The following is a 112,750-nucleotide window of genomic DNA, read 5'->3' as shown; positions in this document are numbered from 1 at the left end:
ACTTGCTTGTCACCCTGAGCCAGGATTTCTTTGCCTACAACTTCAATGCAATTTCTACAGAAAATAAAGCAGATTATATACTCATTTATGATAGTTTCCTCAGTCAAGGAAGAGATGAACAAAATATTAAAGATCATGTATTGACACAAAAATAAGAAAATGCTTTTTACCCAGAAGGAAACTACTGTGTTCTATCGTGCAAGTGAATCTTTGGGGTGACTTTCATCTGGCATGATACATTTGGACTCAGTGTTCAGAATACAAAAATAGGTTTACATTTTTTAAAAATGCCATAACTTACAGAATGAATGAAAGTTCTAATGGAGAAAAACAAAATAACAACTCCTAGTTTATGTGGGAGAACATGCTGTGGTAGAAAAACATTTCTCTGAAAGAAGTGCGTTTAAACCAGAGACTAGGACACATCACCCTGCCGCTCAGATCGATTTTTTAACAGTGTTGGAGGCAAAGACAGGCCTAAAGAGAGACGGAGATACAGTCACGTCCCTCGGCGCATCTCCAGTGTTACCAGGAGATACTGTGACGACTGTGCCAAGGGATATCTCAGAGGGACCAGGCCTGGGCACAAATACCGCCCTCATCCCCTCAGCCATCCTTCCCGACTCCAAAGTGACCGCCGATCCCGCCTGCGTCCACGGCTGCTTTTTTCTATTGGCGAGTCAGCAGCCGCACGTGGGCAGCAGTTCAGAACCACGCCCCCACTCTAGTGAGGACGTTGCCCAATGACGCGGGAGGGCCGAGCGTCCGTCTGCCAACGCAATTGAACTACAATTCCCCAGCGGATATACACTGCGCTAAATTACGAAGGACGGGCCGCTCAAGTTCCTGAAGCGCGCTTCAACCAATCACCGCTCACTGCAGCATTTTTACACCCGCCTTCTCACTCAAGTCAGCTTCCGCAGTGCACCTTAAAGATAGAAAAAAATTAAAAGCATGTCCCCGGCCTAATCACTCCTTACAAATTCCAAGCAGTTCTGACAATGTGCTCCTAACATCTGAGAGGCCTCATTCCTTTCTGTATTAACGTGGAGGTTAAGGGGAAAGCTAATATTACTTTCCTGAAGAAAAACAAAAAGCAACCTTATGCTACCCGCTGTAGTTCGTCCGTTGGTTTTGAGCGCCCACGATCTGAGGCACATACGAACTACTCCTCCCAGGAAGCGCTTCGCAGTTTTTCTTGTGAACACCAGGAAGGCCCGCTCTGCGGGGCATGCTGGGAATGATAGTTTAATAAAGTATTCTTTGCTCTATGTGGCGCTTCCATTTTCCAAGCTGTAATGCAAGTGCCGCGACTTCGACGTGAGCCTGTGGGCGTGAGCGAACATGTTGTTGCTTCGGCTGCAGACCTGTGGGAAGATGGAACCCCAGTTGTGAGTTTCCCTTGAGCCGTGGACACACACGAGATAGAGTCCTTTAAGCAATAGGAAGGAGTCTCTTGGAAATCCCAGAGGGAGAGCTCCCTAACTCAACATCATGCCCTTTCCCACCTGCGGGCTTTCACGTCAAGGTGAAATATCTTTTCGTTCTGTTTTGTGAATCGGTTGCAATGGTTTCGTGTTTTGAAACTTTCCCCCCTGCAGTGACTTTGGCAATTTTTTATTCTATTCAGATAGAATTGAAAAAAGAGCATAACTACATCTCTCTTTCTCTCTCTCTGCTTAACGAATATCATTTAATTCACATGAACTCGTTGTGCCTGTTAAAGATACGTTTGCATTAAATCTCAGGAGAAAGGAGAAGAAAGGGAAGCTCTCAGTTCGGTTGGTATCTTCCTTTCTATTACAGAGTGCAGTTTCTCGACTCCCACTGAAAGTGAGAACCAAGGCTAGAAGCAGAGAACAAAACCCAGGAATTTTTCTCCAGAAAAGATGTGTAGTTTTTATATGTGCAATGTTTGTTTTATCTGTGTGTGATTTCAGTTTGGTACTAGCCCTGATCACCAAAATAGTCTCTGGAGAAGTAGTTAGATTTGACAGCTGTCAGAGGAATGGGATGCATACATAACTAGATGGCTGCAACTGTGGGGCAAAGTGTATAAAATGAATAAATATTAATGTGCAAGCCACACTGTGGCTTGTGAGCATAATCAGGGTTTTGATTCTAATGTCAGCAAACATGGGAAATGGGTGGAGTTCTGATCATGGGAGATCAAAAGTTATGGGAATAAATATAATAAAACAATTGGAGAAAAAAAAATTACAATCATCTGGGGATGGGATTTGGGTGGCCTTCTAATGGCCATCAGAAAGGATTTCTCTAAAAGGATTCTCACAAATCTTTCAAGTTTCTTTTTCCTCCCCCTATTGGTCAGGACTAAAATTAGGGCAAAGGTTACTGGCTTACAAAGTACTGTAGTTTTGTTTGAACAGAGATCAGTCTTACTGTGGAACAAAACTTTTAAGGATCCTATGCATTTATAATAGTGTGATTATGATGAAAGGAGAAAAAAATTGCAAAACAGAAACTTGCATAGAAGGTAAGAAGCAAGAAATCTTAACGTGCGTGTGAGAAGAAAGAACCTGTTTGGGGGTACTCCAAGATGATAGCTTTTCTATTCTCAAATTCTTCTGATTCCAGTTCAAACCATTTGATGCTGTTTGAACTAGTTGAGATCTTTTCAGAAGTCAGCAATATAGATTAGGACATGCAGAGAATCTCTAACCAATCACTAGCCCTGTTTTGCCCAACAGCTGAATACAGAGAACTGGCAGCTAGTCAGTGCTTGGCTGCTGGCCAGTTACTGACTATATTGTCCCTCCCTTCAGATTTCCTCATGTGTCACTCCCTCATCTGCTATCCTGATGCCCAGGTTTCCTCAGTGTCATTCCCTCAAATTTGCTTTCGTCCCCTTCAGAATGACTGATGCTGGCATGCCCAGTCAAGCCAACGCACACTACAGCAAAGAAACAGGAGCTAAGAGGTTGGCAAACTAAAGCTCTCCTCTGATTATAATAGAAATGCTCCTCTCAGAGCAAGGAGTTAAATCCAACTTATCTGACTAGCTGCGTTCTCCGGCTTTTTGCTGTGCACCAAATAACAAAACATGGGAAAGGATCACTTTCACAGGCTACTAGCTGCAGCATCCTCTAATTGGTAGGGATGGAACATAGTAATTACTGTTCTAATTGCAGGGCAGGGCAGGGTACAATCCAAGGGCTACTTACAACCCATGAATCCCTTTTGTTGCATCTCTAAGGGCCTCCTTTGACCATGATGCCTGAAAATTGCATGCCATTTTAAAGTGTGGAATCAAATAAAAACTGCAATAGAAGCTCTGTATAGACATATCACCATTAAAAACAGACTTCTTTCCACAAAAGACAGTTCTGTCATTTGTATAATGTTGCTGTACCCACTTTGTGGCCCTTAGCAATTCCCAAATATTACAAATTTTGGCCACCAAAAAGTTGTGTACCTCTGCTTTATCAGATCTCTCCCATCTGGAAGTTCCCTTTGTTGGAATATTTTGCCTCTTCCCCTCTTCTGTTCTCTGTTTTCATTCTGTGGGTAGCTGAGAAGTAACCCAGTTCAGGTCTATATGGAAATCATAGTTTCAGACTAGGAAGTTCTTTTACCAGCAGAATATAAATCTTATTAATAAATAATAAAATAAATAAACTAATCCTAAATCAACTGTGGTTCTGGCCATCACTTTGTACATGGAGTCCTATAACTCCAGTTGAAATTGCTCATAATATAGCTACACTCAAACATGAACAGCTAAAAATACAGGACCTTATTTGCAAATAACAGTTTCAACAGATGGTCGCCAACCAATCTGCCACCCTCAAATATCTAGATGTGACACCATATTGACAGCTTAGTAAGCAAGTCCATACCTCTTCAAAGCAGAATGGAATGCCTATTGGAATAACATTTCAGAAGAACTTGAAAAAGCTGCACATCACCACAAATACTGCAGCTTCTACACCACATTATGCTCCTTCAGACCTAAATTTCAGCAACAAGTGACAACACCAGAAAGGCAGGTAGCACTTTTGTATGCTTTTGAATTGAATAACTGAGTTATTGGCATGAATAGTTCCAGCTTTTTTACAACAGCCCTGCTCTGAAAAACATTTGAGTAGGACTACCAACTCTTGAGGGTAGTTCCAGATGAAACCACTGAAGAATGTGACCCCAGATTCTCTGAAATAAAAATTGCTATCTATTAATTAAAAAGTTGGTGGAACAAATTAAGCCAGTGCAGAAATGCTAAAGGCTGGTAGTCATACACAAACTGTCAGCTCCACTCCTTCAAATGATCTGGTAGCCTGAGGAAATATCAAATCATGGTAACAGGCAATGGTCATATCAATTTTCAAGAAAAGGGACAATCTGGAATATAAGAATTACTGTGGGATTAACCTGTTGTAAATTATGGGCAAGATATTTATAAAAGTAATCCAACAAGGGCTTTAGAAAAAAGAACAACTAGTCTGAAAAGAACTGGCTGGTTTCTGGCCTGGAAGGGGATGGTGTAATAAAATATTTGTGCTATGACAATAGCTAGAGGAACACATCAAGTGTGGAAAGAAGTTCATCTCTGTGTTCATTGACGTTGCAGCATTTGGTAGTGTTCATCAGCCAATGCTTTGGAAAGCACTCACTGCAGAAAATGTGCCTTCTAACATAGTACACCTCCTGCAAACTAAAGTTCTGTTTGGGTTAATGGCAGAATGTCTAAAGACTTCCTTGTATGTACTGGTTTGAGGCAAGGCTGCATTGCATCCTTGCCTCACACAATATTGTGATCTATGCATTCATGCAGAAAGTCTTTGCTGGCAAAGGTAGCCTCCAAGTTGGACAATAAGAATTCATCCCAGATTTAATGTTTGCTGATAACAGCATGATTTTTTATAGACAGTGAAGGAAAACTCTATGATACCATATTTGATATAAAAGCTGCTACCTGTCTATATGGCTTAACCATCAAGACCAAGGTATTCACAGCCAGTGTCTCTTTGATGGAACTCAACTTGAACAAGTTGAACTATTTAAATACTTTGGTTTAATTCTTCCAGGCCTTGGGGACAGGGTGATTATGGAGCACATTTCTTGTTTTTGTTTTGCTTGTTTTTTGTATAGTCGCGTTTTTGTATTTTGCTCTTCTTGTCAGTTGTATTTTTCTTTTAATAAGTTGGCTTCTAATTGTAAGCCACCCAGAGTCATTTGGGAGTCAAGCAGCCTATAAATTAAATAAATAATTGTCCAAGAACAGAAAATGACTGCCATAGCTGATATCAACAGTTGAATCAGTCAAGCTGCCTCAGTCTTTGGAGCACTGATATAGGGCATCTGACAAAAAAACAGCATAAACATTGCTATCAAAATGAGCAGAATCATTAATGCTACTGATGCTGCTGTATGGTGCAGAATCTTCAACCTTGCTTCAAAATGATTTGGAAGTTTAAAGTTTTCCAAATGCATTGCCTGTGCCAAGTAGTAGGGATTTCAATCTATGATAAAATACTAAAATGAAACAAAGAATGATGCTGCAACCAACCCATGGTTCCTGATGAAATTCAGAAGCATTTGGATACTTGTGGTGGTTGGGGCACATGTGCTGTATGGTCCCATTGATTAACTTTCTAGGTTGGAAAGTACAGCATTCAGCTCAAAGAAAATTGGCTGAAGCATGAGGAAGATTAGCGAAATTTAGATTCAAACTAATAGAAGTGAAACAGCTAGCCCACAACAAACAAAAATGAAAGAATAGACTAGATGCCATCAACAGACCCATAGCACCTACAGCTGCATACTGGTTACATTGTGAGTCATTACCAGATGCGAACTAGGGACCTCAACAAATCCAGTGGATCACTGTAATAAGCAAGTTTAAGAATATGCTTTAATTATGTTATCCAGAGGTCTATTATAAAGTAGAAATCATTAAAATAATAGAATGAGATATACGTTAATTGTTCAGTATGATACTATTACTTAACCAGCTATTATTTGACTGTAGTCAAGCACTGGTAAATATTTTGTATAGTCAAACATCAGTGTATAAGTATCAGCTTACTGCTTTTTAGTTATTGTTCTGTTGTCCAGCTCCGAGAATATGGTTGTACACAGACATTCCACACTCTGTAATTCCCCCAATTAAGTACTGCGAACTAGCTACTCCTATTGGGTTTGTAATATAAATAAAGGGATTTCTATAAGGACAGGAACAAAGTGTGAAGAAAATGTTTAAAAATGATTAACCAAGATGTGAAGATTTAAGTTTAGTAATCAGTATTAGATTTTCCTCCCTTTGGTGATAGCTTGTAACTTGACAGAAAATGTGTATTAATCACAAACAGATCACATAGAATTTTTCTGGCTTTTCCTCTCTCAGTTCTTATAAGTAGTCCTGAAATTCAGTGCAAATTCTTTGCTATTAATATTCTTGTATATCCTGCTACAGAACATATGTGTATTCCAAAAAAGGTTATTTTGACAGTCTAATTTATGGGCATTAAAACATTATGACTCCTTTGAAATTGGATTGCATTAGCCCAATTAAATATATTAGCCAAGGTTATATGCCCCTGTGCTCTTTGGGTCATAGCTGTACTCCATGAAAAATGCAGGGAATATAATAGATATTTGGGGAAGCTATAAAGTTCTTTGAACATCAGCTTTTAGCCTTGTTTTAGGTATCCATTAAGAAAATGACATTGACAAGAGATCATGATTAAGTAACTTCTTACATCTCTTGATAGATATTGTGTCAACTATGTACTATTGTTATTTATTTGTTTGCTATATGAGTATAGGTAGACTTAACGACTACCCTGTTTAGTGACCATTCAAAGTTACAATGATGTTGAAACATTAACTTCAGGACCAGTCCTCACATTTACAACCATCTCAGCGTCCCCATGATTACATGTTCAAGATTTGGGGACTTCGCAACTGGCACCTGTTTACAACTGTTGCAGTGTCCCTCGGTCATGTGATTGCCATTTGCACGCTTCACAACTGGCATCCGACAAGCAGAGTCAATGGAGAAGCTGGCAGTAAAATCGCAAGTCATAGTTACATGATGTATCATTTAATGACCCACGGTGATTCACTTAACCGCAACAGAAGTGAGGCAGAAGGAAGCCTGTTGCAGTCATGTGATGTTTCACTTAGTGACCAAGTTGCTTAGTGACCAAGTTGCTGGTTCCAACTGTGGTCGCTGAGTGAGGACAACCTGAATACTTTCTCATGTAATGGGGGAGTGTTTAAGCATTTGTCCAATCTAAACTAAATCTTTAAAATAAAATCTGATCACAAAATAAGTGTTGTTGTTTTACTCCAGCACTTCATCTTCTGTTTGCCTTGAAGTCTGCAAGAAAAGGCAGTCTTCTACCTTTATATGCAGCGAGATGGACTTCTGGTTCCCCAGCTCCTCGTATCACTACCCACTATACCATTCACCCCCGGGACAAAGACAAACGGTGGGAAGGTAAATAGCAGTGTTTAAATAAAACATATATACTAAAACTTTTTCCATAACCAAAGAGTAGCCTAGAGGTGAAAAGAGTAGATTGTATTTTACAAATAAAATTACAGAGATAAGCGTGAACAGATTGGTTAGTTATATTTTGGGAGGATATCCTATAAATCTGTAGCAATATGTAACAATACCTTTGTATTGTTTCATTAACAGCTTATCTTTACGTTGATATATAGAGAATTAAAATTGCAATATGATTATTTTTTCTAAATCAAAATAAGGTAGAGAACATTTGCAGTGATTATTGTGTCAGTGTGTTTCTGAAAGTAAACATAGGCTTGTGGAAATATTTTGTTTGAAGTTGCATTGTGGACTTTGTATTTATGAACCCTAATAGCCCTTAAGTTATTGTCCTGGATCCCTCCAGCAACATGTTTAATGGTCTGTAAAAAGAATGGATTTATTTTCACATCCAACATAAACAAGGTTTTAGAACCTACTTTGTAATTTTGCTAAATTGAGTGTGACAGTTCTAATAGATACAGATGGCCACTTAATCATGCTCCAGCAAGACAAAACAAACGTTCCGGTATGCATTTATCTTGTTTTAGTTCACTGTATGAATTTGCTCTTAATGTCTCAGATCAAGGGAGATGGAACAACTGATTTTAATAGATCTACATTGCTTTATTTGCCTCTATTAAAGGGATTAACATGGAAAGATTTGCAGAAGAAGCTGATGTTGTTATAGTTGGAGCAGGTCCTGCAGGACTTTCTGCAGCTATTCGACTCAAGCAGTTAGCTAGCGAGCATGGCAAAGAAATCCGTGTTTGCCTGGTGGAGAAGGCTGCTCAGATTGGTGCACATATCCTGTCCGGAGCTTGTCTTGAGCCTCGTGCGTTGGAAGAACTTTTTCCAGATTGGAAAGAACGAGGAGTAAGAGAATTTCATTGTTTGGATTCACCTGTTCTAATTCATCTTTCCTTAATATTAGTTACAAAACAGACTAATGATTTGAAAGTGAATTATTAGATTAATATACTTTGGGCACTATTAAATAGTATTTGAAGACAATGCAGTATACTCCAGTTTAAGAACAAGTTCTGTTTCCAAGGTCTGTTGAATCTGCGCGTAAGCCAGAACAGTATTATTGTAAAATACTGTATAAGTAGTATTGGGTAATGAACTTGAACTATTGTGTATTTAACTCAAATCATTGTGTATTTAATTTGATTTTGCTACAATAAGCTCTGTTCTTAACTATGGGTTGCTTGTAACCTGCACATTCTTAACCCAGGGACTTCCTGTAATCATAAATCAGTGCAATTCAAATAAAAATATATATTTTTAGCTAACTGCCTTCAGTAGTGGATCTGAATAGTGGAATAAAAATGACTTTTTGTCATTTTGTTATCTTCCTGTTTATGTGTGTTCATACAAGGGGTGTGTTTTTGTATTCCATAACTTCATATTTTAAACAGAATATTAAATGTTCCAATTTAAAGGACATCTGTAATGGTGAAAATATTTAAATGATTTGTGAAGAGAAGTTGGATGTTTCTTCATTAACACCATCATATTTCATTTTATTTTTCTAAGGCTCCGTTACATACTACTGTAACAGAAGACAGATTTGGAATCTTAACAAAGAACTATAGAATCCCAGTTCCCATTCTTCCAGGTACAGTTTTCTAATAAGAAACTCTTTTAATGCAATTTGCCATTTTGAATTGGGCTGTAAAATGTTCACATGAATTATTCCTTTACTCAAGAAAATATTAACATGTCTGTGCTGATGGAGTGTTATATTACTGTAATTTATAAAACACTAATGAAGACAGTCTTTTAATTCACTAATCTACTTGACATTTCTAGCATATCAGAATTTTTCTCAGGCGACAAGGCAGATAGGTTTTTGCAACGTAAATATGTCAGCTTAGAGCAGGCAGTTTAGTACAGGTAGTCCTTGCTTACCAGTGGTAATTGGGACCCGGAATTCTGTTACTAAGCAATGCTGTCGTAAAGTGCAGTGTCATGTGACTGCATTGACTTACAACAGCAGTTCTGGCAGTCCCAGTTGCTATTGTTAGGCGAATTCCACACAATCGCAGCAACCTGCAGTAACATGATTGCTATTTGCAACTTCCTGCTGGCTTCCCCATTGACTTTGTTTGTTGGAAGCCAGCAGTGAAGGTTGCAAGTGGCGATCACGTGATGCTGAAACATTGTAATTGTGAGTTGGTTGCCAAGTGCCCAAATCACAATCATGTGACTGCAAGGACGCTGCCACAGCCGCAACTACAAGGACCAGTTGTAAGTACCCCTCATTCAGTGCCATTGTGACTTTGAACGGTTGCTGAACAAGTGGTCGATAAATGAGAACTACCTGTAATACTTTTTTCATGATAGCTTTGTGAACTAATGCACATGGCTAGTGCACATAGTCAGGTCTATAATTAAACTATAAACAGTTACTATACTCATTATCTGAAATTGCCTGGCAAAAGATAAACTTTGAACTAATTTGCTGTTATGATGGGTAGTAAAAGCATTTCTGATGTATTTCTTTCTGTTAACTAGGTCTTCCCATGGTTAATCATGGGAATTACATAGTTCGTCTAGGACATTTTGTGAGCTGGTTGGGTGAACAAGCAGAAGCACTTGGTGTTGAAGTCTATCCAGGCTATGCTGCAGCTGAGGTAATGACACTGTCACTATTTTGTGTGCAGAGGTGAGATTTGTTGAACTTGCAGTAAATTGTATATATCTGAAATGAATCAATAGTTTGTTTTGTATTATTTGAAGAATAAAGAGCTCTGTTGAATCTGACCAAGTCAACAATAATAGTAATCATAATCATATTGAAATTATATGTATTTGACATTATTATAGATTCTTTTCAATGATGATGGAAGCGTGAAAGGGATTGCAACAAATGATGTTGGCATCCAAAAAGATGGAGCGCCTAAGGTAAATGTTAAGTTTCTTGTTAACACATTTAATAGAATATTACAAGACGTGTTTAATACTACTTGAATATTGTAAAAAGTGATTATGTAGTTAGTACTAAGTTTGTAGAGCAGCTTTAGGTCTTTTAGTTTAACATAGACATTTAAGTAACACAAGATAGTAAATATATGAACTCAAGTGCCAGAGTTAAGACCAGCATGGTCATTGCTGATTTTATGTAGTTGTTGTTTTAGGATATCCATTTGATTTGGCCAAAACCCAATTCTCAAGTCAAAGTCAGGTAATTCATAAAATATTTTAATTATTGTTGACTGGGTGTTTTGGAACCCATCCCATTCTGATTCTGAATGGAATCATCCATGAACTTCCTGTTGTGACTGATTTCTCTGGAGCAATATGGAAAACTGTGTGGCACAAAGGAAACATGTCACACAGATGTGTATTTATGACTGTACATAAAATTAAAATGTGTATTATCTAATGATGCTATATGTTCTATTGTTATAGGGTAACTTTGAGAGAGGTTTAGAGTTGCATGCCAAAATTACAGTCTTTGCAGAAGGTTGTCATGGTCATCTTGCAAAACAATTGTATAACAAGTATAATCTAAGGGAGAATTGTCAGCCCCAGACTTACGGCATTGGACTTAAGGAGGTATGCTATATTATACACCAGCATCTGTAATTCTGGTTGTATTAATCTTGTAGATGTTTAATACATAAGGAAATATTTTTCTTTAGGTGAAACTGTTTAGTACTTTGTTAGTTCATGATGGTATTGCATTATATTGATAACAACATCCATATTTCCTATTTGCACATTTCCTACTTGCTCACACTTGCACATTTGCCAAATCTCTGTAACTTTATTTGATAGGTCAGTTATTCATTCAGAATTATAAAGTGAATGAATGCTATATGGTTTCAAATACAAAACTTTTATTTGCAATTTTACGAAACTCAAGCTGTTTTGTTTTTTTGTTTCACTACCAGAGTTCAGCTCTGCATTATGCAAAATAGTAAATAGTACATTTACTTTTCAATGGTGTACCATTAGTAGCATAGTTTCTGATGAACTGCATAATATATTTTTTGCTATTCTAGCTTTGGCTTATTGATGAAAATAAATGGAAACCAGGAAGAGTGGAGCACACTGTTGGCTGGCCTTTGGACAAACATACATATGGAGGATCATTTCTTTATCATCTGAATGAGGGTGAACCATTGGTAGCTCTTGGGTTTGTAGTAAGTATTCTGTTGTAAGTTAATGTCTAAACAAAACAAGCTTCTTAGCAAACTGAAACAAAATGTTCCACATAATAACATCTAGGTCTGTAATGCAAACAAAACTCACTATTTAGGACTATGGAATGAAAATGAGTTCTGGATTCTACACACACACACACCCCTTAGTAACATAGTTTAAATATAATATTTAAATGCCTGGCTCATGATTGTTCAGTGTAGATGTTTATTTTATAAGGATATATTTTTCCTTCAGTGAAATTGTTGAGTTCCAAGGTATAGCTTTCATTTTAAGCAGTTCGGTTTCTAAATAGACATTTTGGTTGTTTCCAGCTGAAGATTATTTTTCAGCTATATTCATACAAGCTAAACCAGGAACCATGGTTCACAAACCAAAATGTCTTTGTTCCTGTAGGATAGCAAATGAAAATCAACCAATCACTGTGACTTAACATGATGGCCTGGTCCACACAATACACTAAGACACAATGTAGTTTGATTTTAGGTTTAGCTATTGTGACTTGCAAACCATGTCTTAATATGTTGTTTGAGCACTGCTAATTTCCCTTCATAAATGTTTTTCTTTCTTTTGGTTGTCCTTTTGGATATACCTGTAACTATTTCAGTCCTGTTGGCCTTCCTTCCCAGTAACACTGAGCAAAGTTACAATATAATTGCTACTCAAAGACCACATTTATAAGTTGTAATATATTTTAATTGTATTGCATATGTTTAATGCATGTTAAATTATACACAACATAATATGCCTTGCAGTATTGAAATGTTTTAAATAAGAAAACCTTACAATATGTTATGCTAACCTAGAGGAAAGATTTTGAGAAATGACCAGAAACTGAAGGTTCAGCTTGCCCTTGAAATCAGCTGCGTATGTGAGATGTTTTGATGGATGATCCATCAAATCTGATACCTATTATCTTCAGTGGCTGGATTCATGGTCAGTTACACATCACAGGGTCATTGTATGCCAAATTGTATTAATTACTAAGAGAAAAGGACATAGAATCACAAGAAATAATTCGATAGCTACAAAATATAATTCTGTAACCAAAGGCAAGGTATGCATATCCATCAGTTAATAAAAGAATGTGTTCAAGTAATGTTTTGGCTCAAGCAAGTTTGTTCATTTTGGATTTTACTTGTATGCCTTTATAGGTTGGTTTAGATTATCAAAACCCTTTTTTGAGTCCATTTAAGGAATTTCAGAGATGGAAGCATCACCCTAGTGTTCAGCCTACCTTAGAAGGAGGAAAGAGGATTGCTTATGGTGCCCGAGCTCTTAATGAAGGGGGTTATCAGGTAATAGCAACATAAGGTTACTTACTTGGATTTGGGTGGGGTGGAGAAACCAACTCGGTAATATACTAGTTGATCAGCATTTTAATTCCTTAAACTTACATATAGAAGAAATTAAGCCATTGTTTCAACTCCAGAAATGTTTCTTATTTATAAATGGATTGTTGCAATAGTCCTCTTAATAGCATTTTTTTTTTTTAATTTAGTCTATACCCAAACTTTCCTTTCCTGGTGGCGTTCTTATTGGATGCAGTCCAGGTTTCATGAATGTTCCCAAGATTAAAGGTACACACACTGCTATGAAAAGTGGTATGCTGGCTTCAGAAGCCATTTTCAACCAACTAATCAACGAAAATCTCCAATCAAAAACAATAGGTAAGAGGGGTATGATCCGAACATACGGACTTCTGACAACTCATTGAAGTCTCTACTTGTCACTAGCTTATTGTCCTTACAAGTGTCATATTGCAGATGAATAGAATTTATTAAGTGGAACACGTAAGAGCAAATAAATTCAGATAATGTGAAAAAGTAAGTACATCCCATGTAAGTTTTTTTCTTTTTAAACATATGCAGACATATCAGTATTTTCAAGGCCCTGTGTTTTTGGATGCTGCTGCTAAATGCCAAGTCAGTCTGTAATAGGGCCATCCTCACCGGTGATTTGATGATGGGTGAGAGGGCTGACCTGCCATGCATCACTGAACCCTGGCTGGAATCGGGGTCGGGGGGAGTTGTGCCCAGCTAGGTTTCATGTGTGGCATCAACCGAGACCTGGGGGTAGGGGTGGCAGTTGTCATCCAAGATACTTGGGTGGGTTCCAGGGACACTGTCTCACAGATTGCTGGGTGCAAAACCCTGTTTGTTAAATTGAGCTCTAGGGTTCAGTTGGGACTGTTACTATTGTACCAGCCTCTCTGCAATGTAGCAACCTCACTGCCTAAGCATCTTGACTCCATGACTGGGCTGGCGGTGGAGTTCCCCAGACTTATGGTCCTTCAATCTGCCTTCTCTGGGTGCAGGGTCAGAGGTAATTTGGGAGTTCATCACTATCATGAGAGCCATGGGCCTGTCCCAGGATATATTAGCATTATCCTACTCGTTTTCAATATCCACTGTAGTCTAAATTTACATTTTCCCAGAGTAAAAACAGTTGTTTTAATATGAAAAACTTTGATCTCTATGAAAAAGAAAAACCTAGAGCACTAGGTTTTTTTTTTAAGTTTTGCAAAGCCTTTTAATAACTAGGTACTTATTCTTAGGTCTTCATGTGACTGAATATGAAGAAAATCTGAAAAAATCATGGGTGTGGAAAGAGCTTTATGGAGTCAGGAATATTCGCCCCTCCTGTCATGGACTCATGGGTGTATATGGAGGAATGATTTATACTGGTATATTCTATTGGCTACTAAGAGGATTTGAACCTTGGACCCTAAAGCACCCAGGTAAATTTCTAAAGCTCTTACTTTGTTTATAACATACAATTTGATGCCTTCTTTCAGAATTAATATAAAAAAACCAGCTAAGTAACTAGGATTGTGTTTGGTTGGACCATCAACTTCTATATAGTTATGATTCTGTAAGCTGCTTATGATTCATAACAGGGTATAAAGTATTAGAGATGTGGTGCCTGTGCAGATGTTTCCTCTAGTGCAGTGACTGGAAATCATTGAAACATCTCCCTTTCATGAACTGTGCCTAACTGTATCTAGAAAGACATTCATGCTTGTAATAATCATCATACGATGTGATGAGAAATTATTAATTATTTGCATAAATATTACTTGAATATATCAAAGAAAATATTAACATTGGCTGCATTTGTGCATCATGCTAAATGTAATAATTTAAAAATCTATAGAGTCTGCCAAAGAATCAGCTTCCAAGTTTTCTTCCCCTTTGTGATGGGGGGGGGGACATGAGCATTTATTCATGATTACTTTGACTGTAATCAAGCTGCCCTGGCTTTTTTAAATGTACTATGAAAAAAGACTGCTGGAAAATGGAAGGCTACTAGCCTTGCAAAGGTGGCCAGCATGTTGTCAGAAATGGCTGCTCTGGATATAACTAGGGCAGCCTGTTTCTATAGTTGTGTGTCATATAAATGTTCCAACTGAGTGAACTAGGAGTTGTTCCATAATAAGGAAAATACTTTTAATCAAGGTTTTTTTTTTTTAACCTCTAGTCCTGTTTTCTAAATGCAAAAAAAAAAAAAAAAGCCTTCTCACAGGAAGTTTTCCCCAACTTTTTCATTACTTTAATTACTATTATCTGTGCCTTATTTATTCTTGTATTTTTTAAAGAAATCTCCCAAGTGTAGCTGCAACAGAGATACCTATATTTTTATTTTCAACTAATTCTTAACAATTCCCAGTACTAAATTTGTTTTCATTATTGGAGATTATTATTAAATTTAACCATAACCTGAAATTATAGACACAGCCAATTAGCATCTTAGTACAGAAAACTGAGTCATATTTGTGGTAATTAAAAAGATATTGTTTATGCATTTGATTTTTTTAACCCAATGCAACTGAAAGGTATTTTTCCCATCAGGCAAAATATCTTTGTATTATCTAATGTAAAGGTGGTTATATTGAGCTGTTTAAATTATTCTTTATAGCAATATAGAATATCTCAAGTAAGTCAAATGTGCAAGGAAAGCAAAGGTATTTCAAATGGTATTTCTTTCAGCTCACTATATGCTTTAATTTTGTTATACTGTCACCAATGTGGACTAAATTGTTTCAGTTGGTTTTATCAGGTTTCTCCTTTGGTATCATTATTTTAGGAACAGATGCAAAGCAGCTAAAGCCAGCCAAAGATTGTACACCTATTGAATATCCAAAACCTGATGGAAAAATCAGTTTTGATTTGCTTTCATCAGTAGCTTTGAGTGGTACAAATCATGAACATGACCAACCTCCTCATTTAACTTTGAAAGATGATAGTATTCCTGTCAGCCACAACCTAGCTATATATGATGGACCTGAGCAGCGATTCTGCCCTGCAGGTAACTAGCAGTTTTGGGAGAAGGAGAAGATTGAAATAGGCAACTTTACTCCACTTTCTAATTCTCCTTACAAATTGTGAATGTGATTTTCTTTTCAATAAGGGCTTTTCTGGTTGAGTTCTATTGTCTCTTGAACTAAAGGTAATTTTCTATTTTGCAGGAGTTTATGAATATGTTCCTGTGGAATCTGGAGAAGGATTGCGATTACAGATAAATGCTCAGAACTGTGTCCACTGTAAGACATGTGACATTAAAGACCCCAGCCAGAATATTAACTGGGTTGTACCAGAAGGTGGAGGAGGACCAGCTTATAATGGAATGTAGTTTTGATCAAAACTTAAAAAAAAAAATCTGTCAGCAATGTTAGAAAGCTATCCAACACAGGATTTGCTACCGTAAAAAAAGTTATGTGGTCTAAAGGGCTCATTCTTTATGAAGGGCAGAGTAATCTGCAGGCCACATGTCCTCAGATCATTCTACTAAAGTTCAGCAGCAAAATGGGTCTCAGATGCATGATCGTTAATGTTTCAGTCAAATATCAAAATGTATGTGTTCTGTTTTGACCTTTTCTATAAATCAAAATCCTGCCCCCCCTCTTCAAAAACGGATGCAAAAAAATCAGCGCTATTTAACCTGTGGTGTTTTATCATTTGTGGACATACCTTGGAGTACAAAGTATTTTAAAGCATTGAATAGTAACCAGGCTAAATAAAACACACACACTGGCTCTGAGTTTAGTATCCTACTGCAGCCTGAACTTGGTGGTGCCTTAAATAATAAATAGAAAAGTTTTATTTGAGTGTATTTTTTCTATTCAGAGAATGCCTGATAAGACTAATTTGAACACATTCTGGTCTGATTTTATCCTAACTGTTCTATATTGTAGTACTAATAATGGATGTAATCCAGAATACATTGGATACAACAGAATATATTTCTAATTTCTGTAACTATTGTATCTTTCTCTTGATGGCCCAGTTTCAGGGAAATTGATCTTTAAAGACTAATCTGAAAAATATTTCAGTATTTTACAAGAAACAGAATAGAACAACACTACCTCTGGTATTAATTCATTTGGTTATAATAAAATAGTAAAGTATTCTCTACAGTTAGAAATTCTGTTTATTTCTTCAACTTCTGTAACAAATTTCACTCTGCAGTAATGAAAGTTACTGGGGGGGGAGAAAAAAACAATCTACAAAATGTAAAATGGTAGTATGTTACTGAATTTGTATAAGTTCTCTGCAGCATCAATTCTGATGTTTTATTTTGTAGTACCTTACATTTTAAGCTGAAATACAACTACAAGTGTTGTTCTGCTCAGCTTAACAAGGGTTTGAAAGCATATCTTTCAAAAAATCCAAAATGTAAACATATGAAGCAGTATGACAGACATGAAACACATGACAGACGTAAACATGCTGCCACAATGACTCACACTAATCCTGTCTCTTTATCAGCGCAAATGGAGAAGAAAACTACATTCATGCAAACATCTTTGCATATGCTGCCTTTTCTTTTTCCTTCTCATTTTTTATCTTCTGCTTGACCTTCTGTACTTCCATTTGGATGGCTTTGGAAGTTAAAAAAAAAAGTTTAAGGTCACACATTCAATGTCACTGTGAATATGTATATGCAACACACACACTTTTATGTATTTTTCATAAATAGTATACTAAGAATGCAAATATTCAGAAAGTTTTGTGTTACCTCAGCCTACATCTAGAGAAAATATCTCCATAAATCATGGTTTACCCACCAAAGATAAGTTTTCCACACTTTAATTGTGGAACTAATTCAAAACACTAATTCAAAACCATACAAGATGCATTACAATTTATCATAATGTGTGAATCCACCCACAGTTTATCTATAAATAGTTCAAAATGCCAGAGAACAGGAACAGAGAATGGCATATATAACTCTGGATAGTCTAGCATATGCATTCCATCTCTCTCCCTGACCTCCTGAACCAAATTAATATTGTGATGCTGGCTTAAGTATCCTAGAAGTTTTTAATCATCAACAGCATGTTACCTTTATCCTGAGGTGCTATGTCTTGAGCCTTCTGAAGCTCAACCTGTAAAGTTAAATAAATACTTGAGCAAAATGTAAATGTACGCTTACTGCAATATTAATGCTAAAAATGGTTACACTTACCAACGCCTTATTATAATCTTTAGTTCCTTCCCAAGCTTGGGCTTTTCTATAAAGTGCTTTAGTATTTGTAGGATCTATGGCCAGAGCCTGTAAAATTAGAACATTAGTTATAATACTTCATGCCAATAAAACCCATTTCTAGCTATTAAGGCTTGATTTAGATGTTTTATGTACACAGATTCAGTCAGGATATAGGAAAGCTGGTACTGTCCAATTCTGTAGTCTGGACCATAATTCATTGTCAATTAACATATGACTAATGGAAAATGAAGTCTAAAACATCTAGCAATCTAAACGTCTTAACATCTACCATCTGTACAGTAAAACCTCAAAATCCCATTAAGCAAACTTGGATGTAACAGAACAAATAATAGACAAAGTCCACTATTTCCAAAGCACCAATTTACATCATTGGTGTAATTACCTAATTGATGTAACTCTATCATTTGTGTTAACTTACATAAACTATGTAATAAACGTGCCTATTGCATACATCTGAATTTATGATATTTGGTTTTAACAGGTACCCTTTCCCACAAGTAATCCATTTGGGGATTAATTGTATTGAGCATACACTGTAAATATAATGGATCCAGGTTTAGCAGGCTTCGGGTGCAAAAGACACTGTACGGTATGCTTCTGTGCAGATTTAAAATTTTGTTTACTACTTTGTGCATATATAAAACTTGTAAAGTCCCATTCCTATATTACACACATGTAAACTTCCATTTGGATTTAATAAATATTCTGCTTTAACAGGCAATTTTTCCACCCTATTACTGTGCTAAATTGAGTATTTACTGTATTTGCGTAAGTACTGCATGCTCATCTAACCATTTCTATCATTGGGTACATAAAGTCCTGAGAATATACACTACAGCATAATTATACAGCACACAGAATATTTACATGTAGAAACATTTATTGAATATTTACACAGAAAAGATTTTACAAATAACATACTCTACAAAGCAAATCTAAGAATATAATCTCAATACTTATAACATGTAATGCAAACACTTGAATAAGGTATTGGGGCTGTGCAGCAATTCAGATTCAGAGAAAAAAAATGACTGGAAGTATGAGCATATCACACCTGCCAGGAACTCCTTTAAAAAGGAGTTTCTGTTCCTGGCCTTAGGCAGCAGCAGTCACATAATACCAGGAAAAGATGTGACTGATTTAAAGAGGTGGCTCACATATATGACATGGGCACACATGTATGCTCTGAATTGAGCATGATGTGTGCACCTCTGTACACTGTGAATCATCTTTTTTACTTTGATAAGAACAGCCTTATTAAATATTAAGGGGGAATCTATGTGATTACTTTAAGACATTTATGACTTCATGGAAAGCTACAGAACTTATTTTGTGGAAAGAATATTTACCTTAGCACAGTTTTCAATTGCATCCTGCCACTCCAATAATTTCAGTTTGCATGCAGCAATATTAAGGTAACATGTCAATGCTACCATATTCAGCTTTGCTGAACTTTCTTCCTCTGCCACAGCTTTAGAAGCTTCAATGTACCTGTATAAAATAAGATTGTAGGTTTTATAGTACAGATAGTCCTCATTTAGCGACTACCTTGGATCGCAACCATTTGCAAATACAATAGTAATAAACAGTAGTAAAAAAATCATTTCCTGACCAATGCACACACTTACTCCCAAATTTCTGCACCTGACAACAATGCATGCCAGAGTGAGAGTTAACGCTGGCGTTACTGCACAAGAGAACTTTATCTAAATGAGATGGTACCAACCAGTGATCTTTGCAGTGTCTCTCTCTCTGTCATGTGGTTTACTTAGTGACCATTTCACCAGAACATATTGAGGTTGCTAAATGAGGACTACCTGTATAACCAATTCACTAACTAGCAATATTGAATCAATGGCTTGCAAGTTAAACCAGATTATTACTACTAAACAATGTGCCTGCACAACATGCTATGCCACACAGCTAGTGAACATGTACAGTATTATTTTAGCCCACATCCTGTATTTCTCCAGCTGACAACTAAAGCAGCCATAATTTCTAATTAGTACAGACTGGCATTTGAAATCAGTAACCTTTTAAACATGAGCTAGTATTAACTAGAAATGGTTTACCAGAGGAAAGCCATCAACTGATTAAGGAGCCATGCTAGCTGTGGATAAAACAGTGGTATACATGTTCACATTAACCAATCACAGTTGGCTAAGTCTGGGGCAAACATGCTCCTGATTAAGTCAAGTTTCACTAAGCACTGAAGCAAATCAATCCTTAAGATAATTTGAATGGGACCTAAATTTAAACAATTTAGTCTTGACTCAACTAGCTGCCTTTCACCATTCCTCATCCCCTTTTAATTGAATAGAGTGCACCCAAGTTACATAAATAAAATTAAAGAAGTTTGAAATAAACTGTTTTTAAAAAAATTACAATGATCAAACATTGCAATGGGCAAAGCAAGCACAGTAAAATGATACAAGTAGGTGGGGCCTGGATTTTGGGAGGTTGTCCTTTGGGTTTTTTTTACTTCTTTTAAACCCTTACAACAGCTTACACTCTCCTCTCATATTTTTGCAGAAAATTATATTCTGTTTTTTTGATGGTGCCATTTCAGGTAGTATGAGGGCCATGTGCTACCTACCAAAGTATTAGAAATGAGAAAAGGACTACTTTGTCTATTCACAATTTCACTTTCTAATAAAAAAATGAGAGTATGTGGACAAGTAACTAGTTACAAGTAACCAGGGCTACCAAATCTGGGCTGCAAAAATATGGATGACTACCAGATGGCAGCAAAGAGCTAACATTTTCTGTATCTCTTTGCTACCTACCAGTGGTCATCCAGATTTTTGCAGTTCAGACCTGACAGCTCTAGGTAGAGTATTCTTTTAAGGACAGCACATAATTTTACCTCAAAGACTTGCTATATTTCTTGACTGCCATTGCCCAATTTTGTGATTTGAAGAATGTATTGCCTATATTTTTTACATCTTCAGCTACAGTGACAATCTTGTCAACCTACAAAAAAAGAAGAAAATGCAGTGAACTTAGTATCATATTTCATTTTGTTCCACAAAGAATTCTGGGAAAAACAGCTTGGGAGTAGTACACACTACAGGTAGCCCTCGACTTATGACCAAAACAGGAACCCGAAAATTTGTCAGTTCTCCACTGATTTTGCTTGTCAGAAGCCAGCTGGGAAGGTTTCAAATGGCAATCACGTGACCCCAGGACACTAACCATTTTGATCATGTGACTGCGGGGACGCTGTGATGGTCATAAGCACAAGGACCGTCGTTACTTTTTTCATCACTGTCATAACTTTGAACGGTTGCTAAACAAATGGTTGTAAATCAAGGACTATCTGTATTGGGTAAAACTTTATATTGTATTAAGACATGCAATTCAGCAACATGTCAGAAGAACAAATAGAGCACTCCATCTAGCCTTAAAGTTTTGGAAGCTGCAGACTGTCAAGATAGAAATCAAGACTAGGACAAATTTGTGTTACTTGTTTTCTACTTTAAAAAACATAGATCAGTAATTAAAAATGAACTTTTAACAAACCTTCTTTAACATATGGAATGAAGTGAAACACTTACTTCCTTTAAATCTATGTCAGAATCTTCAGGAAAGTCTGCATGAGTATCTCCAGAACCGTCCATGGGAGAGATCCCCCAGTTATCTCCTTCCTTTAGCTCTCCACATTCTGCAATAACGCACAACTGTAAAATAAATATATAAAATGCAGTTTTTTCAAAGGCAAGCTGTTTACATTTTCAAAAAACATGCCTGTCATTTTTCCCAAATGTTTTCAAAACCTTGAACTTAGCTTTTTCAATTTTATTTGAAAAGTAATTTTTAAAAAACCATAATTTACTTGAATGTTAGTAGCTAAGCTGCAAACTAATTCACTGTTTTGTCTAAGATGGGCATGGAGAATCTACAACACCCTAATTCTTGCTTTACTACAGATCCCAGCAACCCTAACCAACATGTTCCAGCATGCTGGAGTTTAAATTATGCAACATATGGAGGCACAGCAAAGTTTTTATATAAGTAGAAAAGACCAATCACCATCAAAGCAAACAAACTTGATTATTGAATAATTAGATTCTTATTTTTTTAAAAAAAGAATGAAAACATATTTGAACTCTCTTAAAATTTAGAATATGAAAAATACACTTTCTGAGGATTCTAGCTTACCTTGACAGGTTCCTCCCCTTTTACTTCAACATTTTCTAGCAGCTTTGCAACACCCATGCCTTTGATCACTTGCCCAAAGACCACATGTTTCCCATCAAGGTGAGGGGTTGGCACAGTTGTGATAAAGAACTGTGAACCATTTGTATTGCATCCTGCATTTGCCATGCTCAGCAAACCTGGTTTATCATGCTATAAGACAAAAGTAATGTTATTCTCATGAGAATAATTCATTGGTAAATGGAAAATCATAGATAACTTACTAAACAGGTAATCTGCAATACCTTATTGTACAAGCCATATTTTCAGCAGACACACAGCCAAGAAAATCTTTCAACCAGCCAAAACGTTGTGTACCCAGATATAACATTTATACATAGCATACTAATAAAATTAAATGTATGATCATGAGATTTTAAGATGTGATTTATTTAAAAAACAAGTCTCTTCAGCATTTAATATTTATGTAAGAACTTGAGATAAAATTAATTTTACTCAGAAGATTGAAACATTCTCCTCACTTAATAAACATAGCTAAAACTTGTTCTTCAGTGGAAGCTGCCTTACATACCCTATAGAGTATATGTATACATACGTATACTCTAAATGCTGTATGTTGTTGATATAAATAAAAGCATTTATACATTAGATTTCTCACTCCAGTATAAGCATTTGCACTCAGTGATTCATTCTCAGAAATCCCATGTTATCCTACATAAAAGGGAATGGTGGTATTTCAGCAGAACATGAAAGGAGAGCCCTCCTAATCCCTAAATATGCCCCAAACCAAAAGCAGTCCTATCTTAGCACTTGGTGTAAAGGAATGTACTTATATTTTCCTTTCATTTTCATAGAAGAAATCTGCTTAAAGTGGGCTGGGAAAAACAAAACAAAACATCCAGCTGGGAAAGTGGGGGGAGCCTAAAAGCTTTGTTTCTCCCTGATTTCTGTCTCCTTAAAGTCCTTCAAGTCCAAAATTCATTAGACACTGTGGCCACTGGAAATTTTAATTATTAAACCTATTACCTTATAATGAAAATTTTCATCTTCAAACTTTTCTCCATATATACTTTCTCCACCTGTTCCATTCTGATGTGAAAAATCTCCACCCTGGATCATAAATTTCTTGATAACTACAATTGAATCCAAAGTGAAAAAGAGCTTAAACAATATTCTAAGATCCCGTTTATCTAAAATCATGTAAATGTCCCAGACTAAGCACAAGTTGCCCTTTTATTACTTGCTGTTTTATACACACTCTCTATATAGTCATACACACACACAGACACACAATCATTTAGCAAACTAAATTGACTAGGGGTATGTGAAATGTTCCAAGCATGAAACAAAACTGATAGGAAAAAATACACTGTTTCAAACAGCATTTTTAGTGTTCTGGTCATAGGAAACAACTCTGAAATAAGCTATTCTAAGCTCAAAACAAAACATGGATGCTCCAATAATTTTGTTTTAAGGGTGGACTATATCAACTGTAGTAAGCACTTCTCTTTATGCAAAGACAGCAAATTCTATTTTTGGCTGATTTCCAACTTAGTACCTCTCACATCTCCCTGAAGATACTCCTAAGTGCTAAGGGACTCCCAAATCAATATAGGATACACTCTGCAGTATTATAATACCGGGAGCACTGTTATTATATGCCTTGCATTGTGCAACTTTAAGTACTTTTCAGTAGCCCAATGCTCTTAATGGACACAAACAAGGCTCTGTCATCTCTCTGCTGTTTATATTACTTTATATCATTATGTTGTCTTAAAAAGTATACTCCATCAGTTTTCTTTTAAACTAAAGTAGGATACCAACATCAGTACTTCAGCAAGCCCAAATATTGAATACAATACAAGACCGTAGAGTCAACGTGACTATGATGGTAGCCAAAGTTTTAGCTCCTGTGATTAGATATAGGAAGAAACTATTTGATGCATGAAATATCAAACTGTATGCTGTTTTCTTTCTTTGTTATTATGTTTGGACTTGGGTCCTCTAACTGTAATAAACTTTCATTCATTCTTACAAGAACAAATACTTACTTCTATGGAAAGGACATCCTTTATAATGAAGCGGCTTTCCAGTTGTAGGCCCAATGCCTTTTTCTCCAGTACATAATGCACGAAAGTTTTCCACAGTTTTAGGTACAATATCTGCAAACAGTTCTAATACAATTCGACCAACTGGAATGAGAGAAAGCTGTAGCTATACTTATTTTAGCAAACTTGTATCCCACCAGTCTTCCAATAAATTCAGGATTCAATTCATTCACTGAATTCTGCCAGTATCAAGACAACTTTAAACATATAAAGTGTTCTGAACTCTGGTGTTCCACCTGCCAATCAAATATACAGTTATTGTTCCAGACCAAGCAATGCAGCTTTTCAGGATATGAGAGACTGTAACTCAGCTTTTCCTACACTCAAATACACATGAGCTAAAATCCACTTAGTTGCCACTGGATTTCAGTAATAACCAAGGTCTACTGCTGATAACTTCTATTACTATTATGTACAAAAACCTGACTAGCACAAAGTGTTATACTGCTTTTCTGAACAATATTTAGATTCTTGTTTTAACAAATACATTAGGGAACAGATAATATTAATATTAATTTTAAAATAACAGCTATTTTTATTCTTGAATATAATTGAAACCTTCATTTTTGATGACTGCAATTTATAGGACTTCATGCATTCATGATGTGGGATATACTGGCTGTCATTAGTATATTCCATATTATGAACATTTAGTGTGGTATCTGCCAATGGAATAATGCACTTTCATGGTATTATTTTCAAATACTTAGTTGGAAATTCTTTTTTTTTAACATAGGAAGATGGGGAATATTATGGAATTCTACAGAAAGTAGTAAAATTTATTAAAATTGCTCACATTGGTCATTCCTAGCTATCTTCTAAGGATTGGCTTAGCAAAACAAATAAGGGCAGGGTGGCCAAGGAACTTATTTTTTATGATTATTGTCATAGTTCAAAATGAATTTGCTGAAGAATCAGAATCACTGGGGCAGATATAAGTATTAAGCTAAGAGACAATAATCTTACATTAACCCGGGAATAAATCTACCTGATTTCAGTGGGGTTTACTTCCAAGTACACACATGTAAGATTGATCTGTAAGTGATCTACTGATCTAATGGAAGATATATTTTAAAATAGTTCTGCAGTGCATTGAGCTTCAGTATTTTTCCTTCTCAATCTGGCCACAACCCATGAAATCACAGCACGTTCCTTTTCTTCATGGCTATGAAAGCCAGTTTACACAGTGAAAACGGAGTGAGAAAACTTCATCTGACCACAGGACTTCAAATTTCAGAGGTGAGAACGGAGACCCTCATGTTGCGGTTAACGAACAAACATGTTTCTCCCTAGTGTTGTCTATAAGGGGCTTTCGCGGTGGGAGAAGGGGGGAAGCTTTACGACCCGCGCTGCCACCCTCTGCAATCCTACGGGAACCACCTCGGCCAAGCTTTGACCGCTGGGATATTGCCACAAGGAACACAGCGGCCTCCAGCGCTGAGCGCCCAGGCTGTGGGGTTCGAGAGACTTCTGCAAGAGCGCGCGTCGCGGCAACTGAGCGCGCGGGGTGGGACACGTTACAAAAGAAGATACGGAGGCGCTGCAGCGAGTCAACTTACTCCGCGGTGCAGAACAGTGGACGGCAGCGCACGCACACCCTCCCCCGGGCCTCTCTACCCTCGGTCTCCGTCGCGTCGCGAAAAGGCCCCCCTCATTTGCCGCTATTTGCAAAGATTCTGCCCGGGGGGGGGGGCAGGCGCGACTCGACCGCCGCATCTCGCCCGAAGACGCAGGGCCAGGCACTCCTCCTGCACGAAGGTCCGAGGCGCCCGGTCCGTCCCACGGCCAGCCCCCCCCAATCCTCCGAACGCGCGTGGCCGCCCCGCCTCCTTTCCCGCCACCCGCACCTCGTTCGCCCCCAACGTCCACATCGAAAAAGACTCGGGGATTGCTTGGGTTGGACGGCTTCGAGAGCGGAGTGGCGTGAGACATGTCGCTGCTGGCTGAACCAGAACGCCGGCCCGCTCCTCGCGCCGCTGCCCCGTCCCTGCCGCTCGGCCTTCCGCTGCGGGGTTCAGTCACCTGGCTCCGCCTTCCTGCCTGGAGAGAGGCGGGACGCGCGACGGCCCTTTGCCCGCTCTTTCAGCGCAAAGGCAGGCGTCGCTCTGTTGCCAGACGATGCTTTCGGTTGCTAGCCCTTCACTGGGGCGGGCTGGCTGCCGGATATAGGTAGGAAGCATTGCAGCCTCGGTTAGGAAAGGTCTGGCCATCTTGAGCTGAATGCTCTTGATTACAGAGTCGTGTTTTTCTTGCATCTCTGTTGCCTCACCAAAGCTCTTGAGGACAGGAGAAAATAATTAAGATGTTCTCAAAGCACCCCCCATCCCCCTCCCTGGCTCCAATGGGTTTGGCGGTTTGGGATTGTGGGTTGGGTGAACCCAGGAAATTGGGTTATTTCATTTAACCAAGGGCTAGCAGTTTGAAGCATCCCTTACCAACCCAAAGCCTTCAGTTGCACCAAGAGCAAGAAATGACAGGGTTGACTCCCCCCCCCCCCCCAAAGTCTATAACCAGCGTTGAGATGCAGGATAAAACTAAAGAGATGCACGTTGAGGCAAAAAAATCAGACCTCACAGACGCATTGATGCAGGGTGAGCTGGGTGTAACCAACCAATCTGGAAAAGCATTTTGAGGTCATAGGTGATAAGTCAGAGAAGATGTATTCGGTGTACTGAAGCTAAGAAAAAGGCGAATTCCATGATAGGGACCATTTGGAAAGTGATTGAAAATAAAACTCCTAACACTGTAATTCCTTTATACAAATTAATGATACAAGTGCATCTGGAATACTGTACAGAATCTTGGTTGCCTTATTTGATAAGGATATATTAGAACTGAAAAAAGTGCAGAAGAGGGCAACCAAAATGATTGGGGGGAGGGGTTGACTACTTTCTATACAAGAAAAAGCTAGAATGTTTAAGACTTATGACTTGGAAAAAATGCAAAGGGGGACATTATATTGAAATGTATAAAATCATTCATGGGATGGAGAAAGTAGAGAGGCAGATTTTTTTTACCTCTGTCAAACATTAGAATCAGAAGCTTAAATATAGACTAATGCTTAGGAAGGAGTGAGAGTTTAAAATGATCAAAAGCTTGAGAAATACAATTTACTGTACAGTGTTAGATATATGTATGAAAGACAGATCTACGAAGGCTATGATCTTGAAGACTTAATGTTATCTCTGAGTTGGGAGATCATGCCTCCAAATACTAGTCACAGGAGAATAACAGCTGGATATGGATACATCTCTCTTTCCTAATTGCAAGCAAACCAGAGGTATCTGGGTAGCTACTGTGAGAAATGCGATGCTGGATTAAAGGGGCTTTGGCTTGATCCAGCAGGTCTATTTTGTGATCCTTCAGATAGTTTTAAGGTAAAGTTCCCAGGTATAATAATGTGGACTGAAAGATCAGAATGGGTTGGCAAGTTTAAGCAATACAATTTATACATATGTTATATATAAATTTTCAAAAATAACTTTCACTGAATTCAGTAGGATGTAACCTGGATAATTGTGCATAGAACTGCATCCTTATTTGTATATCCATTTGATAGTTTATAAATGCATATACGGTTTAAGTTACAGTTCAGCCCTAAGTGGTCAAGAGCAAGCTAAAACAGTATTAGATTGGCTGAAGCTGTAAAGCATCCTAACTCAATCATTTCTGAGTGTGTGTGTAGATAGAGTAGAGAGCAAATTATATACTCGAGTTCTCATTAGAATGTTGTGAAAATGAATTAAGAGTGGCTTGATTCTCTGCCAGCCCGGACAACACATCCCAGGACCAGTGGGGTTCCTGGGTTCTGAGAGTTTTTCAACTCTTCACCATTATACCTTGATCACCTTTGCAATCCTCTGTAACCTTGCAGACAGCAAAAGTGTTTCAAAAAAGGGATTTTTGCTGGTAGTACTGACTCATCGTATTACTTTCAAGCCAATATATTTTAAAATTAGGATTAATTACTCTGATTATTAATCAAAAGGTAAATTAAGAATGAGAAAGAAGCTCTGCTTTGTGTGGGATTGTGTTTTTTTTTTTAAATACATATATTTAAATTTGGAGAAAATAAAGTTATTACCGATTGTGGAAACAGATCTATTTGCAAAGTGAATTGAGCACACCCATGATCAGTCAGTGTTGTTGCTTGGTCCCAACTTTCTTTTATTGGAGTCACACGGTGACATGTGAAAGTCAAAGTTTCATTTACAAGAGGTACTATAAAAGTGGAAGTTTATTATAACAATGTCTTACATGAGACAGTCTATGTGGCCACAAAGGGCAAATTATGGTTGGTAATGGTTGTATGCAAATACTTCAGACTCACAAGAAAGTGAAAATGTTTGTTCCTATTTTTTTTTTTTTTTTGGGTCCTGTACCCTAAATATAGGGTACAGGTAATTTGGGCAATAGAACGGCTGGCCTTCTGGAAGTGCCCTGCTGCTGCACTTAATGTTCTGTCCAAGATGGATTTAAAAATTAGATTTAAGTATAAGACCTGTACTCTATATTTTAAAAAAATAAATTCTTCCATCCTGACTCTGGAAAGAGATTGATCAGAAATGGCACTTTGACTTAAGTCAAGAGATGTCATTTAAGAAAAGAGTCTCATCCTCATGTTATATTTAAACGTTAATATGTTATTTCTGGGTTAGAATTAAATAACAATCTAAATTAAAACTGTATTGCTTATCTAGATGTGACGAGCATACTTGTAGGGAGATATCTGGCTGATCAGTCTTATCAATACTGTTGATCATGTTCTAATACAATCAAGAATGAGTTTCAAAGCTCACTGTTGGGTCACTCAAGTTGAAATCAAATACTTTTGAATAGCAATTTTTATTTTTCCACTTTGCCATATTCCATCCAGGATACTTCTTTGTTTAGTGGCTTAAAGCTAATGAAGATGTCCCCCAGCCTATGCTTCCTTTGTTGCTAGTTCTATAACTATAATCTTCCAAGGGGCCATCATTCATCCGTCTTTGGGATGTGTGTGCGCTGTAGAACATTTAATGTTTATGTGTTAACAAGTATTAAAAAGTCACATACAACTCATACCTGTGCTTCAACCATCCACAGGTTCTGGATGGGGAGGAACATATACTGATTTAATCCTTTCAAGGCAAAGTGGTTTTAGATTTGTGTACCTAATGACTCCAGAGAAATATCATATTTGACTCTGAATGGAGTTGTAGCTGATTCCATGCATATGGTTAAAACAGTACAGATTTAAAGTTGGAGATGGTATATGTTGCTAACATCTGGCTGGTGACAAACTTCAGCCAGTTCACTAAGTTATTATTCAGAAAATTTCTGAGTTTTCCTTTGAAATAGTTAACACCAAAAATAGTACTGCTTTAATTAGAAATGTCAAGCATCTGAAAAGGTTTCCACTGGAAATTGGAATACAGTGGAATACAGTGAAGTGATAGTCCCTTCTACTGCTGAGGTGATGACCACTACATGTCAGAATGCTGAGGCTCCCGCGTCATAGCAGGGACTAGAGAGCAGTTCAGTGAAAAAGCTGAAAGTTCTGAACTTAACCCAAGAGATGCCAACTAGAAGATGAAGATGTGTTGGATGCCCTTTAAATTTTGTATTAAGTCTATGCAGTTTTGGATGGGATCCTCTACATGTGTTTGTGAATTTATTTTATCTTTGGAATTCTTATATTTTCTAATCCTAAAGTTGGTTTATCATTGTTTCTATGTAAGGAAAAAAGGGGTGAGGCATAGTTCTATAAATCCCAGGAGACATTGCAGCAGACAGGAAGAATTTAGGAGAGGAATGGGAAAGGAAGCTAAGTGGAGGAGTGATGGGTTACTTAGTGCTAACAAAGCAATTCTAAGCTATTGTTTACTCTGGAGTGAGTGCTAAGAAACTTCTAATCTATTTTCCTTATCAGTGTGGTTGATTTTTTGTTTTTATTTTTAAGAATATTTGGATAATATAAAGGTAAGCAGAAAAATTAACAATGAAAATATTGCAGAAAAGGCCTTTTTTTCCCCCCTTCAAATTAAAGCTACCAGACTTGGGCTCTAAAATCCTGACCATCACTAGGTGACAGCAAAGGATTAGATTTTTCTGCTGCTATCATGCAATCATAGTTTGCAGCCCACATCTGATAGCCCTGTTTCAGTTTCAGTTCTATCCTTTCCTTGTAGTTTATTTGAAAATTCCATTGACTTTACTGAAAACTCATCAATCCAAATCAGTTTACATTAATTCACATGGATATAATAGTTCTTGTTCTAATACGTCCTAACCAAGATGGGATTTAGGAAGGGAATCAGCATCAATGAAACGGATTGTTACACATTTAAGCCCTTTTTTAAAGTATAAAGTAAAGATTCGAGCGAGCCACTCCCAGTTATGCTGTGATAACGACTCATTACTGCAAAATATTTAAATTATTTAATATTAAATAAATATTTTGGCATAATTTTCTGTCCCTTTCGAGGTACTCCGTAACTTTTTTTTTTTAATAAGAAAAGCCAACAAAGGCGCTCGTATTCCTTTAAGAGTAGCTCTCGAAACTTTGCGCCCGGCTTGAGCAAAGCTTACCACTCCAGTAACAAACGCGGGGCGGGCGTTGCGCGTTCGGAAAGATTCCAAGATTGAGCCGCCGAGCTCCGAGGCCGCAGCCAGTGGAGAAAGATGGGGGGCGCTGTATGTGCGGTACGCGCGAGACTGAACAAACACTTTCGGCTTTTTCCTCAGTCATATGACTGATCGGCTCCATTAATGCCAGTGTGGGAAAAGAGGGAGGCGCCTGCTCCGAAAGAGAATGAATTAAGCGCTGCTTAGCGCAAGTCTGGATGTCCAGCCTGCAGCTGGCATGGGGGCTACTACTGAAGGTGCAGAGATAGGAACTCTTGACTGCGGCTGGCTGCGTGATCTGTCGCTGGCGTGCCCTGATTCCACTCCCATACTCCGCTCAGCTCAGGAGGAAGCGCAGTAGCATGGCTCCGACGCTGCTCCAGAAGCTGTTTAACAAAAGGGGCGGTGGCCGTATTAGTAGCGGCGGCTCGACCTCTTCCCCTTTTAGACTGTCCAAGGAATGCTCAACCTTCAGGTGAGGAAATGCAGTCGTTACTCTTGAGTCTTCCTTGGTGTGTTGGTCATTCTGATAGGACACCCGCTGCCCGAGACCTGAGACCCGGGAGTGTGTAGGGAGTACTTTTTCTCATCTACATCTAGTTCTTTTTATCCTATGCAGCCCCTCCGTGATCTTCATAGTCTTACTTTTATTATTAGAAGTGCGTAACGGGTTTTGATAAACTGGCCTAAATTCTAACCCAAAGTCTAAGGATGAGAAAGGAGATCTTTCTTGCATGCTATATTTTCCTGCTGGTTGTTTTGGTTTAAGGGAGTACAGTACCACACTTCAGGAAAAATCTGGTTGGTTTAGGGTTTTGGTTTTTTTAACGGCTCCTAAATGGTTAAGACATGTTGCACATGTTCAGAAACTATTTCCTAATATCCTGTCCTCATGGATAATATGGTGAGCCAACATTCTGTCTTTGGAATGCAATGTACTTTTCCAGTATTAGGGCATCTCCTATCTTTTAAAGTGCTTAACTACAGTCTTATAAATACATCTGAAAAGTCATTTAATTCAACAGGATTGCTTAATAGATATACATAAGACTGTGCTTCAAACTGGATTTGGGCTGCATTGAACTTCAGGTAACAAATACTTAATACAACTTTCCCCACTCTGGAGCACTGACCCTGGCCAATGATTATGCTGGCTGGGGATAACAGGAGCTCAGTATATCTGGAGGACATCTGGAAGATGGGGATGGCTGGCCTGATTCAAAGCAGTGTGATGTGATGAACAAGCATGAGACTTCATCCTGCTTCTAAACTCTGCTCATCTTTGAGGTGAGAAAGCAAAGGAGAGGGACAGCAGGGGAAGAACATGTGACCATCTCTGGAATCCAAGAAGATGTATGGGGATAAGATTATAATTGTCTTGTGGTAATACTGCTATGTGATTACTGTGTTTTACAACCATTCCTATATATGTTTCTGAATATATGCCCCACTATAGTTACTAGAATATTCTCCTGTGCAATTATGCTTAAGGTTGTAGCTTCAGTGAATAGTGAGATATGCAGGCTTATATAAAGTTCTTAATATATTTTTGAAAAAAAGATAAGGTGGATTTCCTGATTCATTTCTTATATGTGCATGTTTTCTATTGTGAGATTACTTTTAAACATTGAGATGTTTTGACTCTATCATCTGTTTTTATCTTCTACTTTCATTTATTATAAATGAAAACAGGGAAGGGTGTGGGATAAAAATGGCATGTAAGAGTGATGGATAGGATTAGATAATAGTAACAAAGTCTGTATTTTTATATTGCATTTGTGCAAAGCTGTACTTACTGGAACTAACATGTTAAAAGAATCCTATAGAGCAAATGATTTATACTGTCCTTCTATATATATATACATGCACACACATATACATGACACAAATGTACATATCAGGAATACCAATATCAAAAAAGAAGCAGCATAATTCAGTTTTTGTCTTCTAGCCTATATTAAAACTATGTGGCATAAGTCTACATTCTCCTTACAGGTGCTTACACATAAACCAAATGAGATTTAGGAACAAAGCAGTAAACATTATTGGGCTGCATAAGCCAGAGGTAGACAGAAAATAGACTAGTGGAGCTATCTGATGTTGTTCCCAGTAGTTTAACACTAGCAGAAACAAAGGAACTTTTTTTTTTTCACTTAAACTAGGTTGCTGGAAAAAAAAGCATGGGACAACCAGATGAAGATTTTTGTTTAAAAGGATTGGGTTCTAATATTGAACACAACTATCAAAGTAAGAAGACTGTTGCTTAATTAGAAGTGTATGCACTTTGGAGTCTAATAAAAAGAGGAGCAAATTTGACTGAGAAGCTGGAAGTTAGCCTTTCTGTATTAGAAATTGCATAGCCAAATGAATCAGTTATAGTCTAACATTAAGGTATGCCAACCATGTATGTTCATTGGACCACATGTGGAATCAACACAGGAATTTATTAGTGGCCATTGCTGTTCACAATAGCTTTTGGATGCTGAAGTTTTGTGTGGCAGAGCTTTGTGCATTTTAGGAATGGGAGAATGGAATCTTCAATCTTCATTATAACTTCTGAGTATTATTGAGGTATTTCTGTTTTTAGAACACATGCAGTTTCTATATTCTGTACTGGTTTTGAATGACTTCATATACATAACAAGTTTAAACAATTATCTTGGCTGTATTGTTTTCATATTGTAGCCCAGTTTACATGGCATGGCAAACTACCATTCATTAGAATTATGGCTCATTTTGAAGGAGCAAACAAGAATGTTGTTGCAGATACAGTAGCCTAGTTCTGCTTGGTTCCTGTTGCAAGCTGAAATGGATGAACAATTAGGAAGCTAGCATTCATGGTTTGTTATGTACAAGCCAGGATATTAAGCATGATTCTTTGTTAATGGGCTGGAATCTAAGCTAAGAACAAATTCTGATGTATGATCTTGATTTGTTAAAAAGAACACAAGCCAGGGCTCCTGGTTCAGACATAATGATAAATCACAGGGATTTCCTAGTTTATTCAGTTGCTTTCGTTGGCAGGAACAGTCAGGTATAATTGACATGCTTGCTTGTTCATAAAAAGCCAGAATTCTGGTTCATTATACATGCAAACCAGACTTGTCATTTTCACTAACCTATGACATTTCTCTGTATTTGCTGTTCCCTTTTCCCTTGTATTTGCTGAATAAATGGTTCAGAAATTGGTTATTCATTTCCTTTGTGAAAAAAGTGGTCAAGGCCAGAGTGATGACATCACATGTGTAGACAGCACATTTTCACATGACATCCTATTCCACTCATTCTGACTGTTATGTCTTGTGATCCATTTGCCAGATTGTGTCCTTTTGAAATGTTGAATAATTCTAAAAAAAGGAGAATAAATTATGACCTTTGGGTGTTAGTAAATTAATTCTGTTCAGTTATTCAATATATTTTCAGCCAAATAAGCTCTCAGAGGAGATTAACAAAGAAACCATATATTACCCTTGTTTATTAATATGAATTGTCCTGAATTAACATTGCTGTTCCTCAGCAGTCTCATGTTTTGGAAAGCCCTGTCCTCTTGGCTCCTCCTGAGCATTATAATACTAGATTTGATTCCATTTGATTACAATGAAGTTTCCCAGCCTTCTTATTTAAGTCAGCTGTGCAGATTCTTTCTGCAGTGTCTGTACACTTGCTTTTTTTCTATGTCATTTAGTGTGAGGCTGTCAGAAGAATGGAGAATTGCATTGTTAGATCAGGCCAAAGGTCTGTCTGGTCCTGTGTTCTATATTGCAATGTGGATCGGATGCATCAGGGAAGCTCATGAGTAGATGATAAATGTCTCTTCTCTGCAGCACGCAGCAGATCATACTGCCTTTTGTTCTAGAGGTAATAAACACCCATCTACAGATTTGCTTAGTTCCTTTTTAAACTATTGAAATTATAGTAGTGAAATCACTGCATCTGGTGATGGCTAGTCCCAAAGTTAACTATGCATAGTGCATCTATATATCTTAAATCTCCAATAATGAGCATACTCATTATTTTGTTTGCTCTTTTCTGCATCTACTGTAGCTTTAATGGATTATTAAAGTTCTAATACTATGATAGAGGGATAAAAACATCTCAGTATACAAGTTTTCTATGTCTTGCATGATTTTAATACTTTTGTTATTGTTGTAATTCAGTTTTCTGTCCAGAGTGGTCTTTGTCCTATCACTAGCCTGTTTTGCTGTATGATTTTTTGCAAAGAGCTACTTGAGCATACTCATTATTTTGTTTGCTCTTTTCTGCATCTACTGTAGATTTACAATATCCTTTCTGAACTGTGGTGACATCATTTCCTACACAACTACTTATACAAGCTATTCCTTTGATTCTCAATACCACCTTCTAAAGTGAGAGACTGGAATTTAAGCCAACTTCAAAAATGCTATATACATTATTTGGGATGCTCTATTCTTTATAAATTCTGTCTTCTGAGGTTGAATGCAGACAGTTTGTCAAGGTTGTGACCTATATCTTCCCTGGATGAGCTATATGGCAACTTGAGACCTGTTTAGCTGGACCTTGTATTGAGGCATCCTATATTGTTATGTAGCTAATATATATTTTTGCTTATGGTGAAAGGAAGGGAAGGGCATAGCAACATAAATTCCTTTAGTTCCTTATAAGTTGGTAATCAAACCAGTCCAGCTGGTTATGGTGTAGATTGTCAGATATAAAACTTGGAAAGTATGGATTATCTGTAGTGTAAAAGAAACAGTGACATACATTGGCTTTATTTTATATCTGGCATTTTGTTTTCTGATGTGTATTCTCATTTATAGAAGGTTGTAAAGCACATAAACCAGATTTTTTTTTTCACTGTAGTTCTTTGCTAGTATTTATAAAAATACTGGAAACAGAGTGAGATGATCCAAATATGCTCTAAGTTTTCAGTTTCTGACAAGAATGCAGTATACTTAGCAAATGAAATATTTAATTCCTCAATTTGTCATTTCAAATTTTATTTAGGTTTTTAGGGATAGCTTCCATATCTTCAATTAAAATGGAATGTCTTTTAATATCAAATGAAAAGATTGACAAAAGGAACATATCTTTATAGTTACAGGTATATTGTGTGGGGGATAATACGAAATATAAATGCTTCAAGCTAACTCTGCTTTCTGTAACCCAGACTTCATGACCTTATGGTAAGTGATACATCCTCAGGTATTTAATTTCAAAGACCACAAAAGTTGCATGGGTAGATCACTGATGAGTATGTGAAGAAAAAGTATGGAAAATAATAAAGGAGAAATGTGAGTTGTAATCAACATGTATTTTTTAACACCTAAAATTTCACCTTGGAGCATTTGAAAAACTTGCTTTTTGTACATGGTAATGGATGTTCATGTGCTTCTAATATCATGGCACCCATATTTATTTATTTACAGGGCTTATTCACCACTCTAATCAACCACCTCTAAGCAGCATATAATTCCCTAGATCTGTAACTTGGATTAAAGCAGGTAAAATAGACAAAATAAATATAACATTGTAAATTACAGTCAATCAGAATTAAAAATCTGCTATACACTGCTCAGAGTCACTGTTTGTGAGATGGGCAATTATATAAATTTAATAAATAAAATAAATAATAATACACAATATATGGACTAGGAATCAAAATATTCAAATAAAGCAGAACCAATTACAGGTAGTCCTTGGTTAATTATGGTAATTGGGACTGGCAACTCTGTAGCTAAGTGGCACAGTTGTAAAGTGTGATGTCACGCCACCATGCCAACTTACAACGGCAGTTGCAGCAGTCCCAGTTGATGTCATTAGGTGAATCCTAGTCGCAGCACCCCATGGCCACATAATCAACATTTGTGACCTCCTGTCAGCTTCCTCTTTGACTTTGTTTTTTGGAAGCCAGTATTGAAGGTCACAAATAGAGATCATGTGACTGCAGCACCCTGTGGTGGTGTAATTGTAAGCCAGTTGCCAAGTGCCTGAATCATGATCACATGACCACAGGGACACTGTAGTGGCCACAACTATGAGGACCCATTGTAAGTCCCCCTCTTTCAGTGCCATAAGTTTGGTTGCTGTATGAGTGGTCGTTCAATGAGGACTACCTGTAATGAAATCCATGAATAGTCACAGCAGCCCTGCCACCAAAGCATGATGGAATAACCAGCTTTGTACAGGTGGTCCTTGTTTAGCAACCACAATTGGGACTGGAAACTTAGTAGTTAAGCAAAGCAGTTGCTAAGTAAAATGATGACTGTGCTTATGATGTTACTTCAGCTTTCCTTTGCTTTACAGATCTACGAAGGTCGTAAATGCAAGGATTGGTCACAAAGTTACTTTTTCATCACCAATCTAACTGCAAACTATGTAACTCCAGACTATATAACTGTGAACTACACAACTCCTTTGCCTGACCCTTTTCCACTGCTGGCACGATCATGATTCTCTGGATGTATAGAAGAGCAAATGGCTTACTCTCTTGAAATCTCTTTCTCTCTAATCTCTGCTCTTTAAGGAGAGGGGAAAAGGGTTAGGAAAGGTGATTGCCTACAGAAATCACTTGCTTCCTCCCCCCCCCCCTTACAGAGCAGAGAGAGTGGAGAGAAAGAGATTTCAAGAGACTATCGTAAGCTGTTTGAGTAGTGCATCTGCAGCTCCCAGACCCAGGCTGCTGGCATGATTGCATTGCTTTCAATGTGTAGAAGAGCAAGCAACTTACTTTCTTGCAATCCCTCTCTCCAATTTCTCTTTTCTGCAAGGGGGGAAATAAAGAAAAAAAAACCACAGGTCAGGCACAGGACAACACATATTGACTGTAATGGCGATCACATGACTGAGGGACACTGCGAGGGTCGTAAATGGTTGTAAATGGGCTGTAAAGTTTTTTTTTTTCAGCATCGTCATAACTTTGAATAGTTGCTGAACAAATGGTCGGTAAGCAAGGACTACCTGTATATGTGTGTGTGTGTGGTATGTTTGTGTGTGTTTCCTTCAGCTGAGAAGACCTATAGTTCAGTGTTGAATCACTTTGATATAAAAATATCCCAGTTCAACTCTGAGATAGAACAGAGAAAGGCCCCTGTCAAAAACTATGAAGAAGCTCTGCCAGCCATCCAGACAGGGTTGAACGCAGTGGACTGAGTTAGAACATGTCTCATAATTTCACTAGCTGAATGAAGTCTACTACTGTTTGAGTTTTCCTTACCCATTTGGAATGGTTTTAATTTTTGGACATTCTCTGTTGTTTGCATTTAAATTAGAAGATTGTTTTCAGTTTTACTACTAGCATGAGGAATTTGCTGGATTTCTTTCAAGTGGCTGAACTCCAATCAGTGTAATGGTGAATTCCTGCTCTAGTGTAAATATACATATGGAACAATTATTCTCATGTGGAAAACATAAGTGTACTTTATGAATTTCTGTGCTTCTTTCACTATACCAAAGAGAACATACTTTCTTTTGCATGAAAAAGGAAGACATTTACTAGTCTCATTTTAAACATCATTTTAGTGACTATGTATTTAAAATTTCACAATCCAGTTTTGTTTTTGTTTTAATTTTGAAGGCCTTGTGTGCAGGGCTCAATTTTTGTTTATACTAGAGCCAGTAGAAGTGGGAATATAAAATAGTATCTGCTTTTTCTCTGCAGATTATTTGATATGGGAAGAATTAGCATTAGGTTAAATTGTGGGGGCACATACGGTTCATCTTTTCCCAGATATCTTTCATATCTTTTCCTATAACTGCTTCTGGTTGGTGCTGAGCCTACATTTCTAGGACTAATGTTATCTTCCCCCTATCTTTGGACCACTTTTGAGTCATTTCCTCAGAGAAGTTCTATGTTGTCCTGAACATTCAGATACCCAAGCTCTCATCCAGATAAAATTGAGTCCAAAGTTTACTTCTATACAATAGTTGACTGTAAATGTGATAGTTTTGTGTCTAAAAGGAAAGGGATGTTTGTCTGCTGCATGGTTTGCTGGTTCTGAGCCTTGCATTTGGAATTAAAGCAGGATTCAGTTCATTCTGGTAATTGCCTTTTGGTTTAAGGATAACTAACTCTCTTCCTATGCTTCCTTCCTCAAGTGCCACGTGCTCTCCTCGTATTTGCTGTAGATCTCTGAGTTCTCTATTTAAACTTTTGTTTTTGCAAACTCCTAAAAATGCTGTAAATAAGCAGAGAGCTGTTTGTAGTTCAGTAGGCTGATGATATCGAATTATATAACTCTACCCCATGCCAGGCATGTAATGCTGTTCAGGTGCTTTTCCAGAGTCTGGAGGCTGTAAAGGCCTGGATGGGGAGAACCCGTCTGTGAATCAACTCTAGAAAGAGAGTGGTTGTGGCTTTTTGGCCACCTGGGGTCAGGAAAGATGACATCTGTGACTCTGTACAGGATAGCAGTCCCCTGGGCTGAGTTGGTATGCAATTTGAGGTCCTCCTGGACTCACAGTTTCTGCTGAAAGAGTGAGTGGCAGCCATGGTCAGGTGGGCCTTTACACAAATTCATCTTGTGCACCAGTTGTGCTCGTTCTTGGACTGGGGTGCCTTGTTCGCAGTCACTCACACCATAGTCACTTCCCAATTGGATTTAGGACCTGAGTATCTCTTCAGGATTGCCTCCTTTCAGTGGATCTGCCAAACCAAGGAGGAAGAGGAGGAGGAGAAGAGGAGGAGGAGGAGGAGGAGGAGGAGGAAGGAGATTTATTAAATTTGTATACTGCCTGAATCTCAGTGACTCTCAGGAAGAGGTGCTGTCTTCAGATTCCTACTCTGAGTGTTACTAGAGAGCCAGGGAGATGGCCTTGAAGCAAATATTCAGAAACTGTTATGCAGAGAAAAAGGACAGAAACTTTTCTGGGAAGGGAGACAAGTAGTCCTCGGTTAAACAACCATTTGTTCAGGAACCATTTAAAATTACGACGGAGATGACTGAATGGTACTTACAACCAGTCCTTGAAGTTCCGGCCATCCCAGCACCCTCACGGTCACATGATCGCAATCTGGGCACTTGGCAATCGCTCGCCCTTACGATGGTTGCAGTGTCCCACAGTCATTGGATCACCATTTATGACCCTCTGTACTGGCTTCCCACAAGCAAAATCAGTGGTTGTTGTTGTTGTTTAGTCGTTAAGTCGTGTCCGACTCTTCGTGACCCCATGAACCATATTGCGCCAGGCCTTCCTGTCCTTCACTGCCTCCCTGAGTTTGCTCAGTTTCATGCTCATTGCTTCAGTGATGCTATCTAACCATCTCATCCTCTGCCGTCCTCTTCTCCTTTTGCCTTCAATCTTTCCCAGCATCAGGGTCTTCTCCAAAGAGATCTCTCTTCGCATTAGGTGACCAAAATATCTGAGCTTGAGCTTCATTATCGATCCTTCCAATGAGCAATCAGGGTTGATTTCCTTTAAGATTGACTGGTTTGACCTCCTAGCAGTCCAGGGGACTCTCAAGAGTCTTCTCCAGCACCACAGTTCAAAGGCATCAATTCTTCGGCGCTCGGCCTTTTTATGGTCCAGCTCTCACAGCCATACATTACTACTGGAAAAACCATAGCTTTGACTATGCGGATCTTTGTCGGCAAGGTGACGTCTCTGCTTTTTAATATGCTATCTAGGCTTGCCATAGCTTTCCTCCCAAGGAGCAAGCGTCTTTTAATTTCATGGCTGCAGTCTCCGTCTGCGGTGATCTTGGAGCCCAAATAAATGAAGTCTGTTACTGCTTCCATTTCTACCCCTTCTATTTGCCAGGAATTGATGGGTCCAGATGCCATGATCTTAGTTTTTTTAATGTTGAGTTTCAAGCCAGCTTTTGCACTCTCCTCTTTCACCCTCATCAAGAGGCTCTTTAGTTCTTCTTCACTTTCTGCCATTAGGGTGGTATCGTCCGCATATCTGAGGTTGTTGATGATTCTCCCTGCAATCTTGATTCCGGCTTGTGATTCTTCCAGCCTGGCATTTCTCATGATGTACTCTGCATATAGGTTAAATAAGCAGGGTGACAGTATACAGCCTTGTCGTACACCTTTCCCTATTTTGAACCAATTGGTTGTTCCATGACCGGTTCTAACTGTTGCTTCTTGGCCCGCATACAGATTTCTCAGGAGACAGGTAAGGTGGTCTGGTACTCCCATCTCTTTAAGAATTTGCCACAGTTTGTTGTGATCCACACAATCAAAGGCTTTTGCATAGTCAATGAAGCAGAAGTAGATATTTTTCTGGAACTCTCGTGCTTTCTCCATGATCCAGTGAATGTTGGCGATTTGATCTCTAGTTCCTCTGCCTCTTCGAAACCCAGCTTGTACATCCGGTAGTTCTCGGTTCATGTATTGCTGAAGCCTAGCTTGTAGGATTTTGAGCATAACCTTGCTAGCATGTGAAATGAGTGCAACTGTGCGATAGTTTGAGCATTCTTTGGCGTTGCCCTTCTTTGGAATTGGAACATAAACTGACCTTTTCCAATCCCGTGGCCACTGTTGCGTTTTCCAAACTTGCTGGCATATTGAGTGCAGCACTTTAACACCATCATCTTTTAGTATTTTAAATAACTCAGCTGGAATACTGTCATCTCCACTAGCTTTGTTGTTAGCAATGCTTCCTAAGGCCCACTTGACTTCACTCTCTAGGATGTCTGGCTCAAGGTCAGTGACCACACCAGCATGGACATCAGGGACATTAAGATCTTTCTTGTATAGTTCTTCTGTGTATTCTTGCCACCTCTTCTTAATCTCTTCTGCTTCTGTTAGGTCCCTGCCTTTTTTGTCCTTTATCATGCCCATCTTTGCACTAAACGTTCCTTTCATATCTCCAATTTTCTTGTAGAGATCTCTAGTCTTCCCCATTCTATTGTTTTCCTCAATTTCTTTGCATTGTTCATTTAAGAAGGCCTTCTTATCTCTCCTTGCTATTCTCTGGAAATCTGCATTCAGTTGCTTATATCTTTCCCTTTCACCCTTGCTTTTCGCATTCCTTCTTTCCACAGCTATTTGTAAAGCCTCATCAGACAGCCATTTTGCTTTCTTGCATTTCTTTTTCTTTGGGATGGTTTTAGTTGCTGCCTCCTGTACAATGTTACGGACCTCCGTCCATAGTTCTTCAGGCACTCTGTCTACCAAATCTAATCCTCTAAATCTATTCATCACCTTCACTGTGTACTCACAAGGAATATGATCTAAGTCATACCTGAGTGGTCTAGTGGTTTTCCCTACATTCTTCAATTTAAGCCTAAATTTTGCAGTAAGAAGCTCATGATCTGAGCCACAGTCAGCTCCTGGTCTTGTTTTTGCTGTCTGTATAGAGCTTCTCCATCTTTGGCTGCAAAGTATATAATCAATCTGGTTTCGGTATTGACCATCTGGTGATGTCCATGTGTAGAGTCGTCTCTTGTGTTGTTGGAAAAGAGTGTTTGCTATGACTAGCTTGTTCTCTTGACAGAACTCTATTAGCCTTTGCCCTGCTTCATTTTGTACTCCAAGGCCAAACTTGCCTGTTATTCCGATTACTCCTTGACTTCCTACTTTAGCATTCCAATCCCCTATGATGAAAAGGACATCTTTTTGGTGCTAGTTCTAGAAGGTGTTGTAGGTCTTCATAGAAGCGGTCAACTTCAGCTTCTTCAGCATCAGTGGTTGGGGCATAGACTTGGATGACTGTGATATTGAATGGTTTGCCTTGGATACGCACTGAAATCATTCTGTCGTTTTTGAGGTTGTACCCCATTACTGCCTTTCCCACTCTCTTATTGACTATGAGTGCAACTCCATTTCTTCTAAGGGTTTCTTGCCCACAGTAGTAGATATAATGGTCACCCGAATTAAATTCACCCATTCCCGTCCATTTCAGTTCACTGATTCCCAAGATGTCGATGTTCAATCTTGTCATCTCATGTTTGACCACATCCAGCTTGCCTTGGTTCATAGATCTTACATTCCAGGTACCTATACAATATTGTTCTTTACAGCATCGGACTTTCTTTTCGCTTCCAGATACATCCACAGCTGAACGTCCTTTCGGCTTTGGCCCAGCCGCTTCACTCTTTCTGGAGCTACTTGAAATTGCCCTCCGCTCTTCCCCAGTAGCATATTGGACACCTTCCGACCTGAGGGGCTCATCTTCCGGCGTCATATCTTTTAGCCTTTTAACATTGTCCATGGGGTTTTCTTGGCAAGGATACTGGAGTGGGTTGCCATTTCCTTCTCCAGTGGACCACATTTTGTCAGAACTCTCTGTCATGACCTGTCCGTCTTGGGTGGCCCTGCACAGTATAGCTCATGGCTTCACTGAGTTACGCAAGCCCCTTCGCCACGACAAGGCAGTGATCCATGAAGGGGAAAATCAGTGGGGAAGCCAGCAAAGAAGGCTGCAAGTCATTCCTGTAAGTTGCTCCCACTCCCACTCCCACTGCTTTTTCTCCTGAGAAGCTCGGCTATAGAGTACAAGATTCTGGGGATCTTGTACTCTGTAATGCATGCCTGCCTGCAGCAGCAGCACCCCCACTAACACTCCATAATACATATATGTCTGGCTATGCTTGCAATGGGCTGCACGACCTCCCTGCTAGCACTCCATAGTGCATGTATGTCTGGCTGCACTTGTGCTTGGCTGCAGCACTCCCTCCTCCTGGCCATGCTCATGCTGCACCACAACAGCCACCTGTACACCCTCTCACACTCTGCAGCACCCCCTGGCCACACTTGCCCCACGGCAGCAACCCGTTGCTTAGCTGCACTCCATACACTCACCCACCCGCTGGCCTGCTTGCAAACTGCCTGGGATTTGCTACTTCTTGCTGGCTTCCCCATTGACTTTGCTTGTGGGAAGCCATTAGGAAGTCGCAAGTCATGGTCACGTGAGGTCCTCACTTAACGACCTGCAATCCTCACTTAACTATGGCAACAGGGACTGCCAGGATTGCCATCGCTAAGTGATGCAGTCACATGATCCATTTTGTGACCATATCGCTTAGCAATGGAAATTCTGATTCCAACTATTGTCATTAAGTGAGGATCATTAGTATTAAGAAGGGACTCAGACTGACTCCTCCCTGACTCACTAGTTTATAAGAGGGAGGGGAGGAAAAACACAATCAGACTTTTAAGATTCTGTTATTATAGACTATTTCAGTGATACTTCTAATCTTCCTTTGGAGTTGCTTTCCTGATCTGGTGTACCTCATAGGGCTGATGCCATCTGGGGGTCTCCTCCATTGCTGACTCATCCTATAGAACAACATTCCTGTCAGGATTAGAGCAGGTTCAATCCTATCAGGATTTAGGAAGGCCATTAAAACCTGTTACTCCAAAAAGCTTTCAGGGAGTGAAGTAGATGTAATTCCTTGCAGTTTGTGATTATTCAGTTCAGTAGGATTAATAACTTTATTATGTATTCGTGTTATTTACTGTTTTAATCTTTGATATGGGTAGGTTGCAATTAAAGTGGGATGTAAGCCTGAATAATAAATAAATAAATAAGGTAAGTGAAACCTCAGAATACTTTTGAAAGACTCTGCAGTAAATTTGCTAAATAAAACATTGTATAAAAAACAGTTCAAGACATGATAAGCTCAAGCACTAAATAACTTCAGCTTGAATACTTCATTCCTGTTCTTTGTAGCATTTTCAGTTAAATGGATGTTTTATTGCTGCTGTGCAAGATTTCTAGTTGTTAACAATAATGCTGGCTTCAGTAAATGAGCTCATTCATTTGGCAGTTGATTGCAAATCATTCTTCAGGCCATGTTGCCATGCTTAGAGATTCTATCTGTGTAAAATAAAGCCATATGTGAGTGAACACTTTATTAAGTATTTGGCAATACTCCATTGCCGGTAAAAGAAAAGAAAGTTGTAAATTTATTTTATTGAGGCTTAGGCAATGCTAAGCCTGGATTTGTACATCACATTCAACCTTAATGTGGATTTTGCTTACCATAGTATGCAGATTTAACGGATGTAACAAATGTGTCTTACAGCATAAATCATGATTAAACAAATTATGGCTTAAGACAAACCAGCTTGTATTTAAGATGGGGATATTTTGTGTATAAAGCATGTTTTTTTTTCTAAATTAGATATGAAAATTGTAAAACTTTCTTTTAGAAAATTGGAAAAATTAGCACAATGTGATAAATGATACAGTGAGAAAGACATGACTGAGGGCAAATGGGCATAAAAAAATGTGTATAATCATGAGGGAAAATTAAAAACACAAGGGCAAATAGTATGATTAAAGGTAAATAAGGTTGGCTTGATTCTGTTTTGAAATGTATTAATGAATTCTCTGGGCTGAGTAGAGAATAGTATTGGGTTCTGATTCTCCTGGTTATAGTTTTCAATTGGCCTTTTCCACTAAAAGTGAGTGTTGCAAGAGGTTAATTATGTTCAGAACAAATCCCCGTAACAAGTTTAATATGGCATCATTCCCATGTTGTCTGCTTTCTGTGGAGGAGTATTGGAGTTAACAGATCTGAAGAAATAGAACATGGAGTGATAAGACATAAGGGAGTACTATATGACAGACTTTGAACCTAAAAGAAATATTCTTGTCCTTTTGGGGTCACGGAATACAAAATTCCTATGTGCATGGTTACTTATATAAATTGATAGACATCTTAACTCTTTTTGCAGCACAATCACATAGACATTTTAGTTGGAAGTCCTAATACATTCCGTGGCATGATGCACCCTAAGTGTATTTAGAAATGCAGCTATAAAAGGGGGTATTGTACCCTTGAGCTATCTTCTCCAGCTTGACACTCTCCAGAATTATTGCACTTCAACTCACATAACTCCTCAGTCATCACATTTGAGGGTACCAGTTTGGATAAGGCTGAATTAGAATTTTGTATTTTGAAAAATGTCATTGAATTAGACATGTTATTTCAGAATGGGGAAGCAAAATGTTAGTTATACTACGATTTAGTGCACTTCACAAGATCAATGTATTTCAGACCACAGCAAGTTGGTAGCACCTGGCTGACCTTAGCTGATCCCCCAAAAGATAAGCATGGTTATCTGGCTAATACATGCACAGAAGACCACCAGAGAAATCCAGAGCTGTAAATTAGACTGACATTTTTTTAAAGAAATGGAAGAAATCAATAGCAAATTATTTCCATATTGTTGCCAAGAAAAATGCACTGGACATAATCCTGTAGTCATTATAGCTTGTTTAATGTCTGAACTGTAAATAAATAAGCACTGATCCCATTCTGTGGTTCTTTCCAAATGTTTTTCAATAGTACTCCTGTCACCCCTCATCCAATTGCCCTACTGGCTGGAGATGATGACAATTATAATTAAAATATTTGGAGGGCATTTGATCACAAAAGGCTTGTTTATTAGTATTAATATTAAATATTTAGACTCCAGCTATCTATCCTCTACAGTGGTGCTTAAAAGTTTGTGAACCCTTTTGAATTTTCAATATTTCTGCAGAAATATGACCTAAAATTTTCCACACAAGGCCTAAAACTAGCTAAAGAACCCAGTTAAACGAGTGAAAAACATTGTTTATTTATTTATTGAGGAAAATGATCCAAAGCTACAATTATTGCTAACATCACTCTCTGATGTTCTACAGCTTCCTTTCAAATGTTCAAGTAGACAGTAAGAGTAAGGACAGTGCCAGTTCCTGCTTAATGCATGAAACGGTATTGATTATCATTAATTCTCTCTCACATGTCAGTTGCCTCTCTGTTCAGACAGGCTCCTGTGCTGCCACAGAGCTGGTAAATTCTATCATGATATCTGTCTTTTGTTAAGTTTACAATTCCTGATTTACACTGAGAATTTATGTTTAAATGTCTACCAGGGTAGAAGTGAGAACTCCCCTTGGGGATCATGGAACCAGTGGCGTATTGAACACCAATATGTCCACTCCTGAATAAGTGGTCCTTGAGTTTGTTTGATATTTGCTCATATTTTCTCTGAAAAATATGTTTACTAATTCCAAACATACTACTGTAATACTTGAATTAAAAAGAACACAGTCTCTTTGTGGGAAGAGTATTACAGAAAATTAAAATTGTGAATTTCTTGATTTTTGAGCTACCTGGAGAATTTGAATTAAAAATACTGCAACCAAGCCACTGATTTTGTTTTTCAGAGCTGTGGCTGCCACAAGCTCATTCTGCATGAGGCCACTTTTTTGGTGGGTTTGGTGTTCTACCTAAGGAAACATTAATTTGTCAACTGTACTTTTTGTTGTAACATGCCAGTGGTTAAATTGTTGGGTTTCAGTTAATAAACGATTCATGCATAAATAATGGTAATTTGACACAAAAGATATAAAGCAAGAATCATTGCACAGCTGGTCACCATTCCATTGTGTCTTCTGTTTAAAATATTACTGCAGTAGAAAGATTAAATGGAAGTGTGAATACATGGAAGAAAAGTTGTAATAAATTACAATCATGAGAGAGAGAGAGAGAGAGATCTATAAGTTGTGTGTGTTATACTAACAGTGTGTTTCTATGGTTTCCAGAAATAGCTCTCTTTTTTAAAAAATCAAATTTAAAATTGGAAACCTTTGTGCTTTAGAATTCCAGTTAGAGAGACACACTCACTCATGCACCCTGAATCAGGAACAATTTCACCTCACCTTTCATGCCATGCCACTAGCAATGTCCCTAAAGCAGAACCTTTAGATCTTAGAATTTGATTTTGAAAAGAGAACTCTTTCTGGTAACCATAGAAACAGACTTTAGTAGAATTCTGTAGGCTTTGAGGGAACATTTCCTCCTTCATTTCTTGCTGTTTTTCCAGCTCATAACTTTTACTCTCTCTGTAGGGGGTTTCTTAGCAACCTCTCAGGCATTCATCTAATGTTGAGATAATTTGTCCAGATTCTTGTTTTACATGGAAGTTTGCGTATTTACATCTTCTTGCACATACTAAGCCTCATCCTGCTTCCACCTTAGATGTGTCTGTTTAAATATTGCACACGGAGACATCCTTTGCTGTCTTAAACTTGGTGATAACATATTGTAATAGTTGTTACTGAATAGTGTGCTATGTATGACTTACTACTCCAGATGGCTACAATTTTGACTGGAAAAGACAATAAAGTGGCTCTTTCTGTGCCCATGGTGTTTCTTGCTCATACTAGAAATAGATTTAAAATCTAATCAGATAAAAACATTTTAAAATGAAATACAGGCTTCCAGCAACGAGCTATATGTATTCTCCTCAGTGCTTTTGGTGCCATGTATGCCCAGAGACTGCCTGAGGAACTAAATCTAAAGGTAAGTGAAGGCTGAGTACTTCACTAGTTGTCAGCAAAATTAAAAAAAAAAAAATGTTTCACTGCCATTACTTCATAATAGGAGATGCTTGGAGATGGCAGATAGGCTGACATATCTTGAGAGTGGGAAGGAGATAAAGGCATGCATCTGTCAAATTCTGCAATTTTCTATTATGCATTGGAGCATGGAACTAGATTGTGTTACAAACAGATATAACAAATGAGAAGGAAGGAAGGAGGGAGGGAGGGATTTCTGAGGCTCCCTGCCAGCTTCCCACTAGCAGAGTCAATCGGGAAGCCAGCAGCAAGTTGTAAGTTGCTCGCGCTCACACTGCTTTTTTGCCCTTGGTCATTCTGATACTCTGTTTAGATAAGGATATATCTCTGAAACAACTCAGTGGGTCATAGGTTGTCTAATATATTCTGTTGTAGTAACATATTGAAAGAAGCTATGTTATAACAAATAATGCTGTCACAACTCAGGATGTATTGTTCTATAATTGCTGTCTCTCAGACTAGGTTATTTAATATTTAATATATTACCTTCTTAGTACAGGTAGTCCTTGCTTAACAGCCATTTGTTTAACGATGGTTTGAAATTATGACAGCCTCGGAAAGGATGCTTTACAGCCCGTAAAGCACTTCTGGCCATTGTAAAATGTTGCCCCCCCACCCCGCGGTCATGGGCACTTGGCAACCAGCTCGCATTTACAACCGGTTGCCAAGCGTTCTGCAATCATGTGATCGCCATTTGCAGTCTTCTCTGCCAGATTTCCCATTGGAAGCTGGCAAGAAAGTTTGCAAGTGGAGGGGATGCAGCAGTGTGCAGGAATGGAGCTCAAAACCTGAAGATTTGAGCTCCCTTCCTCCAGCCCCACCAAGGATTTCCCCTCCATGCAGAACAGTAGGGAAAACCCTTCAGTGGACTGCAGGAAGTTTGAGAGTGAAAGAGCTGCCTGCTGGGAAGATTTCAGCTCCACATGGAGCTGAAATCCTTCAGTCAGCTGTCCTTTTGCTCTGTCCATTTAACAACCCAGGAGATCACTTAATGACCGCAACCAGAAGTGCTTGGATTGCGGTCGTTGAGCGAAGTAATTATGTGGACATCTCACTTAACAACCGCTTTGTTCAACGATTGAGATTCTGGTCCCAATTGTGGTTGTTCGGCAAGAACTCTGTACTTTCTTTAAAACTGCATTTCAACAACAATTCAAGGAGTTGTTGTTGTTTTTTTTATTTTGGGGGCTAATATGTAATTATGACAGAGGTCTGTACAGAGGTCTGTACTATTTCTGTGGGGAGTATTTTCTCCTTTTTTACATAGTAATTGTCTATTTCAAAGTCAGTCCTTATTATGTTCAGTAAAGGCACGTTGCCTCCTAGGAAGTGTTTAGGATTGTACTACAGCATGGCTTACAAAGACATGGGATCAGTTTTAAAAAAATGATTTCTGTAGCACTGTGCTATACTTTGTGATGTGAATAAACTTGTGATTTAACTTTAAAAAAACAGATTGTTTGTAATTCTTGGATGGAAGCATTAATCATTGTTCACTGCATGCACTTTTGCACTGGATTACAGAGACTTAAAAAACAACAACATTAAACCTGTGGTGATAGTAGAGTATTTTTTTGCAGAAACCTACTACTTATAGGTTGCTTGCATTTTCTGCATACAGGAAGAATTACAAGAACGCCCGGTTTAAGGATGACCCATGGTTAAGAAAGGAGCCTATTGTAGCAAAATTCAAGTTAAATATACAGTGATTTGAGTTCAATACACAATGGTTTGAATTAATTACACAATACTACTTATACAGTATTATATAATAATACTGTTCTGGCTTACATACAAATTTGACTTAAGGACAGACCTTGGGAATGGAACTTGTTTTTAAACTGGGGGCTACCTGTATTGTATAAAAGAAATACATGCATTTTGCACTAGAGCATTATGCAACTCATCTTTTGCAAGAGATCACAGAACTTTATGTTCAGGCAGAAATATGAGAGTGGTCATACAATCTACTGTTATAGCATTCTTTGATTTCTTAGACAAACTCATGCACAAGTGTTTGCAGAACAGTGCCAGAGGCAGTTTTCCCATTTATGAAAGTTTGTTACATCCTGTAATTTTTTATATGTCCTGTTTGGAACATAAATAGAATAGCGTTCAAGCTTTAAAAATGTCTTAGCTGAATATCCTCAAGTTATTCTAAGATGGCACCATTTTGCCTTAAAATTTAATTTTATGATTTATAATCAGTATTGGATGATTGGAGGTTAACCAGCTAATATTGCAATATAATTATAAGTATCTAGTTATTTTGAGAATTTACTAAGCAAGACTAAGTTGAACTTCTTTTCCTTATACAAATAAAGTAGTATTCATTTTCAGTATATTTTCAAAAATATCTTCCATTCTGAGTATGAAATTAAAACTGTCATCTAATATAAAAACTATATGCTTTGACCAAGAGTTCTAGAAAACAACCTGAAACAATTCCAGGTTGAAATTAACTTTCCCATCTGAGACAGGATTTCCGAGTATTCATTGCAAGTTGAGATTGTAAACATAATTCCAGAGTGTTTTTAATGTTACAAGCCTGTGTGTAAAATGAGGCTTGGCAATTTTGTCCTATTTCTTTGCACAGAATCAAAAAGGGTTTGTGCAAGCTTTGTGGAGTTGACCTGAAGCATATTTAGTTCTGAACCGCAAAAGAATACTGAAAATAAACCTTTATTCCTTGATATTTCCCTTTTACTCAGTCTTCAAATGCAAGCCCATAAAATAATACAGATTGAAACAAAATAAATGTCTTAATTCATGGCTAAATTTCCATGGCTATTCTTCTCTTAATTACCATACAATATCTGTTTTCACTCATAGCATTTAATATAGTCAACAGCCATCATCTCTTAATCTCACTGCTTGGATTCTTTTGCTTGGTAGATTATGGTAGTTTAAAAATTCAGTGCAATAGAAGAGAAAGTTATGAGATATTGTCTGAATTGCAGCACAGTTTTGTATCAAAGTTTGTTTGGGACTATTTTTTTTATTAAAATGTTTTACCTATGTCGCTTGAAGAATGTTGAAACAGGAATTTCAGTTGAGCTGGTCATTGTACACAAATTTCTGTTAAAGAGAAGTGTAACAGAAATTACCATGATTCTGATGTTTGTGACACTGTGATGGAATGAATTTTCAGTGCTCCCCCTTGAACAAGGGTATAAAAACTAGGAACTACAACTCAGAAAGGGGAAGGAAGCACATGTTTCAGCATCCCAGTCCTAGGTGTGTTCCGGAAGACTGCCTTGTGGTCTTCCAGATGTAGCACAGAGATTAGGTGCTGACATCAGCCATTAATGGAGGATAGAAATGGAATTTGCATAATGTACAGTTAGAGATGCAGGATATTTTCACTCGTCATTGTCCTGTCCCAGGAAGGACCTTTAACATCTGACCAACACAGAATGTAGTCATTATTGTTTGAAATACACAGCCGAGGTCAGAGACTGGGGAGTGAAAGGAGGGGAGGGTAAAAGCAGAAGCAGCAAAACCTAGCCAGTTTTCAATGACAGGCAAAGAATTTTGAGTTGGATATATCCTGACATCCGTTCTGCTGAGTGTGTGTTCTTGGAAGCTGGCCAAATCTATCTATGTGAAATGAGGCATCGTCTGAAAGAAGTGGGATCCTGCATTTGTCTCAGAAACTGGCATCTGCTCTAATGAAACAGCTTTGAGTCTATAGAAATGTGAAGAAGAAACAGAAAGACAAATGGTATTGTGGCTCTACTCTATACTGTTATGGGAAAAAAGACAACTTTTTAAGTGTCCCCAGATCTTCATATGTTCATAAGAAAAAGTTGAAACATTTATTATTGAAGCTGTGTAATCTTTAAAATATTAACAAAACAATTCCAAAATTTTTGTATGTAGTGAAATATAAATTTTTTTCATTAACTTGTAGAGTTCATAGCATATTTCTAAGATTCAAAGACAGGCCAGTGTATTACTGCCAAAACATTTGTGTCTTACAGTTCAATTTATCAGATACGTATCATGGACTGAGATTAACAAAAGCTTACATAAAAATAAATTGGTTAGTCCTTAAGGTATAACAAAACATTAATTTTGATGCAAAAGACTTAAAAAACACTTGCATTGCAAACAGAAATATGCATTAACAGTTGCATATTTCTGAAAGCTCTGCTAATCTTTAAATCTGTGCATGACTGTTTTGTATGGGAAAGCAGTAATGGGTAGATTGGTGGAAATCCTACCCATGCTGGTCTAATTTCTCAACAAATCATGTTTTTAACCCCTTCCCTCCCAAAAATCCACAATTGTTATACAGATTGTATTATATTTTTTTTCAAAACTGATAGTGTCCTATGCTTTTTATTTAAGTATTATTATACACACTTTCATGAATATTCCTCTGATGCCCTTTTTCAGTACATCATCCCTAATATGTGGTTTATATAAATGTAATGTATATAAACATATATTTCTGCAGTGAAGCAATATAATACTGTACCCTTAATTCATAATAAGTTTGGGAAAGTATGCACTGATTATTGATCTATTATTCCTACTGTTTTTGTAATTTTATGCCAAATTGTATAGTCTCAGTTGCTCATCAACAGATGATCAGATAGAATTTTTTTTAACAGCATGTGAGTGTACCACAGCAATCACAAGGCTAAGTGATTAATCTCACATCACTTCTCTCTTTCCAAGAAATTGTGACTATAATTGAATTATGAAATTGTGGAAAGCTCCTAGCCTTGATGATTTTCCAATTGATTAGTTCATATATATTATCTCCTACTATATTGTGGCTAACTGCTGAGGATTCTTCCAGTAGAATCTTACCTCCCCAGTTTCAATTATAGTCCTTGATCTACTATGTATTCCATTTATAGGGATATTTCATTGATTAAAGTAAGTGTTAATATGTTAACAACAATTGGTGGGTGTTATTCAACAGTGCATTCAGTTTAGGCTAGATTTACATGAGGCTATCAAATTCTGATATTAGATTTTCATTTGATGTATTTGCTTTAACTCAGAATATCTGGAATCCATCATCTTTTGATGTGGCTCCTTAGAGGTTACTGGTGTGGATCTTGATTGGTGTTCCCAGCATTTTAATATTTCCATTAATATGTTTTATCCCCAAATCACATGTAATTACAAATAATATGCTTTCTCATTGGTTGAACTGATATTGTTGAACATGTGAAAATTTACTTTCTTTCCTTTTTAATTTGGCTCTAGAAGCTCCTGAATGCTGAAAATATTAAAACATTTATATGGGGAGGCAAAATATAAAACTTAATATATGGGTGACATATTTTATAGATAAACCAGAAATTCATTTTCACAAATATCCTTCAGTTTTACATTATCTTGGGTTACAGTATAAATTGGAACGAATCAGACTTGATCTTCCTAGAGGTCATGAAGAATTTGGACTTAAGTATTTGGAATATACTTTGGGTTCTGATTTTGGGGTACTTTTATTCCCATGAAGTTGTTTCAATTAGCAGTTTAACATCAAGGGTGATTTACATTATTTCATATAATTTCTAGTAAATTTATATACTGTTAAATAATATTCTATGGTTGGTGCATAATTCAAGATTTTCATTATATACAATGCAGTTGTTCAAAAAGTAGTTTTAACTTTATATACTTACAGGCTAATAATAATTAAACATTTATTTTAATTTAGATTACTGATTAGGATGAGACATTTCAGAATTCAGCTTCTCTCTGGGCTCACCTTGAAAGCTATTATTTGACCCCCATTAAAATCATGGCAGACAATGGGATCCTATTTTATAACACATCTATCTATCTATCTATCTATCTATCTATCTATCTATCTATCTATCTATCTATCTCTATATCTATCTATCTATCTATCTATCTATCTATCTATCTATCTATCATTATTCATGACATGCTCATATTATGGAATAAATCCAGTTTAAAAATAGCCGATAAATCTATTTTGGAGGTAAACTGCGCCTCTTGTAATATTAGTATTTTGGACCAGTCAAGTTCTGATGGTGCAGTTTTTAAAACTTTAATAACTTAAATTTTTAATAATTTAAATTGAATTTGATTTATCTCACAGTGCTTCTTTTTACTCAAACATTTATTATTTGGACTAATGTATTCAACATCTGTTAGACATTTTGGTGGAATCAGATGAAGTTTCAAATTGTCATATTCACCTCAGAGAAAACTGATGAAGAGTCTGATCAGAGCTGAAAAGAAACTGACAGGTTCATGGTAGACTGGAATGAAGCAGGGCCAGAAAAGAGGATAGCAGATAGCTCTGCCTGTCCTCTTTAGGTCCTAGAGAATATCAACAGTTGAAAGTGTGAAAGATAAGACATAGTGACACCTGAACCATAGGGCTTGCAAAATAAACAACTCCCCCATTTTCTAATTAGATTAGCAACAGTAGAATCTCTAGGAAAACACCTCTGCTTCAGCATATAGACTTGCTCATTACAGTGTTGCTAACAACTGAAGTCTTCCATTCATTTGTATGTAACTTTGACCAAACTGTTTCTTAATTGCCTGGACCTGCTTGTTGTGATCTCGTACCATTAACTCAGTGTAATATCCTCAGTACTGTGGCGCACTGAACTAGTATATTTTGCTTTTCAGCTTCAAGCCTAGCTTTCATTTGATGAATCTTCCTTATATTCTCATCTTATAAGTTATTAATTACTGCTTCTAGCCTTAGAACACAGAGCCAACATTTAATTTTTGCAAATATTTGAAGAAACTGAATGATATTGATATTATTTATGTTACCTTTAGAATAATGGTTGAATGGCCTGTTCTTTTAAATCATAGTGGAGTGTTGTTTAAGGGCTGTATAATTGGTCTCTTTATCTTAAAAGAAAAAAAGTACAGAATACCACTGAAAAACAAAATATTGAATATAATAAATATTTCAGAGAATATTTAATATTTGCTCTGCTACTATGGGAGTGGGCAGCTTTGCTAAATTTACATTTAAATAAATAAATAATACTGATATGTAATTCAAGAATGGGGACGGTAACTTGTGGTCTGGGCAAGTCCTATTTTGCTAATTTTGGACTGCAATCCATAGCATTGTTAAATGACCTTTTGCCACTTCTTGGGTGTCAGAATGCATATATTCTTCATAGTTTTATCCCAAATATTTGGAATTTATTAAGATATAAAGATATGCGAACAACAGCATAATAAGAAAAAAACCATAATATTTAACAGTGCACTAAAGAAAAACAAAACAATACCTAATGGTATGAATCCAATCCAATTTCTGGGAATGGAACATAAACCACCCTGCTCTAGGGCCTGTAGATTGTTGATATAAATTTATCAACATTTGAATTAGTCTTATTTTTAACAAAGGAGCGAGGAGGAGGTTGTTTGAGAAATTTGGGCAAACTTTTTAGAGTTGTTTCATTTATGATACCATCTTTTCTTTTTTTAATTTTAATGTGTCACAATGTTATCAAACTAAATACTTTTTTTTTCATTTTACACTATTTAGTTTAATAAAATATATGTTTAAAAATCATAACTCAGTTTGTAGAGTGAGCTTAGGACACTCATCAATTCTGTAGTTAAACATAGCTCGGAGAGTTGCTGTGAAGAGAAAATGGAAGAGATGGGAAGCCTCATTCCTGAGTTATTTGAAAAATGAATAGGTAGATAGATAAACATTTATCAAATATAAGATTTAAAAGGTTTAAATTTATATGTCTAAGAGCTAATTATTAAACTGATTAAGTGCATTTGAACATGACATTTAGCCTTAATCATAACATAGTTTGGGACAAGCACATTCTTTGGTAGCTTCCCTGGATAATTGTTGTTCTTCCTACAAGTATCTGAAGTAATTTTTATTTTAAAGTTGCTGTCTTGTAGGATGGTTATGCATGTCATCTGTATACAGATAGTCCTCATTTAGCAACATCAGTTGGGACCAGCAACTCAATTGTTAAGTGAAGCAGTCGCTAAGTGAAACTGCGATTGTGCTTATGATCTTACTTCAGCTTTCTTTTGCTTTACAGACTTAGGAAGGTTATTAATGTGAGGGCTGGTTGCAAAGTTACTTTTTCATCATTTTGCAACTGCGAATGGTCACTAAACAAGGCAGTTGCTAAATGAGGACCACCTGTACTAGACTGTGCTAATTCTAGTACTATAAAACCTGGTACACATTGTGAATTGCATCATGCAGGTAATCATATTCTTTGTTGAGATAAAATGCTTAATTATTTTTCAAAAGTTACGGAGTGATTTGCAAGCATTGCAACTATCCTTATTCACCACTTAACAGTGTTATAGTTAAGTGTGGTGTGCAGTGGCAGTTACTAGAACAAATCTGTTGACATTTTTGATGTAAAATAAAAGTATTGCTGACATAGATATTCACAGGATCAACCACTTTGTGTGTGAATGTGAAAGCAGCATTGAGCTGCTGTAATGCAAGCTCTCTGCTTTTTGTATGTCCGTAGGACATTATGTCACATGTACAAAGGGGGCAGAGCTCGCCTCATGTTAGTGCAACACTGTTGGTCATTTGTACCCACTCCCAGCCAATGGATACCACTGACTGAAGAATACCTTTGCATTTTAATTTGCATTTTATTCATGTGTGTCTGTGACCCGGAAACAAAACCAATAATTATTCTAAATTTCATAACTCATGTTTACTTAAAATATTTTTGTTTTTAAGATCTCTTAAGTGTAAATAGTCAGTCTTTCTGTCCTTATACCTGTTCAGAGCTGATAAAATGGAGCAAAGAACAATTCTTGAGTTCTTACTCTATTCAGATCCTCATTATTGGTGGTAAACAGGTTGCTAATGTTGTTAATCACATTGGAGCTAAAAATCTGCGGAGAAGGGAGAGGGTCTCTTCTTTTGTGTTAATCATTTCCTACTGATAACCTGTAGCATTGGTGACAGGTTCCTGTTTGCCTTGAAAGTGATGGTGCTGAGACACAAGGTTGCTAAGAGCTGTCAGATGACACTTGCTCACATGAGACCATTAAGAGGGTGTCACAGCCTGTTTTAAAACAAGTTTGCAACTGAAGAGTCAGTGAGAAGGCAGCTACCTCTCTGTTGAAGGCCATCTGGTTAGGTCTTGTGATCAAATAATTGCTAGTTACGGAATCATACCAGGAAACATGACAATTGGAGTTCTCCTTTGCTAACAGCAAGCTGGCAGAATTTAGAAGAACAAACAAGTTATGCTATGCTTTTAAAAAAGTTATTGACTATAACTTTTAACAGTAAACTATTACATTTTATCTAAAGAAGCAATACTGATTGCACAGCATATTCAGTCATGATTTTTTCTTAAGAAAAAAGCCAAATCAGTGCTAGCCAGTTTTTGCCTGACATTCCTCTCATCAGTGGCTCATTGTTACCCAGTAATCTTCATGGATACTTAAATATAAACTGGTTATTTCGAAGAAACCATGTGTATGGCAGCATGTCTGTGAACTCAAAATGTGTGGAGGTACATCAAAAACATCCAAGAGCACAAGTAACCAGGCACAGAACTCAAGGGAAAGTCATTGTTCCCCTACTTCGCTAGTGAATAGCTTTTCAAAACCAAGGGTGGATAAAGTGAAGAAATCAGTTGTGGCAGAAAAGAGCTCTGAACTTTCGAAGAGATTTGCTGGAGAACTATCCAAAAGGTATGAAAGCTTAATGTAAAACTGGCTTTGAGTGGGGTGAGAGGCAATGTTGCATTTCTGTTAATATGCAAGTTTTTTTCTAGGCAATCATCTGCCATTAATTCTTTTCAATACTGAAATGTTTGGTTCAGTGTTAACAAATTATTGTGTAAATTCTGTTGAATGTGATTACAATCAGTTGTACATTTTTTTGAAACTTAAATTTATTCCATTCCATTTCTGCAGCAATTTGTGGTTGCTTGCAAGAAAATCCATACATATTCACTGTTTGCTTAGGAAAATTCAGAAAGAGAAATAAGGAATGAATGTGTTTCTAAGGTTTCCTGGTTTAGAAGTTGTAGGTTTCCTAAAACTACATTAAAATGCAAATCAAATGATTATTTTCCCCATTTCTTGCTAACCTATTTTAATTTAAGAGTAGCACTGTTGAGATGGGAATTATCTGTTTTAATACCTGTACCTGAAGCCATACTTCATCCATTTCACAGTAAATGTTGCATCCACTGTTGATATTCAGCATGAGTTCCGAAAAAGGATGATAGCTGATAAAGAGACAATGTAGGGATGAAATAGTAGCATCCTGTTAAAGTTACTGCTTTAGCAACATTGCATGCATGTGACTATAAGCAGTAGCTGGCAACTTGTATGTGAAGAGTTGGACAGTTTAGCTAATTAGGAGTTGTATGTTGGGGACGAATAATTGATTAAGAACAAAAATTTCTGAATGTTTTTAGATGCAAATAGAAATAAAAAATGTTCTGATGTAAAAATAGTTCAGTTAGGCAGAAATTATTAAACAGATAAGAATTTTTGCCATTGGCACTTGTTAAATATTGCAGTACACTACTATTGTTAAATTGGAAAAATGTATTAATAAGTCAAAATTAGAGGAAAAATAATTACTGTCTTTTGTAAAAAAAAAAAAAAAAAACCTTAGGGTGGAAGGGGGGTCCCTGATTAAGAAAGAAAGATTCAGTAGATGGGTGTTTGCTTGTTGCTTTTTAAAAAATTGTATAAATTCCTTTTGAAACTTAAGTGGAATAAAACCTGTTCTATTTAGGTGCAAGCAGAGACAAAAATTATGCACCACTTTTCATTATAGAATAATTCTTCAATATTGAGATGAAATTTTGCAGGTTTTGAAAAATTTGGATAGATCAATATTGTTTCCTATTATTTGTGGTCTGTTACGGTAAAGCTTAATAGAACATAATATTAATACCATACAGTATAAGAGCCAAAAGCAGTTCAGAAAAGAAGCCTAGGTAAAGGAGTCCTGATATGTTCATTAAGGCAACTGTATTTTCAGATCACAGCAGATGGCAGTATGTACAGGTAGTTCTTGGCTTGCGTCCATTTGTTCAACTGTTTAAAGTTATGGCAGTGCTGAAAAAATGGACTTACAACCAGTTATCAAAGTTCTGGCTGTTGCAGCATTCCCATGGTCAAGTGATTGCAATCCGGGCACTTGAGTGGTCAATGGGGAAGCCAGCAGGAAAGGTCTCAAGTCACCCCAAGTAATTTGCTCCCATTGCTTTTTCTCCTGAGGAGCCTGCTATAGAGAATGAGATCCCAGGGATCTCGTACTCTGTAATGTGTGTCCACCCACAGCACTCAGCCACAGCCTCCGCCAACCCACCCGAGGCCTGTATCAGCGCTCCTGTGGCCTCCGCAAACCTGCCCAAAGCCTCTGTTGGCCCTCCCGCAACCCCCACTGACCTGCCCACACTCCCTAGTGCCTGTCTACAGCACCCCCTCCTACATGCCTTCCCTGTGCTCCTTATCTGGAACTCCTGCCTCTTCCCGCTTCCTGAGATTACAACGGCAACCAGGACTGCCAGGATTGCCGTCGCTAAGTGATGTGGTCACATGACATCTCGCTTTATGACTGCATTATAAATTGCCTTCATAACCCGAGGACTACCTGTAGTGGTTGAACTCACAAGATACGTAGGATTGTATATAGTATTAGTATGATACTAAGATATCCCAGAGTGGTTGATTAAACTGAAGAGTTTAAAAATAAAATCTACAGGAGGGTAGTGGCAAACCATTTCCATGTTGTTGCCAAGAAAACTCAATCGACACCTCTGGGTGGTTGCCACAGGTTGAGGTTAGTTTGAGGAAATCTTTACCTTTAGGATGGAAGTCCACTCATTCCTGCTGCAGGGCTACCAACAGGATTTGACATTGTTGCACATCTGCTCAGGCCCATACATCCTAGGAGAATCACTACCAACTTTAGGAACTTCCTGCCCCCATTTTGCCTTTCCAGCAACATTGCTTATTCATTAATTCCTTCTAAGCAGTTTGTAGACTTCACACCAAGACACAGCAGTAAATGTTAGTTCTCTTACACTTAACCCGTTATTCAGAAATTGGCTTAACTTGGGAAAAGGCTCTCAGACATGACTCAGGTACATTAGAAACTTTACTGCAGACAAGAATTAAGCCTTATATACAACAGATGATTAGCCCTCTGCAGTACAAAGAAGTTAAAGATTTGATATAGGTCAGTGCTCCAGAGTTGAAATTAGAAAATTTCCTTGCCCCTTTCTAAATTAATAGATACCTGGCAATTCTGATGGCCGTGACAGGCAGCTGAATTATATTTACATAATGACTCTCTTTAGCTTGTAAGCCAGTTCTTGCCACCTCAAAAGATTCAGCCTGTATAGGATATAATGTTAAAAATGGAGGTGGTTCCTTTTCTACTAGCCCAGTAGACTGTGGTAAGCTTCTTCCTCATTCTTCACTGAACGTATCTATATATTTTACTTTCATTAGAAATAAAGTGTATTCCTAAAAATGCCTTATTCTTTTAAGTAGATAACCAATATGATTTTGATCCAGAGGGTTTCACTGGATTAGCTATTTCAAATTCTAAATTCACTATATATTTCAGTAACCATTTAACATTGTCATATGCTTCAAGATGCTGCATAAATACATCTTGTGAAGCATAAATAGCATGAACACAAGCTTCTTGTGAAGCATAAATACAATAAATATAAGCATAAATACAATATTGTGAAGACCCTATGTGCAACTTGAAGACACCTTAGCCCCTACTAAAGTCTGATTTCAATGTCTTTATCCTAAACATACTAACCAAGTATGAACAAAGCCCTTCCCTCTGCCCCTCTTCACTTTTGATTTCTTAACTGTCTTGCCTGATCATAAAAAAGTATGGTCTGGAGAATTCAGCACATTTAAACAGAGTCATCAACAGGGCAAATGGCCAGGGTGGGGTGGGGGTTGAGGGAGTAACAAAAGCGCAACAACCTCCACAAGTGACATTGCACGTAAGAAAGGGGCAGACTTTCTTGCATCACAATAATATGACTCTGTTTTTGTTACTTTTCCAGAAGTGCTGGATTTTGTGTATGCCTTTGCATTTAGTAAGTGAGCCAGATCTCTTTATCAGTAGTTCTGGCCATATAGTCATACTAAGTGAGTCAAAAATCACCTTTTGAGGGATACATGGTCCCTTCCCACATTCTCCTGGTATTTTGTGATCTCTTATATCAGGAAAATTATAGCAAAGCTTTGTGGCATCACTAGGCCCTTACCCTCTGAGCAAGTAGGCAGGCAGTAATAGTATAGCTTGATTAGGGTACTCAAGTGTTTAGGAGGAGGTATGTTCTATGTTACCAGGTCTTGGCAGTGGGCTCTCTAATGGTGAGGCTAAATTTTTAGCCATTCTTTCTCTCTATTTCTTTTTCTTGGAAGACATGGAATGCAAAATGGGTCAATTGTTGAGGTTTAAATATTCCCATGACACACCTGAATAGGTGGAGTTAATTTAATCCTATGTATGACTGGGTTTGTTTTGTCTTAAATCTAACCCTGGGTGTTGATTAATTAGTTCAATTAATCTCTTTTTGGTGTTCTCATAACATACTAACTTCCCTTCTCTGTTGACCCTGGTAAAAATTTTGTGGGAACAAGTTCAAAGGCCTGTATGCTATTTTGTAACTTCAGATTGTTCTAATAATAATATTGCCTTAATACAGATTTTTGAATGCTCTAAATAAGTCAACTAACTAGTGTGCCTCATTGTTTTGTATAATTCCTGATCATTAGGTTAAGAATTGTATCAGTTCAAAGCATTTAGCAACTCCCAGAAATTCTAGTAGCATCAGCAGTGAGTTTTCACTCAAAATAACTGGAGGGTGCTTACATACCTATTCTAAATTCTTTGTGTAGCTATTGCTTGGTGGAATAGAAAACTTACAAAGTAGAATAAAATACTAGTTTCATTGAAGATTTGAAGATGCTGTAGCATATTCTTTCTGTCTCATATATGTATCTGAGAGAGCCAGTATGATATAATGGGTAAGCATGGAGACCAAGATTTTAGGCTTTCCTTAGGCATGGAAGCTGGCTGGATGAGTTTAGTCCAGTCATTCTCTCTCAGCCCTAGACAGCCCCCAATATTGTGAATTTTCCTTGCATATTTTTTTCCCCATGGGTTTTTCTTTGTGATAATTTTGACTGCCACCCATTCTTTTTCCAGTGTAAGAGTTACTTCTCACACTAATAGGGTTGACACTTATCAAAATAGTGAATAGATGGACACTGCCTCTTCTTCACAAAAGAGGGGAATGTCTGGCCTTCTATCTAGAAAACATGGAAAAAAATAATTTTGCTACCCCAAATTGCTTATATATAGGTGGTTCATTTGAAAGCAGTATATTTGATGGAATTGTTGTGTTATAAGTTTCACCTTCCTCTCTACTGTTAATTAGAGCTCCTGAGTTCCCATTCCTTAGATTAACTGTTTCCATCCCAGACTGTTGGGTTTGCCAGTGGAAAAAACTCTTGTATAATTCTCTTCATTCTTTCTTGTATTTACAACTCATAGCTGGTCCTGTTCTGGGTTTGATCTAAATGAAATCCGCTTGATAGTGTATCAAGACTGTGAGAGACGGGGCAGACAAGTCTTGTTTGATTCTACAGCTGTCCGAAAGATTGATAAGACACAGTTTCAGGTAAGTTTTTATTATTTTTTTCATGTGATAAAAATTATTTTGCAATTGTAAGTAATGTTTTATTGCATTTGATCTATTAACATTTACAAGAGAAATTAAATTCCCCCACTTAATAAAAAAATATGAAATTAAAACAAATAAATAATATAGAATTAGGAAAAAAGTAATGGAATAAGGGTAAACTAAAGCATTATATATATATGTGAGTGTGTGTTTTAAAAAGCTCACAGCAAACTAATATTAAATCACATTGTCTTTAGTCTATGGTCTGTAGTTCTTGTTAGGTGCTTTGCTTTATTAAGAGTAGTAAATGTGTTAACATCCTTCAAGCAAAATAAAATAGATAATTCAACAAGGGATATTAAGCACTCTCTCTTATTTTAATATCGAGAGCAAGAAAGAAAATATACTCCCTTAATTTTGTATCTCTGTCTTAAGAAGGCAGAGAAATCTCACTTAGGAAGTTGTTTTAAATGAATAGCTGCATGTAAAGTATCAAATGTGGATAATGAGAACATTCTTAATTATAAAGCATAAATTCATATAAGTAGCTTGTCATGTCTCACTGGAGAATAAGTAGAAAAATAAAGATAAGCCTGCCTCAAATCAAGCTCAACCCATGATGACTTCATGGACACTTCCTTGAAGTTTTCACGGTAGGAATATGGAACTGATTTGCCATTGCATGTTTTTTTCAACTAGCCTACTTTGTGTAAGACCTCCCATCCAAGTACTGATCAGGCCTCACAGAGCTTAGCTTCTGAGCCAAACGAGTTCAGTTAGGTATTGCCACTTCTAGGACTAGGGGATAAGTACCATTAAATAGGTAAACAGGGTTATGCAAAGTGCAAAAAGAGTCGTTGGTGTTCATTGGTAGTAAGTAGAAGAAATTAAAGGCAAGAAACAAGAAGAAAAAAAATCTAACCCTATTTTACACCAGTAATATTCACTAGAACTCTCCATAACTTTCTACCATAGAAAACTATACTGCCCATTACTTTCTACCATCATTTGCACTTCTTAAAATTTCTCCATCCATTTCCCCATTTTTAATGAACATTCTACTAAGATGCATAAATTCATCAACTTTATAGTTTTTCACCATATGCATATAATTTGCTGTCCTTTTCCCCTATCAGACACAACTACCTTAGTCTTTGATACGTTAATATTCAGAACCATAGTCCTTGATCCATTATATGATCTGTCTAACATTCACTGTAAATCATTCAGGTACTTGGTCAAAAACTTGACATCATCTGCAAAGCAAAATGCCAACATATTAACATCCCTATTAACACCTCTAATGACCAAGGAGACACCACACAACTCTGTCTTCTTCCCTACTCAATGGTGAATTATTTACTAAGTATTTCATTTAGTCTTATGCATGCTTTACTTTCATCATATATTGCTCTTACCACATTCAGCAGACAACCAAGCCTGTTCATAGCATCAGACACTTTCTCTAAATCCACAAATGTAGAATAATTTTTCTGCAAATTTGTACATATCTGTGAAGGAATGGTTGGATGAAGGCCACGCTCGGAGAGATAAGCATTCCCTTAGCCCCCAACAGGAGCGTGGGAAGTTTAAGAAGATGAGACTGGCACCACCCTAAGGAATTCACGGTGTTTTGGCTTGCTGGCTTGGGAAGTTAGATTCAGTCTGGAGAGATTTCTGTCTTGAGGTGGAAGCTAATAAACGCAACAGAACTGTATCTGCACTGTCTCAGGGAGTTCTTTGGGGTGAACCTGACATCAATCTCTCCAGACTGAATCTAACTTCCCAAGCCAGCAAGCCAAAACACCATGAATTCCTTAGGGTGGTGCCAGTCTCATCTTCTTAAACTTCCCACGCTCCTGTTGGTGGCTAAGGGAATGCTTATCTCCCCGAGCGCGGCCTTCATCCAACCATTCCTTCACCATATCTCAGTGACCAGCAAAAATCTGGACTGCCCACTCTCTACCTAGCATAAAGCCATAATTCCCAAATGTTGCTCATTCTTACTTCTCAAATTACACCCTTTTAATTAGAATTGTACCAAACATCTTCCCTGGCACATTTAACAAATTAATACACCTATAGTTTTTTTCACCCAATCTTGTTACCATTACCTTTGTATAAGGGAACAATAATAGTATTCTTCCAATTGTCAGGAAAAGATACCCGTATGCTAAAAAAGTTGCACAGCCACTCCAAAAGCAAATCATATGTTTTATTTCTTCTCCAGTTATACCATCTGTATGTGCAGCCTTTACATTTTTCAAATCTCAGAATTGTTGTATGACTCCATTTGCACTAATTTTTTTCTTGAACACTAACATTTATAGTATGGGTTTCAGCTCTATTTTTCAACATCATATGTATTCCCTTACAAATCTTTAAAAATGTCTCCTATATTCTTTCACTTCAGTTTTATCACTTTTATTTTTAATTTCATTCACTCTGGTAGAGGCTCCTTGCTTAGCCTTTTTCAGCCACTTACAAAATAATTTTTATTTCCATCAAAATTCCTATTTCCTGTGCCTCTTTTAAGCATTCCTTGCTTTGACTGAATTCTTTTCAACTAAAATTCTATACAATTCTAAATTCTATACAACTAAATAAAATTCTATACAACTAAATTCTATACAATTCTATACAATTCTAAATTCTATACAACTAAATAAAATTCTATACAACTAAAAATCTATACAATATATTTCTGTATCCTAATTTTTTTGTAATAATCATAATTTTCAGTTCCTTAATTTCACTGATCAGTGTGCTAACTATTATCTGAAAAGAAAAACTCACAGAAAAAAAAATACTTAAGATGTTTTTCTACTGTTAATATAACGGATAAATTAATCATCCGTTAAGCAAGAAATCATTATCATTATAATTGCATTTAAAACCCACGTCCAAAAATTTAAAATAGAAATCTAAACCTGAGTTTCAGTCATAGAGATTCCCACTTTGTTGGGCACGGTGTCCCTGTGGACTTACCTCAGAACTGGGGGGGGGGGGGTACACACACACACACATACACACACTGTAGAAACTGCTTTAATCTTTTAAACAAAATATATTTGCTGTTTTCCAAATAGCTTTGCCATATAAAAACAGACCTAAAAAAATTATCTTGACATTTTAATGTATTTAATTTAATATAATAAGCATCTTTAGCTAAATGAAAACTAATCACTACTATTGAGGATAGCAAAATCTGAGCAGTAGCATACTGGTACTGAAATGTCAAATTACCAATAGTTTTAAATGCTATTCCTCAGTATTTATATTCCTGTACCTATCTCCTATTTTATTAACTTATTACTTTAAGTCATTTGCTAATAGATAGAAACTGCTACAAATCATTCTAGATAATGACTAAGAAGGCAAATTCTAGATATCTCAGAAGTAGAGAAATTCTTGACTCAAGCTCATTCTTCTGACTTTCCTTCTGAGTAGCATGTCTCAGGCACATGACAAGGAATCATTTTATTCTTTCTGCTGATAGCCATATTGGTGACTACAAAACCAGCTCTTAAAAAAAGATAGTATAAAATAAAACCATGAGCAAAAAATTTCATTGGGCAGTAAAAGGTGACAAAGACATTGTGCTTCATAGCATATCATTGGAATGAGAGTGAAAGTTATGAGGGAAGAGGATCCTTGTTCTTTTTTTCCACTAAAACAGGCAGGCAATTGGCTAATCCTTTCCCCCCCCCCCCCTATTCCAAGTATTCTCCAAAGCAGTCAGAGGAGCATTTATATCAGTCCCTCACCAATGTGAATTAAGTTAGGATGAAAGTTAAAAACTGCTTATTTCTGCAATTAAGTCTCAGTAATAAATAATAATAATAAATACCTGTAATGCTGATTTTGTATTTTTGTTCTCCTTACTCTTTTAATTCTAAGTCCAAGGTTCATCACATGGCTATACATTAAGGGAGTTGTAGTCCTAACACATCTAGAGGACATCTTGTTGGGGAAGGCTGCTTTAAGATATATTTGTTTTAAAGTCCTGCTGTTCTTTTTTGACAGAGGTGATCAGAATAAATTTAACATATTTTATGAGCTTTGGCATTTGTATATTTGAGGGGTGTGGGAAAGATGGTCTATGCATCTTCTTCTAATGCTTAGTTTCCCACATTACTGACTGGCTTTTCGCTTACTTTTTGTTCCATTGCATTACTAGGGAGGGGGAAAAACACACAAATATATAGGCACATGACTTACAGGCAAACAACAGATACCTGATTAAAAAGAGTGATTTGTAAAGAACTCAAAGGTCCAAGATCTTGTTTGAAGATTCCATTTGCAAACAGACAAGATAGTCCTGAGCATTTACGATTAGACTATTAACAGAAATAGGAAAGTTTTGCCAGCAGTTTGCAATGGAAATGCTTACTTGCTTTGAGCAGTATTAAATCCAACAAAGCCCAGTTCATATACTTCTGGTAAGAAAAATACAAAAGTGTAAGTGACTAATTTTTATTATTTTTCAGTGTTGGTACATTCAGCAAAATACTCCTGAAGTGACTGGTTCTTCTAGAATTGGAGTTGATGTCCTCAAATCCCCATTAACATTAGTTTGTTAAAGAATACCCCCTTGGTATCCACTAGACTTCCTATCCCCCTCACTTTTAATTTTTTTAAATATTTTCATTTTTAAAAAGCACATATTTGGAGGTGCCATGTTGCAAAAGAACAACTTCTGGCATCATCTTTATTTATAGGAGTTTATCTGGTTCATACATGGTCCCAGGGGCATTCTTAGGGAATAAATATGCACTCCAGTGCTTTGTTTGGAAGCATGTCCACCTGCTCATGAAAAGACAAAGGCAAGCTGGGTAGTAAAAAGATTCCTAGGGGACTGAAGTGGGTGGCAGAGAGCAACTTCACCTGTTTTTGTAAGTGGGTATTTTATTATTAGTCATACCTACCATGGCAGGTGATTTGTGAATAGACAAGCGTTTGTATGACAGTCATTTTATAAGAGTAATCACAACATTCTTTCAAATTTCAAATGTAGTAATTATCCCTATCCCTCCTTAACAAAATTTGGGACCTGTTTTTGTTTTAATATTTATTCAATCCTTTAGGATGCCTCTGGAAAAACAGGTGGCAGGTGCTGGCAAGGAAACAGTAGAGCTAACACATCTTACCCCCCCAGTCCTTCAGTGAGCAGCAGAGAGACTGACAAAGAAGACATTCCTAAATATCAGGTAACCTGAATGTGACAGCTGTCATCTATGTACAAATCCAAGTTGCATGATCTGAAAACTAATCTTTACACTGAATCCCTACCTATTTCCACAAGACCCTTGCAAAGAAGTAGTTTATAATTTGCATGGGGGAGGGGAGAAAAATATATGAATTGTTATATGAGATTAAATATTTTTGTAGAAATATATATCTTAATTTCCTGTGTGGCAACTAGCATATAACCTCTCAGGAAGAAAAAAAAAAATCTTTTTTTAAAAAAATATTTATTTAATGCTTTTAAAATAATAGCAAAAAAGAAAAACAAAACACAAAAATAATTATAATGCAAATACATACATTCTCAAAAAAAAAGCATACAAAGTGCTTTAAAAAGTGAAAAAATACAACAGAAAAAAGAAAAAAACGAAGTATATCATTTTAACAGTTACTATTATATATATACTTATTTAATGTAAATATTATTCAAGTACAGTGGTACCTCTACTTACGAATGCCCCTACTTACGAATTTTTCGAGATACGACCAGCTCCGGCCCCAAAAATTTACCTCGACTTACGAACTCGCCTCGACTTACAAACCGGATCCGCGGCCATTTTCCACCTGTTCCACGTGGTCCGCGGCCATTTTTCCGCCCGTTCCACGTGGTCCGCAGCCATTTTCCACCCGTTCCACGTGTTCCGTGGCCATTTTTCCGCCCGTGCCACGTGGTCCGCGGTTATTTTCCGCCCGTTCCACATGGTCCGCGGCCATTTTTCTGCCCGTTCCACGTGGTCCGCGGCCGTTTTTCCGCCCCTGACACGTGGTCCACGGACGCTGGAATGGATTAACGGTAATTACATTGAACCTTATGGGAAAATTTACTTCGACTTGCGACCAACTCGACTTGCGATCAGAGTCACGGAACAGATTAAGTTCGTAAGTAGAAGTACCACTGTACATGTTTATTTCTAATTCACCTATTTAATTATTCTTTTTTAACCTACTCTATTTTGTATAAACGAGTTCCATATTTCATTATACTTGTCAATACAAAGTCTATGTCTATAGGCAATCCGCTCAGAGGTGACAGGTGTAATCAGGTCTCCAATCCATTGAGTGAAAGGGGGCATACATTTATCTTTCCAATCCTGCAGTATCAGTCTTTTGGCCATAGGAAGGGACAGAGAATCCATTTACATTGTCCAGTTGTCAATTTCCATGTAATAGGTATGCAATTCAAAAGAATATTATCCTCTGAAAATTGTAATTTTTGTCACACAGTCATATTTATATAATCCACTACTTTCTCCCAAAATTTAGAAAGTATAGGGCATTGTAAAAATTTGTGTTTTAAGGAAGCATTATCCTTATTACATCTCCAACAAAATGCTGTCTTAGAGAGACCTTTTCTATTTGAACATAGCGGAGTCCAATAAATTCTAAATTTTTTTGTTCTATAAGTTGTAGTTTAAAGTCCATTGACACTCTTGATATAGAAGTTAAGACATTTTCCCATTGTCTAGGCAATATAGGAACTTATAATTCTTTATTCCACTCATTTCTTAGCATCTGCATATCAAATTAATTTATTGATACCAAATATCTATAAAAAATAGTAGCTTTTTTTAGTTTTAAAGGATTTGACAAATTGTTCTAGTATCTCAGCTTTCTCAGACACTGAAAATGCTGCTGGTCCAAACAAAGTTGTTAACAAATATTGTAGCTGTAGATATTGCCATTGGGCTATATCTGATAGATGATATTTATCTCTTAACACAGCATATGTTAAAAGTTAATCTTCATCATCTGTCTGTCAAATTCCACATAATAGGTATATAATTCAAGAGAATATTATCCTCTGAAAATTTTATTTTTTGTCACATATCATATTTATATAGTCCACAACTTTCTCCCAAAATATAGTAAGTATAGGACATTGTAAACACATGTGTTTAAGAGAAGCATTATCCTTATTACATCTGCAACAGAAAGAAAAAAAATCTTAAATTAGCGAAGCTAGTAGTCACGGAATGCCGTATGCTTCCACTTTACCTGCTAAAGCTGGTAATTATCTTGGGAAGTCTTCAGAAACCCTCTGTGTTTTGCTTTTGCTTTTATTACTGCTTCTTCTGGGATGCAATACTTACTTACATGCTCATATGTAAAAGCGGGTTAATGTAGAATTAGAATATGACCGTTTATGACAGTAATTAGACTTGCATATTCTCCTTGTCTTCCTTATCTGTAGTATGCCAGGCCAGCTTCTGATGTCAACATGCTGGGTGAGATGATGTTTGGTTCAGTAGCAATGCGTTACAAAGGCTCTACACTGAAAATACACTACATACGGTGAGCTGGTGTCTCCAGTTCCTTGGTATTATATCAGAATTGGAATTGCATTTGGAATTATTGACTCAGTAGCATTGTCTATCCTTTCAGTTCTCCCCCACAACTTATGATGAGTAAAGTGTTCTCTGCCAGAATAGGCAGCTTCTTTGGAAGTACAAATAGGTAAGGCAATCTTTATTTTCTGTTTCATTTCAGATTCTTAACTATAAGAAAAAATCCTTGCAAGTTCAATTTATTTTATTTTTAAAAATAACATTAAAATCTAGACCATGAGGGAATCAATGGACTGTAATTTTGTCTGCATAAGAAATAAACATCAACACTATATAGGAAGAGGTAAAACTTCCATCCAGAACAATAGCGCTAGTAATAATGGAGAATCTCTAAGTTTAGACAGGAATTAAAATGACGTATTAACTGACCTAATCCCCTATATTGGAATATATAGATCTGCAATAGGAAACACAATATGTACACAGTAGGGCTCAGGTGAGATGGCTTTTCAAGTTCTTTACCAAATTTGTGGGTAGAGAAATTAGGTAGATAATTTCTCCAATTTTCTCCAGGGAAAGGAATTTCCTAATGGCAGAAATCCTCCCTCAGTGGGGACCATAACACCATTACAGGTAGTCCCCAGTTTAAGAACGAGTTCCGTTACCAAGGTCTATCCTTAGGTTGAGTTTGTATGTAATCTGGAACAGTATTATTGTATAATACTGTATAAGTAGTATTGTGTAATTAACTTGAATCATTGTGTATTTAACTCAAATTTTGCTACAATAGGCTATGGGTCGTCTGTAACCTGGGTGTTCTTAACCCAGGGACTACCTGTACTAAAAAAGAACACCTAGAGAAATTCCTATTTAAAGGAATTTATATAGACCTTATGCTGGAGAAGACTCTTAAGAGTCCCCTGGACTGCTAGGAGGTCAAACCAGTCAATCTTAAAGAAAATCAACCCTGACTGCTCATTGGAAGGATTGATAATGAAGCTCAAGCTCAGATAGTTTGGTCACCTACTGTGAAGAGAGGACTCTTTGGAAAAGACCCTGATGCTGGAAAAGATTGAAGGCAAAAGGAGAAGGGGACAGCAGAGGATGAGAAGGTTAGATAGCATCACTGAAGCAATGAGCATGAAATTGAACAAACTCCAGGAGGCAGTGAAGGACAGGAAGGCCTGGCACGATACGGTTCATGGGGTCACGAAGAGTCAGACACGACTTAACGACTGAACAACAACATATAGACCTTAGATTGTCCCCAACCCTCCTGGCCTTTAGGAAGGCCCTGAAGACACAGCTTAGCCATTGCACCTGGGGTCTGGTAATAGTGGAGAGCTTCTACCGTGGTTGCGTTGAATGGGACTTAGTGATGGGTTCTCCTGCTGATTATGGTTAATTTTTATTTTAATTTGGTTTGATTGGTTTTTATATGTTTATATATTTGTTTTTAACTTGTACTTAAGTTTGTTTGTTTTTTAATTATTGTGAGCTGCCCAGAGTTACTTAGGTGAGGTGGACAGCTATACAAATCAAATAAATAAAAATAAATAATAAAGCGCTTTCTTGATCATTGTGGAAGCATGGGAAATTAGAGGAGCTAGCTCTACGTTGCTGTAGAGATTGCCCAGTGAAAGACTGAAAGTGAAAGACTTTATTGCGATCATTAACCAGCACAGAGGAAATAGATATGCAAATATCTGAAACTGAATTGACAATATCAGAATTAGACAAAATACACACAAAAAACTTTGGCTAAAAACAACATTAAAAACAGAGAATGCTAAGGGGCTTGCTCCAGTTATACATGTGTGACAAAAGAGAAAAGGGATTAAAATTAACCATCAGGGTAGTATAGACTTTAAAATGTAATAAATAATATAAACTATAAAATTCCAGTAAAAGATAAACATTCTCTTTTGCCAACCTTGCAACTCACAAGGTGTGCAAGAGCAGTGTATTCCACACATGAGAATTTATTTGATATGTCCTCCTTAAAAAACACACAAATTATTATCCATCAAATTATCTGAGAGTGGGTAACAATAAATGCTGTAGAATTTCTCTGCCTGGCATTAATGTGCACTGCATATCCCCATGCAGCCTCGAATCCTGTATAATTAGAGTTCTAAATCTCCCCCTTATCACAGACTTTGCCCTTAGAAGTCAATAGATGACAAGAACATGAAGAGGGGGGAGAGATTGGGCAGACATATTTTTACTCCCCCACATAGTGTGAGGCCATCCTAATTTTAAATGGTAGTTTTCAAACAACCTTTGTATGAACTGTCTAGTGTAGGTTCATGGTTACAATTCAGATTTATTATACAGAGTAGAAAAACAGATTCTTGTTCTTTCTCTTTGCTTCTTGCCCTTTCTGTTCTCCTTTAAACCAGAGAGGGAAATCTCCAGTGTGTTGGCCAGATAAGATCCACCTGCTGAGGCTTTCCTCTGTTTGACCCTCACTTCAGATTGTTCTTTTATAGAGAGAAAGAAACAGACCCTTTCTCTGTGCATGGAGAAGCATGAAACAGTCTGAAGGAAGAAACAGCCTTCTCTTGACTGCAGCAAATTGAACTTCAAGAAAAGGGGGCTTTAGGAAGAAGGAGACGGGCCCACCTCTGTTTCCCTCTGCTTCCTAGGAAGTACACCAAGAGGAAGCCTGTCCTTCTACCTGACAGAAATGTTGTGTTGTGCAGGAATAATATAATAATGGTTCCAGGTATAGGATTCTAGATGCATACTTGCATTGCTCACTAGAAGGTTGTCTGCTGTAATTGCAACAATTAATGATGGCAATAGTTTCGTGATCTGTTGCTTTAAAGAAAGTTAAACTTGTGAATTGGTATGTCAACAGTAAAGCTATTTGCATTCTTCTTTTGCAGTTTAGCTTCTTGCCTCATATTTAGCTTCATATCTTAAATCAGGAACTGCTACTTATCACAACATTTTCTAATATTATATGAGAAATACACTCTTCTAATGCAACATGAGCAGCATGAGAATTCATTTTTAATTATAGACCTCCCAGATAAAGAAACACAGAGGATTAAAATTAGGCTTTGAGAATCAGCTGAATCCAAAAGAAACAGGTAGGGGAAAAAAACCTGTGAGATATTTATATGGCTGTGTTTGAGCCAAAATCAACCACTGCATTCTTTGCTTAGACAGTTTTTGATTTATTTCCACTAAGCAACTGTGCCATTCCACATGGATCAATAATAAATTGAGAGGATTTAGCCCATATCTTATAGTAGAGAACTCCAGGTAAAAAATACTAAATTTAGATAAAGTACAGTAAGAATGGTCTTTGCACACAATTGATACTGTTGCTTAGATTTTTATTTTTATTTTTCACATAGGGGAATGTGGAGGTGGTAATCTGGATAATAGAAATCTTACAAAGCCATCTATTTTTCTAATTAGGATTAGTGGAGAAAAATTTTCTTTGGCAATTTAAGTTTTGATGAATTTTTAATACCTTTCTTGGATGGACTTTTCTTTTTCAAGCTTGCAAGGTAGTTTTGAATACATCAATCAAGATCCATCAAGGCTGAATTTACATCCAAATGGTTTGGGCCATTGTCGGAATGGAAGTAATCTAGGTAAATATATTGAACTAAAATTAGCAATTGAGCAGGGGTGTCTGCATGGATCATAGCCTTCAGCTAGTTCCTCACATTGCAGGCTCGTCTAATCCTTGATCTGTATATTTCCCATATTGCTCTCTTTAGGTGTGTCACAGCCATGTAGCAACAAGTTGCTGCATGGTATACCTGAAGGAGGGCCTTTCTGGCTCATCCAGAGTGCTTCTTTCTTTGCAAGTTTGTGTGCAATGTTGAGTACAGCATGATGAAACTATCTATACTTTGAGATGCTGTAATATCTGTTGCCATCGGATCAATAACTGCTCTCTATAAGTAGAATGGCCTAATTGATCCTCATTTTTATTATTGAATAAAATTACAAATGAGTGCCTCTAATGATTAACATCTTAAAATATTGGGCTGTGTTAACTGAATTGTTTCATCAGTAGTATTTTTCTGTGAAATAGCACATCTTTGGTGCTAATAATTGTACCTTTCCAGTTTTGAGAGGAGTCATTTTTTCCAGGTTAATCTTTTGAAGTTGTTCTTTCTTGCACATATAATAATGCTAGTGTATTTATTTGCCTCACTTTCTTTCTCTGTGATTCCCACTGCCTTGCTTCAGATTAAAAAAAAATCACTGGATGAGCTCAAGTGAATTTAATAAAGAATAACGTTTTGAAAGTGGATGAACTATATCATAGAAGCATGACTTAATCTTAGAAGGATCAGAAATCTTACATGCTCTCTAAATCAGAGTAATCTCTTTAATATTGGTTTATACTTATATGAATATTACTTTCATGTGCTGTTGCAACTTGCTGCTCTGCTAGCATTAATTACTGAACCACAAGCCGTTTGAAAATAGTTGTTGAGTGAATGTGTGCTATCATTCTACATTATCTAGAATGTTGAACTTAATTTAAATAATTTTCTCTGCACAAAAATGTTTCGTAGGTTATAAATAAAAAGTTACATACAAACCCTTACATGAAAGGTTATGCTATAAGAAATATCTTAATTCTTTTAAGTACCGTAGTGCCTTTGTTTTCAGTTTTAATTATATTTTTCAACCTTGCAACTTTTGTAAAAGCATAAGGATTTTCAGAGAAATTATTTATTAAAAACACCACATTAAAGTATTTATAGAACAGTGCAAATTGTCACAATTCCTTCCAAACAGTATTCCTTGTAGATAAGTTGATAAATTGAACAGAGTAATTGATTCTAAGTATGAACTTTTGGATAAATGTCTGCATTGATAGGTTTTCGAGTTCAATATTATATGAAAGCAAATTTAAAGTATGTTCAGCCTACCATTGTATTTATGCAAAATCAATGTATTATCCTCATCAGAAGCAGAAATCCAGAGTCGTGTACCTAAAGCTGTTTTCTCTCTGTTGATTCTCAGCCCAGAATTTATGGTGTTTTGTTTTTGTTTTTTGTTTTTAAAGGGATTGACCATTAACAGAACAAATCCAGTTGTTTGTGGCTTTTGAAAATTAGCTATCCTTTTGTTCTGTTTTGTTTTTAAGTTTTTAAAAAAATATTTTCACAGTGTTTTGTAATGTTAATTGTTGCAAATAAAATGTTTGGCAGTTTTGTAACAAGGAGTGATGTTCACATAAGTTATATTTGCAAATGTTGAACAAGGCAGAAAGTAGCAAAAAAACAGTGATGATGTTTTGCCTTAAGGGCCATGCTTTCATGTTATGTACCAAAAACTCAGTGAATCCTGAAAGTGGTGTATGTTTGTTGTTCTAAAATGTGGCTGACAACAAGGGAGATGCATGTTTCAGTTGTGTTGGATCAGACCAAAGACTATTCCTGCAGTAGTTAACCACAAATGCCAAAGTGTAGGCTACGTAGATAAGTACAATTGCGCTTTCCTGCTGATATTCCCTATTGTGAGACAATAGTAAAAGTAATATATTGCCACCATGACTAGTAGCCAGATTCCCATGCTTAATGATCATTCCATGAAAATATATCTGAGGATACCTGGTATATGAAATTTGCATGGTTTACACTGTCAAAGCAATTGTGAAATTTGAAATTCACTGGAGGTGAATGCCCCCCAATTACTCCAAACAACTTTGAGAGACCATAGGCATTGAAATTAGTAATTCTGTGTTTGTTTTCTTCCTTTCTACCCATAAGGAAGGAAAAGGTTATTGAAGCAAGTCAACAGAGCACAAATACTGTAATTTGATGCTGCAGGGAGAAAGATGACTCTTGAACAGAGTTTTAGTCCCTGCCCCTCAATTTATGGTTTGGATAAAAGAACCATATGGAATACTTTAAAACAATTGTTGGGTTCATACATTATGCTAAGTCATAATATAGTTTGTTTGGTTTTTGCTTAATGTGATGTGCAGACCCTGCCATTGTTGTTTGTTAACTCTGGGTTATAGCATAGTTATGGAAATGCAGCCAGTTGTGGTTTATTCAATTAATCCTGGCTAAGTAAACCATGGCCTAGGATAATGTGTGAACATAATAAATATGATGTTGTTTCAAATACCTCTTCTTACTATTGTAAATAACTTTTCATGTATTTTTAGCTACTTAATAGATCAGCCTGAACCATTGTTCTGGAGCTTTAAAAATAATACTCTTGAATCCAACTGCTAGTAGGAAGTCACTTTGGAAAACAAATAACTAGGACACCTGCTTTAACCTTGCTATTTTTAACAATTCAGCACACAGCACACCTGTTGACATGCCCAGTCGGGGTCAGAATGAAGACAGAGACAGTGGCATTGCTCGATCAGGTAGTTATCCTTTTCTTTGTTCCTTTCAGCTATATAATTAAAAACATTGTAATGAAATATTACCCAGTACATCCAGATTTAGTTTTATTTGAAATGAAACTCATACATTTCTTCCTCTGAATACTGATAATATAGTTAGAAATGGAAATATTTGCTCATCACTTTGTTAATAGACAAAAAAAATCTTGATTTTTTTATTTATGTCCACTATTAAATACCTTCCAAACTCATTGTTGATACTTGCCAATCTTGATTTATTGCTATTCCCAAGTTACTGATTTTAAGATAAATGTGTCATCACCATGCCACCTTCAGGTTCTTAGTTACTATAAGAGAAAATTTTCAGCATAAGGCAAAATAGGGTTGTACGTTATCTTTATAGTAATTTTCTCCTCTTACTGCAATGCATATAGGTTTAATTGTTACTAACTTACTATAACTCCCAGAATTTATTTGTTTGTTTGTTGGTTGGTTGGTTTAATTTATATGCCACCTGTCTTCCCCAGAGGTTGATTCTGGGTGTCTTACAATTAAAATCCAAAACAATAAAAACAATAAAAATATAAATATCCATATTAAAATAACTAATAATTCTATATAAAAAACCTATATACAATTCAAGAAGATGGGGGAGAGCAGTATTGATCATTCCACCAGCCAATTCCACCAGTGTGAACCCATCAGGCCCCCAGGCCATTGGCATAGCTAGGTTTTCACACTTTTTCCAAAGGCCAGGAAAGCGGGGCGGCTGTACCTCAGGTGGTAAGCAGTTCTACAGGGTGGGGGCCATGGCAGAAAAGGCCCTCTTCTTAGACCCCGCCAGCTGAAATTCTTTGCCTGGTGAGGTCTGCAACATGCCCCTTCTGCCAGACTGATTGGGGTGGGCGGATATAACGGGGCAAGACAGCTCCTCACATAACCTCGTCCTGTGCCATGAAGGGTTTTAAATTACCACAACAAGATAACTGAATAGTTAAATAAGAATAACTCTTTTCTTGTATAAATGCAATATTGACATTAAAAAGCTATTAATTTGTTGTGATGAGTTTCTATATTGCAGCTGTACTTAAAATGAAACTTTGGGGAGGGGTTATTTGTTTCTTGTTTTTATTATGGTCTCTGATTCACACATATGGGTTATGCATAATCTGTGCAAGACCCTTTCAAAACCTTTTAGAACTTAAGAGTGTTTGACAGGATCTCCATCCATACGTACAATGCAGAAAGGCACAAGTACTGCTGACCTCCATGGAATCTGTTTCAGACTGTCACAGCAATAGCACATTCATCCTTGTGCTTGTTGAGATTCTCTTATTCCCATTTCTTTTTTTAATGCTAGGTGTCTTGCTACTACTATTCTTTTTCCTTTTTTAAACATTACTGTTCTTATTATTAAGTCTTCTGGATCTGCAAGGAGTTGGGTTTTTCCCCCCTCGTTGCAGGAATTTGACCTTTGGCCTGATGGACCCTAAAGAGTCTCATTTTGCAAGTGCCTACTTTGCAGGAGCAAATTCAATCTTCGAATGGACATAAAGGACTGTCCGCCATTTACCAAGCAGACTTGCTCCAGTCACTCTTCCTGTTTGCAAATCACTCTGGCAATGAGCTCTAAAGACAGCTGACTTTAAAGCTATTGCAGCTCCCTAATTCTAAGCTTGAGATTATATCCCAGGACTGGCAGGAGACTTATTTGTTGTTTTGAGACACTGATCAAAATCCTCTCTACTCACAAAAAAGAGGCTGGGTGCCATTGACTTCTTACTGCATTGAGAGACTCTGTATAGTGAAAGAAGGGGAATACCTCTTTTTATTTCAGCACTGCACTCTGTACACCATTATAACTGAAACATCACAATCTGGTTCTCATCATCAACAGTACTGTGCACCAGCAGATAAAGAGAGTTGCAGATTAGACTCTTGGATACAAACTTTATTCTTCAGGACCTCATTCCCTCCACATCGCAAATTGTGAATCTTGAATGGCATACCATCAGTTTCTGTGGGAGAAGGTCTCTCTTCTCTTTCATTTGCCAGAAGACAAGAGGTAAATAGTCCATGTCTTTCAGATAGAAGCAACTTTTTTGCTAAGCAAAAATTAAAGTCAGTTTGTCATGCAACCAGTTCAGTACCCAGAGTTACATTTCTCTATTAACTTGTATCACCACATATGGCTCTGTTCTACTGGTCTTTCAAGAAGCCAAGACAAGTATAGAAGATCTTCCTTTTATGAGGATATTCTGTTTAGCAATAAGACTGGATAGGGTTCATAAGCTTTGCTCAACAGACTACAAGTGAACTCTATAGCAACTTAGTTTCTTTTCAGTACTACTTGTGGTTTTGCTTCAACCAAATACATCAGGTGTATATATTTGAAATGGAGAGGGTTTACTGCCCTATCTCCATGGCTCTTTTTCCATTGTGACACTGTCATTGCACAAACCTGAAGGGTCAGAGCAGCACTGCTGGCCTTGATGTGCTCCCAGTACCAATAGTTCAGGATCACCTCCATTATTTTCAAGGTATGTGGTCCTCTATAACTTCTAGATTCTTTTGATGTTTTCCCAGAGTTACTGCCCTGAATGTTGGTCTAACCTACACCAATCTGCTTGCTAGATTCTAAGATACCTTCAGTGCTGTCAAGAAATGACCTCCTGCAGCAAAAAGAGGCAATTGAGTATGTTCCTTATTCCTGCCTTTTTCTATAGATATTTCCTGGTCCCAAGAGTGAAGGTGGGCTTCAGTATGTCTTAATTTCTTGAGGAATTCTCTTTTTTCCACCCCTTCATTAAGCACTTTATGAATGGCCTAACAGATTTCTATCCTCCAAATTAACTTCCACTTCCAGCATGGAACATCTCCCTTGTTTTCCCTATGCTGATGCCAAGAGTGTTTGAGCTCCTGATGAGGGCTCTTATTCAACTCCTTTCATAGAAATAGCTGTTTTGGTAGCTGTAACATTGGCTGTGTGCCTTTTGAAGAGATTGCCTATCATTTTTCATAATGACAAAGTAGTCCTCCATTAAAATATTTCCTCCCTTCCCTAGTTTTCATTTAAATCAGGATATAATATTGGCTATATTTTAGACCTTGAATTCTTTCAGAAACTTTGCTATATTTCCTGGATGTTTAGTCCCTGGTGCCTAATCCATGTGCATAAATTCACAGAATCCACTCAAAGAACTGCATTTATAGATAAGTAATCAGTTCTTTCTGTCTGTCCGTCTCTTATTTTCAGCCTGTAAATATAAATATATATATATATATATATATATATTTTATAGGCTATCTATAATAGAGTGTGGGTCAAACTCCTTCAAGGTCAGAAGAAATTACAGTCTGAAAATACTGACATCTTTTTGCTTTGTTGACAGCATCCTTGAGTAGTCTTTTGATGACTCCATTACCATCTCCCAGCTCCTCTTCTACTAGTTACCAACGCCGCTGGCTTCGAAGTCAAACAACAAGCTTGGAGAATGGCATCATACCTAGAAGGTAGGTTAACATAAATATATTCTTGTAATGCAGATGTATGTAGTTTACATTTGCAGGCTAAAAAATAAACAGATGTAACTGTTATGGGCATTCACAGATGTGGATTGATCTAAACCAACACAGTTAACAGTTACCATACATTTAACTTTCCCCTTCATATCTGTCTTGTTAAATGAGCTTTCATGAAGGTTCACATATATTGGCTAAAATGTGCAGGTTTACTCTGAAGAGCAGTCCATCCTGAAAGAAAAGGGTGGCAGAGGAAAAGATGAAATTCTTAGCCCCTCAATATACGCTATATGTTTATGTCATTGTAGTTCAGTAGTGTAAAGCTGCCTTTCTATTTTTTAAGGAATTGGACCACTGTATAGTGGGAGAGCTTCATCTAGATAAGATAGAGCCTATAATAGGATCAGAGGATACAATGCTTCTGGAGCTTCAGCAAGTATTCTCACTATACCGATTTAGGGTCAGTGTAGCCTTGAGCACAAGATGCTGTGGATAAATGTGTTGACAGTGACTACCAGGCTCTGGTTATAGAGACGAGTGGGTGCAGTTAATAACAGAATTATTTAAATAATAGACCTTCAGATGACCTAGTTGGTCATTGAAGTTGTTACGTCTTGAAACTAGTTGGTAATGCTTGACTGGCACACAGGAAACCAACCAGGTTTAAAGATACATAAGGAATGAAATACATAAGGAGTTAACTTTATGTATTTAAGGGGTTTGAAGATACATAAGGAATGAAATACATAAGGGGTTAAGTTTATGTAAGGGGTAAACAACTTGGGTGGAAGCTTTATAGAGGGAGATTCAGATTTAAAATAAGAAAGAATTTGCTGATCATAAGAGTGACTAAGCAGTGAAACAGCCTGCCTCCTGGGGTTGTAGATGCTCTATCACTGAAGGTTTTCAAGAAAAGGTTGAACAGCTGTTTGGGATGAAATGAGATTCTTGCTCTGGGCAGGTAATTAGATTATGAGACCTCAAAAGACCTCCTTTCCAACCCTATGATTCTATGAACTATCTAATTGGAGAAGAAATACCACTAATTGCTTCCTGAATACTAGAAGAAACCTCCACATTCCTTTATTGAGATATATTTGCATGTTGCTTCATGTGCTTAACATCTAATTACTTAACACCTAATTACTATGAAGGTTTTGCTATTATATTCCTGGTAGGTTCAACCCACAATTGAAATACGTTTAGCCTGTCATTAGTTGAATCATGTATTGAGACGCAAACGCTGTCTTGGAATCTTCTATGAGTTAGTGGAAGAAGTCTGAACTCAACTGAAAATAACTTGATTAAAGCAGGGAAATAATACCAGTATTCACTGCAGTCATATCACTTGTTTAGGTAGAACTGCTATTCATTGTGGATCAATTTATTTGAAATCCCTTGTTCAAAGTTAAGAGTCTTAGCTCTGCTTTTATCATCCTATCAGGAATTGCAGATTAAAATGCTGTATAACCAGTTTAGAGGAATTTAGTAGGCAAGCCTGTCTATAGGAAAATATAAAATGCAGTAATTTTTTTTTGAATAAGCTTTTAAAGCAAATCACAGTATGTTGATGTCTTCTTAAACTGTGATTACACTGTATTTTTAATAATAACATTCATTTTAATACGTGTAAGTCTCATTGGTTTCCATTGGCAGTTATAATCAGATATACAGAATTGCAAAGGTTTTAAAATGATTTTGATCTACATTCAACATAGACCCCAGGGCAATCATGATAAAATGTTTCTTGCTGTAAAATGTTTTCCTGTAGTCTCAAGATACAAACTGATAGTGTGTATGAGCGAATAGGTAAGAGTTCTAAAAAATGAAAAAGAAAAAAATATCCTCCTCTATTTGTGAACTTGATATAAACATCTAAATTGTGTTTCTATCTTAAGAAAGGTTATTTATTTAAAGGAGAAGTGGAGAAGGCATCAGCTGTCCTCCTCTCGATCCTAGGAGCCCCATTGTTTTTTCCCCATTGACCATTCATTAGGCGAGCAATGGGGATCAGGTTACCATTTCTTCCCTGCTATTAAAAAGAAGAAAATAATTCTGCTGAGGATATTGAAAAGGGTATAGGATGAAATAAGCTGAAACGTTGAAATTGACTGAAGTGTTCACGGGGCTGAGATAGTTCCAGCTACAATGTGATTTGTTTAGTTTTGGCTTAATAGGATTTGTGGAATCTAGTCTTTGTGGCTTGTTGAATGATCATGTCTAAGACAAATAATGGCTTATCATGACATATGAACCCAGTTCTGTTTGACTGAATGGATTTTCTGAAGGTATCACCCCACTAGGCATCAACTAAAATACTTCAAACATTTGTTGGTAGCTGAACACATAATGTAACTTTCTTCTCTGATAGGTCAATTGAAGAAACGTTCAGCATGGCAGATGAAAGCTGTGGACTCAATCCTGCATTGATTCGAAGGAAGAAAATTGCCATCAGCATCATTTTCACCCTTCCTGAGAAAGAAGAGGCCCAGAGAAATTTCCAGGATTTCTTCTTCTCTCATTTCCTCTTATTTGAATCACATATGGGCAAGCTGAAAAGCGCAATTGAAATGGTAAAGCAGTGAACAAATTTAGTTTCTGTGTTTATAACCTCTAAATGGGTTGGAATGAGAGATAATGTATTAGGAGGTCTCTGGGGAGTTTTGTGACTAAATTCCTCTTCAGAAGTTCATATGTTGAGTTACCACAAACTATTCTCTTTCTAAGAATTTCAATATCTATTTTTCTTGTACTTCCTGAATGCTGTGAATATAGTTCAAGTGGCTGAGAGAGAGAAGGTTTTGAACATAGAATTACCTGTACATGCATAACCCTCAATAACCCTGTGCAAGCAGATTTCTAGATTATGTGAAAGCAGCTGTACATGAAAACATTTACTTGTTCTAGATGGGTGCATTGTACATGTGGCCATTAAAGAACAGGTCAGTGAAACATGCCATGTCTGGGCTGGGGCTGGGTGACATAGCCCTCCTTGTGCTTTGATACAATATGTAAGTGATAATTCTGAAGGAGGTTTGCTTTGCATCCAGCATTCCTCCTTGCTTTTAAATAAGACCTACTGTTTTCCCTTTCACTGAGGTTTATCTAAAGCCTTTTTATTTGGTTCCATGGCATGTGGTACCTTCCTGAACATAGTTTTCAGCACATCTACCTGATTGTCTACCTTTAGGTGACAAATGCTTTACTTGACTTTTTTTTCTCCTCCTCCTCCTCCTCCTCCTCCTCCTCCTCCTCCTCCTCCTCCTCCTCCTCCACCTCCTCCTCCTCCTCCTCCTCCTCCTCCTCCTCTTCTTCTTCTTCTTCTTCTTCTTCTTCTTCTTCTTCTTCTTCTTCTTCTTCTTCTTCTTCTTCTTCTTCTTCTTCTTCTTCTTCTTCTTCTTCTTCTTCTTCTTCTTCTTCTTCTTCTTCTTCTTCTTCTTCTTCTGGGAGGGAGAAGGTAATAAGGGCTGTACTGAGATGGGTAAGGGAATGATGCAGACTAGTTGGGGCTGTATCATATTCGTAGGCAGGGGTGAAATTTTCTAGGTTTTTCTCACTGTGGCATATTTCCACAGTTTTTGGATACTTTCTGCCTCAAAATGGTCAGAAGGGCTCTAGAAATGGCAAAAAATGAGTTTCAGTTGGAGCCTTAGGTTGCCTTTACCTTTTTTTTTTTGTAGGCAAATACTAGGAAGAAGAAAGTGTAAAAGCCTGTATACCAAGCTTGGTTCCAACACTTGACCTTTTTCTAAGCTTTTTAATATACATCTGGAAAGAATCGCCTTTGTCTTTATTTTTAAACCCATTATTATTTTTTCCCCCCAAGGCCATGATCACATGTAGAAAAATAGCAGAAACAAACCAAAGAGTGCAAGTTTACATTAGCCGTGTTATGGATGCATTGGATGAATTTAGGTGAGTTACTGTTACATCAAATTATATAGGGACAGTCAAGGTATAGATTTGCATTTATTCTTAAGGTTCATCTGGATCACAACCCAGATGTGGATTTTTTTTTTTTCATTTTTGTCCTTGTACTAACCTATCTGAGTTTTCTGTATGCCTATGCTTTCTCTTTGCTACAGTTGAGTTTTTTTAAAAAAAGTTTTGTATTTGTACATTACATATATAACCTGAGGAATATTAGCACCATTAGTAATGAGCATATACTTTTTTTGTAAATAAAGAATGTAGGAGGGGAAAAGAAAAGAAACCATTTTAAACTTTTCTATCAAGTAAATGTTTAGACACCTTGTATTCAAAGCTTTTGCCTAGTGAAATATGATGTGATATGATCTGAACTGTATTCATGTAAATTTTGGTGGAGATCATTTGAATCACCCTCCGTTGAAACTACACATTCATAGTGCAGATATTAAGGATGAATATGTTTTTTCTGTTAAACTTGATTTCTCTAACACAGTCTATAATAAATAGAGAATTCCTACTTTCATTTGTTGACCTCTGCCTTCTCTTTCCCTTCAGATCCTTTAGGCTAACTTATTCTAGAAATGGTCTTATGTGCAACATTATTTTCTGAAAGAGGCAAAAGGTCATTTCTGGATGCTCATTTATGGGATGGTGATGTCATTTCTATTCCTTAAACACACACAAATAAACCTGCAATTCAGAAACACAGTCCTTTACTCAGTGGTGTTCTGGAGCCAGCTTGTACTAGCTGATGGGAGCTGATTGTTAAATTTTCAGGAATTGAAAGCAGAGCTGAGCCCCAGTGCCTAGGACGTGATCAGCTGCTTGGCAGCTAGTGGCGCAGTGGCAGCAATGGTGCTGTCAGAGTTAGTTGTTAAATCTCTATTAGCACATCACTGCCTTTACCCATGGTAGAACATCCATAACTTTACAATATAGCAGGATAAAATAGGAGTTAAAGAAAAAAGTAAATCTGTCTTGTTGACTTCAACTCCTGATGATTTCATGGAAATGTCCATGCTGTTTACCTAGTGGCAGTACAGAAGGATTGTTTACCTACAGACCTGGGATTTTGTAATGGTCTCCCATCCAAGTATTAGCCAAGTCCAATTCTATTTAGCCTTTTTGGAGTCTGCCAGATGCTCCCATTTCCTCTGATGCTGCATGTGTAGACACAAATCTGTGTTTAATCTAAGGCATAACCCTAAATTGTACAAATTGGTTAGAAAATTGTTTTTTTTATAAAACTTAAAGCCGCTATTCTTTAAATACATGTTTGTTTGTAGATTATAATAAGAATACTCCATTATTTATTTATACTATGATAAATACTTCAATATTGCTCCATCAATGTCAAGAATGTTTCCTGGCTTTATATACTCTAAGCCAGTATTTTTCTTTTTATATGTGTATGTGTGTATATGTAGGTGTGTGTATGTATCTCTCTCTCTCTCTTTCTCTCTCTCTCTCTCTCTATATATATATATACACACATACACACACACACACACACATACATACATATGTGTGTGTGTGTATATTTTATATTAAAAGTTTTAAGAACAATATTAACTATAACAAACTAAATTAGAACAGAGAGTGAAAAAGAAAGGAAAAAAAGAAAAAGCTAAAAGTGCGATAAAAGAAAATAGACGGAATTAGAGAAAAAAGAACACGATATAAAGAAAGATACATAGACATAAAGAAATGGCTTCTGATATTCTTCACAGCAGTTATAAGTACAATTATATTTTAACCTCTCTCTCTAAAGTTGGAGAGGTTAAAATATAATTGTACTTATAACTGCAGTTATAAGTTATAGAGAAAGACTCTCTTCTTTCTATAATCTATCCTGTCTAATTGTCAAACCATAAATCACAAGTTCATTTTTTTTTGGTTTTATGCAAAAAGTCCATAAGGGGTTTCCAGACACCAATAAATGTAGATATTGTCTTTTTTACAATTAAGGAAGTCAGTTTATCCATCTCAGTAGGATCTGTCAATTTCACCAACCATTCCTCCATAGTGGGTAGTGCTGAATCTTTCCATCTCTGTGTATGTGGTAATCTCACCACAGTAAACATATATTGAAATAATCTTCCATGATTCTTTTCTAACTTTGTATCCATCAATCCTAAAAGGAAAAGTTCTGGCTTCAACTGAATATTAATCTTTAAAAACATCTGTATCAGTGTATGTATTTGAGTCCAATTTTTTTTAGCTTTTTTACATGTCCACCAAGCATGATAGAATGTCCCTTCATGTTATTCACATTTCCAACATACATATGAAGTGCCTTTATACATTCGATAATTTCTCTGGCATCATGTACCAACGATACATCATTTTTTGAAAATTCTCTTTAAGATCATAACATAAATGTAAATATCAACCATTTTGACTCCATATTTTTCCATTGATCCATTTGTATGTTATAACCAAAATTCTTAGCCCACTTTATCATACATTCTTTAACCTGTTCTTCCTCTGTTTCCAATTTCAAAGTTTATACATTTTAGCAATTACATGTTCATCATTGATGCACAATTATACTTCAAATTCTGTCTTGCTTTGCTCCATACCATAAGTCGTTTTGCCCATTCTGAATCTTTCTGATAACTGTAAATGTGAAAACCACTGACATTTATATCCATCTGCTATTAGTTGCTCTCTTGATTTAATGTTAAATTCCCCTTGATGGTTTTCCAGTAATTCCTAGTACGACAACCATTTGTCTTTGCCTGCTGTTTCTCTTCTGTGGAATGCTTCTTGAGCTGAGATCCACAGAAGTGTTTTCAGGCACAACCTGGGTTTATATCTATTCCATATTCTCAATATGGCATGTCTAATAAAATGATTTTTTAAATCCACTTTAATTTTAACTTTATCGTACCATAAATATCCATGCCATCCAAACCTCATATCATGACTTTCTAATTCTAAAAGTCTCTTGTTTCTCAGCAACATCCATTTTTTTCATCCAAACCAAGCAACAAGCTGCAAAATACAATTTCAAATCTGATAAATCCAGTCCTCCTCTTTCTTGTGCATCTTGCAACACTTTAACTCATGTTGTTTTTCTCTTGCCATACAAATTTAGATATATCTTTTTGCCATTGTTTAAATGGTACATCAGTTGTCAAAACAGGTATTCTCTGAAACAGAAACATCATTCTAGGCAAAACATTCATTTTTATCACAGAGATTCTCCCCAACAGTGTTTTTCAAACTTGGCAAGTTTAAGAAGTGTGAACTTCAGCTCCGAGAATTTCCTAGCCAGCATGCGCTAAGCCCTTAGCTAGGCCATTCTGGTCCCAGAAATCAGTGGTATACAGCTGTGTAAAGTAGAGGCCAGTAGCATCTGTGACTAAATATTTGGTTAGAAATTCTTCAATAACTTTAATAGCAATAACTTGCAGCTGGGTAGTTGTGGTTTTTCATGTCAGCACACTGCTGATTAGATTTATATCCTACATTTCTGAGACTTCTGGGGAAGAAATGGTGGACTGAAGACAGCTCTGTGAAAAGTGGAGCCGATGACTGCAGCAGAATGAAGAGCCAGCGAGTAAACTGGCTCTTTGATAATTCCTCTCCAGACAAGGAGAGGAATTGAGATTGCCCACAAGTGGTCCAGACTGCTGCTCCTTGCAAGGAGACTACAAGACAGCAGTCTCCAGTGGGTTTAGAGCTCTGGGAGACAAGGGCCATCTCGTTCAAACCACAGTCAGTGCCTTTGAAAGGACACTAAGTTTGCATATTTCCTTTTCTAATTACTTTCAGAAATTGCTTGTTAACTGCTTTTCAGCTATTAGGAACCTTTGGATCAACAAATTTTACAGCACCAAGTGAGTTTCCTTCAATCCTTAGCGAAAGAAAGTTGTAACTACATGTTTAAGAACTTTAAAAAAAAAATTTTTTTTTTAATAAACAGCAAAAGGATCATTAAAAACTTGATTTGGAAAGTTACAAATGGACTAAGGGTCCAGATAAATTTGAAATAAGATTTTGAAATTAATTATAAAGAATCCTTCCCATGGGAAAATGCTTTTGTATTGATTAAAAAAAAACATAATAAGATAAGACTTTAAAAATTGGACACTAGAAGGAATTAAATTTTATAATTAAAGGAGAAGAACACTCACTCAACTTACAGAATGAAGCAAAATATTTTAACATTGGACATACTGAAGGATATTTTTGAACAGTGGACCCAGAAGTTAATTTTAAGAGTGTCTGCCTTTATAGATAGACCATGTTAAAAGATGTTATGGAAGAAGAACAGGTTTTACCTGACTGATTTGAAAGTGGATTTAAAAATGACATACTACAAGAATGACATGGAAAAAGATGTTACACTGGACATACAAAAGAAATCAGTGAGGTCTTAATAATTAAAAGGGACATACAAATAACACACTAAGAGTGACCTTGATAATTTTTCTATATTGGATTTACAAAAGAGGCTTGTTGAACTTTTGAAGAATTTTGTGAGAAGGGACAAAGAAAACATGAAAAGAAATGAAGTTCTAGAACATTATTTGAAGGGACTAAAGATCAAGATTGTTAGAAGTAAAAGGAAGGAATATAAAGTTGGTTTATTTGATCAGTGTTAAAATAGATATATTGTTATCTGTGATAAGCCTTGGTGGACTTTTGCCGACTTCAGGACTGAAATGATGAGGCTTTAAGGATAGGTAAGAGATGGGAAATGGGAAGAAGAAATCATTTGCTGAATTTTAAGAGAAGGTAATAAGTTACTAAAAAATGTTTATATTTGTAATGAAGGGGGAAGTCACTTTTTAATATATTTTTCTTTACAATATTCTAATTTTTTTTATTTTATATTTCTCTATTTTTTGTTTTTTCTTTTCTGCACCTTTTTTCTTTTTTTTCTTTTCTTTTTTTTTAGTTTGTATTATTTTTTACTGTTGTAATTGTAATCTTTAATAAAATTACAGTGGTACCTCGGGATACGAACGCCTCTACTAACGAACGTTTCGGGTTACGACCAGCTTCGGCAGGAAAATTTTACCTCTGGTTACGAACTCGCCTCGACATACGAACCGGATCCGTGGCCATTTTCCCTGCTGCCACGCGGTCGCGGCTTCCTGTGGGCGAGGTCGCGGTAGCAAGGAGACGTTCGGTGAGGCTTGTGGTGTGTTTGGCGGTGTTTTGCGAAGGTTTTTGGTGTGTGTGTTAGCATGGCTCCAAAGAAAATGCAGAGCAGGCTTGGCGGGAGTAAGGCTCTGAAGAGAAAAGTGACAATCGAGCTGAAGAAGGAAATTATAGAAAAGCACGATCGTGGCATTCGTGTGACTGATCTGGCCTCAGAGTACAAGATGGCGAAGTCGACCATCTCGACTATTCTCAAGAATAAAGATGCCATCAGAGGAGCTGATGTGGCAAAAGGAGTGTCAATCTTAACGAGGCAGAGGACACCAGTGCTGGAAGAGGTGGAAAAGCTGTTGTTGGTGTGGCTGAATGAGAAACAGCTGGCAGGTGATAGCGTGAGTGAGGCTATGATCTGCGAGAAAGCCAGGAAGCTGCACAGTGATTTGCTGCAGACAAACCCCTCTACCAGCGCAGCAAGTGAGGAATTTAAAGCCAGCAGAGGCTGGTTTGAGAAATTCCGAAAGAGAAGTGGCATCCACAGTGTGGCAAGACATGGTGAGGCTTCCAGTTCTGACAAGGCTGCTGCAGAAGCCTACAAGAAAGAATTTGAGGACTTCATGAAGGCGGAAGGGTACGTCGCTGAGCAAGTGTTCAACTGCGACGAGACAGGGCTCTTCTGGAAGAAGATGCCAAAGAGAACCTACATCACGCAGGAGGAAAAGGCACTGCCAGGGCACAAGCCCATGAAGGACAGATTGACCCTTTTGCTGTGTGCGAATGCAAGCGGCGACCTGAAGATTAAGCCGCTACTTGTGTACCATTCCCAGACCCCTCGTGCATTCAGGGAGCACAATGTGAACAAGGCCAGACTGCCTGTCATGTGGAGGGCCAATGCGAGAGCATGAGTCACAAGGCAGTTGTTCATGGAATGGCTGCACGAGGTGTTCGCACCCAGCGTTAAAAAATACCTGTCTGAGAACCAGCTGCCTGAAAGGTGCCTTCTCCTGATGGACAATGCCCCGGCACACCCTCCAGCCTTGGTGGATGACATGGACGCCGAGTACGACTTCATAAAGGTCAGGTTCCTCCCCCCCAACACGACACCTCTTCTGCAGCCCATGGACCAGCAAGTGATCTGCAACTTCAAGAAGTTGTACACAAAAGCGCTCTTCACCAGGTGTTTCAATGTCACCGAAGAAACATCCTTGACTCTCAAAGAGTTTTGGAAAAAACATTTCAATGTCCTCCACTGCATCAGCCTCATTGACAAAGCCTGGGAAGATGTCACCTGCCGGACCTTAAACTCCGCCTGGAGGAAACTGTGGCCAGAATGTGTTGCTGGACATGAGTGTGAAGGGTCTGATGCAGAGGTAGTGGAGGAGATTGTGTCCATGGGCAAGAGCATGGGTCTGATTGTGGATGATGCAGACATAGAGGAGCTTGTTGAGGACCATAAGGAGGAGCTGACCACAGAAGAACTTGCTCAGCTCCAGAGTGAGCAACAGAAGGCGCTGGGTGAGGAGCATTCCACTGAGGAAGAGGAGGAGGGGGAGGAGGTGAGCTGTGATGCGATCAAGTCCATCATGGAAAAATGGAATGAGTGCCAGGATTTCATTGAGAAGCACCACCCCAACAGAACTGTGACAAGCAGAGTGCTGAATCTTATGAACGATAACGTGTTCTCTCATTTCCGGAGGGTTATGCAGCGCAGGAAAAAACAACAGACTTTAGACAGGTTTTTCCCCAGAACTGAGCCTGCAGCTAAGAGGCAAAGAAGAGAGGAAACCCCTGAAGGGGACCCTCCCTCCAACCAATAACTGCCTCCCCACCCCATTCTCCCTCTTCATGCTGTGCCAGTTGCACTGTTTTTCATGTTTTTGTGGTGTAAAAATAAAATGCATATGTTTCAGAACGGATTGTACTTTACATTGAACCTTATGGGGAAATTGCCTCGGGTTGCGACCAAATTTGGGCGGAGGGCGGAACGGATTAACCGGATTTACATTGAACCCTATGGGGAAATTTGCGACCAAATTCGGAGGGCAGAACGGATTAACCGGATTTACATTGAACCCTATGGGAAATTTTGCTTCGGGTTACGACCAACTCGGGATACGCCCAGAGTCACGGAACGGATTAAGTTCGTATCCCGAGGTACCACTGTACTGTTAAAAAACGGTTTATATCCCACCTTTCCTTCAGGAGCTCCAGGCAACATCCATAGTACTTCCTATAATTTTCTGTTCAGCAACTGCTTTTTGAGGTAGATTGGGCTGAGACATAGCAACTGGCTCAAAGACATCTACTGAATTTGCATTGCTGCATCTCCAAAACCACCAGATCAGACTGGCTTTCTACCCTGATGAACACAAAATGTACCTCTGGTGCAAGGAGGGAAACTACTAGAGTTGAAAGAGAATTAGTACCTTGGCAAGAATATAAAGCTTCAGTCAACTTAAATTAACATGCAAATACAAAACTTGAAAAATGAATGACCAATATGAGAGAAGTACATTGAGGTGTTTTGGGTATATAGAGAGAATGAGTGAGGATAAATAGAAAAACAAATATACAAAGGAAAAGTGAATGGATCAAGACGAAACAGCAGCAGCACTGGTTGTCTCCCCCATTACGGGCAAAACGTTTTTAATTTTGAACCATTTGCACTCGTTTAAGCTAACAGGATCCTTTTCTTTTGGTAGAACTGCAATATGGAATTTATACACAGTTCCAAGGATTGCAGAACCTGTATGGCTTACTATGATGTCCTGTGCTTCAGAAAAGAATCTGTTATGCCAGCACTTTCTCAAGGAATTTGCTGCTTTGATAGAACAGAGCAGCAAAAACCAGTAAGTAACCTTGCTTCTTGTTGCTCCTCTAGTTAGGGAAGTTTACTGCAGAAATCTAATTTTGTTTCTGCCTCTTGTTTTCATAGGTTTCTTGCTGCTCTGTTAACAGCAGTGTTAACCTATCACTTGGCCTGGGTCCCTACTGTGATGCCAGTTGATCATCTCCCCATCAGGGCTTTCTCTGAGAAGCATGCCTCCTCATCTGTGAACATGCTGGCAAAATCACATCCCTACAATCCACTTTGGGCACAGCTTGGTCAGTGCAAAGCTTCAAATCTAAACTCAAGATGACTTGATAGACAATGAAGGTCTTTTCTGGGGATAGATACATGCTCATATGCATGAACTTAACTTATTTATTTTAACTTTTATACCACCAAATCCTAAAGGACTTCCAGCAGTTAACAGATATAATATTAATGGTAGAAATCAATTTTAAAAATCCATGAAACATTCATGATAAGAGGCAACATTAAAAATAAATAGAATCGGCCATAAGAATATACATACATACATACATACATACATACATACATACATTCAGGCCTTCTGATTGCAAGGTACAGACTTTTTGGTTTGATAATCCTTTTAAAGTGGATAATGCATATACCCTATAATAACTGATTATTATAAGTGATATTCCAAAAGATCATTAAAAAATCCACTGAGCAATTATAGATCACTTTTTTCCAGACTAATTATTTTTGTAAACAAGATTCAAATGTCTAGTATCAAACATAATGGCTTGCTCCTTGCGGTCATAAAGTTATTAAAGGGAAATTTTGTCTTGTGAGATGTATTGTTACTATCATGATGCATGCCCTCTAGTGGTTACTGAATAGTTTGCACACTACAAAAGTGGGTTTTATTTTCTCTTTGACACCTGTAATAATGAAATTATGAAAGCATATTTTCATGAAAGAGACATAATCTGAATCTCATAAATGCCATAGATTGTAATAACACTTTACATTGTTTACATGTTTGCCGATTTGCTTCCGTGTCCAATTCAAGGTGTTGAATTACCTTGAAAGCCCTTCATGGCACAGGACCAGGTTATCTGAGGAGCCGTCTCGCTCCCGTTATATCCACCTGCCCCATTTGGTCTGGCAGAAGGGGCATGTTGCAGACTCCACCAGTCAAGGAATTTCGGCTGGTGGGGTCTAGGAAGAGGGCCTTTTCTGCCGTGGCCCCCACCCTGTGGAACAGCTTACCACCTGGCCGCCCCCACTCTCCTGGTCTTTGGAAAAAGTGTGAAAACCTAGCTATGCCAGATGGCCTGGGGGACTGATGGGGGCTCGCATTGTTGGAATTGGCTGGTGGGATGATCGATACTGCTCCCCCCATCATCTTGAATTGTATATAGGCTTTTTATATAAGATTGTTATTAGTTATTTTAACATGGATATTTATATTTTTATTGTTTTCACTGTTTTGGATTTTAATTGAGAAGTGCCCAGATTCACTCTCTGGGGGAGATGGGCGGCATATACATTTAATAAACAAACAAACAAACATTATCCCAGAGTCCAGTAAAAGCATTGTGATATATACATTAGGTCATTTGGATCCCAAATTGGAAGTCATATTACTTAATTTACCTCCCCCACTTCCCCAAACTGGACCAAGCATCCAATTGTTATGCCGATAGAAGTAGAGTGAAAGGATGTTTCTGTGCAACAATCAAACAGTAGAACCAGTCATTATACCTGACAAGTATTCAATTTTGTTCTGTAAATAATCTAAAATTGTGTAGCACAATTATAAGTTACCTAAAATGTATGGATATCAAATACATTTCAATTTCCAACATTTCTAGATAAATAGAATTGTTCAGAACTTTCAAACTCAATTTCACAGCTTATGCTACAGTATTAGTATTTAAATCAGAGGGCTATGTTTTAGCAGGATCTTAATCTCATGGTGCTTTTTAATTGAATACTATGTTGGGAATTGTTACCATAATAGCTATACTGACAACTGATTTTAGCTGTCTTGTCCCTGTTGCCCTATCTGTGAGATATGAGTTTTCAGATTCTTTTGAATTACAGTCCTTTGCATAATCTGGCAAAAATTGTTTTTAAAAAATTAAATTCTGTTGAGAGTTCATGTTCTTCTACAGAAATGAATAGAGTAAAAGTGGGTTCCTAAAGTGGATCATTTTATTGAGCTTTCGTTTGTCATTTAAGGTGGGGTAATTATTATTACAATGTTTAAAACCTTAGTGCTGACTTTGGTTGTTCCTTTCTAGATAAGTTAAACTAATACATCGGATTTTTGGCATTGCTTTGACCCATATCAATTAATTTTTTTCTTTGTTCACTATATTTATTTAGGTGATTTATATGGTGCTGTAGGTTCACCAGTCAGAATGACAAGGACAGTAATTGTTGGAAAACATAAGGATTTTGTTCAGCGCATACTCTATGTCCTCACATATTTCTTACGGTGCTCTGAGTTGCAAGAGAATCACCTGATCTGGAATGGGCAGGTTGGCAGAGGAGAGCAAGCTGTGAATGGTAGCAAAATTATGACAACACTAGAAAAGGGAGAAGTTGAAGAATCCGATTATGTGGTTGTCACAATTCAAAACGAACCTGCTCTTGTACCGCCTGTCCTGCCTCAAAAGAGTGATAGTGATGCTGCTGCTGCTGCTGCTGCTACTGGGAAATATGAGGGCTGCTTTGAATCTGCCTGCTTCAAGGGCAAGCATGAGAGGCTGAATGCTGGATGCAGTTCTGAAGCATCCCCTTGCTTCTCCAGAGTTGGTTCCCCAAAAGGAATTGTAGGGGAAGTTAAAAAGGGGAAAGCTGTAGCCAATTCAGAACCCATATGTGGAAGGCATGATAAATTAGAGGATTTAACTGCAAGAATGAATGAGGGCAAGCAGCACAGTGTAACGGGACAGTTGTTTCACAACTTGGCAGCTGTTCCACATCCCAAGAAGATTGCCCAGATGTATTCTCAATTGGAAAAGGTTACCTTCCAGATTGGAAGCTCCACCTCACCAGAATCTGATTCTGAAAGCCAAAGAACGGAAGTAAACAAAACTATGGAGAAACGCAGGAGTAAAACTAAACCTCTATGTGCCCTATCAAGTCCGGTACATATAACATCTAGGACCCCACAAGAGAAATCTGACTTATGTCTTAAAGCCTGTACTAGCCAGAAAGTTAGTGAAACACAAATATCAAGTGCACCTTGGCTGCTGTCAGTTCCACAGTCTGCCATTCCTGATAGAAAAATCAGAACTGTAAACCTGGGAAAACTAGATCAAGTTTATAGTACAAGTTGTGAAAACTTTGAAGGAAATTCTCTTGACTGTGATTCAGGACGTTCCATTGATGTACAGAGGTCTGGCCAAGCAGTTACTAAGAGCATCCCCTGTGGGGATATTGAAAGCAAACACCATTGTAGAATGGAAGAGGACATTCCTAGAAACGAAAGTTCTGATAGTGCTCTTGGAGAGAGTGATGATGAAGGTTGCACGTACATTCCAGATGAGCAGTCAGTCATCTCTGTTAACTGTAGACCTGAAGAACTTTTAGAAGTGGAACTTGCCTTGCCAAGGTAAAGGAAAAAATAATAATAATCAGAACTTCTGAGGGTTGTTTTAGTTTTAGCTTTTTGCACTGTTCTGAGATAGTTATTGGGTAGTCTGATGGAATATGTAGCCTATCATCTCCAGCTTAATGCTTTCCCAGAATGTTTGACTTTAATTCCACTGATTCCTAGCCAGAACAGTGGAATCTTAAATTTAAATCTTTAGCTTGGGAAAGGCTGCATTTACCCAACTAACCTAGCCACAATTTTTTATATGTACTAATACTAATAGCGTAGTGAGAATTTGTACGCATTGTTATTACTTTTACATGTATGCATACCCCATCATTGTTATTTCCTTTCTGGAGAAGAAACTTTGTATTGAATGCAAAAAAGAAGGAAGAAATAGTAAGCCAAAGAAATTGAAAGGCATGAAGAAAAAGAAAAGGAAATTGCTAAAATTGTTTTATACCAATATAATTCACTATACCTTTCTATCCTTCTTCCACTACGTCCATACACAAATTCATACACTGCCTTTTGTTTCTTCAACTATTCACTTCTTTCTCTTTCCTCTTGATACATTCAGTTTTCTTTCACATTTTTGTTTTGATCTTCATTCATTCTGTCTATATGACCAAACCGGATCAACATACTTCTTTCATATTGGCCATTCACTTTTGTGTTTGATCCACATTTATTCAGCTCCCAATTATTCTTGACTATCCCTTATATTATCACATATATTGCATAGGTACATCATCCTATTCCCCCTACATTCAACTGACTTTTGTTTCTCCTGACATACCCAACCATCACTGCCTCATAATAGAGCATGCTCCTATACACAGACATTTACACTTATTTCAGCAAGGTTAATTCATCACAACCAATGTGTTTTAGCCATTTGCTATCAGCATTTGCACATCTTAAAATTATTCTATGCACGTTCCCATTTTCATTAACATTATATCAAGATAACATAAATTCAACTACTAGTTTTTTGCTGTTTGGGATCATTCATTCCATCTTCCCTGTCAAGCCCAACTACCATGGTCTTTGATACATTAGTTTATACATCCATATTCTGAATTGCATCATACAATGTATCTAATACTCTCTGCAAATCATTCAGGTTTTCAGGCAAAAATGTAGTATAATCTGTGTACAAAAATAAGCATACATTATGACCCCAACCAAAATACCTCTTACCATCATCCTAAAAATTTCTTATACATTAATCCATAAATACATTAAACAAAGGGACATCATATGTACCTGCCTTATTTTTGCATATTATTAAATGATTTGCTAAGCATTTTATTTATTGTTATTCATGTTTTGCTTTCATCATACAGCATGCTTATCACATTCAGTAGTCAACCTTCAACTATATATTAACATAAAATATTCAATAATTCAAGCCTATTTATCATATCATATTTCTCTAATAGACACATAATTAAATTTCTCCTTTTCATACATTTGGCCATGACCTGCTGAAGATCGAAAACCTGGTCTGGTCTGCATGCCCCTCCAGCCAGCATTAAGCTGCACTGCACTTCCCAGTTTTTTCTCTTCTACTTTTTAAATCAGGATTTTGCCCAATGCTTTCAGGCATGCATAACAACCTAATCCCCCTGTGGGTTTTGCATGAACTCTTGCTACTTTCTCCTTCATATAGCAATCATTATCATATATGCATTTTTTTCATCCACAGTCTCTTTCACTTCTTTGTTCCACCATGACATGGTTTGCTTTTCATACTTCCCACTAGCATAACCCAATACTGCTCTTTAGCCTTTTGTAATATTATTCTTTTCACTCTGTTCTGAATAGCTTCCACATCTTTTCCCCTTATAGCCACTTATTCTGTTGGGAAATTAATTGGCCTTCTAATACTTCTTCAAATAGGACTCACACTTCCTCCTCCTGCAGTCATGCTACTTTCATTCTTATTTCTTTACAATTTTTCCCATGTCCGTTTTTTTCAAGATCTACTTTTCAGACTACCAAAAAATGGTCTCTCTCATATTTGGATCTCTCATCTGTCTTGTACCCTTCACTAATTTTCTCAGTCTTTCATCAGAAGCAGTCAAATCAGTCATACTTCTAGATTTATATTAATACCTTTGCCATGTGTATATATGAACAAACATATACCATTTATTCAAAATCATTTTTTCTAAGGAGATCTCCATCAGTCATCATTCTCATTGATTATTGGCTCTCTGGATGGTCGATACCTTTTTCTATATTCTCATCAAATTTCCCCCAATCCACTCATGTTATGTAACAGAATGTATTTTCTCTTGGATTTTAAAATGTTGAGCAATTTTACCAAAAGTATCATATTCAATTGTCATCTATGAATTCCTACTTTCATATCTACCTATAACAGCCAAGATACCAATTCATATTTTCTGATATACATTTAAGTTTTTCATTTATAATTAAATCTACACCATCACTTCCCTACATGTATTTATCAACTCTACTCCTCAAGGTTCTACCTTAATTCATTTTCATTACATCCTTCTTTATTTTACAGGTAGTTCCCAGTTTAAGAATAAGTTCTATTCCCAAGGTCTGTCCTTAAGTCGAATTTACATGTAACCCAGAACAGTATTATTGTATAATACTATATAAGTAGTATTGTGTAATCATTATGTATTTAACTCGAATCATTGTGTATTTAACACAAATTTTGCTACAGTAGGCTCCACTCTTAACTATGGGTCATCTGTACCCTGGGCCTTCTTAACCTGGGTACTACCTGTATTTTCAAAGTCCCAGTATATATACCTATTTTTCCTTTTTGCATTTCATTTGTTAATTCCCACATGTTACTATTATCTCCTCCTGTATTTCATGATCCAGTCTTCCATATGTCATGATCATCACCAGATGCTTATGGGCATCAACTTCAAGGCTTTGGTCAGTTGAGGCTTTCACGAAATACTTCGTAGTAAGTTAAAGTGTATACTAGGTTACCAGCCTTCATTGTATTTGTGCCACGTGCCGCACTTCCTTCTAAAGGTAAGGTCAGTACTAATCAGTTTAGTGCATTTTGACTAGTAGGCCATAGTGTAACCAAAGCTCAGTTTTACCCCAAGCATCCTCATAATATTCTGCACAAACTAATATCTCTAATCTGGAAACAACTTTCCAAGCCAACATAATATTGCCCACATACTAATAACTAGGAAGTATATGCAGTTTACAGACACACACTCAGGATCCCTTGTTTTTATTATTAAAATAATATTTATTAAAATAAATACTTTTAAAATTAGTTTTAATTTATTATTATATCATATGTAAGATTTTGTTGTCTGAATGTAATTTGTTTGACCAAAAAAAAAAAATGCTAACAAAGTAAATTATTCTGTAGGTATGTAATTGTGCATGTTTGTATGTATGTGTATATGGGGGGAGACTGTGTTCAGCTAAATTGTTGTGGCATAACCTTTCATAAGTCTGTTTCAGATAGATGTTTTTATAATGTTTCCATATTTAAAACAAGTTTTTATGTTCTGCAACAGAGTTCTGAAGTGATCCTGTTAAACAATTTCACTATAAAAATGGGGATAACTTTCTTGGATTTATGGCCTGTTTAATAGGCTATGAAGATAGATACAGAGATTCCATTGTTACTAACTCAGAAACTGAAATATATTTGAAAGTATATAATCGTAATGGGATGCAATTATGTAATGTGGGAAATTTGTCTAATTGTTTTAAATAAATCATTAGCCTCCCACTGCAAAGAAGATAGCAGAGGATGAGCTTTTCAGGTAATTTTCAAATAACCATGTTCTCACATGATCTTTGAATCTACTTCTATGATCAAATCTCATTATACAGTGGAATTACTTCAGGCAGCTTTCGTGTACACACATAAATATTGTTCATAGTTGTGGTGATCCATGTAGGCTGGATCTGACTTAACTTTGGAGTGCCATTGTTTGAGTCATTAGATTTCTATTAAATTGTGTTATTCAGTTTTCAGTGAGAAAGATTCAGTAATATGTTACAGAAGTTTGCAAGCTAAGGAGCAACTGTTACATTTATATCGTTCTTGAGTTGTAATCTTGAAAAACAAAGCAAATAATGTCATCCATTCAGATCATGGTACAGTCTTGCCAACATAACTGCCCACACTGATCATTTTAATATTTTTTGTAAAGCCCTAGATGTGTTCAGTAACAGCAAATTCTTGTATTTCAGATCCTGCACGGTCAGCAGTCGAAGCATGATACATTTTGGAAGGTCACTTTTTGGGGGATATTGTACCTCTTATATGCCTGATCTAGTGCTGCATGGAATAAGTTCTGATGAACAACTTAAGCAACATTTATCAGCTGAGTTGAATCATGCCATAAATGTAAGTCTGTACATTTCTGTGCAAAAAGCTTAACAAACATTAATGTAGGCAGAGACTGGCAGAAATGAAGAGATTTGAAAATGCTGCTGATTAAGCAGAATAGGCAGGAAGCTTTAATAATAATGTTTAGAATATGAAGGAAAAACTTACTGATTTTCTTTCATTAGTAGCATTCAGTTGTAACTTGACAATTTTTGGTATTTGTAGATACAAGAATGGTAAATAGTTTAAGACAGTTACTGACACTTTGGTTACTTTACATTTGGACTCTTATAATACACTCTACATTGGGCTTGCCCCATGTTCCATTGATTAAACAGTGTCACCTGCTGGGACACAGGAAGTGGGCCTGTTCTGTCATGGCACCTACTTCTGGAACACCATTCCTCCTGAGATGTTTATGGCTCTCACCCTGATCTTACTTAAACAAGTCCTTAAAACCCAGCTCTTCCCGTAGGCCTTGGGTTACAGCGGGTGACAGATCTCTTGTATGGTCTACTAGATGATGTTGTTTCTCCAGACTTTTCTTTTTAGGTTATGTATATTGTTGCTTGTATGTCTTATTTTTTAAGCCACCAGAGTTGTGTTATCTTGTGGCAGTCTATAAATTTAATCAATGAATAAATAAAATGTTCATTAAATTATTAAACCAGTTCATATAGAATAGGTCTGCAAGTGACTGTTACCAATTATAGTCAAAATAAAATCTCCATCTCTGAGAAGGCAAGTATATTTCTTAGGCTGGGAATAAACTAGTCACTTGCCTGCAGACCTTTCTTTGTGACCTTGCAGAGTATCTGCCTTATAACTGGTAACAAATAATGGATTAAGATCAACCTCCTTCTGATTCAAAAATACAATTCTGCAGAGTGATTCTCCTAGATGTAGTAAGTCTGCCTTGCCTATACCAGTTCAGTCATATTGAGAGTTCTGATGCAGAATGCTCCTCTATACAAAAATCTATAGGAACGTAAGTATCAAGAAGGCTAAGTGAGTCCTTGATTCCAAATTTATATCTAGTAACCTTCTTTGTGGAAGGAATTTCTTTTTCTGCACCTAGAACTACATTGAAGTGGATCAAGTGAAGAAAGGCACCACTGATTGCCTGTATAAGGCAAGCCTGATTTTCAAAGCTTGCAGCATATACAGTGGCCAAATTAATTTGACTGAGATTAATTGATAGTTAATCTAAGTGAATCAGAATGTGAATTATTCCAGGTCAAAGTATATATTAATTTAGCATAGTATTGTCTCCTGTAACTGGTTTGTGGCTTCCCATCCCTCATTTTTCTAATTGGAACAGCCAGAGAATGAAAATTCTTTTTTGCCTGCAAAGCATGCATTCAACTATGCCCCTTTCTAATCTGTAGCTGTGTGTTCTACATTTACCCTCTTTGTCCTGATCCAGAAATCACCACATATTCATACAGATTTCCAGTCCTGTGTAGTTAAATGGAGAGCCCCTGTTTGTATCTGCATCTAATCTCTGCACTGAAACAAGTAGAAATTCTAGCACAAAACATATCTGAAAAGATAATCTAAGTCTGAAAAAAATATTTCTCATTATATTAATCTATTATTAGTCAATAGAGATTTATCATTTAATAAATTACTCTCAGACTTATCACTTCAGTTGGCTGCGAGCACATTCTTGCCAGAAACGGCAGACAACAGCTGACTAATTAAATATATCTGCAGTCTGCCAAATGTTTCTCCTATAAAGCTGGATAGAATGCAGGGTTTATTCTTAAGTTTAAATTCAAAATGATCCTTAATACTGGGTATTTTTCTGAAAATATCCTGCTTCATTTTGTTTTGTTATGTGTGTTTTACAGCATCCAGTACTAGATGAGCCTATAGCAGAAGCTGTTTACATTATAGCGGATACTGATAAATGGACAGTTCAGGTGGCTACTAGCCAGAGAAAGGTGACAGACAACATAAAACTAGGCAAAGATGTCCTTGTCTCCAGCCAAGTATCATCTTTATTGCAGTCTGTTTTACAACTTTACAAGCTTAACCTTTCTGCTGACTTCGTAAGTACTCATTTAGAAACATATGTGTACAATAAATATAGATAAGGAGGGAAGATAAGATGTGCTCCGGGTTTTTGAACTACATGTATTTCTGCACTGATTTTTTAGACTTAGAGGAGGCAGCATGGTGAGTAATACTTTCTTTTCATACATGTTAACTATGCTATCTAAAGGTTCTCCTTGGCAGCTGTTGAAGAACTGATAACTATTCTTCAGGGAGTTTCCTGATTATAGCCCTGTTTCTCTAACTTGACAGGCAGTGGCTGCATCTTTTATATCGTATGAGCTACCAGATGAAAAGAAAAAAGTTTCACCCACCTAATATTGTCCCAGATACAGCCATTTTATTTATTTATACATACATACATACATACGCCGCCCAACTCAAACAATGTGACTCCAGACAGCACACAACATAAAAAATAAACAATTGATTAAAATATATATATATATATATATATATATATATATATATATATAAATAAATAAAACAACAATAAGCTGTTACAGTATATAAATATAAAATGGTGACTAGCACATAACAGAACAACTGAAAGGAGGGACTCTCACTCAATTGGTCCTGAATGCCTGGGGGAAGAGCCAGATCTTAATGGCTTTGCTAAAGACTAGAAGCGTTGGAGCTTGTCATATGTTGGGGAGGGGGGAAATCATACCAGAGAACAGGGGCAACCACAGGAAAGGCATGCCTCCTGGGTCCCATAACATGACAAGATTTAAAAGAAGGAACCTGAAGCATGCCCTCCCTCTAGGAGCATGTGGGTGGACAGATGTTCTTGGGGTGTTCATTACTTATATTCTAATAATATTCACATTATGTTTCATATGACAACCCCACATGGTAAGGGCACTTGCTCTATGGAAGGGCAGAGTTTGATTAATCTTGGCTTCATTGGAAGATTGTTAGTCTAGACAATAAAATACTGACCTAGGCAGAACTTCAGTGTAGTCCCAACAAAACTAGTATTTTGTTACTTACATGTACTGTATAAGTTGCACACTTTATTATACACTATTCTATTTGATTTTATCTCTGTGTGTTTTTCCTTCCATTGACAGTGTATAATGCACCTTGAGGATCGCCTACAGGAAATGTACCATAAAAGCACAATGCTATCTAAATATTTGCGAGGACAAACAAGAGTTCATGTGAAAGAGCTTGGAGTGGTATTGGGGTGAGTGCTGCTAAAATTAAAGCCTAAGGCTATTGTTTTTAATCATCTTTTTATACAATGAATATTCAGGATGGATGACCTTTTCTTGTGTCAGGTTTTCTGCAGAAGGCACATTGTAGTATGTGTATGTATGTATATGTTGCATTGGGCCAGCTGGAAATCAAACTGAGTTGTTATATTAAATGAAATTTCTATCCTCCTTTACTTTCTGAATAAAATGAAATTTAAAAAGACAGAAGCTCTCAAGGACTCTCTTATATGTAGAATCCTCTGTCAGTATCAGATTGAACAGGGGAAAATGTATCAGTTTTAATTATTTCTGGCTTTAAGATCAGGATATCTTGTTTTAAGCATGTCAAGAGATGAAGATGTAGTGTGATATTCATTAGTTAGCATTGTATTCCTGACCTTAAGTAATAATTGCTCCATTTTTATTTCTGAATAACTAAAAGAAAAAAGGGAAGGATGTTCTTTTCATTGTCGGAAGAGCATCTTGGAGGAATAATTTTAACCATGGTTACTAATAAGCTACTTTCAATGCAAATAGAAGGTTGAGAATTGATCTCCAGGTTTGAAAGATATGGTGTATATCACATCACTCAGTTTGATTGGCCAGATTAACATAATTAATTGCAAAACCTATTAACATTAACATTTGGAATATTTTTTTCCACAAATATGAAAATGGATCTCTTCCTAGAAAGTGAAAATATGGACAACATTGTAAAATATACCTGAATTCAGATTACTCATAGATTTTCTGATGAGATTTGTGTCTAGTTGGTTCATCAATTGTGTCCACTCATAGAAGAAAGTTGACTTATCTGTGTTATTCATGAGTCATTGATTTGTAAGATATCTAACTCAGGTTAAGGACCCTTTAGATCTTAAGATTTTGCTGAATCACAACACCGAACATGCCTTCAAAGATTGCTAAGAGCAATAGTTAGAGAAGTTTGCAATAACTGTGTGATGTTAAGTTTTTATTGCATATGAAGCAATTAAATGCATGCTTTGGTAAATACATACTGGTTTGTCCTCCTATTTTCTGCACAGCAACAACCCCATGAGGTGGGTTGGGCTAAGAGAGAATGACTGGTGCAGAGTCACCCAGCTGGCTTCCATGCCTAAGCGGGGCGCACTAAAACTCACAGTTTCTTGGTTTCTAGCCCAACATCTTAACTACTACACCAAATTGGCTCTCTGTTAACAAAAGAAGAGGTATTATAGCCAGCACTGCCTAATGGGATAAGTGGATATGGTAAAAGAATTACAGCAGAAAATACTGACTTCCCAGACCCACTCAGAGATAGTCCAGCCATGAAGTTACAAATGTGTGAAGCACCAGCTCAGACTTTTGTCTGTACATTATTAGTGCTGAATTCTGGACCAATCAAGAATGCAAGCTTATTCTTTGAGGGGTAGTGCAGTCCCATCAAAAATAGATATCTATATCCAGAATCCTGGACTTCAGCCTGAAGAATCAGTAACAAAGGTCATATTTGAATTCAACTTCAATATATTCAGCCACATCCAGTCTTTACCTAGAGCTATGTAGATGACTGAGGTGACATACATAAATTCACATCCTGGAGACAGAGGGAGCTCTTCAGATCTCCAATCCTCAATTGATCAGATGTTTGTTTAATTATGTTTAGAGTTTGTATGCCATTGCAATCCATTAGACTCTGAATGGTATGTATTTCACAATTTAATAAATAGATTAACACAATTAGACCAAAACAACATATGGCAGGAATAAAGAGACACAGAAATAAAAAGTACAACTAAGTATCATGTTGATAAAAGTACAGTTAAGTATGTTGATAAAAACTAGTGCCACATGTTTAAGTTAACCTCACTAGTGGCTTTAAATAGATGCTAAATAAAAGAGAATATAAAATCAGAGCTAATGGGAGATGTGCATGCGCGCACACACACAATGCTGAGGAGCGGCTTCCTAATACTATCTTCTCCAAATGCTCCAACAGTATACTGCAGCCAATAATACCAAATCCACCAAGAGATCTTTGGTTTGTGTGCCCCCATCTCCCAATGCAGATTCATAAAGGCAATCTGTGCTGTCTCTATGCCAAATCTGTGTGTGCCTAGAAACTGAACATAATTAAGATAATTCATTTAATCTAAGATCTCTGTAGTTGCAGTGCCATTCCCATCAACCAGCTTGGCTAAATTGAAATATTGGACACAAGTCAAAAGTTGCTGAAACAGTTTGATACACTGACTATCGATTTCAACTAGCACTACTACCTTGTCTTACTATAGATTTATTTTGTTTGGTACCACCTTTTGGGATACCAAATTACCTTTTTCTGGCAATAGATTGCTCTCTGGTACTGTTAATTAGCTTTTTGATATATCTTTGGTTATGCAATTTGACAATTTGAGGCCAGATATATTTGACTGACTAAAGCAAGGTTTCACAACTTTTTTCAGCTGATACTTACTTGACCTTTAAGTGGCATACCAGAAGGCCACACTCCCCCCCAAAAAGTGAGTGGTGCCAGTATAAAACCTACACTTGATTTATTTTTAATTGAAATAAAAGTAAAATAAGTTAATTGAATATAATTATTGTGATTGCTGTCCATGTGTTTCTTTTTTTTCCCTTTCAAGCACATTAAAAACAACAATTCAGCAACAATTCTAGGGACCATATTCAATGTCAGGGGGTGGGCTGCAAGATGTCTATTCTTGGTTTAATGCGTCAGTATGTCTTTTAGTATCACTGATAGAATGATTATCCATGTATAGTTTGAAAAGTCTTAAAGAACATTTAAATGTGAATATCTTCTTTATTATTTATGGTCCCAGACCAATAATATAATATAAGTGAATATAAGTTTTTAAAGAAAAGATTCTCATAGTGTTCAAGAAGGTAAATACATACAGAATGGAAGACTTTTTTTTTAATATATAGCTTTACTCATTAGCCCCAGTTGAAAGCTGATTGGAATGCTTTAATACCTTTCTGTAGCTTAAATATTAATGCTTTCTCATTTTCATTTATAGGATTGAATCCAATGACCTGCCTCTGCTGGCTGCTATAGCAAGTACTCATTCTCCATATGTAGCTCAAATACTCCTCTAAGTTAAATACTTTCAGACAAACTCTGTTCTCTCAAAGATTTGGGAGTGAAGAACAGACACAAAGAGATAAGCAATGAAGAGAGTTTGTGACAGCAATTCATTGCATCCCATTTGGTTTCCTGCCTTTTATGTGAATATTTATCAGTGGATTTTTAGTTTACATGACATAAAAGATATTCAGGGTTTTTATATTGTTATGCATCCTTGTTTTTTAATGAATGAAAGGATTAAACACTAATGATGGGTAAGTTGTTTATGTGTAGTAGCCAGTTAAACAGAACATCAAAAATACAATTTCCTTATTGTTGCATTTGTCATATTCTTCTGAATTTTTCGAATAAGGAATTCTAAGCAAATTATATAAACATATATTTTCCTGTGCTTCTATAAACAAGATGACCTGTATGCTTGCCTGCACAGAATTGCCTCTCTTCAGAAGAAGGGTTCAGAATTCAGCTACTAGGTAAAACTTGATTGGTGGCTGGTTCTTCAAATGGGCAAAGGAAACCAAGAGACCTGCAGTTTTATTCAAAGAAAAAGAGGAGGAAGAAGAAATAATTTTGTGTCATTAAATGAAAGTCAGAGAAAGTACTTGAAACTCGCATAAAGTCTGCTTCAAATTTACCTTACTGCATATGCCACGTCTTGAAGGCCTCATCTTGAATTCTAATTTCCAGGTCATGTGAAAATGAAGATGAAATATGGAAATTTTTCCTGTGCTACCAGCTCCAAAAACTTAGCGTTGACAGTTAAGAACCAATATGGTTATCAACTTTCATAAACTCTGGGTAGCTTATTCTGAATGGTAATTGTATCATTGCCCTGATAACTTTTTAGTAAACATGATTGATTTTTAGCGTAAATGATTGAAATGTTCAGAAGAAATTCCAGGGTGGTTATGTGGGAAGAGTGAGGTAACCATAATAACAATCAATTAATTAAGATAATTACAGACATGTGAAAAATCCCACAGAATATTTTACACTAGCTTTCTGGTGCCTTCCATTGTCCTGAATCTAAAGAAGATCATAGGACCAGGCATAAATGACATCTATCCCTATTTGTCTGAAGTAATATATGCATCTCTATCCTTGTACATCTTGGGTTTCAAATCTAGGATTTTACTTTGCAGTGGGGATAGGAACCCTGTAGCCTTTCAAATGCTGAACTGTATTCCCCAGCTACCTTACCAGCATTGCCTCTAGCGAAGGATGCTGAAAGTTGTAATTTAGCCATATGGGAACCACTGGCTCTCTATCCCTGATCTAAAGATTCAGTTTAGAAGTTGTTAACTTTATCAAGCACTTTGTATTATTATTACAAGTTAGAAGGGGGTCTTTTAAGAAGGCTCCCAAATGGTTCAGTGATGAGATTATTTTATCGTTCTAATAACATTTCTGTATTGGATAGAACAATGCTACATGGAGGTAAAAAGTGTTGGCAATGACATAAGTAGTGCTGGTAATTGTTGATGCAAAGTTTATCCATGTAATGGCTTAATATTCTGCCATTTCCTTGTTTTTCCTTTTTATTTGTTGTTTAGTTCTTGCCAAAACTTTCATTGCAACATTTAATCCTCTGAGATTCTGACATTCCTGTTTTATAGCATCTAGAAATGTATCCATAGCAAAATTCTTCCGTACCTGCTGCAAACCAGCCTTTTTAATAAAAGAAACATAATTATTTCTTTTTAAACTGAGGATCCATTGTGAAAAAAAATGCTGGGGCTAGCAAGCAGTTCTTAAATTTCCTTACACACCTTTTCAGGGTGTACATACCATTTGTATTAATGCTACATTATCCCAGATATTAGATAATGTTATCTAATAAGATATTAGAAAATAGATATACTCTTCCTTTTTAAAAAAAACTATTGATAGCTTTCATCATGTTTACATTGAAAAATGGCCCTAGATTAGGACTGCCTTTTTTATCTTCTAGGGAAAATAAACTGTTTTCACTTTTCCACCTAAAATAGTACTACCTCGGTTAATTGAATAAGTTGCTACTCGGGTCAATTTCAAATTTCTGCATTTGTTGAACTTTCTGAAGGATTGTGCCAGAGCATTTGCTGGGCAAAAGCTATACCCATGATTATTCATGGATGTTTTTTTATTAGCATGCTTTAGTTAATTTTTTTATAGTTAAAGTGATAAATGTGCATGAGAAAAACTGAAACTGACAATAATAGGAAATGGTGTCTTCAGTTTAAAATATTCTGAAAGGTTTTTAAATGGTGTATTATAACAGTATTTTATATCTAGAATAAAAATAAGCAAACTTGGTAGAGTAAGGGTAGGATTCTGAAATTGGAGCAAATATCTTTAGATGTCCATGGGTCATATTTTCCAACACAAAGCATGAGTGATTTTTTTAAGAATGGGGGAATGAAATGTGGATAAGTAATTTGTAATATACATGATTGCATTCAAAATTTTAAATGTTGATGTCTGATATTTGAAAACTCGCCACATTCTGGGTATCTCATCTGAAATAAGCTGTTCTGGAACTCCTTATTTCTTTTAATTTTCCAAATTGTTTTCATCTTCCACCAAACTCATAATTGCTGAAGAGGAGTGGACTTTCGAAATGCCAGAATAACAGCTGTGCTTTTCAAAGAGCAGCAATTCTTTCACAAACTGTGTCAATGAAGTTGGTTACTTGGATTTAGTGAAGTAACATGTTACTTATTAGGGAAAGAAGTATGGTTCTGTAGGATGTCTCCAGAGAGAACATGCAAGTACTCCATGTGAGTATGGGTACTAGTGTCAAATTCTGGAAGCTTCTTACTTTGATTGTAAATAGGCAGTATCACTTGTGTCAATTTTTTTGTGGCATTGGTGCAATAAATTTTGTTTGTGAATTCGTAAAACTAACATTAAAATATTGTTTTTCTACTCTGTTCCACTGTCAGACTGATAGGATTATTTTGTGCCTGTTTCAAACAAGGGGGAAATCCTGCATTTTCTGTAGTTTTATAGTTTATGGCAGCCAAGCTTGGAGCTACACTGTTAACAAATTAAGAAATGTCACCTTAAGCAAGACTATACATATTCTATATGTTTGTAAGTCTTCACGGCTTGGTTTCAGTTTACATCACCTCAGTAGTCAGAAGCCAGAATGCAAAGTGCAAACAGTAAACTGAACAGAGAAGTGTAGAAGGTCAAAAGTGCAGACAGTAAACTATGAAAAGACTGAGCTGAGTAACAGTATCATCTGCTACGATCTTCTCTAAATTGAAAATGTATTTTTAATTTATTTCTCCCATCAGTAGATCTTCACCTGGTCTGTCAAAAAATTGGGTGGCCAAAAAAAAAAAAAAAGCCCTCTTAGCTGGCTGTCTCACTGGCATGCTAGTATTGCATAGGTGGGAGAGTCTTTGATAACCACATTCAACCCCCAACTGCAGTCTGAAGTAAGATGCATTAGGAAGAATAGATACTGAAGGAATTTACTTGTTCTTAAGCATTATAGAATGAATAAACAACGGCAGCCCTGTATTTGTGCTCATTTACTATACTTTTTTTTTTTTTTGCTTTTATGGATGCAAAGATTAGCTAGCTCTTTTACCAGTCATCTCTATTTGTGTTACAGGTGGTCCTCAACTTACAACCACAATTGGGACCAGAATTTCCATTGCTAAAGTGAGATATCACATGACTCTTAGCGACTGCAATGCCAGCAGTCCCAGCTGCCATTGTTAACTCAGAATCATGGGTCATTAAGTGAGTACCCACCCCAATCCAAGCCGTTCTGAGCTTGGTCCCTCTCAGCCCCAAGCCTCAGTAATGTAAGGGACTGCCACCAACTCCCCCCACCTGCCTATCTCCCCCCATCTGTGTCCTTCTGGCTGCCTTGCATCCTTCCTTGCTCTGGGGCTGCTTGTTACGCCCCTGGAAGCTGCAGCCACCCCAGCCCAGTCCCAGCTGCGGTTGCCCTTGCCACCTTGCACTCTGAGACCCCTGGTGACCTGTGCTCTGCCACCCCAGCTGACTTTTGCCATCTTCTTGCTCTCACTGCTGAAGAGGCATGCCCTAGCTGGCTGCTGGACCAGGTTGGGCTGGGCTTCAGCTGCAAAAAAAGAAGAAAAAAAAAGCCAAAAGCAGCCCCACAGCCCTGGTGCACCAAAATGCCCCTGTGCAAAAGGCTCCTGGAGCGTGGCATGCCAAAACGCCCATTTTTGCCATGCTCCGCACTGGGGCTGGGCTGGGCTTCTGGCTTTTTATTCTTTTTTCACAGCATGAAGCAAAAGCCCAGTCCAGCCCCACCCAAGAGTGAGGTGCAAAGCGGCATTTTGGCATGCCAGGGCTTGGGATAATTTCGGCTTTTTTTTTTTTGGCAGTTGAAGCCCGGCCCAGCAGCCAGGCCAGGCACACCTCGTCAGCAGCAAAAGCAAGAAGACAGTGAAGGTCATCTGGGGCAGTGGAGCATGGGGCAGCAGGGGGAGTTGAAGCGCCCCTGTGGTTGTAAGTGGGCAGGTTACCAAGCACTCAAATTTTGATCACATGACCACAGGGGTGCTGCAATGGCCATAACTTTGGGTACCAGCTGTAAGTCACTTATTTCAGCCCGTTTGTAACTTCAGACAGTCACTGACGAACAGTTGTAAGTCAAGGACTACCTGTATTGTATTCGCTACATTTTAAAATAACTTTTTATAGACATTTCATGGTGAACATGATTGATGGCCTGTAAATATTGATTTGGAAAGAAATCGCAGTGAGTTCTGATGGCTTACACATTAAAATATAGTGTTTTGTGGGTATTTTTAAAAACATTTTAATGTAACAATCCCCCAATTTGGTTTGCAATGAATATGCTCTGATAGTACCCACTTTATTGGTATCAAAAAAAAATTTCCTTTAAAACATCTGCTTTTAACATCTAAAAACAGAAAATTCACATAGACATGCCAAGCCAATGAATGATCAACAGGTAAAAGTAAGATTTTATCCTTTTTTCTAAAATTATTTTATTGCTATTGCATCCATGAAAGAAACTTTACTGAATGGAACTAAAATATGCAAAATGGGATTGTTGCAGAGGGAGGAAGAGAACAGCTAAATGGATTGACCAGCAAAGTAAAAAGCTTTGACCTACTTGTAGGAGGACACAAGATTAGCTTAATGACACATTAGTAATCTGTATGCTGACAAACTACCATTAAATTACATGCACCTGTTTCTTGTTGAGCCCTTGAGCTAGTGCTGAGGGTTGGGATGTTTTGAAGAACTACAGATAATGAAATGCATATAACCAGCAATTTAGCAAGGTCAAGATGGTAAGAGACTATCTTATGAGAAATTGTCAGATCTTTAGAAATAAATGTGACCTCAGCTAAATTGGATTTCTTATATCCAGTGTTTCAACAGTCTGCCAAAAGTCAATATGATAAGGGAATCCAGGTTAGATTCTAACAAAACAGTCCCTTTACTGAGATTAAACAGCAAAAAAAGAAAAATATATGCTATATATTAAGGATTGCTTTCAGTTTTGAGCACTTAGCTAAATCTGCCGAATAATTTTCACTGAATTTTAAAAGGCCACAATTTTTTTCCCAAAAAACACCATGCATTGTTCTGTTAGTTAATTGGACAATTTTAGGTTCAAAATCTAATAGATATATTTTATGCCGCTATTAATTTGAAATGTGTGGTATGTTATTTCTGAAATGTGTATTTTGGTCCTTTTTCTACACTAAATACATTGTATGGGGTAATTCAGAGCTTAGAATTGATCTAGAAATAGCTATATGGTTTGGATACTAGGATTTTTACTTTGATCAATTATTGGATGATAATGATGAGTTTTAATCATTTTCTGTGTTAAAAGATAAATGTCATTTGTTTGTTATCACCCACTTGCTGTATTTACAGTTATGACATTTATTAATACTTTGATTTGGACTAGGAGCATTTTCATCCTCAGAGACACTTAAGTTATTAGAAGGAATCAGTAAACCCTACAAGACCAAAAGCCCACAATCAGTCTTCATAAACATGTGTTATCAGTACATTGGTTTGATATAAAGACTGGATGGAATAAGGAACTGGAGATCACCATTTTATGTAACAATGAGAAAATATTGTAACCATAATACCAAAACCTCACCAGATTGCAGTTTATACAGCAAAAAAATATTTCGGATATATTTGACTCTATTGTG

General features: G+C 37.1%; 3 protein-coding genes across 7 annotated transcripts; 2 read left to right on the top strand and 1 right to left on the bottom strand.

Moving 5' to 3' along the window:
* The first annotated feature begins 1,295 nt into the window (after nucleotides 1-1,295).
* On the top strand, nucleotides 1,296-17,100 carry ETFDH (electron transfer flavoprotein dehydrogenase). The gene is made up of 13 exons (XM_088132715.1): nucleotides 1,296-1,528; nucleotides 7,316-7,462; nucleotides 8,160-8,389; nucleotides 9,053-9,134; nucleotides 10,034-10,152; nucleotides 10,346-10,423; nucleotides 10,931-11,077; nucleotides 11,527-11,667; nucleotides 12,841-12,984; nucleotides 13,188-13,356; nucleotides 14,244-14,426; nucleotides 15,773-15,994; nucleotides 16,155-17,100. Exons 1-13 carry the CDS (start codon nucleotides 1,495-1,497, stop codon nucleotides 16,316-16,318), a joined length of 1,860 nt encoding a protein of 619 aa, XP_087988841.1. The 5' UTR covers nucleotides 1,296-1,494; the 3' UTR covers nucleotides 16,319-17,100.
* An 88-nt stretch (nucleotides 17,101-17,188) lies between these two features.
* Nucleotides 17,189-26,494, bottom strand: PPID (peptidylprolyl isomerase D). 2 transcript variants are annotated; one of them, XM_007436473.3, is made up of 10 exons: nucleotides 26,310-26,494; nucleotides 24,406-24,546; nucleotides 23,381-23,487; nucleotides 22,358-22,546; nucleotides 21,754-21,876; nucleotides 21,063-21,169; nucleotides 19,546-19,687; nucleotides 18,155-18,241; nucleotides 18,032-18,074; nucleotides 17,189-17,567 (listed from the first exon to the last, which is right to left on the bottom strand). In XM_007436473.3, exons 1-10 carry the CDS (start codon nucleotides 26,392-26,394, stop codon nucleotides 17,479-17,481), a joined length of 1,113 nt encoding a protein of 370 aa, XP_007436535.1. In that variant the 5' UTR covers nucleotides 26,395-26,494; the 3' UTR covers nucleotides 17,189-17,478. The 2 variants fall into 2 exon arrangements, with proteins under 2 accessions (XP_007436535.1, XP_087988842.1); XM_088132716.1 differs by lacking the exon at nucleotides 26,310-26,494 and adding an exon at nucleotides 26,022-26,275.
* Nucleotides 26,495-31,114: 4,620 nt separating this feature from the next.
* FNIP2 (folliculin interacting protein 2) lies at nucleotides 31,115-111,256 on the top strand. Of its 4 annotated transcripts, XM_088132714.1 has the most exons (18): nucleotides 57,745-58,026; nucleotides 62,894-63,020; nucleotides 68,111-68,233; nucleotides 70,462-70,562; nucleotides 70,653-70,724; nucleotides 74,072-74,166; nucleotides 74,296-74,385; nucleotides 76,851-76,922; nucleotides 80,294-80,414; nucleotides 82,795-82,996; nucleotides 84,250-84,338; nucleotides 92,168-92,314; nucleotides 92,401-92,570; nucleotides 94,651-95,884; nucleotides 100,088-100,244; nucleotides 102,080-102,280; nucleotides 103,358-103,473; nucleotides 106,507-111,256. In XM_088132714.1, the coding sequence occupies exons 1-18, from the start codon at nucleotides 57,836-57,838 to the stop codon at nucleotides 106,583-106,585; spliced, it is 3,387 nt and encodes a 1,128-aa protein (XP_087988840.1). In that variant the 5' UTR covers nucleotides 57,745-57,835; the 3' UTR covers nucleotides 106,586-111,256. The 4 variants fall into 4 exon arrangements, with proteins under 4 accessions (XP_087988838.1, XP_087988839.1, XP_087988840.1 ...); XM_088132712.1 differs by lacking the exons at nucleotides 57,745-58,026; nucleotides 74,296-74,385 and adding an exon at nucleotides 31,115-31,543; XM_088132713.1 differs by lacking the exons at nucleotides 57,745-58,026; nucleotides 74,296-74,385 and adding an exon at nucleotides 36,167-36,233.
* Nucleotides 111,257-112,750: the final 1,494 nt, after the last annotated feature.

This window comes from Python bivittatus, unplaced genomic scaffold (genome assembly GCF_059951505.1).
Source record: "Python bivittatus isolate LINGU-HERP-01145 unplaced genomic scaffold, Pbiv_v1 ctg000070_np1212, whole genome shotgun sequence".
Taxonomy (NCBI): domain Eukaryota; kingdom Metazoa; phylum Chordata; class Lepidosauria; order Squamata; family Pythonidae; genus Python; species Python bivittatus.
This window is presented reverse-complemented; position numbering and strand designations above follow the sequence as displayed.

Bases quoted from the DNA above. Each gene is read 5' to 3' on its own strand.
- FNIP2 (XM_088132714.1), top strand. From the start codon at position 57,836: ATGTGTGGAGGTACATCAAAAACATCCAAGAGCACAAGTAACCAGGCA. The intron at 70,725-74,071 runs GTAAGGCAATCT...TTCTTTTTCAAG, and splicing joins TTCTTTGGAAGTACAAATAG to CTTGCAAGGTAGTTTTGAAT. The intron at 74,386-76,850 runs GTTTGTGTGCAA...TTAACAATTCAG, and splicing joins GAGTGCTTCTTTCTTTGCAA to CACACAGCACACCTGTTGAC.
- ETFDH (XM_088132715.1), top strand. From the start codon at position 1,495: ATGCCCTTTCCCACCTGCGGGCTTTCACGTCAAG. The intron at 9,135-10,033 runs GTACAGTTTTCT...TCTGTTAACTAG, and splicing joins CCCAGTTCCCATTCTTCCAG to GTCTTCCCATGGTTAATCAT. The intron at 14,427-15,772 runs GTAAATTTCTAA...TCATTATTTTAG, and splicing joins TTGGACCCTAAAGCACCCAG to GAACAGATGCAAAGCAGCTA.
- PPID (XM_088132716.1), bottom strand. From the start codon at position 26,178: ATGCGGCGGTCGAGTCGCGCCTGCCCCCCCCCCCGGGCAGAATCTTTG. The intron at 21,877-22,357 runs GTAAGCTAGAAT...TTTATTTTACAG, and splicing joins AAGGGGAGGAACCTGTCAAG to TTGTGCGTTATTGCAGAATG. The intron at 19,688-21,062 runs GTAAAATTATGT...TATTTTATACAG, and splicing joins AAATATAGCAAGTCTTTGAG to GTACATTGAAGCTTCTAAAG.